Here is a 144179-nt window from a genome sequence, read left to right on the forward strand (position 1 = left end):
CAAGAGTTACAATTATTTTTAAAAGAAACTTCAGAAAAACTTCTGGAATATTAACACCAACTATGATCATGTTATAAAGATTTTGAGGGTGCTTCTCAGTACTTTGTGTTTGATTTTCTACAAATTTATTTAACTTATTTTGAAAATTTAAAAAGTAGAGTTAAAGTAGGACTTACTTGATGATAGCCAAGTTTTTCCATTAGCAATAATTCTCATTCTTCTGTGTTAATCCAAGAATCAAAGTTCCATATAGCATTTCCCTCTGCTAGAAACCTTTCCTCCATCTCAGCTGCCTCATAATTTATTCTTCATCTTTTCCTTCACAGCCCTTCCCCTGGAGAATCTGAAGAGTACCACTGTCATGGACATAGGTTATCATTTGGAATGTCCAAAGAACTATGTCCAATCCACAGGACAGCATCTGTCCTCACTGTAAGGAAGGTGGCCAGGGTGCCAGCCAGCCCTGAAGTTAGCATATGTTTCATTTGACACTTTGCTTAAGGTCTCACTTAATTCTGAAAATGTAATTGAGACAGGGAATTTAGGGGGAGAACTCAGGTGTTGGAATGAGACAGAACTGCCTTAGAATCTCCATGCCTTCTTCCTATTAGGGCAAAACAATTGTGGAAATGGAGCTTCAGTCTCTGCATTTGTAAAATGGGGGTAATGAAACCTACTTCACAGACTTTTGAGAATCATAAAAAAGGCATCACATATGTGTGTGTATGTATATGTCTTATTATATCTATATAGGACAATATCTATATCTATGTATCTATATTTAAATCTATATTAACTTTAGAATTTCTTAGCTTGGGTTTGTATTTCAGTGTGGTCACTTACAAACTATGTGAGCAGGTTACTTAACTACCAGTGATTGAGAATAAGACAGGATAATGGAGGAGGAGGATTGTAGTAAAGGTCAAATGGATCAGCCTCTAAAAAGCTTACAGAATTTGCTCATGACCCTGGGGAAAGATGGGACAGACCACTCAAGAGTAAATGGGACTTGAGACAAAAATTAAGTTCATTGTATAAAAACAAAGGTATATTTCTTGCAGCCCTGAATTTGTGCAGTGAACATTACCTGGTAATTTGGGTGAAAAGGTAGTAGTGGAGATAGCTGGCAAATGTGGAAGGAGATAACAAGACAAACCTTCTGTTCCATTCCTGGTCTAATAATCTCATTTTACAAACCAGTCAACGGAGGCCCAGAGAGATGAAACAAATTGTTCATAGCAAACTAGAACTCAGGTCTTCTGGCTCTCAGACCCATGCTGCCTCCCAAAATAGTTTTGTTATGGTTTTACCAAAAAAAAAAAAAAAAAACACAGAATAGGAAGGCCATGTGACCATGCTCTGGGTTAGAATGAACCAAAGCATTGAAGCTGAGCCATTTTCCCAAAGTGCAATTGCTCAATGGAAGAGTCTTCATGGGAAAGGCAAAACCAAGTCTCTACATTTCATCTGATTCCTGAGTTATGTCTGATGACACATAACCAGTGCATCCTAACTGGTTGGCCTGAGAGATTTTCATCTATAGAGTACACTTATATCAGGTTTGGCTCAAGCCATGATGGCCCAGGCTGATGACTATCAACTAATTGCTTCAGTTCTGTGGCCACTCCAAAATCTTTCAGCAGGGTACATTCTTAAGTTCAGATTGCCTGTGACAATCTCTGTCAATGAGCCTATCTTGAACTGATCCAAGTGACATGGGGTCATTTTCTAATCTAAATTATTGTGTTGCATAAGACTCCTTTGGCTGCAGGTGACTGAAACCTGCTTTGAACTAACTTAGATAAGTGTGCAAGTTTCTTATAAGGATGCTGGGTCTCACTCAAGGACAGTATTTGGACTCCAGGACATATTGGAACCAGGGGTTTGAATGCCATCAAAAAATCTGTCTCCATCTTTTATTCCTGAGCCACTGTGTCCTTCCTAAATTGAGGAATCCTAAAGAAGGAACTCATTGTCCTGTTTGGGTCAGAAACTCACTGCTGATCAGATCAACTTGGCTAGAGAAGGTGAGTCACAATAGTGTCTCTGTCTCAGCTTCCATGTAAGAATGAGGTGGGAATAGATAGGCACCAAGTGTTAATTTTAGTATTTACTAAGTGTAGGGCTCTATACTAGGTTCTAAGAAACAGGAAGCAAGGGCAACCAAAACCTGGAGAAGAATCAGATTCCCCCTTAAGGATCTTCCCTCCCTGGAAGAGAAAATGACATAATACAGCCTAGGCACTGTCCCCACCATGTTGGGTAGAGAGAATGGAATTCCATCTTATACAGGGCTTGGATTCTGAAATTAACAAGCAAAACAAAAGAGGTCTATAGTCAAACGCATTTGCCCTAAATACTTGAATCACGCACCACACAAGATGCTCGCGGCACGAGAGACAAACAGAACCAACACTGACTTAGGCAACTCAGGTCCACATCTCCCATCTCTCACTCCAGGGTATGTGCTCACTGAATAGATGGGCAGGCAAAATCACCCCCACTGTCAATAAACATCTCTCTTCTTCTCGTGCTCTTTTACCAAGCTTGCGGAGTTAAATCTATGGAAGTTAATCACACATAGGATGTGACTCATTAACTTACCAAAGCCACACAGCACCAAGTTTGAGAACCAGGATCCAAGTCCAGGGTTGCCTGACTTTTCAGTCCATGATCACACCCTTACACTGGGAAGGCTGCTAGAATTACTTCATGCCCAATTCTCTGAGCCTTTTAAAGATGGAGGTCCCCACCTTCTCCTCCTTGGAAATCCCTGGCCCCCAGGATGAAGCAGCACAGAGCTCTGCTTAGGTGGGTCCACATGTGTAGGATTGGGTTGGGCTAGGCTGGGCTGGGCTGGGCCAAGCTGAATTGGGAAGTCATCTGGACAAGCACAGGGGCACAGTAATTCTAGGGCAGCTGGTGGGAAGCCATTCATTTTCCTACATTGTATATGCTATAAAGGGCTTATCAAGGAGATGTTTACAAATGGGGAGCCTTGCTGTTTTTAACAGATTAACTGTAACATATTGATTCAGTGACCTGACAACCCATTTCCATGAACTGCTGGTTTACATTTGACTCTCTTCCTGGCCGGTAGGCGGATAAAGAGGCCACCAGGTTGACAGGGAAGAGGCTGGCCATGCCCAGAGCTTCCACTAAGCAATTAAGCATGGGCTCTGCAGGCTCTGATACACCCTAGGATCCAGCCAGAACTCACACCTCACTGTTTCCTATATAGTCACCGAAACCTTCCACCCAACCCTGCCTAGGGCAACGTTCTGACCAACTCTGTGCCAAGCCTCTGCTCCAAACAACACAGAGGAACATTGCTGTTGTTGCTTTAGTCAATTAATCAGGTTTCAACCACGTTGGACAGGCCAAAAGGCCTCCAGGGCAGGTCCAATTATATTTTCTGGTCTGGAACAGGAAAATCTGACCTCTAGGGACATTAACTTGCATGTACTGAGCCCTAATCCATGTCAGCTGTTGTCACTGCCTTGATCTCATTTAACCTCAGAACTACTCCAAGAGGTAGGCAGTATTCTCTTCATTGTTTGGATAAGAAAGCTAAGACTCAGAGAGATTAGGGTTAACCAAACTGATGCAATTTACAGGTGGTAGAACTGGAGTTCCCACTCAGGTCTGTCAGATTTTAATTTTTTTTTTTTTTTTCACAATACCATGTGGCCTAATCCAGATAGTCTTCCTGTACCTGTATTGGCAGATGCATTTGTATAACTACTACACTGCCCTTTCTAGAACTTCAATTTGCTCAGATGTCCTATGGCCATGTTTTTCACTGAAGACTAGGATGCTCCCCACCCCAAGGAGGGAAACTTGGAGAGTCTAAACCAATGATTCTCAACCCTAGATGCTCATCAGAGCTCTTTGGAGTGTACACACACATACACACACACATGTGTGTGTGTGCACAACAGGGCCCCAATTGAGCCCAGCTAAATCAATCTCTAAGGGTAGAACCTAGACATCTGTATGTATTTTAAAGACTCCCCAGTTCAATCTCAGTCAGAGTTGAGAATCACTGGCTCTAATCATTTCCCTTACCACGGGTCTGGGATGAGCATCTGATAAAAATTCTGGCCAACAAAAGGGGTGAGAAGTCTTCTGGAACCCTGGGCTTTGAGGAAATTATTCTTCTTTATTTAAAAGAGGCATGAGGATGGAATGGGCCCCCTTTTCTTTTTCTGACCTTTGGATTTCATGCTGTAAAGATGTGACGCCTGGTGTTATTGCAGCCACCTTGAGACCACAAAAGAGCCAACCTAACAGCCAATAGGCTGAGGATGGCAAAGAAGAAAGGTAAGAATTTGGGAACTTGGTGGCATTTTTGAGCAGCTTAATCCCAGAATCACCTTACGCTGAGAATACTTGTTGTGAGAGGTGACCGATATTAATTTTTAAGACACTTTAAGTTGGATATTCTGTTGCTTGCAGCCAAAACGATCTCAACAGATAACACCCCCTAATGAGCTTCACCTGCCTACTGCCTGGGCTATTTCTAATAGGGGCAGAAGTACATCAGCAGCTGGGGCCCACCAGACAGTAAGGCCTAAACTCAGTCTTGCTGCCCAAAGGACTAATAACTAAAGTGAGCCTGGGTGTGTCATTAGACAACTAGTTACCATGAGAGCTATTCCAATAATAACCGTGACATTTATTATGCACTTACTTCATGCCAGGAACTGTGTGAAGCAAAGTGCTATAAGTATGTCATCTCATTCCATCCTTATAATTACCCAGTGAGATAAGTATTGTTATCTATGTTTTACACGTTAGGAAACAGAGACCCAGAGAAGCTAAGGAATTTGGCCAAGTTTGCATAGCTAGAGAGTGGCAGAGACAGGATGCTAACCCCAATCTGTCAAACTCTCAAGATTTTTCTTAGTTCCAGGAGACCATGTTGTTTCATTTCCCTGTGACTTATGATGCTCTGTGTGCTCACACATTCACTGAAGTGCTTAACGATGCGAATAAAAGGCATTCATCATTGTAATCCCTAATGGAGATAACAGAAATATTAGCAAAGGCTGAAGTGAAAACAGTTCAAGTGAGGCCTAATTTTTCCAAGGCCAAGGAATAATTTACTTTATCACAGCAAAGAATTTTATTTGACAAATGCACACTTTATCATCTCTGGTCTGCTGAAAACGTAAGTTTACATTTTTCCTAGTCATAAAATTAAAATAATTTTGGCTCCAAAAACGTAGAAGAAATCCCATTCTAGGTTCAAGCATTTGCCTGGAAATTTAAATGCTAAATATGGAGCTTGAATAAACACCATTCCTGTCAGGCAGGGCAGACTCTTGAGTCAATCACAGCAGGGTTCAAATCCCAGTCCTGCCTTCTGCTGACCAGGTGACATTGGACAAGACGTTTCACTTCTCCATCTCAGCTTCCTGATCTGGAAGATGAGAATCACAACTCCCACTGCAGGCCTGGGATGAGGGTTAAACTAGATGCCCTACATAAACTGCGTGGCAAAGGAGATGTGCTATAAAGCTTGGCTATTGTGAAAAATATATACAAAGTGCCTAGAATGGGACCTGGTGCAGAGTAGCTCCTCAAGAAATCTTTGATGCCTTCCCTCTCTCTTCCCTCTCTTTTTCCTCATCATCAACAGTCTTCAGGGGTGGGCCTTCAAAGAGAGCACCAAAAACAAACTAGACTAGGTCCCCTCTGTTCCTGGTTGTGGGAGGAGTAATGAGACAGCGCCCACATCTTGGTTCACTCAGCTCCTTGTCAGCTTTTACAGCATCTTCCCTACACCTCACCCAAACACAGGGCAGCCAGCCAATCTGTGAGTGGGCCACCTGCCAACTTGGAAGACAAATTGGAGAAAGTGTCAGAGGATTGGGATAAGGGACAGAACAGGGAGTAGAGGTGGGGTGAGAGGAAATGGTTAAGTTGGCTCAAGAGCCAAGGGTTTTGGGGAAGCTGGAAAGAGACGGTCCCCCCTCTCAAGTTAGAAACAAATGAGGGGATTTCAAGAGAATCTGGACTGCTAGTGGGACAAGCAAAACACGCGGCCTCAGCAGGGCATTACCTAACATGGGGAGCTCTATTGCTGCTCTCTAAGGGTTGGTTAGCCAAAACTGGACTCCAAATCACACTGAGAAAAGCAGACAGAAAAGGCCAATAGTTCATGTACATGTTTAGAATTGTTATACGTTTTTAAGATCCTCCCCAACCATGATTAGAGTTTCAGTTCAGCCCCATGGAGTTCTCAGGGCAGTCACCATAGTTATCATCCCCATTTTACAGATTTGTAAACTGAAGCTTCAAAGCTGGCAATATGTTCTTTGTCATATAAGGGAGAAGTAGATACACAGAGAAATGAGCTTGTCTGACGGTTCCCAAACAGAATCCAGGACCCTACATCTGGGGTGGAGACCCAGAATCAGTATTTTTTTAAGCTTCCCAGGTGATTCTGATCATAACCAGGTTTGGGAACCACTGATAGCATCTAACAAACTCACTGCAGATAAAGAAATGGAGCCTGACAGAAGTGGAGGAATTTTCCCACATTCACATAGCTGGTTAGTGGCTAAGACAAGGTCAGTCTCTTAGCCGACAGTCTCCAGGACAGAGCTCCTCCCAGCTCACCCACTGGGCTGTTTAGTTGCTCATGACAACCTACAATACAGATGAGTCTCATTCATTCAATAAACCTTTATTGAGTACTTCTTCAGTGCCAGGCGCCAGGGAGATACAAACAACAGGGTTGTTGGCCTTAGAACCCTGGGTGGCCTGGTGGTGCTATAAGCTCAGGGCTAGTGCTTCTAGCTCAGGGCCTCTGGTGAGGCTGTGGTGAGATGAAAAGCTGGAGGATTCACTTCCTTGTACAAGCCAAGGGCACAAGAAAGCTTGGTAACTTCTGTTTGCGGGGGGTGGAGGGTGGGCAGGGGGACTTATAGGGAGGACTGAGGCTTCAGAGGAAGGGAGAGAAAAATAAGGAAAACAAAGGCTCCTTATATGGAAGGTGGGTTACTTTTGTTTTAATAAGCCACTTGTGTGCTGTGACTTTATACAATTCAAGTTAGAATAAACAATTCTGAACTAAAGCTTTCTAAGGATATTTACTGGGTATAAGAAACAATTTGACATTACTGAAATATGTTAAGACCAAAATAGAGGCACCAGGAAAACATCCCTGTAGGCACGAGTCTTCACTACCACACAGAGATCATATCTGCCTTTGCTCACGGTTGCTGGTGAAAGTCAGTCCACACCAGTGCCATGTAGAGGACTATACAGGTCAGGGAACCCACTACATTTGCATGAGGAATTTATCGTCTCTAATGCTGCCAAGGTCATGGGGAGGTGGGCACTTTCATTTGCCATGAGCAGGATAAGTTGTACAACATTTCGGAAGTGCAGTTTGGCAAATTTTATAAAAATATAAAATATTTTCAAAATACCCTTTGAACCCAGCAATTCTACTTTTAGGAATTTATCTCAAGGATAAATATATAAAGGAAAACATAGAAAGAGATACATAGGATGTTCAACAAAGCATACTTTATAATAATAGTGAAAACTTGAGGGGAAAACAAATGTCCATAGATTGCAGAATGACTAAATTATCCTGTTACACACTTGAAAACCATGAAACCATTAAAAATGGTGATGTGTATTTATGTTTATGGATGTGGAAAATGTCTATAACATCACTTTTATTGACAAAAGCAAATTACAAAATGAGTTATTTAGTATAATGCAATTTATTATAAGTATAGCTTCTGGAAATATGCATTTATGCATATTTGGAAGATGGTTTTCCACTAAAATGTCAACAATAATGAGCAGGGGAGGGGTGATTTTAATGTCTTTATTTTTCTCTGTATGAAGTATTTTACAGTACTTCTACAGTCAGAACAAATGATAGAGTTATTTTCATTTGGAGATTAAAATGTCTAAAGAAACTAGGCTAATTCCAACCTGATTTAATAGAGATTGCAAATATTCATTCATTCTTTATTTTTACAGGCTCCCCTTGTAAATATATATTCATGTAATTCATTTATATATTCAGTCATGAAAACAGTTGTTCATTCATTTGAAATTGTTTAATAAGCACCTACTGTGAATGAGTCACAGGAATGGTAATAAGTAAGTATAACATGATAGCTAAGAGGTCAGGCTTCTGAGCCAGGCAGACCTGGGTTTGGATCCCTGTTCCATCACTCCCCAATTATACAACCTCAGATAGTTTATCAAACTGCCCTGAGCCTCAGTTTCCCTATCAGAGATAATACAAGTACCCATTGTATTAGTCACCTATTGCTATGAAGCAAATTACTCCAAGATTTAGTGGCTTAAAACAATAATAATGATTTATTATCTCTCATAGTTTCTGTGGATCAGGAATTTGGGGGCACCTCGCCTGGGTTCTTCTACCTGGAGGTCTCTGGTGAAGTTGCAGTCAGATGAAAAGCCAGAGGGTTCGCTTCCAAGCTGGCTGCATCAGAGGGCTGGCAAATTGATGGCAAGGATCATAGGGGCCATCTTAAAGGCTAACACATACATCAAATGAGAAGAGGTTTATAAAGGGCTCAGTATATCTGCACTGCATCCATTGTAAACCATGGTGATGATAAAGAGTACATATAACCTTATTCACAAATGAGCCTCAGGAAACAGCCCAGAGACATTAAGTGGTTTGACCAGTCACACAGTCAATTGATTTTTGAGCTGGGAGAAGAAGCACATTTTCTAACTTGTCTCTACAGGGTCCCTCTTTCCCTATGGGAAATCCCAGTGGAGACACAGAGGTGAGGGACCACTTGCTAGAACAAAGTAGTCACCAGAGTTGAAGATAAACAGATGTTTCAGAAGGAAGGATGGGGAAGCTGTCAGAGGATTCTGAATGTCAGGCTTGAGGAAGTCATTTTCCTTTGAAGGAAAAGGGCATGAGGAGCCATGGGGGGTTTGGAACAAGAGTGACTTAATTCAAACCTGTGCGTCAAATTCAGCAGGCTGTTGGAGCAACCCAGGCATCAGGGGATGAGGGCAGCAGCAGTGGAAAAGGAGGAGGGGCCCGTGAGACACGGTGGCTGAGTCCTATTCGTGTGCAACCTGCGGATCTAGGTTAACTAAGGATTAAGGAGGCTGGGTCACAAGGCTTCCATGAGAACGGCTAGCTGAGCTGGTACATGTACAGCGCTGACGATACTTGCCTCCCTCGGCCCAAACACCAGCCCTGAGTCTCTTTCAATCTACAGTGTAAGAGACCTAAGAACATTCAATATGACTTGGAAGCAGGGCTTTAAAACAAATAGTCTGCCTTTCCTCTTACTTCCAGCTCTCCAGTGTGGAAAACTGATGAAATGAAGGGCGAGACAGAATGGAATGTATGTGGTCTGAGCTCAGCCCAAAGGCCCTGCTCTACTGAAAGGCTCACTTCCTGGGGATGAAGGTGCTGGGAGGTTGTCTCACTCAAGGCTGTCAGGCCAAGCCTCAATTCCCCTGTCAAACCGGTTCTGACCACTCCTTCACCCCTGTCTGGAGGCACTGAGCTGCTCTCAGCATGCTGCCTACCATTTTACCAGGATGGATTCTCTCCTGATACCTAGGATGCCAGGATGCTCTGCTAACTTGAGGGCATAGACTGTGTCCCTAGGCACATCATGTCCTGAGGGCTTAGCCTGAACACTATGATTCCGCTCTCCAGAAGAGTTTGACAAATAATTTTCTCCCCTAATTTTATCAGCTTTACATCCAGACACTGAGGTTGTGATCCAAAGGGATGAATTCATCCCATCAATAGGGTTGCCATTCATATCACAGGTCTTGTAGATTTAATCACCCATTTTCCAGGACAATTAAGTGACTGGCTCTAACAAAAGTGTGACAATTTTCTAGAAGAGGGAAATAAAGCAATGTGAGAAAGGAACTTTTTTTTTTTTTTCTAATTGGCACAATGATTCTAATATATGGCTTAGCAGTAGCCTTATCCATACAGATTTTATTTGGCCAATATAACTTTAAAAATTGGATTGGAATGGCTTTAGACAGGCACATGCTCTCCAAATCACTGCCCACTCCCTACTGTCTTATGCTCTTTAACTGCTTTGTATTCATTCATTTACCTACCTAGCCCCTGATGCCATATGAGTTTGCAACCCTGCAACATGACCCAACACTTCATAAAGCATAAAGCAGGGGTTTGCAAGGTTCTTTCTTGGGCTGGATCAAAATCTTCTTTCTATAGCTTCTATCTATCCCTCCTATTTCTGGAGTCCTATAGGTTCTATATTGGAAGTTTAACCTTTTTCTAAAGCGTGGTCTTTCACCTATTTGGAGATGACCATCAGAGTATCTCTCAGGCCCTCCCTTTTCCATATTAAGCATACTGTCTCCCTTCAACTATTTCTTATGATGCTGGATCCCTTCACCATAATCAGAACATGCCCTCTTAAAGAGGGGCACCCATAAGAGGAAAAATAATGCAGGAATGGTCTAATCTCTTCTAATTCAAAGTGTAATCCAAAAGCCAGCAGCATTAGTATCACTTGGTAGCTTGCTATAAATGCAGAGCCTCAAACCCCACCCTAGATCTACTAATCAAGATTCTCCAGGTGATTCGTATACACAAAACAACTCAAAGAACAGAGACTCTTTTGGTATTAACATAGCCTAAGATTACATGAGTCAGTCTTTTAAAGGCAATTATATTGTTCACTCTGATTCCTGTTATCTGAAATCCCTGTTTTTTCACTCACTGCTAAGCCACATCTTCCTATACGATATTAGGGTTTTATTGAAGCATTTAACAGTCTGATTACAGTCTGGTAACTCTGTTTGATGAGTTATACATGTACCTAGACTAAGATTTTAAGGATAAAACACAGATCACATTCATCTCTTTGATGCCAAGCAAAGGCCCTGATACATGACAGTTGCTTATGTAAGAAGTAACAAAAAAATAAACTAACACTTGCCAAAATGATAAAGGAAACTGAGTCACGCTGTTAAACGATTCGTGGCATGGCGTGATCTGGGGCTCAGTGTCGGAGACTGGGATTCTCCCCACTTCTCACCTCTGCTCCCTTGGGGTCAGCTCTGTACTTGGGTAGGGTCACCCTTTGTGTCCTCAAGACAGCTGCCAGTGTTGCTCAGAGCTACAGCCTTCTCATCCTAGTTCAGCGGGCAAAGAGTCATTTGGAAACTTGAGGGGGTGGGAGCTTTCTTCTTTTTTCTTTTTCAGAAACCTCAGCAAATGTACCCTCCAGTTTCATTAGCTCGGATGGAATTAACCACTCATTTCTGAGCCAATCATTGAGGCCAAGAGGAATTAATATCCTAATAGGTTTAAGCCAATGAGAATCTACCCCTAGAGCCGTGAGTGGCTGAAAATGGAGGAGGGCTCCATCAGGAAATCAGGAAACTGTTGCTGGGAGAAGTGGTGACATGATGTTGGAGAGGAGGCCGACAGATGTCTGCCACAATGCTCAATAGGTCTGCATTTCCATTTCCTCTGAATCTTGCAACTGTTTTTCAGGATGTCCAACATTATAGCAATCACCAGAATGGGTTATGGCCAGAAAACTTTTCTATTTTTAAACGGCACACAAATTATTATGCCCCATCACATTGTTTCAGTGATCGACTTTAAAGGGCCCTGGCTTACCTCCTCCTGGAATAATAAAGCAGTCACAGGAGGAGTTCTTTGGGCCACTCCAAAAACCACTCCAGAGTGGTTTGCCACACATAATAGAGGGTGCATTTGAAAGGCAGCATCCAATGACCAGTTCTGGCTGAAAACTTTTGTGTTTTCAGAAGTTCAATAAGCAGAAGTGACCACAATGTGTTTGAAACTTTATAGCATGCGTCTTCAGGAGACAAAGTGCCTAAAACTAGATGGAAAGACTTGTAATTTTTTAAATTAAAAACTGTAGACAGGAGAGGTAACAGTCAAAGTAAAATAAGCATGAATCCTACGTTTTTGTTTCAAAAATAAAACCCGAGGTATGGGGAAAATTGTAATATGGAATTCAGAAATCTGCTTTGGCCATATGCTCTATTGCATGTTCACTGTGCTTGCTTTCCTTGAGCCAAAAGGCTCTCAATGACTGGTCAAGCTTAGAGGGGAGAGACATAAAACCAATGAGACCAAAGGCAGGGGAGACATTTTTCTGTCCTTACCTCAGTGATCAGAGGGCAAATTTACAACCACTAGCCTCTCTGGACACACAGCTTGCTCGTCTAGATGGTCGGTGTGATAAAGTGGTGATGGCCAGCACTGGCCATCACCGCTTCTCAAAAGAACAACATAACACCCAGGCCTGGTCAACCCCCAGGAAGGTCAGTTGTGATCTTGAAAAATGGAAGGCAACCTAATTCAGTACCCAGCCTAGTCCATCCCATCTCAGAAATGGTTTGTGTGGACCCTGGCTTTACCACTTACTCGAAGAGGGACTTGGTGTAATCACTCACTTCCCACTTCAATGTCCTCATGTGCATGACAGGAACAGTGATAACCTTCTCATAGATCAGGGTGAAAATATAATAGCTCATGTGATAAGTGCCTGGAAATGTCCCGGACAGAGCAAGCCCACAAAGGCCATTCTCTTGCCTACCCCGTTCAGGCCCATTCGGTGCTCTGACTTTATAAACATATAACTAAAGTATTTTGGTCTGATCATAGACCTTATATAATTTCTCTCAGCCTTCTCCACATGCCTGTACCATCATATATATATGTGTTAAGTTATACCTTTTAGTATTGCAATAATTGGGACTGAATAAAAAGAACTTTTGAAAACTCTTCAAATTTTCACATACATATATAAACAACATGAAATGATCAAAAGGGCATGGCCTCACCCCTTACTGATTGCAAAGCCTTGGGTAAGTTTAGTTCAGTAGTAGACTTCAATCAGTCACAGCTTTAAAACAGCAGCAACAATAACAAACATCTCTCCCACTGGACTGTAGGGTCCTTGAGGGTTGAAATCTTTTACTCAACTTTATATTCTGCTAAAGGCCCTAGCAGACTGACCAGCATATATTAGAAAGATGTTGAAAGGAAGGATAAACTGAACTATCTTGAAGGGCATGCCACCTTGAAAGGCTTAAAAAGGCTGTTTAGCTGTTATAAAATGAAAAATACAGAAATCAAAGTAATGAAAGACTGGACTCAATGTCTAACAAGTACAGCAGTCACAATTTTTTTTTTTTTTTTTTTTTGCGATACACGGGCCTCTCACTGCTGTGGCCTCTCCCATTGCGGAGCACAGGCTCTGGACGCACAGGGTCAGTGGCCATGGCTCAGGGGCCCAGCCGCTCCGCGGCATGTGGGATCTTCCCGGACCGGGGCACGAACCCCTGTCCCCTGCATCGGCAGGCGTACTCTCAACCACTGCGCCACCAGGGAAGCCCCACAATTTTTAAATTTCAAACCACTCTTGAAAAAGTGTCACCCTGGCCGAGAGGCAGAAGATCTCCTATGGGGTCTACCTCTGTGATTCCATGACCTCTTGCAAGTTCCTTTTTTTCTCTTTTTTTTTTTTATATGATTATACCAGAGGAGCTCACGGACCTGCCTGCCCCTGCCCAGGTACTGGGACAGCAGGGAGAGCCAGAAGCAGTCCTGCTCACCCAGCACCAGAACCACCAGGGGCTTCCCCACCTCTGGCAAGTTCCTTTTTCTCTCCAGACTTCGGTTTCCTTAGCCACACAAGATGTGAAATAACAAGTTTTCTAAAATCCCTTACAGCTGTAAAATTAAATGTCCAAAATTTCTACACACACCTCTGGCAAGTCTCCTATGAGGAACGCACCCCAATAGGCACTCCTGAAGGATGTGAAAAAAAAGAGACCCAGGACTGTCCTTCAATAAGCTCATGGTCTATGAACAATAAAACACAAGGACACAAATAACTGTGATCCAAGGCTGGAAGGTGTAATGGCCATCCAAGAGGTGCTCACATGGAATTTGCAGCTGTGGAGACAGGAGTGGTCTTGCAGAGGAGCAGCATTCATCCCGTTTTGATGTGGCCAATACAGAGCACCCAAATGCCAGCCAGGCACTGTGCCTGCACACAAAAAACACAACACAACTGTTACCAAGACAGAGAGAGCGCTGCCCTCATGGTGTCTAAAGGCTGACTGAAAGAAGGCAGACATTTGGAGAGGGGGAAGGAATTCCAGTCAGAGGGGCCTGTGAAGCAAAGACAGGAAGGCAGAGCATCAGAAAGCATCAGTCACACAGGAGTGAGCCGTGGCTCCACTGGCACAGAGGCAGGCAGTACACAGAAGAGCAGCATGAGAAAAGGTAGGCGGGTAGGATGCAGCTGATATGGAGCTCCTGAAATGCCAGGCTATGGGGTCTGGATTTTAACTAGTCCAACAAATACCCTAACAACTCTAAGTGACTGAATGTTTATTAAACTTCACATGATCACTGATTTGTATCCAAAAACACTTCGTTCTTCTGTAACTAAAGGGAAGATGGCTGAAAGAAAATTCTCCCCCCAAAGTAATTTAAATAAATTTATTTGCAGGAGAAAAACGTCTGAACATCAGGTACAGTCTGATCCACAATGATCCAACAATAGTCAGAATTCATTCTGGAAGTACTCTTACACAGTTGGCAGGAGAAAGTCCACATGGAGCATCAGCTGAACGTTTATCAGAATTCACAAAGCCATCTAACCTGAGTATTACACAATACATAATGACCATGATATAATAATAAAAATACAATATCCAATACTCACTACTTTGTGAGCTGCAGTTAAAATATAAAGAATTTAGGCTCTTTTTTAAAAAATGAAAAAAATATTTCTATTATAGCTTTATTTCAAGCATTTTCAGTTAGATACAGCTTTATATATTTTCACTCACAACAGACAGCAAAAGAATGCCTTCTTAAGTATCTGTAGATAAAATATATTACTCGTTTAAATGTTTGCACTCTGAAGCATACTTTGCCAGGTATGAGTTCAGATAAGAGTATGAAACTGTGCTGTGGCAAAATCCTGGCTGATGATCAAGACTTAGATAGTTTTCATATCTGTTTAAAACAACTTACATCAGGGAAAAAAGAAGTGAGGACATAAAGAGAACCAACATTATTCTTTTTCAATGAAGCAGTCTAATTCCAGAGAACGGGCTTTCCATTTTGAATTCAAAGTGTGTGGTCCCAAAGTTGAATTCTTTCCAGTCCAAGGAGCTGCCTGCGGCTGAGGCAACAGGCAATGATGAAGCGAGTTGAGAGGAAAGCGTTAACTGAACTACAGAGATGGTCACTGATAAAACAAGTTCCTACAGGTCCTCGAGCCCACACAGAGGCGAAGGGCAGCCAGAACTATCAATACAGAAGAAAAATGCGCTCACTGAACTGCACACACAGAGCTTCTAGGAGGGTTAACAGTTCTTGACATAGGTTCCTGGTTGTAGTTTACAATATCTGCCTTCACCACCCTCTGTCATAAAAGAAAACAAAGTTATTATCAGGACATCAGAACATTTAGAAAGAGCTCCTTAAAGTATATTTTTATTTTCTGAACTTTGGTGAACTCCTGATGATAGACATCATAAATGAAGCAGGAGCTGATATTAAAAGAACCAGCCAGGACCAACTAAGGTCAAGCTGGGATATATTTTGGTGGAGGGTGAGGGAGTAGCGGGGCAGGGGTAATTCTGTTAAGGATGTAATAGCATTTCTTTTACTGAGTCTTCTCTGGTTTTATGACAATAATAACTTGAGGTTACCACAAGTCTAATAAAAAATTGGCAAATCAATATGAAAAATTAAGCCCTGGTTATAATTTAAAGCAAAGGAATTAAAATTAATCATTTATATATCTTAATTCATAGATAAGACCTCACCATTTCAAAGAATATCATTATTAATATTTCCATAAATCATTATATCCAGTCATAACTTTTTAAAGAATGTTTATCAATTTGTGAGTTAGTGAAAAGAGATATAAATGTCAAAGAGAAGTTACATATAAAGAAGAAATGTTTTAAGCAACCCAATTTTTAAAACTGTTCTCCCAAATCCCTAACTTACTTCCAAATAGCTCACTATTGGTTATGAATAATGACTCTAACAAAATATAGAATAATGAGAAAGTTAGAAAATTACCTCATATTCATGTTTTTAAAATAATTTAAACCAAAAGACACTTTTAACTCTTCCTTTCTTCCCTCTAACACACACTTCAAGGAATATCTTAAACAATGAATTTAGCAATATGCCCTAACATTCATCTCTAAGTAATTATTTAAAGTAAAACAAATCCTTTACTGGTTTCAACTCTTTTACTAACTCTGCACACACAAGCAGACAAAGAAGGGTAACTCAAGGCAAATTTTAAAAATACTCTTTCAATTATCAGGCTATTTCAGGAAAAAAATGGTAAGGAATGAATAATGAAATAACTGCCTCAATTCTCCACTTCACTGCACATGTAATAAACACAACCATAAAGACAAATACGTTTGAAAGTAACTGAAATATTATCTTAATTTTTTCCCAATTCCTTGTGTAAGTCATAAGTCTCCCAGCAAAGGATCAATTTTTCAAAGTTCTAAACCAGGGCTTATGCAATATTAATTCCCAATAATGTATAATAATCATTTGAACTTCTCTATTCATAAAGAATAAAGAACAAGACAGCATTCACTAGTTCTCCCCACCCTCCTCCCCCAAAGTGCAACAGTTTATCAATTAATACCTGCACTACTGTACTGAACAGATTCTACTCTGAGCAGAGTTGGTATGTTGATTATCTTCTTCCGGGTACTTCACTATTTCTGCCCTGACAATATGCTGTCAATTCCGTACAACATAAACAAGATGCAGAAGAAAGAGGAAAAAAAAGAAAGAAAAATGGAAAGTTTATTCAATGACTGAAAATAGAAGGGAACAAACACCAAAGTCGAAAAAGAAATACACACATAAATTTAGACATGTCACAAAAGAAATAGCAAAATATATGCATACAAAAGTAAAGAAAATGAACAAAGATCCAAGAAACATTATTCTCTACAATTCTATTTAATTACTGAAATAGACATGTCTACTGAACCTCTCAGAGAAGCTGTGGGTTCTATTTATGATATCACAATTACACACAATATATATAACACCCAATATTTCAGAGGGCAACTAAGAATTTGGGGGCTTTTCTATGCTAAAGTGCAGCCAAGGTACCAATTCAATTTCTTTTTACAAACATTACTGAGGATCTACTATGTGCCAGTTGCTCTACACTAGGAACAAATGATGAATTACACAGGATTTGTTCATAAGTTGCTATGGACCTAATGGGAAGAGAACATGTACACAGCTAACTGTCATACCAGATAAGTGCTTTACTAGTGGACTTAAAAATATGTTGCAGGAACAAAGAAGGAGTGATTCATTTTCTTTGAAGGTGGGGAGAGGATGCATAAATCAGAGGAAGCTATATGTCATTTACAATTTTTACATTTAATAATATTTATTACTTTTCAAAGACTTTCTTTTGAAGCTCATTCCCCCACCCCTCACACAACCCTAACCTCCATGTTTCCAAATTCCATACAGAAATAAATAAGTTCAAAACACACTTTACTATCGTTAAAAAAAAAAAAAAAATTCTGACATACAATATTTAAGCACAACAGCTGTTGTTTTCAATTATCTAAGAGTTTCGCTAAATAATCAAAACTAGTTAGGTTTTTTGATTGCTATAACCCTTAAGATGAAAAGACTACATATGACAAATATGATAGAGATAACACGCTCCCCCAATTTTTTGGACTTGAAACTATTCTCGCTTTTAATGAGTTCAAATATTTTATTTCAGAAATATCTTCCTTCATAATAGCATCTATTAATTAGCACATACAGAAAAAAACATGTTAATCAGGTTGCTGCTTGTGATAATGTTTATAAAGATAGGATAAACAACTGAGAGTGAATGAACAGGACACTACGGTATATTAGCCTTGGATGGGCTCTGCTTCAGTTCTCTAGCAGGCACTATTAACTTCTGGATAAGACTCATGATTTACTAGGCACTCAGCCTGATGCTATCAACAGAAGCATTACCAACTGCCACATGACGTATGAGGGGGGTACATCAGTGAAACGCTGAACACCATCATCTGGCCTCCCCAAAACTAATTGTTTCACACCAAACTATGGGTTACAATAAAGAGAAGGGATTTTCATAATCAGTAAGCAACTCATTAATCCTCCAAAATGATGGTTTAAACCCTATCCTATAAACACAACCAGGTTACTGACCTGTGGTCAAGACATTCTGGTCAAAGTTATTGACTAACATAAATGACTTGGATTTTCACCATTAATTCTCATCAAATCAATGAAGAACTAACAAGGCAACATCTTTCTTGGGGGCCTTGGCTGTTTGACATAAAGCTTTGCACAAAGTTCCTGAACTGGAAGCCAGAACCAAAGCTCTGCATATTCAGAGCTTTGCTTTCTATGAGTAAAAAAAGCATAATTTCCATGTCATAAACTTCATGATAGGTGATTTCACAGTAGTCGGCTTGTTTACAAGTCATTCATTCATTGACATTTTCAGAGAAAATGTTTCCTACAAAACACCCACCTTTATTTTTGGAGCCATAAAGTACACTCAATTACTCTCTGCTATTAGTCAGTTGAGTGAAAATAATGCAGTGGCCCTAAGAGGAAGGGAGCTGTGTGGTTGAACACCAGCTTAACCCTTGTTTTGTCAAAGAGTTGTGAGTGGATACCGGAAATGGTAGCCCTCCATAAGGGTAAGAAAGAAAGCAACCTAGGAGTTGAGGTAAGGTATAAGCAATAGAGACTGACTCTTCAGAAGACACTAAAGATAAATTTGGTCAATTCTACAACTGTGTTTTAGTCCAGATAGTAGTAACAAATTTACCTTTGCAAAAGTCATAGTTTATCATGCTCAGGATATGGAGTAAACATACTTTGACAGCTGAAACACCTGTCACTATCACTCATTCAAAGCAAACCACTATTCTAGGTATTGGAAACATTCATATAAATAATACATGATCTCTGTTTTTTGAGACGCATAAGAGTCTAGCATGGAAAACAGATGTGTAAACTATTAAAGAATATTAAATAAATTAAAGAATACTATGATTGATACAAATTCAAAGTGCAAAGATTATAGGTTACCATTTAAAGCATGGATATAACATTTTGAAAAGCATGATATTTTACAGACAGTGGGAGCTTTTTCTTCTGTATAATGTGCCATTATAGGCTGCCAGTAACATTCACAACTTTGGGCAAGTTACTTCACCTCTTTGGTCTTCACCATCTCCTAATTTATAAAACACAAGGTTTATCTACATGGTTTTATCCCATCTGGTTTTGAAACTATATGAAAAAACCAATTTTAAAAATGAATAGTAAAAGAAAAAAATGGAATATGATCTATAGGTCTTAGCAATATTTTTTTGGAACTGTCTCCTCAGGCAAGGGAAGTAAAAGCAAAATAAATAAATGGAACCTAATCAAACTTAAAAGCTTATTCAGAGAAGCACAGGGAGATCAGCTCGGTGCTTTGTGACCACCTAGAGGGGTGGGATAGGGAGGGTGGGAGGGAGATGCAAGAGGAAGGGGATATGCGTATATATGTATACATATAACTGATTCACTTTGTTGTACAGCAGAAACTAACACTACATTGTAAAGCAATTATACTCCAATAAAGATGTTTAAAAAAGGAAAAAAAAGCTTATGCAGAGAGAAGGAAAGCATCAACAAAAGGCCACATTAAATAAGCATTAAATAATGAAAAGGCCGCCTAATGAATGGGAGAAAATATTTGCAAGTGATATATCTGATAAAGAGTTAATATCCAAAATACAGAAAAAACTCATACAACTCAATATAAAAAAACAAAAAACCAAAACCAAAACAAAACAAAAAACAGACTTAAAAATGTTCAGAGGACCTGAATAGGCATTTTTCCACACAAAACATACAGAAGGCCAAGACACATGAAAATACACTCAACAATGCTAATCATCAAGAAAATGCAAATCAGAACCTCAGTGAGATTATCACCTCACACCTGTCAGAATGACTACTGTCAAAAGGACAAGAAATAACAAGTTGGCAAGAATGTGTAAAAAAGAGAACACTAGGGCTTCCCTGGTGGCACAGTGGTTGAGAGTCCGCCTGTCGATGCAGGGGACACGGGTTTGTGCCCCTATCCGGGAAGATCCCACATGCCGTGGAGCGGCTAGGCCCATGAGCCATGGCTGCTGAGCCTGCGCGTCCAGACCCTGTGCTCCACAACGGGAGAGACCACAACAGTGAGAGGCCCGCGTACCGCAAAAAAAAAAAAGAACCCTAGGATACTGGTGGTGGGAATGTAAATTGGTGCAGCCACGATGGAAAACACTATGGAGCTTCCCCAAAAATCTAAAAATAGAAATACCATATGATCCAGTAATTCCATTCTTGGGTATATATCTGTAGAAAATGAAGACACTATTTGAAAAGATATATGCACCCCAATATTCATAGCAGCATTATTTACAATAACCAAGATATGGAAGTCATGTAAGTGTCCATCAACACATGAATGGATAAAGAAGATGTACCATACACAAACACACACACATACAGACACACAATGGAATATTACTCATTTTGCCATCTGCAACAACATGGATGGACTTGGAGGTTATTATGTTTGGTGAAATAAGTCAGATAGAGAAAAACAAGTATTATGTGCTTTCACTTATTTGTGGAATCTAAAAAATAAAACAAACAAACTAATATAACAAAACAGAAATAGACTCACAGATATGGAGAACAAACTAGTGGTTACCAGTGGGGAGAGAGAAGAGGGAAGGGGCAGGATAGGGGAAGGGGACTAAGAGGTACAAACTCCTAGGTATAAAATAAATAAAATACAAGGATGTAATGTACAGCACAGGGAATATAGCCAATATTTTTAAATAACTTTATATGGAGTGTAATCTGTAAAAATATCAAATCACTATGTTGTACACCTGAAACCAATGTAATATTTTAAGTCACCTATAATTCAATAAAAAAGAAAAGAAACTAATGCATACCTAGTTCAAACCAAACAAAGTCATAGTTTATTAACTGGCCAGTGAAAATGTCACTAATTGGGAATTGTAAAAAATGCATCTAGAGCATACTTAACATATTTGTCTGCCTTCATGTATTCTGGGAGTCCTTGAGGACAAGGACTTTAACTTATTCATCTTTGTATCCCAGATTCTAGTGTTCTGGCACAAAGTAGACTCGCAAGAAGTGTTTGCTGTATTAATAAGCTGTATTCCCTTTCTTTTCTCCCTCTTCCCTTCCTTGAAAAGCTTGTAAAGTGTGTTGATAACTCATTTTATATGACTCCCAAACAGGAATATTCTAGGTTAGAATTAAAATAGCAGAATCTCTTTAAATAATCAGTGAATGGAACTAAGACTAAAACCTTATTATAAATATTTGTCACAAATGAAATTACTATAGTGTCAACTTGCGTGTAACTGGTGAGTCTATAGCCTAGCTCCTTCTGTATAAAATAATACAAAACACTTTATCACTTTGTGACACCGAATTCCCTCAGGAATCTTTCAAATGACATAAAAACTACAGAAAACAGGTGCATAAGCTCTCTCTCTCTCTCCCTCCCTTTCCTCCCTACTCCCTCACTCTCTATAGATATAAAATCTGAACTTCTTTGGTTTTAAATGAACTTTCAGAAGACATCAAATGGCCAACATGTACATGAAAAGATGCTCAATATCACTAATCATCAAATTAAAGCTACAATGAGATAGCACCTCACACCTGTTAGAATGGCTGTCATCAAGAATATAAGAGGGGGCTTCCCTGGTGGCACAGTGGTTCAGAGTCCCCCTGCCAATGCAGGGGACACGGGTTCGTGCCCCGGTCCGGGAAGATCCCACATGCCGCAGAGCGGCTAGGACCGTGAGCCATGGCCGCTGAGCCTGCGTGTCCAAAGCCTGTGCTCCACAACGGGAGAGGCCACAACAGTGAGAGGCCCGCGTACCACAAAAAAAAAAAAAAAAAAAGAATATAAGAGAGAAGTGCTGGTGAGGATGTGGAGAAAAGGAAACAGTTATGCACTATGGGTGGGAATGTAAATTGGTGCAGCTACTGGAAAACAATATGGAGTTTCCTCAAAAAGTTAAGAATAGAACTACCATACCATCCAGCAGTTCCACCTCTGGGTATTTATCCGAAGAAAATGAAACAATAACTCAAAAAGGTATATGCACCCCCATGTTCATTATAGTGTTATTTATAATAAGCAAAATATGGAAACAAACTAAGTGTCCATTGATAGGTGAATAAAGAAAATGTGGTGTATATATATATATATATATATATATATATATATACACAATGTAATATTATTCAGCCAGGAGAAAGGAGGACATCCTCTCATTTGTGAAAACATGAAGAGACTTTGAGCATATTGTGCAAAATGAGATAAGTCGGACAGAGAAAGACAAGTACTGTAGGATATTACTCATATGTGGAATTTTAAAAAGCCAAACTTGTAAAAACAAAGAATAAAATGGTGGTTTCCAGGAGATGGGGGGGACAAGAAAGATGTTGTCCTGTCAAATGTTGTGTCAAATACATTTCAATAAAAAAAAAAAAACACTGTGCTTAACACAGCCTGCAAGTATGTTCTTAGAAACATCTTTTAAAAATAATGCATTAAAAAAATGTTTTTAATAAAAAAATTTAAAAAAAATAATGAACTTTCAAAAATGTTTCCACTGTGAAATAAATAATTTAACTGGCAAAAGCACCAAATTCATTGATCTCAGGAATGGAGAATGAGGTTTCCCTATACAAAGGATTCTGACAAACACAATAAAGGAGGGCTCTAGCAGCTTGAATTCGTCTTCAAATGAATGAATTCAAAGTCAACACCAACAAACTGAAGATAGAATTAAACTTTATAGCATAATAAAGAAGATGGGGTACACTAACAAACAAGGTGGGGTGCATAAGGAGGCTGGGGAACTATGTAGTTAACACATCTGATGCTGCTTTAGTTAAAATATGCCTAGATGTTACGTCCATCTCTAAAGTCCAAACAGTAACTCTTTGGCTCTTGTGACTAAGAGTGAGCTACAGATATTAATAAAGCTTCCCTAGAACTCTGTCTTTCAAAAGTATCCCAGTTACTCCATCTCTCTGGAGTTGTCACTGAACCTGAGCACTGCTCTGGGGCTCAAGCGATGTACACTCCCTTCTCAGTGCAGCCTCCTGTGCCACACCAGTACACCTTCTCCTCTTGGGGGGGCTCATCACTGGGTCTCCCCTTTTCTCCATTACTCCGGTGAGAAACCTCAACGTGATCTTGGACTTCTTCTTCCTGTTATCCAGTCATTCCACAAGTCCTACTGATTCTTCTGTGAAATGTCTCATATCCATTCTTTCCCTTCCACCCCGATTCTGGTCCTTATCACATGAGGACAGTAACCCAGTCTCCTTGCTTTCAATCTCTTTCACATCCATACACACACACACAAATCCCATTAGATTAATCCTATCTAAAAACTGCTTTCATTTATTTCCCTGCTTAAAATTATTTTCCACTGTCAATACATGAGATAAAACTTATCAAACTTGGCATTCATAAATCTCCATAATCTTTTTCTCAAATTCCCTTCATACTCCAACACAAATGGTCATTTATTTTAACCAAACTACTCTTTTGTTTCCAAAATACAACCTAAGCTTTTCAACGTGTTCATGCCAGCTTCTTTTTCAACTCCCTACTCCAAACTACCCAGTAAATCTTCCCCTAATATGGCAGAATGGAAACATTAGGGGCACTGTTATCAGACAGGCCTGAGTTCAAATCCTGACTCCACCACTGCCTAGCTGTAGATTAGTAGATCAAGTTACTTAACCTCTCCACAGTCTGTTTTCTACCCATAAAATGATGAAGTGCCACCTGCCCCACAGAGTTATTATAAGGGTAAAATGAGATAACACAGTGTGTAGCACATAATATATTGATTTTCTTCACTGAAAGCAGGGACTGCATCTTTTTTTTTTTGCGGTACCCGGGCCTCTCACTGTTGTGGCCTCTTCCGTTGCGGAGCACAGGCTCCAGACGCGCAGGCTCAGCGGCCATGGCTCACGAGCCCAGCCGCTCCACGGCATGTGGGATCTTCCCGGACCGGGGCACGAACCCGTGTCCCCTGCATCAGCAGGCGAACTCTCAACCGCTGCGCCACCAGGGAAGCCCGGGAGTGCATCTTAAACTCTTTTAAATCTCCTCTGAATCCACCACTAAACCACACTTATAATATATGACTAATAAATCATTTATGATTGTTTGATAATCATTCATAGACTATCAAACCAGGGAGAAACATCATTTAGGAAGTGAAGCTAAAAAGCAGAGGAAATCACTTGACCTCTGGGGTCTGCCAAGGTCAGTATTATCAAGCAAATCATGGTAATTTCTCTTTCTTGTATCCATCCTCCTAGGCCGAAACGAAGTAGCTATTTTTGTGTCTGGGAGCAATTTATATGGCACAAATATCGGAACACTGTGCCTGGCCACAGTAAGTGCTGAAATGTCTTTGGAATAATGAGAAATAAAAGTAGATTTCCAGAGTTCCAAATATTTTAATGAAATTCTAGGAACAGCCATATCAGCATAATAATTTTCTTTTATTTTTTAATTAAAAAAAATTTTTTTTACATCTTTATTGGAGTATAATTGCTTTACAATGGTGTGTTAGTTTCTGCTTTATGACAAAGTGGATCAGTTATACATATACATATGTTCCCATACCGTTCCCCTCTTGTGTCTTCCTCCCTCCCACCCTCCCTAAACAATTTTCAATTGATATCTGCTCAAGTTGTTTAAACACACTCACATGCACACACAAAGAGCGACCATGACAGAACTAACTCTAAAAGAATTGAAGAAAAATTTAACAATGGGGAAAGATTGTTATACCTTTTTTAGCTTCACAGAGCAGGGACAGAGTGGAGGGGATTGAGGGAAAGTGTAATTTATATGTTGCTTCTAAGCAAATCACTTCCGAAGCCTGACTTTAAACTACAGACTCTTGCTCTGATTTTTCATTCAATCAAACATGTGAATTGGTATGCTATTGTAGCGGTATTTTTAAATTCTTGATTATTGGTATTCATGTTTATTTCTTAGTCTAAGAGAACTGTCTACGAATAGTGAAAGAATTCAGAAATCCCCAATAATTAATACCATTATTAAATTAACAATAAAATAACATGAAGAATTAATATCATTACAAGGCAGGACCTTTTAGAGAAGAACAGAGAGCAAGACTTTAGAAAAAATAATGTTTTACCAAAGCAAACATGGAAGATGCCAAATGGGGTAAATTCTTACTAGTTAAGACTAACCTTTGATAAATATTATAGTTGCGATTTTGTATAAAATATAAAAAGGATATTGTACAGTAATCATGGAAGAAGAACTTTAATAAAGAAGTACAAAATAATACAGTCAGTTCCTTAACCCATTATTTAACCTCTGATGAAATTTTTATTGTATTAATCTCATTTTTCCAACAAAAAGGACAAAATGAGGTTTCAATGAGGTTCCATCATTTGGCAAAAAGTTAACATCCTCCATCTTCTGCAATAAACACTGATTCATACACACAATCTATTTTTAAGGCTTTTAGGGATATGTACATAGAATGCATGAATGTAAAAGGAGTCAGGGTGAAAATTAATGTCTTTTAAGAAATAAATTATTTTTTTTAAATATACAGTTCAATTTAATCACCTGTGACTGTTCTATTTCTGCTTTGTTTAACTTGATTCCAAGGATTTCAGCAGCAACTTTCTGAAAACACAGGAAGACCTACATAACAAAAACAGGTTTAAATGATTTAAAACAGGCATGCTTAAGTTACCTTCAAATAAATTGAACTTTCTAAAAAGTGATAAACAGCAAAAACTGCAAAAAATATGATGTACCAGGTTATTCCAAAAATAGCTTTATTTGTCAAATACAGCAACATTTTAAGTACAATAATTTTTTAAATGATTAAACCATAATTTGAAAAGCCATACACTTCACTGAACTGGTCTAAATATACATTTATCCCTAAAAACTTATGCTTTTAAAGATTTAACATAAGACAATTAATTATAGCTACCAAATTAAAAAAACAAAACAAAACTACTAGCATAATAACAAACTCCTATAAGTCCTGAAGAAAACGAAAATAAATTAGTCTATACTTTACTACCTGGGTAAAGTTTCTCGCTGCCAGTTCTACAATGGTCTTTTGATCTGGCGTTAGCCTATATTCAAAGGTCTTACTTTACAAGTCTTTAATAATCTTTGTGGTTCTCATCAATTTTAATAAATTCTCCATATCTCTTGAGCAAAAAACTTATAATCTTTACTGTATTTTATCAAACAGAAAATGAGCAGTATACTCCATTATCATTAAACAAAAATCTATAGACACGAATCCAGTCACTGACTGTAATGCATAACTTGTCTTTGTTCTGTAAGTGCTCTATCATATTCTTATCCCTACTTATCTCATGATTACTTACTGAATATTTATCACAACTTTACTAATTTAACTTTGATCCCTAATCAAAAAGAGATACATATCCCCAAAAGGTTTATGTCATTTGTACCACAAAGAGCATTATATATTATAGTTCACTGATGGTCAATGTTCAAGGAGAAATAAGAAAGCTAGTGTGGTGGAATGGAGAGAAAAAGGGGATTGTAAAAGAAAACTAGCAGAGAGATTAAGAGTGTACAAATCATGTAAGATCTGATAAACTATGTGAAGAACTTTGGCTTTCACTCTGAGTGAAATGGAGGGTGGATTGATGTGACTTCTATTTAACAAGGTCAACCTGGTTGTTGTATTGAGTATTCACTATAGAAGAAGATCAAGGGTAAAAAAGAGAAATCATCAAGGACACTAAGGTAAGAGATGATGGAGGCCTGAAACTAAGTGGTAGCAGTGGAGATGCTAAGAAACAGTCACCAGATTACTGATATATTTTGAAAGTAGAACCAACAGGACTTGGTGATACATGTGGTATGTCAAAGAAAGACAGGAGTCAAAGATGACTCCAAAATTTTCTTGGTCTTAGCAACTGGTAGAAGATCTGCCATTTGTTTAAGTGGGGAAGACTGTGAGAGATCTGAAGAGGGAATATCAAGAGCTCAGTTCTGGACCTGAATTAAACTGGGACTGGCTGTTAGACACCTAAGTGGGAGTGCTGGGGTCTATGAGTCTGGAGTTCAGGGAAGAGGTCTGGCCAAAGCCATGAGACTAGATGAGGTCACTAAGAGAATAAGTTTAAAAAAGAGAGATATCCAAGGATTGAGCCTAGGGCACTTCAATATTTAGAAGTTGGAGAGATAAGAAATTAGCAAAGGCAACTAAGAGAGTAGTTAGCAAGGTAGGAGGGAAACCAGGAGGTGTAGTACTCTAGAATCTAAGAGAAGAAGGTATTTCAAAGAGCAGAGAGTGATCAACTATTTTATATGCTGCAACTAAATCAAGTAAGATAAGGACTAAGAACTGACCACTGAATTTAGCAAAAAGGAGGTCACTGGTAGACCTTAATAAGAGCATTTTGGGGTGAAATATTGGGGGCAAAAGTCTGACTGGAACTGCTCAAGACAAACTGGGAGGAGAGAACTGGAGACAACTCTTTCAAAACATTCCACTGGTAACTGGGGGGAAGTAAGCAATAGCTAAAGATGTGGGATCAAGAGTTTTCTTGTATTTAAGATAAGTCATAATATTTTGTGTAGTGATAGAATAATCCAGTAGATAGAAAAAAAAATGATGCAGGAGTGAGAATTGCTAAGCAATGTTTGTTACTAGGCAAAGAGAAATGGGACTAATGCACAGTGGAGAGTTGACCCTAGCTAGGAGTATAGATTATTCATCCATAGTAACCTTGGAGGAGACAGAAGATATGGGAAGGGATACGGGGTGGGAAGGAGAGTTGGGGTAGATGTGGTGGCAGGAGTTATGTGAAAGTTGTCTTCTGTTTGTTGCAAATAGTTTATAAAATAAGAAGGGCATCAGCTGAGAGAATGGACAAGGAAGTTTTGAAGATTTGAGGAGAGAAGAGAAGCTATGAAACAGTGGTATAGGTGAGGGGGAGAGATAATGACCTAAGGACATGCATAATTACTGAGCAGCATTAAGGGCCCACTTGAGGTTAGCTATTATGAAATGTAAGTGAAACCTCCAGCATGCCTCTGGGTTTTTTTCTCTGACCACGTTCAAATACAAGAGCGTAACCATATAAAGGCAGGGGCTTAGTTAAGGTTTATCCAAATGAGTCAGATAAAGTGAATGAGCAGAAAGGGACTTGGTAGTATATGCATGGTAATGATTTCATTGGCCATGAGATTAAGTTACAAAGAAAGGAAAATGAGGACATGAAAGGAGGACATTGAAAAAATGTTAGGACCAATGTCTTGTAGGTCCTGCTGGGGTTGCAAACTGATTGGGTTAGGGCCATTCAAGGGTGTGAGCCAGAAAGACAAGATGGTCAGTGATTAGGATGCCTGATATTGCAATATGAGATAACAGAAGGGCTGCAGTAATTTGTAATGACAATGCATGGGAGTTTGTGGCTGAGGTGGGGTGGAAAACAAAGATACTGAAATCACTAAGAATTATGACAAAGGTAGTATTAGAGAAAGTACAGTAAGCCAGGACCTCAACTCCCTAAGCAATGAAGGGAAGTAACCTGGGATTGGAGATGACTGAAAGTCTTAAAGTGACTTCACAAGAACAAACCATTTCAAAGTTGCATTTAAAAAGAAAACAATGAGGATTTTTGCAGGTGGTTCAACATAAGTACACAAAAGATACTAAGTGGTTAAATGCAAGCTAAAATACTGGAAGTTAAAATAATTCTAAAATGACAAAAGATCCCCAGGAAGATACATGAGGGTAAAAGTCGAATCCATGGATGGATTTATCAAGGTATATTGATATTATATATTTTTTAAATGACACATGTGGGTATGTGCCCATGTTTGCATTATCCTGGGGAAAGGGTTCCAAAATGTCACATTTTTAGATGAGTCTGACCCCCCCCAAAAGATTAAATACCCTTTATAATATTTAATATTTACCCTAAGCATAAAAACCATCAGTGAAATCATACAGGAAGAACATCAAAAAGATTAAACCACAGAAAAAAATTCAAACTTCCTTTGGTTGAAAATGTCAAGAAAATTAATGGTCAAACAAACACCTGGGCAGTGGAAAATATTTGCAAAAATTATAACAAATGGCTGTTATCCCTAACATAAAAATGGTCATAGGAAATTTTAAAAAGCAATAGAAAATTATAAACAGATAGTAAGCAGAAAATTAATAAGTAATGAATTTTTTTAAAATTTCAACCTCAACAGCAAAGAAATTCAAATTTAAATAGCAAAATACCTTTTTTTCCTTGTCTACCAAATTGACAAAGATTTAAAAATAAATAAATAAATTCTGAATGTTAAAAAGAGTACAGTGATATGGCACTCATACAATGCTGCTGGTAGTATAAATTAACGTAGGCTTCCTGGTGGTAATTTGGCAATAGGTCTCAATTCCCTTCCAAGGAAATAATCAAAACATCACAGCTTATGGACAAAATTTTACATTAGAAATTTTGCAAAATTTTACAATGTACTGAACTTAGAAATAATCTATATACCCAACAATAGGGACGTGGTTGGATAAATTTTTGAACATTTATTTAATGGATTATTAACTCTAATGGATTATTAAATCTATTTAGTAATATTAAGTAACATAAAATTTTCTACAGATAAGTATATTAAATTAAAAAAAACAAAATTATTTCTATATTATGATCTCAATTTTATTTTTAATAAACATTTAGCATGATTAATATGGTGAACCCTGGAATGTCAATCCTTAGGTTTACAAATCCTATATCCACCACTTATTCTGTGTACCCTGGACCCCCACTACATAACGTCTCTAAGACTATTCTATAAAATAGAGATAATCACTTAGGATTGCTGGAAAATAAATCTGAATTATATGTGAAGATATTTTGGACTATTTCAAAAATATTTTAACATCATTCTAAGTTTCTTGTTTAAATGGTTATGGTGATTTACACAATAAACATCCAGTCAAATATGAAAAAATAAATTAATTTAATTAAATAGAGATAATCAGAGTAGTACAGTGCCCATCATAAAGTAGGCACTCAGTAAATGTAATCCACTAGCACTAGTGGCAGAAGCACTAATATTTGTGAGCATCAGAAAAATAAGTCTAGAAGGAATCATATGAGGTTATGAATGGTCATTTCTGGATGCTGAGATTATGAGTGATTTATATTCTTTTTAACTTTTGTATTTTTTAATTCCCTAAAATAACCATGAAATTATGTTAAATGAATTATAAGAGGAACATAAATAGAATAAACATGTTATATCTAACCTGATATTTTATGTCTTCAACAGGAATTAATTTGTTCCAAAAGTTAAGTAATGGAAGTATACTTCCTATGAAAATAAAAGTAAAACATCACTTGTAATATTCAGTATTCATTATTTTACTTACAGAGTCTCCTGTCTTTGCTGAGACAAAGTGGCTACTAAAACCATTTTCCTGGCAAAACCTTAAGTGTTTTTCAGGTTTTACTGTTCGCATATGCTCCAAATCAACTAGAAAAGTGAACAAAAACAGAGAACAAAATTCAATATTAGTTAATCAATACATTTTTAACATGTTTAAATTTGACTTATTTTCCAGTACTGTACCCCAGCTTAGATATGAGCTGTGGAATTGTGGGCAATTTCTTCAACCTCTTTATGCCTCAGTCTCTAAATCTAAAAGCTGGGAATAACAAATGTATCTATCATATATAGAGTTCTTTGAGAATTAATCCATGTTTACTGCATAAGGACCAGCACATGATAAGTGCTCAAAAAACTGAAGGTTATCATTCCTATTATCTGTATAGCTCCAGGCACATTGATGATACTCAAAAAAGATCTACTTAGTATAATGTGTTTAAACATAGTGATTAATTGCAACATGCACTTACTCAAGCATATCTGGTTTGATAGTTTAATTACTTTAATAATTACAATAGTCCTGTAATCTCTATAAACGTTAATGTTAACACAAATGCATGACTAATATTCTGCTAAAAGATACCAATATTTCATTGTATATTTACTTTATTTACAGCCATGGTTTAATTTCACAAAGATACAGCTCATTTGCTTTCCAAAACTAAAAGTATCCATTTTGAAAGTAGTAATGGGCCAGGATATATTTTCTTGAATAGTCGTAGGTACTTTAAAGCAAAGCACAGTACTCATATCCAATACTGGTTTTATCCAGCACAGTCTAATTTTTTCAAATGTGATCTTTTATTGAACAGTTTCTCTTTTTACAACACTACAGACCCTATAAGGGTGTTCACTCAATGCTGTCAAATTATAAGGCAAATATATTCACAGGATTTAAGGACAACTAGGCTCTTTGAGTCAATATAGGAAAAAAAAACTTAAACTGATTTCCTGAGGAAGGGACCCAACCAACTTGTAAAAACTTGTAAATTTGCAAATCTAGTAAGCCTACATAATAGTGGCAATTGATTATCAACTAAAAAATGCTCTCATACTACATAAAAGGCTTTATTTAAAATTACATTGAAGGTCTTTAGTTTGTAAGCTCAAGAGATCTTTCTCTAGGAAATTTTTGATCTAGTGGGGGATTCCTTAGCCCCATTTATATTGCTTAGCTTGGATAACATGCAGCTTTTTTCTTTTCTGGCCACAAGTTGCTATTCCTTAAACATCACTGAGACTTTATTTACAAGAAGAGGCAAAAAAATGTCCAGATACCACAGGCATCAATTTGTAGAAGACTAAAATACTAAGCTATTAGCTCTGACATTTATACATCTAGTTTATCATAATACTGAAGTTAAAATACTTTCCTAATTCAACAAGAGTAAGAACAAATCATGTCATTAGGAAAATTCCCCAGTGAAATTACTGTCCAGTTAAAAAAAATAAAGTCTGTCATTCAACATGTATGTGCATTTGTCTTTTCTAATGGAAGAGTCTATCATTGTGTCTTTTCTTCCTTTTTTCTACTCTCCCTCCCCCTCAGCCCCGCCCCACAACTCCTCAACTACTTATATAGATAAACTACTATAAGCATTGGGGGATTTACTAGCCAAGCAAAAGTTTTTCTCCTAACAAAGATAACCATGAGAGACTAATACGATCACTGATCAATTGATAAAAAATTATTCAATATACATTTATGGAGTACCTATTATATACCAAGCACTGTGGTAGGCAGTGAGAACCCAAAGATGAAAAAGATACAATCCAGGTCCTAAAAAAATCACCACCAGTATTATGAACATAAAAGACCATGAAGGATCATAAAAGTTATTTTAAATAACCAAGTCTCTGAGAATTAGACAGCAGATATAGGAAAAGCCCTCACAGAGCTTGAGTATAAAGTTTTCCTCTATTGTGTTAGAATTTAGTGAGCAACATTTAAGAGGACTTACTTACTAGAGTACTTCACTCTAAATAATGCAGAAATGTAAATTCTGAAGATGAAATTACAGTGAGATACTGGTAAATTCTTTCATTTCTTCTATCTTTAAAAGCGTCCTTAAAATTATTATCCAGTATTCATCTAACATACATGTGATAACAATCTTACTGCTATGATTTAATTTCCCTTGTGTCCTTCAGTGAACAACATCATTTTGCTAGTTCTTGTATTTTATTTTTGAAAATTGAATTAAAATCTCTTAATAGCATTAATACGTGAACATTTCCCAAATATTCTGAACGACAATTATGAAAACGATATAAAAAATGCCACTAACTAGAGACAACTACTGTTAACATTTTGGTGTATATACTTCCAATATCTAAGCAACTGAAGGACAAAGGCATTAACATTGTAACATGCAACTTCTTTTAGCTCAACCATACTACACCCTGCTTAAAGTATGCTTAACAATTTCAATGGATAACCACTTTATTGATCATTCATTCATTCATTCAACAAATATTTGAGTGCCTACTATGGCCAGGCACTGTCCTAGGGGCTGCAGATACAATGAACTGACATTTTAATGAAAAGAGACGAACAAGTAAATTACAGTGTATGGCAAATGCTGATATATCTTATGAACAAAATAAATAAAGGGTACATGAGAGGAATTACTATTTCAAACAGGTAGGTCAAAGACCTTAAGAAAGCTAAGAACAAGGAAATCCAGGGAAAATCCTTCCAAGCAGAGGGAACTGCAGTGAAAAAGGCCCTAAAGGAAGATTACACTTAGTAGATTCAAAGAAAAGCCAGGAGGCCAGAGTGGCTGAAAAGAGTTAGCAAGAGAGGGAAACAGCAGGAAATGAAGTTTAAAAAGCCAGGAACCATACAGGTCACTGTAAGAGAGATGGGAAGCTATTGGGGGGTTGTAAGGAAAAAGAAAAAAAAGACGTAACCTGACTTACATTTTAAAAGGTTCAGGCTGGGGCTTCCCTGGTGGCGCAGTGGTTGAGAGTCCACCTGCCGAAGCAGGGGACACGGGTTCGTGCCCCGGTCCGGGAAGATCCCACATGCCGCGGAGTGGCTAGGCCCGTGAGCCATGGCCGCTGAGCCTGCGCGTCCAGAGCCTGTGCTCCGCAACGGGAGAGGCCACAACAGTGAGAAGCCCGCGCACCGCAAAAAAAAAAAAAAAGGTTCGGGCTTCTGTGATGAGAATAAACCGTAGTCAAATGTAAAGCAGAGAAGCCATCGAGGGGGCTATAATAAAAATCTAGGAAAGAGAAGATGGTAGTTTGGACAAGAGTAGGAGCAACAGAGATGGTAAAAAGTGGGGCAAATTCTCAATATATTTTTGGAATAAAAAGTGAATAAGAAATGCTAATGGATTTGACATGGGATGAACAAGATAAAGAGAAATCACTTGAAGATAGTTAACTTGAATTTTAAATGAGACAGTATATTGTAGGTTTTGTTCCAGGTACACTCAGCTGCAATGGATGGAGGTACTGAGCAGATGAAGATTTGCATTTAAGTAGAGCTGGGGTTTTCTCCATCATGTACAATTACTGAAAAGAAGGGCAAGTAATTGAAGATAATAAATGTAAGGGAGTGATTATATTTATAGACCATGGAACTTAAGTTGGTAGGAGGGGGGTTCAGGAAAACGAAAAATTGGTAAGATCAACTGATGTTAAGGTCTTATGTGGGTTTAAAAATTACTGGAATTGGGTTACCAAAGGATGTGAGGTGGAAAGACAGGAAATAATAGACTGGGATACATGAAACTGATAATTGATATTATGAAGAGGGTCTGGAAACTAATATTGACTAGGTCTTCAGAACAACTATGTTAGTGTAGGTGGGTGGCAAGATTATGGCAGATGAAGAATTCAAGGAACTGAGAGACCAAAGTATTAGAAGGATAATCTGTATGTGTACCAAAATTACCAAGAATCATGATAGCAATAGTAGTGGAGTGACTGTGACCCAAAGCCAAAATCTTTAAGAAATTCAACACAGTGATTCAGGGGTTTGCTGATAACTCCAACAAATATAAGTAGGAGGAGGTATAATCATATGGCTTGATATTCAAATCTAAGGGTTTTTAGGGAAGATGAAGGAGAATGTTCTGGAAAGAGCAATATGAAACAAGAAGGTAACTACCAGTTACCACTACTCCAGTACTAGCGATAAAGTAGATATAGAAGGGGACGTCAACATTTGAAAGAGCTTCAGGGGACAGCAGCACTGTCATTATGGGAGAGCTAAGTGACAGAAGTAGTTTGAAAACTTTTGTCAAGAAAGATGTTGAGAATATGTACAAGAATTTTATCGATACCTTATTTGTAAGTTCCTGAAGGCCCAATGGAAGGATCTCAGAAGTTAAGAAAGAACAGAAACTGGGGTCTGAAAAGTGAAGGACAGAACTGTATAGGATAAGAATGCAGGAGGTAAATCAACTACATCAATGTCAAAGGCTTTCTTGTGTAGCTGACATAAATGGGGATAAAAAACCATGAAGATGAAAAAATTCTAAGACTGTGTTAGACAGACAGGAAAATCCAAATATTTCACTGTCAAACAGAACTGTGCAAAAAAAAAAAAAAAAAGAATCACTTAGCTCACTTACCCTGACCTGGAAGGAAAGAAAATAAGTTATCAAGATACTAAGTCTATCTGCCATGTTCTTAAAATCACATGGTACGTGAAATAGGAGTCTTAAGAAAATCCAATTAACTTTGCCTAACAAGAATAATTTTTATAACAACTTGGAAAGCTGTTTGAAAGAGTAATATGTACAATTTTTAGTTTAATAAATTTAAAAAATACAAATTACAGTATTTCATATTTTATAATTTAGGTTTACAGCAAGGAAGAGATACTAACAAAAGCGCATTTCAGGGATTCATGGAATATTAACAATCCACTAAGAAGTAACATTTTCTCAGAAATGTAACTAATAATATTTTACAGAACGTTAGACCACCTTAAAAGGACTTTTATAATGTTTCACATAAACCTGTGAAAACATTATTCAATCTCAGTATGTAAAGAAATGCAACTGAAAAAAATGAAGTACTGAGTTCACCTTTCAAAATGAAAAAAGAGAGAGAGAGAGAGAGAAGACACCCGGTGTCTTTCTGAAAAGCGACTCAAAAATGTGTGTTGAGCTTTACAAACATTTCTACTCTATGACCAAGTAATACAATTTGGAAGAGTTTATCTTGAGGAACACATTAGGGATGTATAATAAGAATTATAAATTAAGATATTCACCACAGTCATTTGTAATATAAAAAATATTGGAAGCAATGTAAATGTCCCAGAATAGAAATACAGTTAAACTATGATACAACCCCACAATACAATACTCTTTGGCCATTAAAAATTACAAACTTAAAAGGAATTCCCTGGCGGTCCAGTGGTTAGGACTCGGCACTTTCACTGCCATGGCCCGGGTTCAATCCCTGGTTGGAGAACTAAGATTCTGCAAGCTGCATGGTCTGGCCAAAAAACAAACAAACAAACAAACAAATCATGACTAGTAAGTGAGGTCTTGGGGATGATTGTTTTGTATTTGATACCAAAGACAAAGGCAAATAATCAAAAATAAACAGTGGGACCACACCAAATTAAAAAGCTTTCAACAAAGAAAACCATCAACAAAATGAAAAGGCAACCTATGGAATGGAAGAAAATATTTGCAAATCATATACCTGATAAGAGATTAATATCCAAAATATATAAAGGATTCATACAACTCAATAGTTGTATGAAACAAACAACTCGACTAAAAATGGGCAGAGGAACTGAATAGATATTTTTCAAAAGAAGACATACAAATGGCCTACAGGTATGTGAAGAGATGCTCAACATCACTAATAATCAGGGAAACGCAAATCAAAACCACAATGAACTACCACCTCACACCTGTTAGAATGACTATCATGAAAAATACAAGAGATACCAAATGTTGGTAAGGATGTGGAGAAAAGGGAACACTTTTGCACTGTGGGTGGGAATGTAAATTGGTATAGCCACTATGGAAATCAGTATGAAGCTTCCTCAAAAAACTAAAAACAGAACTACCATATGATCTAGCACTCTTACTTCTAGGTATATAACCAAAGGAAATAAAAACAGAATCTCAATGAGATATCTGCACTCCCACATTTATTTCATCATTATTCACAATAGCCAAGACACGGAAGCAACCTAAGTGTCTGTCAACAGATGAATGAATAAAGAAGATGTGATACATACACATATATAACAATGGAATATTATTCAGCCATGAGAAAGAAGGAAATCCTTCCATTTGTGACAACATGCATGCAACCTAAGGGCAATATGTTAAGTCAGATAGAGAAAGACAAGTACTGTATGATATCACTTACATATGGAATCTAAAAAAGCCAAACTCACAGAAACAGAGAGTAGAATGGTGGTTATCAAGGGCTAAGGGTTAGGGGAAATGAGATGTGAGTCAAAGGGTACAAACTTCCAATTATAGGATGAATAAGTTCTACGATTCTAATGTACACATAGTGATTACAGTTAACAATACTGTATTATATACTTGAAAGTTGCTAAGAGAGTAAATCTTAAATGTTCTCACCACAAAAATGTTAATTATATGAGTTGATGATGGTAGCAATCATTATGCAATATATGTGTATCAAATCAATGCACTGTATACCTTAAACTTACATCATGTTATATGCCAGTTATATCTCAATAAAGCTTGGAGAAAGGCTATCAAGTGAAATACACAATAGTACAGGATGTTAAAGAGTATAAAATTGCATATAATAAAACTCCTACTCTGTAAACATACTATATATGTATATATGTGCATTAATAGATGGCAAGAAAAATACACTCAAATTTTTAATAAATTTGTAAAAATTAAAGTTGAGAAAAATAAAATTTTTGAATGACAGATTTTGTTTTGGACTATTCTTTCAAGGATGTTTGTATGGCAACTTACAAAGAGAGAGTGTCTTCCTCAGGAATAAAGTGTAAGTTTGTTCGTCATCTGGTATAATAAAGATAATATATCTCTCCAGAGCAAAGTTCAGAGATTTACTTGGAGACCATTATAAAAGAGATAGGTTTCCTAAGTTCAGGATTCCTCAGCTGTGAGACAAACCACTAGATACAGATCATCTGTGTGGGTCCTCTCACACCGTCCTAGCAGAACCAACCCAAACATGGAGCTCATCCTACTTGCTATGCTGGGAGTAATAAATTCCTTTATCTCTGATCCAGGAGCCTCATGCCTTCTGCCAGTATCCATGGCAGTAGCAGGCTAACTTGTTAGTTTCTAAGTAGGGTAAAATCTCAGATCCTTCACTATTTTTGACAAAAAGAAGAGTAGAACAGACACATAAGTATAAGATGAGCAGACTGGATAGCTGTTCATAACCTATACTACATTTTCCAGTATGACTTGCAGTTAGCTGTGGCCATAAGACTAACTTCTGACCAAAGTAATGAATAAATGATATGCAACACTACTAGGCTTGACCCACAAAAACCTTCCATGTATGGTAGTCCTTACTCTCCTTTTTCATGGTAGCCCATGAAACCAACTGTTGAAGATAGCAGTTCCAGAAAATGGAAGGAGTTTGGGTTCCTGAAAGGGAGATGAGCCACTGATAAGCAGTACCTGGTTTTGGTCTTTATGTAAATAAGAAATAAATTTCTATTGTGCTAAGATATTGAAACTTTAGGGACTGTCTGTTTATAGCATCTAGCATTACCGTAACTAATATAGATTGCCTTAACTAATATAAAATAATATAGATTTTTATCTTTCTTGTTAACAATAAACCTCTCCCTGAGTATATACTGGGTCTTGAGTTATTAAAAATGATAACATTAAGTTATAACTAGCAAGATAATAAAATCTAAGCATTACAATTGTCTCTGAGATTTTGGTTATGTCATATTCAATTAAATAGTTAAAAATTACATTAAACAATTATAAATTGAGAGGCATTTGCATTTTTAGTTACCAGGGAGATAAAAACAAACAAAACACAAACCACTGGAGAAACTTTCTTTCTTCCACCATTAAATGGCTCAAGTAATAAATGGAAAACAGTATGAAAACAAAAATGCATTCTCCTTTGTTAATACATTTTGCTGGAAAATATAAAATGCCTGAACAATAATCAAGTCATGACCAATCTTGTTCCATCCATATCCTTACTCTTAGATTACTTTAAAGCAAATCAAACATCATTTCATCCATAAATATTTTAGTATGATATACTCTTAAAACACTTTGTTTTGGTTTTATTGAGGTATAAAACTTTGATTTAGAAGCAACAAATTAGAATTCTGAATCTAAAGCTGTCACTTTCATCCTTCATTTGGTCCTGCTGATTCCAATAGAACATTAATTCCCTAAATTGATGTGATGGTTCAAAATTTACTTACTTGGATAACTTTCAGGATAAAGTGGCCTGTATATTAGGACACAGAAACAGATTTTGATGAGTAATAGAAAGTAAATGATGTTTAATAAACAATACATGATTCTGATAAAAAATGACACTATGTCAAATATCATCATAAAGAAAGTGTCATTAGAGCAATTTTTTCATATCCCAATAAATTATCTTTGTTAGTATTTTACTATCTAGGGTGGTAGCTTATATACAAACTCTAGTCTCATACAAGAAATAACTTTTCTGAATTTCTCAGTTGTCTGCATTATGGCAAATGCAGAAGAAACAATGGTTCCTCAATAATTCACTGATTTATTTGGAAAGGAAGTAGGACATGGTAGCAAAGAATGCAATCTCCAGAGCCAAAATGCCTGGGCTTGATGCCTTGTTACTGTTTGTGGAACCCTGAGCAATCAATCTCTCTCAGTTTTCTCATCTATAAAATGGGGACAATAATAGTACCTCATAATGTTATTGTAATAGATAAAATAACTAAATACATATAAAGCACACAGAATAATGACTGAAACATAGTAAGGTAACATAGTATGTGACTGGCACATACTCAACAAGTATTAGTGTTATTGTCATTTGTCTATCCATTTATTCATTCATGAACTATTTATCCAGGGCCTTCTAAGTGCTAACTGCTAGGAAGGCTGAGAGGAGCACATGTAGAAAAATATTATACAGTGAAATTCTAAGACCAAGAGAACAACAGTGGTCTGTATAAGACAAGGTACAACAGGAGTAAAAGGGAAAGGAAATTTATAGAACTGCTTGGGGGTCAAGAAAGATCTCACAGAGAAGATGATGCTTCAGCTAACTCCTGAAGGATGAGGAAAAGTCAGGCAGACAACCTTGGAGACAGGGTAGATGGACATTCTTTGCCAAAGGAATGTGTGCAAAAGCATCTGAAAGAACCTGGCTTCCAAGAGATGATGAAATCAGCAGGGATGTGCAGGAGGGTCTTGTATGGGATGATGAGAAGTTCATATGCATGTAGGTAACTTATACACCGATTCAGTTTTCACCCAGCTTACCTCACATATTTCAGTCCACCTGAGCAAAAATATAAGCACAAGAAGGAAATCCTACAGGTGATATATACTGGAAAGGTTTCAACTTTCCCCTGCTGGATTGAAAGCACTTCCATTAACTACACAGTGACAACTTTTGTTTCTAAATTCAGACACTATTCAAAAGAAAATTACAAATGTTAAAAAATGTTGCACTCCTATAGATTTCAGGAATATGACATTTTTTTTCTGTTCAGGCATCTTGTATACATAAATAGTTGCCATTATCTATATCATAACTTTAAAAACAGAAGATGGCAAGTTTTATACTTATACACATGCAGCTGATTATTCTTTCTCCCAAAAGTCATTACAGTCATTACATTGCATATTAATCAACCTAAAGATGATTCAGATTAACTGTGTAGTTGCAAAAATCACAGCCTCCCCAAAAAAAAAGTTCATGTACTTCTTCAAAAGAAGTAAAATAACACCTTAAAATTCATTTATTAAATGTAAACACTTATTATATGTCAAGTATTGTGCTAAGCATAAGCAATAAATTAGAGAACAGACACTATCCTTACTCTCACATTCATGAGGGAGAAAGACTGATAAACAAGTGAACACATAAATAAACAAGTCAATGTAACAATTATAATCAGAAATTGCCGGGGGGTTGGGGGGATTGTTGTTGAGCAGGTGGAGAGTAAGAGAGTGACAGGAAACAAGATAGAAATTATGACAACTTTATACAGTAGCTCTGAAAGACCTCTTTGATCTGAAATCTGAAAGATGAGAATAAGCCAACCAAGTTAAGAGGAAGTTGGAAGAGAAAAATGGTTCTGTCACTGGAACAACTAGGATGCAATCTAGAAGAGGAAAATGACTGAGTGCAATTGAGGAAAACAAAGAAACATAATGAGCAAGAGTGGGGATGTGCAGAATAACATGAGGATATCACTGAAACACAGCAATGCAAAGCCATTGGAGGCTTGTAAGCAGGGGCACAATGTGATCTTTGCATTTTGAAAAAAATTACTCTGGCTATTACGAGGAGAAAGAATCCAGAAGGGTAAAACAGATGCAAAGAAACCACTTTAGGAGACCTCTGAAGCAACTTAAAGTCTGTTTCAAAATTTACATAACACTTTGGGCCCTCATAACAATCTTGACAAATAGGTAAAGCATTAATCTAACTTCACACACAAAAAACCTGAGGCTCAGAGTGACTTAACCGAAGTCCCACTGCTAGTCACCTGTAGCACCAGAATTAGAACCAAGCCATCTGGTTCCAAATCCAGTTAGTGTCTCACAAAGAAGAAGGAACATCAGCTTTGGGGATGGCCACTTAATGGTCTTTTATTTAGAGTTTTAATTAAAAGAATAAAGACATACAAACTTTAAATGCTCATTATTATAAAAGAGTGAACTATTATATACCTGGTTATTGCTTACTGGTACTTTAAAAGCATTTATTAATAACAGTAAATCATAAAACTGAGCCCATCAGCATTATAAAATAAGATACTCTGCCTTAGCACTTGATTACATAAAGTCCTTTACAAAGTACTTGCAGCTGTACATACAAATTGTGAAATTACATAATGTTTAAAAATGATCCATCATGATTAGCCCACACGACAAGTAAAATACCCTTAATAATTTATTAAATTTGATTTACATGTGCTTAAAATTATGTATATATTTTGACTTCTAAAATACACACACTAATGCTAATAAGCCAAGTACATGACAACATCTCTTTTTAAGTCCTATTTTTTTTATAAGTCCTATTTGTTTACTGGCATCAAGGCATCCATATTCAGGATCTCCACTCTATCTACTTATAGGATTACTGGTATAATGAACAGAATAGTCTTCCAATATACAGTACCAAATGTAATAAATAGCTTAAAAACTATATATCAAATGTATAATAATCAGAGCTACTGATCAAACTAAACAGAAAATTTTAAATTAAGTAAAATTTTTAAATTCTGAAAAACATTATGATAGTTTCTATATTATTTTTATATTGGCTTAAGAGTTTACAATATTCCTGTCTTCCTAAATATTCACTTTTCAACATGCTATAAGAATATATTCTATAATGAATATGACTTTTTCATTCAAACTAGAATGTATTACTTCCTATTTTTTTAAAAAAGGAAAGTATTCTATGATGCTAATTTATTATATTATTGTCTATACCCTGTCAATGGAAAGCATTAAAAGTATAAACTATTTAGGCTTCTTAGTCCATATATGGCAAACACAGAATATTCTCTGTGAAATTACTGTAAAATACGTTGCTGCCTAACTTAAAGAAGCAAAATACAAATATAGCACTTGTACAGATTTTCACAGTAATTTTTAGGTTATCAAGGAAACATCTAGAGTGTTGATCTGGTTATACTCAATTCAAACAAACTACTTGTCACATTAACTACCTCCAGGAAGTTACTCCAAACACAAAATAAACTGTTTATGCCCCTACTCAGATAGATAACATGACAGATTGTTATTAGTTGAAGACAGATGAAATACATTAATTTGATTGTGAGCATATGTTTAATTTTACCCTGCCATGTACACTCTCTAATGCTGTCTTTCTATGATGACATAGTAAATCATACTGTATTAGAAGAATTGCTAATGCAAGAAAATAAAAAATTACCAGAACTTGACTTCGACTTTGTAGATTCTTAAACCAAACTTCTTAAAAAAACACAACTGCCTGAAAATCACTGGGTTCCACAAACACATAAAGAAAAAAGGTGTCATCAAAGAAACTAATTTCTATTATAAATCTAAAAACCTCAATGCAGTTTAACATTTTTCCTATATACTACTTTTTATATTGCTTTGTGAAATGCTTCTTCCCTCCTTTTCCCATTTTGTTTTTAGTGTTTATCTTGTTAATGTGTTTAAGTGTTTTCTATAAGAAGGACATTTGCTATATTTGTTCCAACATTTGTTTCCCTCAGGTTAGGATTTTCCTTTTCATGATGCTTTACATAGAAATTAAGATTTTATGAAATCAAATACACTTAGAAAATAAGCTCATTATTATTTAAGCTGCACTTACTTGGTTCTTCTGTTATAAGCAGCTGAAAACAAAAACAAATAAACGAAAAAGCACATAACACAATAGCCACTCAAAAGTACTTGTTGAATAAAGAAAAACATTTTTAGGCTCTTAAAAGAAATACAAAATATCAAAGGTGTCTAAAATAATATATATCCTTCATTTTACAGGAACACTATACAGGACTGAAAAATTAATGAGTTAGAGTCTCACACCACAATAAGAATGAATATCCCAAATGTTTTGAGCAAACGAAGAAAGACATTAAGGAATACACATAAATTATAGCATTCATAGGAAATTTTGTTTGTTTATTTTTAATTTTTGGCTGCATTGGGTCTTCGTTGCTGCACGCAGCATTTCTCTAGTTGTGGCACGTGGGCTTCTCATTGTGGTGGCTTCTCGTTGTGGAGCACAGGCTCTAGGTGCACAGGCTTCAGTAGTTGCAGCATGTGGGCTCCGTAGTTGCAGTGCGTGGGCTCAGCAGCTGTGGCTCGAGTACTCTAGGGCATGCAGGCTTCAGTAGTTGTGGCACACAGGCTCAGTAGTTGTGGCTCGCGGGCTCTAGAGCACAGGCTCAGTAGTTATGGTGCACAGGCTTAGTTGTTCTGTGGCATGTGGGATCTTTCCGGACTAGGGATCAAACCCATGTCCCCTGCATTGGCAGGCAGATTCTTAACCACTGTGCCACCAGGGAAGTCCCCATAGGAAATTTTAAAATGACAAAATTTACTATTACTTTGTAAAGCATACACAGATGATAAACTAAAAAGAACAGCAAGGAAAAGATCAGGACAAAGGATAGTAGTTAACTCTAAAGGTAGAGAGAGAGTTGATAAAGGTGCCTGGTTGGCCTCTGGCATGCTTGCCAATGCTCTATTTCCTGACCTAGAAATAGCTATTCTTTATACATAAACTTTACATACTTTTCTGTGTGTATATCTCACTATATTAAAAATTACTAATAAAATAATAATATGACAATCTTCTCTTTAAATCAAATTTTTCATATAATCATAAAGAAGGGTCACTGTCATAAAAATATTCATGGTTTTCATAATCTTTCCCAAGGATCTCTAATAACCCCTTATTATCAAATCATACTCCTTTGACCTACCTATATATGTCATGAATCTTGTGGATTTTCTCTTTATTTATCACCTGACTCTAACAGATCCTCATCTGTTAATTACTTTTGCTTCTAGTAATTCTCCAACACTTTTATATTCTCTATATTGCTATAAGATTTACCTAATCACTTTTCATTGTATTTCTATTGTATAGTTATATACATATCTACAAACAAACCTATAAGGATTCTTAGGGGATAATGATGAGTACCATTAACTCTGTAGAGTCACCAGAACAACACCAACAGCAGCCAGTGTCGAAAGGGCAAAAAGGAGAGTATGTAAAAATTCATATTATTTCAACTGATTTAGTACCATTAATTACCTAAATTCCCTCTGGTGGTAGAAAATGACCAACTACCTCTCCTCTAACTTCAGGATAAAATGTAATAATAGATCTAAATGAGGACATAACACCATGGGGTAGGTAAATCTTTCTATATTTGTGACTGTCTATAACTTTTATTGCTTACTGACGTTTCTTATTTTGATTCATGTTTTGGGCAGTCTCCACAGGAATTCTTATTAGAGAATTTCATACTGGCTTAGTACAACATAGGTTTATTTGCAAAGTCTGCACGATAGATGAGTAAATAGTATAATAAGGTCCCAGTTCACTTATGCCTTTCATACATAGATTTGTATGAAAAAAAGAAGTGTATTTGTCTTCCCTAGACACCAGTATACCCTGGGATTGTAGAAGGAACAGAAGCTATAGTAAGAACGGCTTCAATTGGCAATTATATTATGGTTATTTATTATTTTTTATATTTTCCTCTCTTTTCTAATTGCCCTCAATGACCATAAACTAGATCCACTGGGAGAGGCAGAATGATAAAACATGATTTTAAATAACAACAAAAAGTAAATAATAAAGACAAAACTGCCCAGTAACAATAGAATTCAGAGTAACAAGAATAGCTAACATTTATCCAGCACCACACTGTTTTATAGGCACTTTACACATATTAAATCATTTAATACTCACAACAACCATCATTTGACAGATGAAAAAACTAAAGTATAGAGAGGATAAATGACTTTTGTAAGGATACACATCTAGCAAGGGGTGGAGCCAGAACTCAAACCCCAGGCAGGCCAGCTCCAGAGTCTGCATTCTCAACTCTGACACACATGACATTGTTTCATGCATGTCATCCCAAATGGAAAATATCATTCACTTTCACTGCCATATGAAATATCTTTGTATGAACACACCACAATTTATACAACTTTTCTCCAACTGACAGACGCTCAAATTGTTTCCAATTGTTATTATCAACAATGAAGCACCATGACTACTCTTAGTATATGCCGCCTGATACATATGTATAGCAATCTGTTTAAGATATAAAACTGTTGAACTGTAGGGTCTATGAATGTTCAACCTTACAGAATGCCAAATTATTTTCAAAGTAGTTTATCAATTTATAATCCATCCACAGTGAATATAAATTCCTGTAGATTCACATTATGTCTCTGTAACTTCTTAGCTTTTTTGATTTATACCTTATTACTTACCTGTGGTCTATTTTTTTTAAAACATCTTTATTGGCATATAATTGCTTTACAATGGTGTGTTAGTTTCTGCTGTACAAAAAGTGAATCAGCTATACATATACATATATCCCCATATCTCCTCCCTCTTATGCCTCCCTCCCATCCTCCCTACCCCACCCCTCTAGGTGGTCACAAAGCACCGAGCTGATCTCCCTGTGCTACACGGCTGCTTCACACTAGCTATGCATTTTACATTTGGTACTGTATATATGTCAATGCCACTCTCTCACTTCATCCCAGCTTCTTGTTCTCCTTCCCCATGTCCTCAAGTCCATTCTCTACGTCTGCATCTTTAATCCTGTCCTGCCCCTAGGTTCATCAGAACCATTTTTTTTCTAGGTTCCATATATATGTGTTAGCAAACAGTATTTGGGTTTTTTTTAAATAAATTTATTTCTTTTATTTATTTATTTTTGGCTGCGTTGGGTCTCCGTTACTGTGCACGGGCTTTCCTAGTTGCGGGAGGGGGGTGCTACTCTTCGTTGAGGTGTGCGGGCTTCTCATCACGGTGGCTTCTCTTGTTGCAGAGCATGGGCTCTGGGCGCACAGGCTTCAGTAGCTGTAGCATGCAGGCGTAGTAGTTGTGGCTTGCGGGTGCAGGCTCAGTAGCTGTGGCACGTGGGCTTAGTTGCTCTGCAGCATGTGGGATCTTCCCGGGCCAGGGCTCAAACCCGTGTCCTGTGTTGGCAGGCGGATTCTCAACCACTGTTATCACCAGGGAAGCCCATGTTTTTCTCCTTCTGACTTACTTCATGCTGTATGACAGATTCTAGGTCCATCCACCTCACTATAAATAACTTGATTTTGTTTCTTTTCATGGCTGAGTAATATTCCATTGTATATATGTGCCACATCTTCCTTATCCATTCATCTGTTTATGGACACTTAGGTTGCTTCCATGTCCTGGCTATTGTAAATAGTGCTGCAATGAACATTGTGGTACATGTCTCTTTTTGAATTATGGTTTTCTCAGGGTATATGCCCAGTAGTGGGATTGCTGGGTTGTATGGTAGTTCTATTTGTAGTTTTTTAAGGAACCTCCATACTGTTCTCCATAGTGGCTGTATTAATTTACATTCCCACCAACAGTGCAAGAGGGTTCCCTTTTCTCCAAACTCTCTCCAGCAATTATTGTTTGTAGATTTTTTGATGATGGCCACTCTGACCTGTGTGAGGTGATACCTCACTGTGGTTCTGATTTGCATTTCTCTAATGATTAGTGATGTTGAGCATCCTTTCATATGTCTGTTGGCGACTGTGTATCTTCTTTGAAGAAATGTCTAATTAGTTCTTCTGCCCATTTCTGCATTGGGTTGCTTTTTTTTTTTTTTTTTTTGATATTGATCTGCATCAGCTGCTTGTGTATTCTGCAGATTAATCCTTTGTCAGTTGCTTCCTCTGCAAATCTTTTCTCCCATTCTGAGGGTTGTGTTTTCATCTTGGTTATGGTTTCCTTTGCAGTGCAAAAGCTTTTAAGTTTCATTAGGTCCCATTTCTTTATTTTTGTTTTTATTTCCATTTCTCTAAGAGGTGGGTCAAAAAGGATCTTGCTGTGATTTATGCCACAGAGTGTTCTGCCCCTGTTTTCCTCTAAGAGTTCTATAATGTCTGGCCTTACAATTTAGGTCTTTAATCCATTTTGAGTTTATTTTTCTGTATGGTGTTAGGGAGTGTTCTAATTTCATTCTTTTACATGTAGCTGTCCAGTGTTCCCAGCACCACTTATTGAAGAGGCTGTCTTTTCTCCATTGTATATTCTCCCCTCCTTTATCAAAAATAAGGTGACCATAGGTGCGTGGGTTTATCTCTTGGCTTTCTATCCTGTTCCATTGACCTATATTTCTGTTTTTGTGCCAGTATCATATTGTCTTGATTACTGTAGCTTTGTAGTATAGCAGGAAGTTCGGGAGCCTGACTCCTCCAGCTCCGTTTTTCTTTCTCAAGATTGCTTTGGCTATTGGGGTCCTTTGTGTTTCCATACAAATTGTAAAATTTTTTGTTCTAGTTCTGTGAAAAGTGCCATTGGTAATTTGATAGGGATTGCACTGAATCTGCAGATTGCTTTGGATAGAATAGTCATTTTCACAATATTGATTCTTCCAATCCAAGAACATGGTGTATCTCTCCATCTGTTTTTGTCATCTTTGTTTTCTTTCATCAGTGTCTTATAGTTTTCTGCATACAGGTCTTTTGTCTCCTTAGGTAGGTTTATTCTTAGGTATTTTATTCTTTTTGTTGCAATGGTAAATGGGAGTGTTTCCTTAATTTCTCTTTCAGTTTTTTGTCGTTAGTGTATAGGAATGCAAGATATTTCTGTGCATTAATTTTGTATCCTGCTACTTACCTGTGGTCTTATTTTGCATTTCCTTGATTAGTGATGAGACTGCACTTACTTTCATATGTCTTTGGGAAGTAGGTCCTTCTTCTGTGAAATTTCTGTTCATGTTTTATGTCCCTTTTTCTACTAAGTTGCCTTTCTTGTAGATTTGTAAAAGTATACTAATCTTTTGTTAGTTATATGGGTTACACACACCTTCTCCCAGTTTGTGGTTTATCTTTTTTAATTACTTAATGTTACTTGATAGAAACAAATGTGTTTATCTTACATGGTTGATATATTCAACATTTAAATTTAGCAGCTACATCTTGTTTAAAAAATCCTTCCACATCCCAAGGTAGGAAAGATATTCTTTCATTTTTTTCTTCTAAAAAAGCTGTGCCATTTACATTTCAGTCTTTAATCCGTTTGGAACTGATTTCTGTGTATGGGAGTATTATCGGCACCATTTTCTTTTTCTCCATAAAAATAAACAACTATTCCAGGACTACTTATTAAACATTCTCTTCTTTCTTGAAGATCTTCAATACCACTGCCATTATAATAACAGAGCTCCCTTTATGTGAGGGTTTGTTTCTAGCATCTCTATTCTATTTCCTTGAGTGATTTCTTCATTGTCTTTATTACAAGCTATTTATAAAAACTTTTGATCCCTGGCATAGCAAATGCTCCTGACCTTGTAATTCAGGAACATTTTAACTATCCTTGGCCCTTTTATCTATCCATATACATATCAGACTCATTTTGCTTAAATACCACACAGATAGCATTGGGTTTTGAAATTATGCTGAATCAATATATCAATTTGAGATGAACTGCTCTTTATAATATTGACTCTATGCATCCTTGAACATGGGAGTTGTCTTCTTTTATTTGGGTCTTATTATTTATAGCTTATATTAAAATTGTATACTTTTCTCAACATGGGGATTTTTGATATAGCTATTCATATCACCTGAGAATTTGGTAGTTTTATCTCTTCCTTTTTAATCTGTATGTCTTATATATCTTTTTTCTTCCAGTTTTACAACAGCTAGGACTTCAAAAATGATGTTGAATAGGAGTGGTTAGAGTGGACATCCTTGCCTTGTACCTGATCTCAGGAGGAAAGCATTCACTCATTTGCTATCAAGTATGATGTTAACTGTAGGTTTTTCATAGATGCCATTTATCAGGTTGAAGAAGTTACTTCTCATTCCTACTTTGTACAGTTTGTTTGTTTTTTTAATACCATGAATGGATGTTAAATTTTATCCAATGTTTTTTATGCATTTATTGAGATCATCATATGGCTTTTCTTCTTTAGCCTATTTATATAGCAAATTATATTAACTGATTTTGAATACTTGAACCAGCCTTGCATTTCTAGGATAAACCCCACTCAGTCATGACATAGTATCCTTTTTATATATTGCTAAATTCAATTTGTTAAAATTTTGTTAAGGAGTTTTTTGTGTCTATGTTCATGAGGGATATTAGTCTGTAGTTTTCTGACATTGTCTTTTCCTGGGTTTAGTATCAGATTAATGCTGCTGTTATAAAATGAGTTCAGAAGTGTTCCATCCTCTTTGGTATTCTGAAAGGGTTTACATACAATTGGTGTTATTTCTTCCATACGTGGCTGGTAGAATTCACCAATAAAACCATCTGGGACTGTAGTTTTCTTTGTGGGAACATTTTAAATTATGGATTTAGGGGGTCTTTTTCATAAATATAGCAATATTAAGTTATCTATTTCTTCTTTAGTAAACTCTGGTAGTTTGTATTTTTAAAGGAATTTGTTTATTTAATCTAAATTGTCAAACTTATGGAAGTAAAACTTTTCATTATATTCCCCATTCTCCTTTTAACTACCCACAGGATTTGTGGTAAATTCCCCTCTTTTATTCCTGATATTGTAATTTGTATCTTCTCTTTTTTCATGGTCAGTTTGGCTAGAAGTTTATCAATTTTATTGATGTTTTCAAAGAACCAGCTTTTGATTTCACTGATTTCTCTATTACCTTTTATTTCTACTTTTAGCTTTACTTTTTCCTTTCTTTTGCTTGTGTTAAGTTTAATTTGCTCTTCATCTTCTATTTTCTTGAGGTGAAGACTTAGATCATTGAGTTTGGGAATTTTTTTCTTTTCAAATATAAGCATTTAGTAACGCTAAACATTTCTCTCTAAACAACTATTTTAGCTGCTTCCCAAAAACTTTGATATGCAGTGCCTTCATTTTTATTCAATTCAAAATATTTAATTTTTTGTGACTTCCTCATTGATTTGTAGGTTATTTAAAAGTGGGTTGTTTAATTTCCAAATAATAGGGATATTACAAATATCTTTATGTTATTGATTTCTAGTTTAATTCCACTATTGTCAGAGAACATATTCAATTCTTTTAAATTTGTTTTTATAGGCCAGAATATGGTCTCTTGTTCCATGTGCACCTGAAAGCAATGTGTATTCTTCCCTTGTCAGATTAAATGTACTGTAAATGTCAGTTAGGTCCAGCTGGTTGATGCTGTTCATGTCTCTGTATCCTTACTAATTATTTTCTACCTGTCCTATCAGTATTGAGAGGAGTGTTGAAATCTCAACTGCACTGGTGGATTTATCTATTTCTCTCCTCTGTTCTGTCAGTTTCTGCTTTAAGTATTTTGAAGTTCTGTTGGCAGATTTATATACATTTAGGATTGTGATGCCTTTTTTGTAAATTGACCCTTTGATCATTATGTAATGTCCTTCTTTATCCCTGCTAAATTCCTTGTTTCTGGTATTAATGTAGCTACTTCAACTTCCTTTTGATTAGTGTTTATAGAATTTATCTTTTTCCATCCTTTTACTTTTAACCTAACTGTATCTTCATATTTCAAGTGGATTTCTTACAGACAGCATATAGTTGGGTCTTGCTTTTCCATCCATTCTGACTATCTCTATATTTTAATTGGTGTATTTAGACCAGGTGTCACAAACATTCTCTGTAAAGGGCCAGACAGTAAATATTTCAGGCTTTACAGGTCCTATGTTCTTCACAGCAGCTACTCAACTCTGCTGTTGTAGTAAAAAAGCAGGCATAGACAAGATGTAAACAGATGAGTGTGGCTCTGTTCCAATAAAACTATTTATAGACACTAAAATTTGAGTTTCATGTCATTTTCAGGTGTCAGAAAATATTATCCTTCTTTTGATTTTCTTCCAACCATTTAAAAATGTAAAAACCATTCTCAGGTAGTTGGCCATACAAAAAAGCTGCATGGGCTGTAGTTTGCTGACCCTTGCTCTACACCACTGCTCAAATCATTCTTCAGCTTACAATCCCTTAGTGACTTTCTATAGCTCTTAGAAGAAAATCCAAACTCCTTAAAATATTGTCTCTGCTTCTCAACTCTTCCTGCCTTGCACCCTATGCTCTCACATGACAAAATGCTGTAAATTTCCCTTACATTTCAGACTATTTCCTAGCTCCTGAGGCTTTATTCATTCTTTTACTTCTTCCTGAACTGTTATTTCTTGTCCTTCTCTGTATGGCACATTCCTGCATATCCCTTAAGATTCCTGTTAAGTATTTACTTCTGCTGTAAAGTCCTCCAGTACACCAAGTACTTTACTCTAGGACAACACTATCATACTATATCCCCTACCACTGTGCTTAGTACATCAAAGGCACTCATGAAGGAATGACTGAATGAATGCTTTAAAATATAAGAGGAGGTTTCCCTGGTGGCACAGTGGTTGAGAGTCCGCCTGCCAATGCAGTGGACACAGGCTCATGCCCCGGTCCGGGAAGATCCCACATGCCGCGGAGCGGCTGGGCCCGTGAGCCATGGCCACTGAGCCTGCGCATCCGGAGCCTGTGCTCCACAACGGGAGAGGCCGCAACAGTGAGAGGCCCACATACCACAAAAAAAAAAAAAAGGAAACTGAATGTGTGCAAATGTTTACAATAGTAAGAACAAAGTCAAATTCTAAGAGGTAGCTATGTTTTTATGGTCATCGGAACATTTTAACTGAATTGATTATAGAAAAATTTTTTTAAATTCTCATAAAAACTGAAAGCGTTTTCTTAATTATAAAATATCTATTAGACTTTAATATTAAATGTAATGTAACAAACTCTCAGAAGATGGTGCTAGCCCAATATGTCAATAAGCCAAGTAATAAATAAATAAGACAACTGACCAAAAAAGAAAGCTTCATCTAAAAAAAATAATGGAACTACTTAAGGAAAAGGCACGAGTACAGATAATCCCTAACAAAAACCTTTTTCTGAAAGAGGAAAACTTCATTCCTGAACCTAAGACTAAACATAAAATTTAATCAATTTTCACCAATTCTTATTAAAGTATAGAATACCAATCAGTAATCTTTAATGGTTCAAAAAGACACCCTAAGGAAAGAGTGAGCTTAATTGTGTGAGCTTAATTGCAAACCTGAAAACATTCATCTCCACTGATAAAGAATTCAATTCATAGTTTCAATATATTAGCATATCAAATTAAAACTCTCTATATAAATGGCAGGGGTAGGGAAGAAGATGGAATAAAGAAGGAAGCAAAATTATACACCCATCTTTGGTATTCAGTTTTAAACCAATGTCTTACACTGCATTACACAAGTGATATATTTTAAATAACTCACTATGCTAATACTTCAATATGTGATATAAATACATGGAAATAAAAGTGGTTTTTAAAAACCGTATCAATGGTAATTGTACTTTAAAAAGTTATAAAATTATTTTATCAATATTTAATAATATATTTTATTAAAATTTAATAATACTTTTGGACCTCTCCATTTGGCATAACTCATCCAACAATTATTTATTTCACTCTCTTTTATATATGTGTCTTGTAAGAAAATAAAGCATTATAAAACCTCATTTGGGGCCAAAAGCGGGTCAATTAACCTGAATGGTTAAATAATTCTGTCTATTGCCAACAAAAAAAGTCAACCTCAAATATCAAAAATATACTATCTCTGATATTAAATAAACATGTTGAAAACAAAAGATCCACAATCCAATTCCAATGAAGAATCACATGACACTGAAACAGGTGATCAAACTTTAAAGCTGCCAAAAAGAAAAGTTTAAGACCTTACTTCTTAATTGATCACATCATATTACATTACACATCTGGAGCATAATGTGAAAATGAAAGAGGAGGGAAGGGGGTAGGGCACAACCTTTAAAACAATGATATAGCCATAAGACATGACAAAGACTGGTTAGAACCAACTGGGTCCACAATGGCAGAATATTCAACTTCCAGTGGACCTTGAGCCTCATTATATGCTCATTGTAATACATTAGCTTGCTAAATGACACACACACCAGCACCATGACAGCTCTGAGGCTAACCATAAAAGGCCAAAAAGTGGGCAGTGGCCCAATTCATGGAAATTCCCACCCTTTCCCCCTGAAATAGCTGGAATAATCCTCCCACTCATTAGCCTATGAAATTACCCAGCCCATAAAAACTAACCACATCGTATTTCAAAGCTCTCTTGCCTTCTGAGATGGCCCACACTCTGTCTGTGGAGTGTGTTTCTCTCTAAATAAATCCACTTCTAACCTATCACTTTGTCTCTCACTGAATTTTTTTTTGCAATGAGACATCAAGAACATCAAATTCACAGAGAACAAAAATATGTCTCAACGTTGGTTGTCAAAAACCTCTCACTATGCCTTTGCCATAGTGCTGATTTAAAATGACACTTCTGTCTCAATCTAGGCCATTTAAATGTAAAAACTAAGTGGGTCTTTATGGTAAGAAGACTTCAACTGGTGTTTTCTTTTTAATCTATTTATTTTTATTTTTATTTATTTTTGGCTGCATTGGGTCTTTGTTGCTGTGCACGGGCTTTCTCTAGTTGCGGTGAGCGGGGGCTACTCTTCATTGCAGTGTGCAGGCTTCTCATTGCAGTGGCTTCTCTTGTTGTGGAGCATGGGCTCTAGGCACACGGGCTTCAGCAGTTGTGGGACGCAGGCTCAGTAGTTGTGGCTTGCGGGCCCTAGAGCACAGGCTCAGTAGTTGTGGCACACGGGCTTAGTTGCTCCGCAGCATGTGGGATCTTCCCAGACCAGGGCTCAAACCCGTGTCCCCTGCACTGGCAGGCAGATCCTTAACCACTACGCCACCAGGGAAGCCCGATTTCAACTGTTTTTAAGAGATTGTTACATTTGTTTAAATGTTTTTAAAACTAATATTTAAGCACAATAAGGATTTTTTAATCCAAACTATTAAAGGTTTAAAATCCCATTGATATACTGAAGAAATATTAAAAATGAGAATACATAGCAGCACTAGGAAAAAAAAAAACTAAGGAAAAGGTGCCAAGAGTAGAAAAGAAACAGAAAAATTTCTGGAAGATAAAATGAGCTGGTAGAAATAACTCTCTAAATACTAGATCTAATTTAACATTTCTACTATGAACCCTGTAATAGGTAGGGTGTCTCAGTTAGGGTTCAATAAATGAGGCAGAACCAGTATGGGTGATAAAGAAGAAAGATTTATTACAATGGTTAGACTTTACATAACTGTGGGAGCTGCTGAAGCAGTAGATGTAGGCTACCTACATTAGATGCCACTGCATCTCATCTTGAGCCTGAAGTCACTATAGGTCAACCAGACCAACAGTCAGGAAGGGAACTGGATAAGGAGAAGAGCAAGGACAAATTGAAACCTGTAAGGATAAGCTGGAACTGATAAAGACAAATGAAATCTGCAAGAACAAACTGGAACCTGTGGGGATGACAGGAACCGGCAATGACAAACTGAAACTCGCATCTGTCTCTCACCAACCCAACCCTGACACCAAGGGTGACTATAGGAGAAGCATGCACCCTTCACTACAGAGCTGTACATGCAGGGCAAGTATTCAGAGATGCTGGAGGGGGAAATCTGACAGGAGCTGAAGGAACTGCAAGTCCACTTGCTATCCCACACATACAAGGTGAGCCAGCAAATCAGTGATACAGTGTGAGAGCTGCCGCAGTGCCTAGTACTCGGCGCTGACCCTCAGAGTCAAAAAGCATGCCTGCCGCTTCGCTTCCCTCTTCCAAATCTTCCACAAAATGTCTTTTGTAACCAATGCTAACTGACCAATACACGGAGGGAAATTTTGGGAAACATATTTCCAGTTTAGCCAAGCTAAACTAGTACACTGTCACCACAGAGAGAAACAGCAGTGCACCCACATAACCTCAAGCTGTCACAAAGGTATAAAGAGAGAAAGGAATGACAGCTGTACAGAGTGGTAAACTCTAAATCAGTCCAAAGTAATTCCTTTCTAACTTCTACAATGGACAGGGGTCTCAGTTATTGCCTGGCTATATACCCATGTTAGAAACCTGACTGTCAATATATATACTCTATAGTAAGGGTGAAATATATTGCAAACTCTGAAGATTGTCCTCACATTCAAGGTAAGAACTACTAAGAAAATCCAATAATGACCTTCATCATAAATTTTAAAACCCAGATCAGCTACTAATACTACTCAATTCTATCTTCATATTTAAATAGGAATAAGCAAGAGTCTACAAAGCTGAAGAAATCAAAAACAAGAAAGGGAGGACACAGACCTATTAACCCTCAAGAAAACAGTCAATAAAGAAAATGAAGGACAATGAAAAAAAAAAGCAAGCATCCCATTCTTGTCATCTCCAATCTTTTCCCACTCTGGCAGTGGAGGCTACAGAAGTGGCAACAGATGCTGCTGATTCTGTTTCTTTCATTTCAGCTTTGTGGTTGTAGCAATGGCTTCAGCAGGAATTGGAGGGCAATGAGGAAGCCTGGGGCACATCTGGGATGGTAATGTTCAATATTTTGATGAGGATAAAGGTTATATATGTGCATAATTTGTCAAAATCAACAAATGGTACACTTAAATTTTTTTCATTTCACTGTAAGTAAATTTTACCACACCAAAAAAAAAAAAAAAAGAAAAGAAAAAGATCTCTAAGTAATGTACAATGAAGTGTTTAGGTGTAAAGTGTACTGCCTACAACTAATTTTGAAATATATCAAAATATAGATGAACCGCTTAGACTGATAGAGGGATGGATAGATATGTGATAAAGCAAACAGAACAGAATGTTCACTGTAAATTCTAGATCAGGGGTCAGCAAATTATATAGCATGTAGGCCAACCTGGTCTGCCACCTGTTCTTATGGCTCATGAGCTAAGTACAGTTTTTACATTGTTACAAAGTTGAAAATAAATGAAAAGAATAATTCATGACATAAGAAATATGAAATTCAAATTTTAGTGTCTATAAATAACATTTTATTGGAACACAGCCACACCTATTCATTTACATATTGTCCATGCCTGGATTGGTACTACAATGGGACAGTTGAATAGTTACAACAGATGTTGTATGTCTTGCCAAGCCTAAAATATTTACTATCTGGCTCTTTTCAGAAAAAGTTTGCCAAACTTCTGCTCTAGACAGTGAGTATACAGGTATTTACCGTAAAATTCTTTCAACTTTCCTGTATGTTAAAATTTTTATAAGAATGTTTAAAAAAAAAAAACAGAGCAATAATCATAAACTGACTCTACAGTGGCTCATGAGGGGAAGAGAGGGTCCATCAGTCCTGAGTGCTGCAACCAGCTTTTCTAAATCCTACCTGCAAGTCATATGCTTGGAATTGCAAAAAGGTGAGAAAACTACAACCAAGTTTGTAGTCTTGAAGAGATGTTCTGTCCCTTAAAAATCGGTCTAGTAACACTCTACCCACCAGCCAATGAAAGTGTCAAGGAAGCTTGATGTTATATGAAGTCTTAGGTCAAAGAAGAAAAAATTTTAAAACATCCATGAGAAATCAAAACATCAAGCCTTCCCCCATTCTCACTCTCAGTTGAAGACTGGTATCAGTTTCCAAGGGTGCTGAAACAAAGTACCATAAAATAGGTGGCTTAAAACAGTGGTAATGTATTCTCTCAGAGTTCTGGAAGCTAGAAGTCAGAAATCAAATTGTTGGCAGAGCCATGCTCCCTCTGAAGGCTCTGGAGAAGAATCCTTTCTTGCCTTTCCTTAGCTTCTTGTGGTTACTAGCAAACCTTGGCATTCCTTGGCTTGTAGCACCATCATTCCAATCTCTGCCTCCATCTTTACATGGCTTTCCTCCTTAAGTGTCTGTATCTCTGTCCAAATTTCTCCGCCCTTAAAAGGAAACCGGTCATTGGATTTACAGATAATCCTAATCAAGTATGACTCATCTTAACTTGCTTACATCCATGAAGACCATATTTCCAAATAAGGTCACACTCACAGGTACTGGAGGTCAGGATTTCAACATATCTTTTAGGGCAGGGGTCCCCAATCTGCCAGGCCATGGACCACTACTGGTCCATGGCCTGTTAGGAACCGGGCCGCACAGCAGGTGGCGAGCAGCGGGCAGGCGAGCGAGTGAAGCTTCATCTGCCACTCCCCAGCACTCACATTACCACCTGAACCATCCCCCCCCCATTGCTCGCATTACTGCCTGAACCATCTCCCCCCACAGCCCCCGTCCGTGGAAAAATCGTCTTCCAAGAAACCGGTTGGTCCCTGGTGTGAAAAAGGTTGGGGAGCGCTGTTTTAGGGGAAAACAATTTAACCCACAACAAGGACTGTGCTTTCCATTTCACTGAGAAACTAGAAACAGTCAAGAGTTCTACGTGTCACCAGATCTACACATCAAATATAGTATAGGCAGTTGTCTATACTCCTGTTAGCATGAATCAGTAAATGATCCATGCTCCTACCCAAAGTCAAACCATTATTTGTACACTAAATCTTACACCCCTCAACTACTTAATGAAATCACTCCAGCAATTCTAACATCTCTCTCTTATATCATCAATTTTACTCACTCTATTTCATTTCTATCAGCATACAAACATATTTTTCCCATCCTAAAAAATGAAAGCAAAAACAATTCTAAAACTCCTGACCCTACTCCCCACTTCCATTTCTCTCCTTTCTTTACAGCATACTCCTCAGAAGAATCATCTATACATAATAATTCTAATCTCACTTTTGTCCTCACCACTTCACGAAAATTGATCTTATAAAAATAAACAATGAATGGCTGCTAAAACCAATAGTCAATTATTGATCCTCTTCTTACTTACCTATCAGCAGCATCTGACATAGTTGATTCCTCCTTCCTTGGAACATTCTCTTCAACTAGCTTCCAGAATATCATACTCAATACAAAACACAGACAAGTAACATTCCATGAAATGTCCTATAGGTACGTTGAGATATAGGACTTTTAAGGCGTTCTTTGAAATTATATCACTTTCATCAAGAATATCAGCAAGGGGCTTCCCTAGTGGTGCAGTGGTTGAGAACCTGCCTGCCAATGCAGAGGACATGGGTTTGAGCCCTGGTCTGGAAGGATCCCACATGCCGCAGAGCAACTAAGCCCGTGAGCCACAGCTACTGAGCGTGCACGTCTGGAGCCTTGCTCCGCAACAAGAGAGGCCGCGACAGTGAGAGGCCCGCGCACCACGATGAAGAGTGGCCCCCGCTCGCTGCAACTAGAGAAAGCCCTCACACAGCAACGAAGACCCAACACAGCCAAAAATTAAAAAAAATTTAAAAAAAGAATATCAGCAAGACTGCAGGATGCAAGATTAATATATAAAAGACAACCACATTCCTATATACCAGCAATGAACAAATAAAATGTGAAATCAAAAACATTATGCCAATTACGTTAATACCCCCCCAAAATAAAATACCTTGGTGTAAATCTAACAAAATATGTACAAGATCTATATCTTGTAAAGGAAATGTACATACAGAGAAAAACTATAAAACTCTGATACACAAAATCAAAGAAGAACTAAATAAATGGAGAGAACTCAAGAAATGGTGATATATTCCATGTTCATGGGTAGGAAGACTAAATATTGTTAAGATTTCAGTTCTATCCAACTTGATTTATAGATTCAATGCAACCCCAATCAAAATCCCAACAAGTTATTTTATGGATACTGACAAACTCATTCTAAACTTTATATGGAGAGCCAAGAGATCCGAGTAGCCAAAACGATATTGAAAGAGAAAAACAGAGTAGTGACACTACCCAACCTCAAGACTTACTAAAAAGCTCCAATAATCAAGACCATGTGGTACTAATCTACAGATTCAATGCAATCCCTATCAAACTACCACTGGCATTTTTCACAGAACTAGAACAAAAATTTCAAAATTTGTTTGGAAAAACAGAAGACCCCAAATAGCCAAAGCAATCTTGAGAACAAAAAACGGAGCTGGAGGAATCAGGCTCCCTGACTTCAGACTATACTACAAAGCTACAGTAATCAAGACAGTGTGGTACTGGCACAAAAACAGAAAGATAGATCAATGGAACAGGATAGAAAGCCCAGAGATAAACCCATGCACATATGGTCAACTTATCTTTGATAAAGGAGGCAGGAATGTACAGTGGACAAAGGACAGCCTCTTCAATAAGTGGTGCCGGGAAAACTGGACAGGGACATGTAAAAGTATGAGATTAGATCATTCCCTAACACCATACACAAAAATAAGCTCAAAATGGATTAAAGACCTAAATGTAAGGCCAGAAACTATCAAACTCTTACAGGAAAACATAGGCAGAATACTCTATGACATAAATCACAGCAAGATCCTTTTGGACCCACCTCCTAGAGAAATGCAAATAAAAACAAAGATAAACAAATGGGACCTAATGAAACTTCAAAGCTTTTGCACAGCAAAGGAAACCATAAACAAGACCAAAAGACAACCCTCAGAATGGGAGAAAATATTTGCAAATGAAGCAACTGACAAAGGATTAATCTCCAAAATTTATAAACAGCTCATGCAGCTCAATAGCAAAAAAACAAACAACCCAATCCAAAAATGGGCAGAAGACTTAAATAGGCATTTCTCCACAGAAGATATACAGATTTCCAACAAACACATGAAAGAATGCTCAACATCATTAATCATTAGAGAAATGCAAGTCAAAACTACAGTGAGATATCATCTCACACCAGTCAGAATGGCCATCAGCAAGAAATCTAGAAACAATAAATGCTGGAGAGGGTGTGGAGAAAAGGGAACACTCTTGCACTGCTGGTGGGAATGTGAATTGGTACAGCCACTATGGAGAACAGTATGGAGGTTCCTTAAAAAACTAAAAATAGAACTACCATATGACCCAGCAATCCCACTACTAGGCATATACCCTGAGAAAACCATAATTCAAAAAGAGACATGTACCAAAATGTTCATTGCAGCTCTATTCACAATAGCCCAGAGATGGAAACAACCTAAGTGTCCATCATCGGATGAATGGATAAAGAAGATGTGGCACATATATACAATGGAATATTACTCAGCCATAAAAAGAAACGAAACTGAGCTATTTGTAATGAGGTGGATAGACCTAGAGTCTGTCATACAGAGTGAAGTAAGTCAGAAAGAGAAAGACAAATACCGTATGCTAACACATATATATGGAATTTAAAAAAAAGTCATGAAGAACCTAGGGGTAAAACAGGAATAAAGACACAGACCTACTTGAGAATGGACTTGAGGATATGGGGAGGGGGAAGGGTAAGCTGTGACAAAGCAAAAGAGAGGCATGGACATATATACAGTACCAAACGTAAGGTAGATAGCTAGTGGGAAGCAGCCACATAGCACAGGGAGATCAGCTCGGTGCTTTGTGACTGCCTGGAGGGGTGGGATGGGGAGGGTGGGAGGCAGGGAGACACAGGAGGGAAGGGATGTATATGTATGACTGATTCACTTTGTTATAAAGCAGAAACTAATAAAAAATAAAATAAAAAATAAAAATTAAAAAAAAAGACCATGTGGTACTGCAAAAGAACAGACAAATAGATCAATGGAACAAAATAGAGAGACCAGAAATAGACCCAAATATAGTCAACTCATCTTTGACAAAGAAGTAAAGATAATACAATGGAGCACAGATAGTTTTTTCAATTGGTGCTAGAAAAACTGGACACACATGTGCCAAAAAAAAGACAAAAAATGAATCTAGACACAGACCTTACACCTTTCACAAAAATTAACCCAAAACGGATCACAGAACTATTTGTAAAATGCAAAACTATAAAACTCCTAGAAGATAACATAGCAGAAAACCTAGATGACTTTGGATATGGCAATACCTTTTTAGATATAACAGCAAAGGCACAATCCATGAGAGAAAAAATTGATAAGCTGGACTTTGTTATTAAAATTAAGAACTCTGGGAAAGACAACGTCAAGAGAATGAGAACACAAGCCAGACCTCACCAAAGAAGACACACAAATGGCAAATAACATATGAAAAGATGTTTCACATCATACTATCAGGGAAATGGAAATGAAAACGTCAATGACATAGCACTATAACCTACTGGAATGGCCAAAATCCGGAACACTGACAACACCAAATGCTGGTGAGGATGAAGAGTAAAAGAAACTCTCATACAATGCTGGTGAAAGTGCAACCTGGTACGGCCCTTTTAGAAGACAGTTTGGCAGTCTCTTACAAAACTAAATATACTCTTACCATTAGATCCAGCAATCACACTCCTTGGTAATTACCTAAATGACTTGAAAACATGACCACACAAAAAACTGCAAACCAATGTTTACAGCAGCTTTATTTATAATTGCCAAAACTTAGAAGCAACCAAGATGTCCTTCAGTAGGTGAATGGACAAATAAACTGAACTAAAAAGAAATGAGCTATCAAACCATGAAAAGCCATGGAGGAGCTGTAAATGCACATACTAAGTGGAAGAAGACAATCTGAAAAGGCTACGTACTACATGATTCAAACTATATGACACTATGGAAAAGGCAAACTATGGAGACAGTAAAAAGACCAGTGGTTACCAGGAGTCGGGAGGAGGGGATAGGTGGGGAGCACACAGGATTTCTAGGGCAGTAAAAATACTCTGTATGATATCATAATGATGGATACATTCCATCACATATTTGCTCCAACCTTCAGAATGTGTAACAACAAGAATGAATCATAATGTGAACTATGGACTCTGGGTGATTACAATGTACCACTGTAAGTTCATCAATTGTAACAAAAGTACCACTCCCGGGGTATTAGTAATGGGGGTAGGGCTATGCATATGTGGGGGCAGGCGGAATATGGGAAATCTCTGTACCCTCCCCTCAATTTTGTTGTGAACCTTCAACTGCTCTAAAAAATAAAAGTCCTAATAAAAAAAAATTTAAAGAATATCAGCAAGCAGGCTGATTCGTTCTGGAATTAAGCTCCCTTGGCTATTACTAAAATTAAGGGCTGAATCCCGTATAAAACTAGGTCAAGAAATGTTGTTTTCCTCAAATCTTTCAATCCTTCACAGTAATTCAGCAAAGAGTTTTCTACTTCAGAAACTCTAACATTAGCAAATCTCTAGCATCATCAAAAGCACTCAAGATCCTACTTTAGGGTGCTGTGTGTGTGTGTGTATGTGTATGTGTATACAAATGAGCAGGAGGAATTCTTAGAGAAAGCCAAATTTGGTCCATATACATTTTTTTTAAGATCTTGATGAATTTGGCATCATAGGAGAATTAATAGAAACTTTTAACATCTGACAAAGTTCTTGGCTTTTATAAGTCGTGGCAGTTTGGGGGATTTTGTTTAATTTTTTTTTAATTTAATACATGTGCACAGAGTTCTGTGGTAAGAAAAATTTGATAGTATAGTAGTCATACTTTGGAGCAGCATCAATTCTAAACAACACACAAGTGATTATCCTCGTAGGATTATCACTTTGAGGTACTAGTCTCCCTTTCCATTCCCTCTCAACACCTGCTTGTATTATAGCAGTGAAATATAAAAGAAAAATAAAAGCTTAGGTTAAAGGCAAGATGTGATTTAAAATGTCACATTGACAACTTTAAGTTTTATGACTATCATATTATCAAATTTATTATCTCTGGTGTTTTAAACTTGAGATAATGTTCAAACTGAAGAGTACAAAAAGTGTACCTGATTGCTTAGTTCAACCGAAAGAGCCCCTCTTTGACATTCTCATCTTTTGGGAAAAAAAATTTCCTGTGAGACTTTCATAAAGATTCAATGAAAAAAGCCTTATTGGGAAAGAGAGGGCGGAAAAGAAATCATCCTCTTCTTAACCTCAGGTTATCACCTAGCTTCATCCAACCTGATAAGATTTGTGCACAAAAGAGGATACAACTTTGAAAAAGAATCTCTGAGGAGAAGAACAAGAATTAAGACCTTGATACAATGAGAACTATGAGGAAGAAAATGAAATACTTTTATAAGATCCTAAATGATGCTTCATCCACATCTATGACTTTGACTTTTATTCCACAATCTGCACATGATACTGATCCTTTACCTTGATCTCCATTTAATATCCCACCTTCCCATGACTGTGCATAAACTGGTCACTATCCATTTTTAATCTTATAATCCAACCTTCCTCATAATTTTACGGCTATATCTTGAAAACTATCAGGTCTTTAAGGGTAGGGACCATATCTTATTCTTTTTGTATTCCCAGTATTTAGCACAATTCCTGGGCAAAACAGGCCCTTAACAGATGTTTGCTAAATACACATATTACCTTACTTGTATTGATGAGATTATTCTCATGCTACTCAACAGCATTAATCAAAATATTTGGCTGACTTTTAAAACAGTTTAGTATTAGTTTTAGTCTTGGTAACCTTTACTCTCAAGATTATGACTAAGGAGAATATTTTCACCCTATGGGCACAACACGTACTTTAGACATTTGGATTTTCAAGACCAATCCCTAAAAAGAAAATTTCAGTTTATGTGTTTTTTAATCATCAACATTGTCCTTTTCCTCCTTGCTTTGCATGAATCAAGATATGTATGGTGTAAGAAAATGGTTCAGTCTCATGATCCAAACAATCAGAATTCCCCATAGATCTGATATTCTGAAATGAGCTGATCCATTACTGAATTTTTCTGATTATTTCTAATTTTTAAAACTCTCTTCATAAAAACAGCTAAGAAAGAAGAAAGAAGACAGCTACAAAGAGGAAAAGGTCCAGAAAGCTTTATAAGAGTCTCCTTGAGTCTGTTCTTGACTACAAAACTACACATGTACAGGCAAAACTCCATGAGACTGGGCAAAGAAGAATGAGAAAGCTGCAACTAGAAAAATTCCCAGAATGCAAACAGAACTGGGAGATACTCAACTTCCAACCACTAAAAAGGAAAGAACTCATTAAATACCAGGGCATTCAATGGAAGAACACAAAACGGTAACACCTTAGGAATAGGGCTAAACTAGCCCTAGAGTATGGTCACTCTACCAAAGCTTATAAACTATCAAGTTACAAAAAATTTAAGTGCCTACCAAAGTACAAAATAAGATAACAAAATCCAGGACTCAAGAATGTAAAATAGGGCTTCCCTGGTGGCACAGTGGTTGAGAGTCCGCCTGCCGATGCAGGGGACACGGGTTCGTGCCCTGGTCCGGGAAGATCCCACATGCCGCGGAGCGGCTGGGCCCGTGAGCCACGGCCGCTGAGCCTGCGCATCCGGAGCCTGTGCTCCACAACGGGAGAGGCCACAACAGTGAGAGGCCCGCGTACCGCAAAAAAAATAAAAATAAAAATAATTTAAAATATCCAAAGCCCAGTAAAAAAAAGTATTAGATATATGAAGAAACTAAAATACAAGTAATAACCAGGATAAAAAATCAATCAGAGAAACAGATCTAGAAATAACAAAAATCATGGAATTTATCAAGCACTTTTTAAATGAAAAATTCACTAGAGGGGCTCAGTAGCAGACCCAAGCAGGCAAAAGAAATAATCAGTGAACCTGAAGGTAGGTCAATTGAGATTATTCACAATCAAACTGGAGTAGAGGAAAAAAAGCAAATGATTATCTCAATAGATACTGAAAAAGCATTTGACCAAATCCAACACTCTTCACGATAAAAACATGACAAAGATATCTGTTTTCATCACTTCTGTTCAATGTAAGTTCAAGCTGGGGCAATTAGGCAAGAAAATGAATTAAAAAGTATCCACACTGAAAAGGAAAAAATCATCTCTACTTGCAGATGGCATAATCTCGTATGTTGAAAGTCTTAAGGATCCACACATGCAAAGAAAAAGAAACTATTAGAGCTAATAAACTTTTCCAGCAAGGTTGTAGAATATATAAATATACAGAAACACATGCATTTCTATACACTAGCAATGAACAATATGAAAATGAAATCAGAAAAACATTTCCATTTATAATAGTACAACAGCATGAAAAGTACAAAATACTTTATAGACGGGTGAATTTTATACCCTGAAAGCTACAACATTGTTAAATTAAAGAAAAAGTAAATAAATGAACAGACTTCCCATGTTCCTGGATTGGAAGACTTAATATTGTTAGGATGGAAATACTCCCCAAATTGATGTACAGATTCAATACAAATTCCCAGCTGATGTCTTTGCAGAAAATGACAAGCTGATCTTAAAACTCATACGGAAATGCAAGGGACACAGAATAGTCAAAACAATCTGGAAAAAGAAGAATAAAGCAGGAGTATTAGACACTTCCTGATTTCAAAACTTACCACAAAGCTACAGTAATAAGACAGTGTGGTAATGGCATAAGGATAGAAATACATATCAATGAAATACAAGCAAGAATCCAGAAATAAATCCATATATCTATAGTCAATTGATTTTTGGCAAGAGTGCCAAAACCATTCAATGGGAAAAGAACAATCTTTTCAACAAATTATGCTGAGACAACAGGATATCCACATGCAAAATGAATTTGGACTCCTACTCACACCATTTAAAAATTTACTCAAGGGACTTCCCTAGTGGTCCAGTGGCTAAGATGCTGCGTTCCCAATACAGGGGGCCCAGGTTCCAGCCCTGGTCAGGGAACTAGATCCTACTTGCCGCAACTAAGAGTTCACGTGCCGCAGCAAAGATCCCACATGCAGCAACGGAGATTCTGCGTGGCACAACTGAGACCCGGCACAGCCAAATGAATACATAAATATATTAAAAAAATTTACTCAAAATGAATTGAAGACCTAAACTTAAGAGCTAAAACCATAAAACTCTTTAAAAAATACATAGGTATAAATCTTCATGACTTTGGGAGTTCCCTGGTGGTGCAGTGGTTAAGAATCCACCTGCCAATGCAGGGGACATGGGTTCAGTCCCTGGTCTGGGAATATCCCACATGCCACAGAGCAACTAAGCCCGTGCACCACAACTACTGAGCCCGCGTGCCACAACTACTGAAGCCTGCATGCCTACAGCCCGTTCTCTGCAACGAGAAGCCACCGCAATGAGAAGCACGCACACCGCAACGAAGAGAAGGGTAAGCTGGGACAAAGTGAGAGAGTGGCATGGACATATATACACTACCAAATGTAAAACAGATAGCTAGTGGGAAGCAGCCGCATAGCACAGGGAGATCAGCTCCGTGCTTTGTGACCACCTAGAGGGGTGGGATAGGGAGAGTGGGAGGGAGGGAGATGCAAGAGGGAAGAGATATGGGGATATATGTACATGTATAACTGATTCACTTTGTTATAAAGCAGAAACTAACATACCATTGTAAAGGAATTATACTTCAATAAAGATGTTAAAAAAAAAAAGGGTAGCCCCTGCTCTCTGCAACTAGAGAAAGCCCGCATGTAGCAATGAAGACCCAACGCAGACAAAAATTAAATTAAATTAAATTAAATTAAAACTTCATGACCTTGGATAAGGCAAGAGTTTCTTAGATATAACACCTAAAGCATAAGCAACCAAAGAAAAAAAATAAATTGGATTTCATCAAAGTCAAAAACTTTTGTGTATCAAATGACCTAACTAAGAAAATGAAAAGCCAACCTGCAGAATCAAATAAAATATTTATAAATTGTATATCTGATAAGGGTATAATATCCTCTAAAGAACACAACAATTAAAGACAACAAAACTTAAAAACAGGCAAATGATTTGAATATGTATTTCTCCAAAGAAGATATAGAAATAGACATTAAGAACCTGAAAAGATACTCAACATGATTGTTAGGGAAATGAAGATCAAAATCATAATGAGATATCACTTCACACACACTAGGATGGCTATAATTTTTTTTTTTAAGTAAAATAACAAGTGGTGGTGAGGATCTAGAGAAACTGCAGCCCTCATACATCGCTGGTAGGAATGTGAAATGATGCAACGGCTGTGGAAAACAGCCTGGCAGTTCCTCAAAAAGTAAGTTACCATATGACACAGCAATTCCATTCCTAGGTATCTTCCCAAGAGAAATAAAAACCTATGTCCATGCAAAAACTTATACATAAATGTTCGTAAAAGCATTATTCATAATAGCCAAAAACTGGAAAACAACCCAAATGGCCATCAACTGATGAATGGGTAAACAAAATGTGGTAAGTTATATCCATACAATGGAATATTATTTAGCCATAAAAAGAAATGAAGTACTGATACATGTTATAACATTAATGAACCTTGAAAACATTATTATAAGTGAAAGAATCCAAACACAAAAGGTCACATATTTCATGATTCCATTTATACGAAATGTATAGAATAAGCAAACCCATAGGAACAGAAAGTAGATTAGTACCTCGCCAGCAGTTAGGGAGGGGAAATGGAGGGAAGGAGAAAGGGCAACAGTGACTGCTAATGGGTACAAGCTTTCTTTTGGGGGTAAAGGAAACGTTCTAGAATTAGATAGTGGTGATGGCTGCACAACCCAGTGAATACACTAAAAACTGTGTGCTTTAAAATGGTGAATTTTATGGTAGGTGAATTATATCTAAATTTTCTTTAGAAATCCCAAAACTATAGCATCTCGTAACTATGACAAAATTTTTTAAGTATAATATGGTCAATAGTCTCTTGAGGTGATAGAAAGTGCTTTGTTCCTATTTCACCGCTCTGAATTAATAAAGCCAATAAAACTTTAGATCATGCATACGAAACTCCTAAACCCTCTCTTAATCCCTAAATTTTGCTCCGATACACAATGAATAATGCCCTCAAACACAATTACATATATACAATTCCCAAAGCACTAACTATATTTCCACCCATTCCTCGCTCTTTAGAAAGCATATCAGAATATAAACTGTAATCATATATATTTATCACATTATTATATTTATAGTATTTATAATACAGAGCCCAACTGATCACATCAAGTGTCATGACTGCCTTGCTGCACCTGAAAATTTTCACTGTGATGATCCACTTGAAAAACTATCAATAACAAATCTTTGATTATATGGAGACTATATGATAGATTATAACAATACTAGGTAGAGCTTCTTATTAAAACTCAGTTACTTTTTATATGTTTCCAACAGATCCTTGGATAGTTCATTTGTTCCTCAACATCTTCCAAAAATTTTAAAGTTTATATTTCCATATGCATCATATTTTTTAAATTTGAAAAAAGTCAACAGAAAACCATCAGTTCAAAAAGAGATAAAATAGACCATCTTCTGGAATTAAGCCTAGCATATTCAGCAAAAAAAGAGTTCACTTGAATGTTAGATACAGGCATACCTCATTTCATTGCATTTCACTTTATTGTGCTTCGCAGGTATTGCATTTTCTAAAAATTGAAGGTTTGTGGCGACACTGCATTGAGCAAGTCTATTGGTATCATTTTTCCAACAGCATTTGCTGTGTTTTTGTGTCACATTTTGGCAATTTTCATGATGTTTCAAACTTTTCCATTATTATTATGTTTCTTAAGATGATGTATCATCAGCGACCTTTGATGTTACTGTTGTAATTGTTTGGGGGCATCACAAACTGACCCCATATAAGACTGCAAACTTAATCGATAAATATTGTGTCTGTTCTAACTGCTCCATCGACTGGCCATTCCACCGTCTCTCTTTCTCTCTTCATGCCTCCCTATTCCCTGAGACACAACAATATTCAAATTAGGCCAATTAGTAACCCTACAATGACCTCTAAGTGTTCAAGGGAAAGAGTCACACGTCTCTCACTTTAAATGAAAATCTAGAATGATTAAGCTTAGTGAGGAAGGCATGTCAATAGCTGAGGTAGGCCAAAAGCTAGGCCTCTTGTGTCAAAGTTAGCCAAGTTGTGAAGGCAATGGAAAAGTCCTTAAAGGAAATTAAAAGTGCTACTCCAGTGAACACACAAATGATAAGAAAGCAAAACAGCCTTACTGCTGATATGGAGAAAAGTTTTTATTATAGTTGATTTACAATGTTTTGTTTAATTTCTGCTGTACAGCAAAGTGACTCAGTTTTATATATATATATATATAAATATATAAATATATATATATATTTTCTCTTTCATATTCTTTTCCATTATGGTTTATCATAGGATATTGAATATAGTTCCCTGTGCTATACAGTAGGAGCTTGTGGTTTATCTATCCTATATATAATAGTTTGCATCTGTTAATCCCAAACTCCCTGTCCTGCCCTCTCCCATCCCCTCTCCCCCTTGGCAACCACAATCTGTTTTCCATATCTGTAAGTCTGTTTTTGTTTCACGGATATGTTCACCTGTGCCATATTTTAGATTCCACATATAAGTGATATCATATGGTATTTGTCTTTCTCTTTCTGACTTACTTCAGTTAGTATGATAATCTCTAGGTCCATCCATGTTGCTGCAAACAGCATTATTTCATTATTTTTAATGGCTGAGTAATATTCCACTGTATATATGTACCACATCTTCTTTATCCATTCATCTGTCAATGGACATTTAGACTGTTTCCATGTCTTGGCTACTGTAAACAGTGCTGCTATGAACACAGCAGTGCATGTATCTTTTCAAACTATAGTTTTGTCTAGGTATATGCCCAGTAGTGGGATTGCTGGGTCGTATGGTAGTTCTAATTTTAGTTTTCTAAGGAAGCTCCATACTGTTCTCCACAGTGGCTGTATCAATTTACATTCCCACCAACAGTGTAAGAGGGTTCCCTTTTCTCCACACCCTCTCCGGCATTTATTATTTGTAGACTTTTCAATGATGGTCATTCTAACTGGTGAGAGGTGGTAACTCATTGTAGGCTTTTTTAAATAACTTTTCTACTACTTTCTAAAATTTTTATTTTATATTGGAGTACAGTTGATTTACAATGTTGTGTTAGCCTCTGGTGTACGGCAGTGATTCAGTTATACATATACACGTATCTATTCTTTTTCAGATTCTTTTCCCATTTAGGTTATTACAGAATATTGAGCAGAGTTCCCTGTGCTATACAGTATGTCCTTGTTGTTTACCTATTTTATATATAGTAGTGTGTATATGTTAACCCCAAATTCCTAATTTATCACTCCCCCCCACCTTTCTTCTTTGGTAACCATAAGTTTGTTTCCTAAGTCTGTGAGTCTATTTCTGTTTTCTAAATAAGTTCATTTCTATCATTTTTTTAGATTCCATATATAAGTGATATATGATATTTGTCTTTCTCTGTCTTACTTCACTTAGTAATCTCTAGGTCCATCCATATTGCTGCAAATGGCATTATTTCATTCTTTTTTATGGCTGAGTAATATTCCATTGTATATATGTACCTCATTGTAGTTTTGATTTGCATTTCTCTAGTAATTAGCAATGATGAGCATCTTTTCATGTGCCTATTGGCCATCTGTATGCCTTCTTTGGAAAAATGTCTATTTAGGTCTTCTGCCCATTTTTTGATTAGGTTGTTTGTTTTATTGTTATTGAATTGTAGGAGCTGTTTGTGTATTTTGGAAATTAAGCCCTTGTTGGTTGCATCATTTGCAAACTTTTTCTTGATATGGAGAAAGTTTTAGTGGTCTGGATAGAAGATGATCCAGCCAAAACATTCCCATAAGTCAAAGCCTAATCCAAAGCAAAGCACTCTCTTTAACTAACGAAGGCTTAGAGAGGTAAGGAAGCTGCAGAAGAAAAGTTTGCAGCTAACAGAAGTTGATTAATGAGGTCTAGGGAAAGAAGCCATCTCCATAACATAAAAGTGCAAGGTGAAGCACCAAGTACTCATAGAGAAGCTGCAGCAAGTTATCCAGAAGATCTAGCTAAGTTAACTGATGAAGGTGGCTACACAAAACAACAGATTTTCAATGTAGATAAAACAGCCTTATATTGGAAGAAGATGCCATCTAGGACTTTCAGAACTGGAGAGAAGTCAATGCCTGCCTTCAAAGGACAGGTTGACTCTCTTGTTAGGGGCTAATGCAGCTCATGACTTTAAGTTGAAGCCAGTGCTCATTTACCATTCTAAAAATCCTAGGTCCCTTAAGAATTATGCTATATCTTCTCTGCCTGTGCTCCTAGATGGAACAACAAAGTCTAGATGACAGTACATCTATTTATAACATGGTTTACTGAATATTTTAAGCCCACAGTTGAGACCTACTGCTCAGAAAAAAAGGATTCCTTTCAAAATATTATTGCTCACTGACAATGCACCTGGTCACCGAAGAGCTCTGATGGAGATGCACAATGAGATTAATGTTTTCATGCCTGCTAATACAACATCCTTTCCATAGCCATAGATCAAGGAGTAATTTTAACTTTCAAGTCTTATTATCTAAGAAATACATTTTGTAAGGCTATAATTGCCAAAGATAGTGATTCCTCTGATGGATCAGGGCAAAGTAATTGAAAACATTCTGGAAAGATTCATCATTCTAGATGCCATTAAATAACATTAGTTATTCTTGGGAAGAAGTCAAAATAACAACATTAACAGAAGTCTGGAAGTTAATTCCAACCCTCTTGGATGACTTTGAAGGGTTTAAAACTTCATTGCAGGAAGTAACTGCAGATGTAGCAGAAACAGCAACAGAACTAGAATTAGAAGTGGAGCCTGAAGATGTGACTGAATTGCTGCAATCTTATGACAAAACTTTAATGAATCAGGAGTTGCTTTTTACAGATAACTAAAAAATGTGGTTGCTTGAGAGGTAATCAACTTCTGGTAAAGATGATGTGAAGACTGTTGAAATGACAACAAAGGATTTAGAATATTACATAAACTGAGTTGATAAAGCAGCGGCAGGGTTTAAGGGGATTGGCTCCAATTTTTTTTTCTTTGTCAGGTGACTATTTTTTGTTGTTGATTTTTTATTGAAGTATAGTTGATTTATAATATTGTGTTAGTTTTAGGTTTACAGCATAGTAATTCAGTATTTTTGCAGATTATATCCCATTATAGGTTATTACAAGATAACTGGTATAATTCCCTGTGCTATACAGTAAATCCTTATTGCTTATCTATTTTATATATAGTATTTTGTATCTGTTGATTCCATACTTCTAATTTGTCCCTCCTCCCTTCCCTCTCCTCTTTGGTAACCACAAGTTTTCTGTATCTGTGATTCTGTTTCACATATACATATATATTCCTTTGTGTTATTTTTTACATTCCACATATAAGTGATATCATATAGTATTTGTCTTTCTCTGTCAGGCTTATTTCACTAAACATAATATTATCTAGGTCCATCCACGTTGCTGCAAATAACAGTATTTCATTCTTTTTTATGTCTGAGGAAAGAAGTTCTACTGTGGGTAAAATGCTATCAAACAGCATGGCATGCAGAAGAGAAAGCGTTTGTGAAGGGAAAAATCAATCAATGAGGCAAACTTCATTGTCTTATTTTAAGAAATTGCCACAGCCAGCCCAACCTTCGTCAACTACCACCCTGATCATTTAGCAGCCATCAACAGTGAGGCAAGGCCCTACACCAGCAAAAAGATGACAACTTGCTAAAGGCTCAGATGATGATTAGTGTTTTCTTAGCAATAAAGTATTAATTAAGGTATGTATGTTGCTTTTTTAGACTTAATGCTATTGCACACTTAACAGACTACAGTATAGTGTAAATATAACATTTATATGCCCTGGGAAACCAAAAAATTTGTGTGACTCACTTTGTTGTGATAGTCGCTTTACTATGGTAGTCTGGACCTGAACCCACAGTATCTTCAACGTATGACTACGTGGTTCTAAAAGTCATATGTGATACTCTATTTCTGTAAATCAACCCACTTTCCTTTCCTTTGGCTTCCATTATAATTTCAGAAGTACCAGAACAGAACAAAAAGGAGGAGGGCACCATTTGCTTTTAGAAGCATTCTTCCAATAATTTGCATAGTATGTGCATTTGATTCTGATAACAAACAAAAAGTTATTCAAATAATCTGACTAATCCACAGTTTCAAATATTAAATATTCAAAGGTGGTCTACAAATTTAACGTCCATTGATTTTAATAACGTTTTCAAAAGAGCTCTTATTTTGGTTTCCTCATTAGTAAATAAAATAATAAAATCAGAAGATTTCTGTATTATTCTAGCTTCAACTTCTATGATTCTTTGAGATTTACTTCTAACATATTAAAGCATAATGGCTCTGCTTTGGGCCGAACTATGTCAACCCTGCCCTCCCTCAAATTCATACGTTGAAGTTTTAACCCCCAGACCTTCGGAATGTGACTTTATTTCAATATAGGGCCTTTAAAGAAGTAATTAAGGTAAAACTGAGGTTATATGGATGGGCCCTAATCCAGCATGACTGTGATCCTTAAAAGAGGAGATTCATACACAGACATGCACAAAGGAAAGACCATGTGAAGATAAAGGGAGAAGACAGCCATCTACAAACCAACCCTGCAGACACCTTGATCTCAGACTTCTAGCCTCTAGAATTGTTAGAAAATAAATTTCTGTTGTTTAAACCACCCAGTTTGAGGTACTTTATTATGGCAGCCCTGGCAAACTAATACAGGCTCTAGTATTTTTGTTATTTAGATCCTCCTAGCATGGAAACAAACACCAAAATATGGAAGTGGAACTCATATTTTAAGAAACTCTAAAATGAGTTCTTAGGAGATTCTTTTTTTTTTTTTTTTGTAAAAAAGCCAACATTTAGATCTTCTGCCCATTTTCTTTTTTTTTTTTTTTTTTTTACATCTTTCTTGGAGTATAATTGCATTACAATGCTGTTAGTTTCTGCTGTACAACAAAGTGAATCAGCTACATGTATACATATATCCCCATATCCCCTCCCTCTTGAGCCTCCCTCCCACCCTCCATATCCCACCCCTCTAGGTTGTCACAAAGCATCGAGCTGATCTCCCTGTGCTACACAGCAGCCTCTCACTAGCCATCCATTTTACATTTGGTAGTGTATATATGCCAATGCTCCTCTCTCACTTTGTCCCAGCTTCCCCTTTCCCCCATGTCCTCAAATCCGTTCTCTATGTCTGCATCTCTATTCCTACCCTGACACCAGGTTCATCAGTACCATTTTTTTAGATTCCATATATATATGCGTTAACATACAGTATTTGTTTTTTCTCTTTCTGACTTACTTCACTCTATGACAGTCTCTAGGTCCATCCACCTGATTACAAATAACTCAATTTTGTTCCTTTTTATGGTTGAGTAATATTCCATTGCATATATGTGCCACATCTTCTTTATCCATTCATCTGTCGATGGACATTTAGGTCACTTCCATGACCTGGCTATTGTAAATAGAGCTGCAATGAACATTGTGGTACATGTATCTTTCTGAGTTATGGTTTTCTCAGGTTATATGCTCAGTAGTGGGATTGCTCCTTCTGCCCATTTTCTGATTGGGTTGTTTGTTTTTTGATACTGAACTGCATGAGCTCTTTTTGGAGATTAATCCCTCGTTGGTCACTTCGTTTGCAAATATTTCCTCCCATTCTGTGGGTTGTCTTTTTGTTTTGTTTAAGATTTCATTTTCTGTGCAAACGCTTTTAAGTTTAATTAGGTCCTGTTTATTTTTTGTTTTTATTTTCATTACTCTAGGAGGTCTCCATAAAACACACACAGTTGGCCTAAAAGCACATGAAAAGATGCTCAACATCACTAATTATTAGAGAAATGCATCATCAAAAAATCTAAACAACAAATGCTGGAGACGGTATGGAGAAAAGGGAACCCTCCTATACTGCTGGTGGGAATGTAAATTGGTACAGCCACTATGGAGAACAGTATGGAAGTTCCTTAAAAACTAAAAACAGAACTACCATATGATCTAGCAATCCCACTCCTGGGCATATATCTGGAGAAAACCATAATTTGAAAAGATACATGCACCCCAATGTTCATTGCAGCACTATTTACAATAGCCAAGACATGGAAGCAACCTACATGTCCATCGTCAGAGGAATGGATAAATATGTGGTACATATATACTATGGAATATTACTCAGCCATAAAAAAGAGCAAAATAATGCCATTTGCAGCAACACAGATGGACCTAGAGATTGTCATACTGAGTGAAGTCAGACAGAGAAAGACAAATATCATATGATATTACTCATATATGGAATCCAAAAAAATGGTACAAATGAACTTATTTACAAAACAGAAATAGAGTCACAGATGTAAAAAACAAACCTACGGTTACCAGGGGGGAAAGGAGAGTAGGGATAAATTGGGAGATTGGGATTGACAGATACACACTACTATATATAAAATAGATAACTAATAAGGACCTACTCTATAGCACAGGGAACTCTACTCAATCTCTGTAATGACCTATATGGGAAAAGAATCTTAAAAAAAGTGGATATATGTAAAACTGATTCACTTTGCTATACACCTGAAACTAACACAACAATGTACATCAACTATATTCCAATAAGAAATAAATTTAAAAAAATTTTTTTAAGTCAACATTAAATTCCAAATGCAGAGATACCCTTGAATTGGCTCAACACTTACCTATAACAAGATGTATCCAAACCCTACCAGTTTTGCAAAAACTCAGTTTGAGGTCTACATTCCTCTTAATCCTTTCCCTCTCATTGATACAGTAGTGCTTAACTATATGTTGTTTTTCTTTTGTACTTTTTGTCCATTATGCTAATCTTATTTCCACAAAAAGACAAGTTTCTTGAAGGCTGGATTCATGATATATGTGCCTAGGAAGCAGCCATGTGCTCACAGAAAGAACTTATTACTTGATGGATTGACTGTCTTAAATACAATAGTTATATTAAGTTTGCTATTATCTTTCTATGCTGCCTAATTTTAAGGTATTTCAAATTAGAAAGAACTGAGAACATGCCTTTAACACGTATAGAATCACACATAGATGTGAAAACATCCTACAAGAATTACCTAATTTAGCCTAATCATCTAATTAATTCTTTAATTATTAAAAAATACAGACCATAATATTTATTCTTATTTTTTCCACTGTTAGCAATATATATCTTTTACAGTATACAGTGGTTAATTTTTACCATTCCCTGAATGATAATGAGAATATATTTTCACAGTAGCAATTGGTGACATTTCAATAAATCAATGTGCTGCAGTGATGCCTAAATAAAAGCTTATTTCACTATAATGATGCTTCCAGGCTTCCCTCAAGTCAGGTGGTTACTTGCAGTTAATGATCTGTGACATGCCACACAAGTAGTCCTAAAAAGACTTATTATCCACCGCATGTGCAACAATATTTGCTTTATGGATGGCTAAATGAATGAAGACATTCAATGTAACTGTAAAAGTAAAATCAAAAGAAAACTTACAAGTAACATGTTTTCTTTAAGTAAAAGGGCTGTGACCATTTTCCATTAATACTTAACCTTTTGCTGGAGCAGTGCAACCACATATAATGCTCAAATCCATAAAGCCCAAGAGCTGTTCTGGGTTAATGCTAATTAACTGCCCCCAGTCAAAGGAGCAGTAACTTTCCAAAAATGTGATATCATCAGCCTTTATTATTGATGTCAAAGTCACATCACAAAGCTTAATGAACAATTAAAAAAAGACAAATATGCTTTATACATAAGTTGAGAGTATGTCTTTCAGTCGAATTTACATATAAACATACAACAAAAACACACCAAGAAAAGAATTATTACTATTATGCTTCAGAGAAAATTTGCTAATCTCAAACAATACACTATCTTTTATAGCTGCCAGACTTTGTAAGCATTCAAATCTTTACCATTTATAATTTTATTTTATTTACTAGACTCAGCTTTTGTCCACCATATGTCCACTGTGGATTAACTATTCCCTTAGGTACAATTAAGGCCTTTCCATTTGTTGTAAGAAGAGCTAAGTATGAAGGACACAGCCAGAAATAACATTTATACCTCAACCAAAAACAGAAGTACATTCAAACTCCAATGATGGTTTATGCAGCATCTTTTTTTTTTATTAGACACATGTCTGCAAAGCAAAATAAACTTGAGATAAAAATTCATGGCAACTGTACACCAGCTTTCACCATTCAGATTGAATATCAAAATTATATCACCTCCATTAACTGAATTTAAATATTTTTTCAGAAAAATATACTTCTAAACTACAAGTTAAGTGAAGGGTGACTTCCAAACAATAATTATAACCAAAATTTTAATCATTTTTTATGTATTTCAAAGACATTTCACAAAATTTTTAATGTTTTTGATTTTTAAATCCTTAAATTAAAAAAATACGAGACTTAGCAATACTTCCTCCCATTACCCATAACTAGAAGAGAGGATCTGGAGAAAGAGTGGGAAATACAATAACAACAACTAACACATATAGCACCTATATATACCAGGCATGGTTTTAAGAGCTTTATATATATTTAATTTTTATAACGACCTCCTTATAAGGTAGGTGCTATTGTTATTTCCATTTTACAGATGACAAAACTAAGGTACAAAGAGGGTGAGTACCTTATCATGGTCACACATTTAAATAAGTGAGCCCATATCTAAACCTAAGTGGTCTTACTTAGAAGTCTGTGTCCTTGACCACTACTCTATACTGTCTCTATATTAAAGATACTAAGGTGCTAGAACACACTATAAAATAAATATCCATAAGGGAAAATACCACTTCTCATCTTTTTAAAGTTAAAATTTTGAATGAAAATTAAGCGATGAGGGCTAAGAGTTTAGTTTTCAAAAGAACTATGTGTGCAATGTAAGAGGCTTTTTACATGATCTTATGTAGTAGTAACTCATAAGCACCAAGCGAGGCTGTTATTATATGCCTCTTCCAGATGAAAAACTTAGCCTCAGAGTTTTACAAAAGCTAGGAAAAAAAACAGTATTACTTTCTCTTTATCATCTCAAAATTTCCATAGTTTTATCTTTTACTAAGGTAGAGAATTAATAATTTTCTAGTCATTCATAACAAGTATTTATTGAGCATTTTCTGTGTGCCAGGGACTGAGCTTGATACTAGAGACACAGCAGTGAACAAGATAGACAAGTCTCTGCCTTCATGGAGCTTTAGTTACAGAACACCTACATAATTCCAAACGGTAAAAAAATAAAATAAAAAACTCTGCTCTAAAAAAGGTGACTTTTTCAGAACATTATAGAGATCAAACTAGTCATTACCAGTAGAGAGAGGGAAGGGAAGAGGGGCAAGATAGGGTAGGGGCTTAAGAGGTACAAACTACTATGTATAAAAGAAATAAGCTACAAGGATATATTGTACAGCATAGGGAATATAGCCAATACTTTATAACTTTAAATGGAGTATTATCTATAAAAATATTGAATCATGATGTTGTTTACCCTAAACTAACATAATATTGTAAATCAACTATACTTCAAAGAAAAAAAGAAATGCTATTTTTAGAGCCCCAAAAGCACTTGAAAGTTGGTCATATTTCCAGGGTGTGCCTGGCAAATACTAAGAATTCAATAAATCTTGGTTATATTTATTGTTATTAGGTATATGCACCTATTCATGTATATAGAAAATGGATACTTAATAATCTAATAACTGAATGATAAAATGAGCCTAAGAAATCATCTCTGCAAAGATAAGAAGACAGGATTTCAATCACATGAAAAGTTAAACTCTCTTAAAATTGTATGGCGGGCTTCCCTGGTGGCGCAGTGGCTGAGAGTCCGCCTGCCGATGCAGGGGACGTGGGTTTGTGCCCCGGTCTGGAAAGATCCCACATGCCGTGGAACGGCTGGACCCGTGAGCCATGGCCGCTGAGCCTGCGCGTCCGGAGCCTGTGCTCCGCAGCGGGAGAGGCCAAAACAGTGAGAGGCCCGCGTACCGCAAAAATAAATAAATTAAATAAATAAATTTTAAAAAATTGTATGGCAACAAATATGTTCAATTAATCAGACTTACAACTAAACATAGTTTGGGTCATCATATTTTAGGAATAGAAGGTGCTCATGATTGCCTAGTACAATCAACTTATTTTATACATGAGGAGGATCATCTTAAGTGATTAAATAAATTGCCAAGGTAATGTAGCTAGATAAAATGACAGTAGCAGGACAAAGTTTTCTGATCCCCACTCTAGTGTTCTTTTAATCTATATTGGATTTATTAAACAATCACAGCAAATATAAAGCAAAATAAATCATTAAAGGGACTTAAATTACATTAATAAAAATCTCAAATCTTTTCACAAAGTTTTTATAGCTGTATTCTTTTTTAATATTTTATTTAATATTAATTCAATATTTAATAATTAATTGCTTCTAAAATTTAAAATCAGTCATCATAAAAGAAACAACAGGTGGATTATGCTTTCTTTAGCATTTAATAAACTTCCTCTATCATGACAATGAAAGACAGACAGAAATCATATAAACAGATTGCTATGACCGAAATGCTTACACAATTCCCCCAAAACAAACAAAACAAAACCACAAAATCCTTAAACTTCTCAGGCTAAGTAAACTGTAATACTGCCAAAATGGTTTAAAGTAGGCCAACTAAAAAAAAGTAACTATGAATTGACATAATAACATCACTGCAACAACTGTCAGGTGAAAAGTGGTTTCTGATTAGTATTATGAAAAAGCACTTATTTGACATTTTCTTCCCCAATATATCAGTCACAACACCAGTGTGAATGCAAGCTTATGCATTTAATTTGATAAAACTACTCAACCAATTAAACCTGAAATACTATCAGTGTTCTTAAAGTACAGTAGGAGTATGAAATACCACATAAGAGAACAGCTGTAAGCGTATGTATTAAAATACTCTCTCACTCAGTATACAGAACACTGATGCTATCAGTATCAGAATAAGATGCTACCAGCATCCTCCAGTATGTATATAATCATGGCTCTATTTGACAAATTTACATGTAAAGAGAGGAAAAAGAAAAAAGAAAAAAAATGAAACAACAGAAACATTAGGTCCATCTGAAAAAGACACTTGGGTCTGATACTTTTGGGATTACTATCACCAGAACAAAAAGAACCATATTAAAGTAAATGGGTAAGGCGCAGAATGTTATAATTTAGACTGTATAAACAGAATGAACTTTTCAAATCCTCAAAAGAGTTTTTGTTTATGCTTTATAAATTGTAAACTTTTTTAAACAAACTGGTAATAATGACTCACTTGTTCACTTTGTTAAAATATTGTAGATGATAAATTTTATAGAAGTTGATATGAATCCTTCAAAACAGAAATCAAAGTATATGTTACTTACTTCATAGTTTCACATTTCCACTCTCCAGATACAATAAGAATTTTTGAAAACTCAAAAGAGTCGTAGTATAGGTAAGTACTTTCATGTAAATTCCCATAAAGTTCTTAAAGCTGGACATAAAGCCATCTCTTATACTCATCTATTACTAAGAATAAAGAATAGTCTTTAAAAGCCTTGTGATAACTTTACTGAGAGCATCAGTAAAATTTTCAACTTAAAATTTACTTGTTTTACTAATACATTTCCATGGAGTTCAGGGAACACAACTTACAGGGTACATTAAAATGTAACCTTTGAACCTCACAGTGTAAAACATCACTTCCTGGGCAGAGATAGTACTCCAAGAACAATCAATCACTGTTAAGAAGAATATACACTCAACATTGTTAATTAGTGTTGATGCACTCTTCTCTATGCCCTCATCTGTCATGAAGATTGTTTAAAAATCTGAGTTATTAGTCTTTATTTGGGAAAGGATCTGTTTAATATCTTTAAGAGTAGAAATCATTCATCCATCCACTCTATACTGGAGCATGATAATTCCTACTCCCAATACAAGTTACTGATAACCACCACCCCTCCACTAACTAAGATGCTATAAATCAGGAAGGGGGCAGCTCCTATGCAACCCTGTTAATTTCTGTTTACAATCTATCCAACTGAGAATGTTAGCTAGTCAGGGAAGAAACTAGGTGATGGATCAGATAGTAGAAAAACATAACAGCTTAAAGATAGAAAATAACAAAATGACAAATTAAAATGCCATGTGGTTATAAAACATGGATTGAATACAAAATTAATCTTTAAAAAATTAATATTCCTGAGTGTTCATTTCATTTTAATTTGAACTTTCCCTGAAACACTAAAAGAAAAACTAAAAGTGTATTTGAGTGCAGACTCTGATTTTTAAATAAAGCACCAAAATTTAAAATTTGTAAATAAAAAGTTGAAAGTGTAAGTTTCTATCAGTATGTAAAAGTCACAAGAAAATGCAGCAAAATTCTTAATTTTTTAAAATTTATTTAACCTAAAGTCATGATATAAAATCTATGACATTTTATCTCTAACATGATCCAGCATAATATAACTTCAATGTGTTTCTTAAGAAACTCTCACATTATTCACCAGAGTGGAATTCACTAGGCCAGTTGGGCCTGAAGGCCATCTAATAAGTTCCCTGTTACCTACTATGTATTTTTCCTTATTAAGAAAACCATTTTCCCTGAATAACATATCCCAGGCCATATACACTTTTAATTTCAACAGGGTCTTCCTGAAAAGGCTTTTATCCATTCATTTGGTATTCATTCATTCAGACATTGTTCTAAGTGATGAGGTCCCTAGCTTTCACAGAGCTTAGACAGACAAGAAACAAACAAGAAATGGTATCAGATGACAATGAGACTATGCAAATAACTGAAACAGAACGTCCTGACAAAAAGGGACTTGATGACTCGTTTAGATTTGAGTGGTCAAAGAAGGCAACTCTGAGGAGATGACATTTAAGATGAGATCCAAATGACAAAATGGAGCCAGCCAAGACAAGTGTGCCTTACACATATAGTGGACAAGGGAGCATTTAGTAGAAAATGAGGTCTGAGATGTAGGTAGGAGCCAGATAACCCTGTGCTTGATGAAATTGGATAAGGAGTTTGGATTTCATTCTAGTGTGATGAGAAAGCACTAGAAGGTTTTAAGGAGAGAAGTCATACAGTATGATTTGCCATTTGGGAACTGGATTTAGGAGATCAAAGCTAAGAGCAGGAGGAAGAGTTAGGAAGCTAGTGCCATAGTTCACATGAGAGTTGATGATTGTGTGTTGGGCCATGGTCAGGTGCACCTGTAATAAGCCTGTAATAAGTGGTCATATATTGAAAATCCCTAGGTTCTGCAGTGCAGGCTCTGATCAAGTGAGAGTGCCCCGATGCTGGGAGAGCAAGACCTTCAAGGCCAGGAAATCGGGTATTAAGCCTGGTGCAGAAGTTGCCTTAGATGGTAATATAATTGTTTCCAGGTGCTTATGTGGCTATATTCATAGCCGATCAGACAATGCACTATACTTGGAGCCGACGACATCATCAAACTCCAATGGAACTTCCACAAAACACACAGAATAAGTAGATGACTTACCCTTTCCCATTTTTTTTAAATAACTTTATTTATTTTTGGCTGCATTGGGTCTTTGTTGCTACACACAGGCTTTCTCGAGTTGAGGTGAGCGGGGGCTACTCTTCGTTGTGGTGCGCAGGCTTCTCATTGTGGTGGCTTCTCTTTGTTGTGGAGCATGGGCTCTAGGTGCACAGGCTTCAGTAGCTGTGGCACGCAGGCTCAGTAGTTGTGGCTCACAGGCTCTAGAGCGCAGGCTCAGTTGTTGTGGCACACGGGCTTAGTTGCTCTGCGGCATGTGGGATCTTCCCGGACCAGGGCTCGAACCCGTGTCCCCTGCATTGGCAGGTGGATTCTTAACCACTGTGCCACCAGGGAAGTCCTCCCTCTTTCCCATTTTGAAAGTTACTACCAGGAATATTTTTTTACCTCACTAGGGAAAAGTAGGGCCTTCCATGGAAATTTGAACATAATTTTATTTATTAATCCCAACAACCAGACAAAGCAAAAGAAATCAAATTCCTAGAAAACTTGAAGATGGTAGAGAAAAAGAACAAAATTAAGACACAGATTAGCAGGTCCCAATCACTCCTTAAGCATTCTCTGTGGTTCAACCTTTGCACAAATTAACAATGGCTAGCTGAATACACATAGCTGGCACTCAAGAATGTTTTCTGAATGAATTGCCCTACCCAACACACAGCATGAGAACTATCATGGTAAAAATCAAGGAATAAGATGGCAACAAAGGAATTCTCTAGGAACCATTTTCTTCAGGCTACTTTTGTAAAATATCTATGTCAGCTGTACTAATTTGGAACTTGTGATCTTTCTAACTGAAGCTATAGTCCATGCTTTTAAAAGGCTATTATGGTTAATAATAATAACTAATAGTTACTGAGCACTTACAGTGTACAGGAAATATGTTCTAAGTGTTTTTATGTAATAGCTCATTTAATCCTTAAACCAACTTTATCAGACAGAAACCATGATACTTATTTCCAGATGAAGAAATTGAGACTTAAAGACATAAGTAAATTGTCTGATGTTACACTGCTGATAAGTGAAGAAACTGGGCTTGTAAGCAAAGTCTATCTAAACTTAAAAGCCTCTGATCTTAACCATGACTCAATACTTCACTTAAAATCTTAAACAGTACAAAGAAATAACACTACTGTTTTATAACCTTTTAGAATTGAATATAAAATAAAATAAATTAATTTGTTTTAAGTACAGTTGACCCCTGAACAACACTGGTTTGAACTGTGCAGGTCCACTTACATGCAGATTTTTTTTAATAGTAAATACTACAGTACTACATGATCCGAAGTTGATTCAATCCATGGATGCAGAACCGTGAATAAGGAGGAACAGAGTTTACAAAGGGCTGACTATAAGTTAAACGTGGATTTTTGACTGCAGGAAGGAACTATGCCCCTAACCCCTGCGTTGTTCAAGGGTCAAATATATTATATACTTTTAAGTATTATATACTGAAATAATTAACTTACTAATTATCAATTCTATTTCATTAAAGCAAGTCCCTTCCTCTGCTGGCTATATCATTAACCTACACTAGTTAAACCATAATAAAATGCAATTTTTACAAAAATAAACCTGTAATTCATCTTTGCCTAAAACTATTCTCAATCCTCAGCCCAAATTTCTGAGAGTTTACCATATTTTAATAAAAAGTACATGATTTTATAACTTACTAATTATAAGCTCTTACTATGGGACAAATTCACACACACACACTCTTTGTATGGAAATTTTCTCTATCCCATCTTTTTGCTAAACTTTGGCTAAAAGTTGGCTACCGCTGCCAATATTTTCATAGCCTACACATACTTCTTTTCAACATATGCTTTCTATTCAAGCAAAGAATAGGACAGAATAACGAATTTTTAAAAGCTCATTTAGGCAGATGATGACTCTGTGTAGATAATGATCATAATAATTCAGCTTCAAACGTCTTCCCATCATGCTTCCTTTGCTTTGCCTTTAACCAGTATCTAAAGTCTTTGCTTTTAATTGAGGAAATTCACTGTCAATAGATCTACTCTAAAAGAAATGTTAAAGGAAGTTCTTCAAACAGAATCTGCTATCAAACAGACTCTTGGATCTAAACAGATAAATAAAGAGTGCTGGCAATGTAATAAGCAAATGTAAAATAAAATGTACCTTTTTTCTTATTTTTAATTGCTCTTAAAAGCCAAATGATCGTTTAAAGCAAAAGTTATTTATAGAATATGTAAAAATATATCTGACAATAATAACACAAAGGATTGGGGCGGGAGGTAATTAAACACTAATGTTTAAGTTCCTTATACTACACATGAAGAGATATACTATTATTATTTGAAGGTAGACTAATTAAGGATGTATAGTGAACATCTTAAGGAAACAACTAAGAATATAATATATAAAGATATAATATGTATAAGTTAATAGGTGAAATAAAATGTAATAATAAATGATCAATTAACTCAAGAGAAAGCAGAAAAAGAGGAATAAAAAGAAACAACAGATTGAACAAATATAACACTCATCTGATGAATGAAAAAAGTCAGATGAAACAACTGTGAAAGCCTTGCCATCTGGAACATTCTCTGAATCTGGGAGCTGCTTTCTTGACTTGGAAAACCTTCCAATGTTTCATGAGGCCCTTGATATAGAAACTCTTAATAAAATCTCTTTAATTAGTTTGGTGTTGCTCAAAAACAAAATCTTTGCTTTTTAATATAATTATATCCCCAAAATGAGTGCATACTACTATAATGTAACATCAACTTGTAAACACAAATTATAAGATCATTCACTACATGATCATATTGATCATATGAAACTGGGCCGGTGACAGATAGCAGTAAATAATATCCAGGAAAATGTTCATCTCTAATCACTTAATTTTACACATGTAACATTCTGTGTGACTGCATACTCTATTACATGATCGCATTCTGAAAGAGAGTATTATAAATACAAGAAAGGGGTTAGAGCTAAACCAAAAGTAAAAAAATTCTTTTGACTTTCATGCAATTAAATCTCAAACATAACACTGTAACAGTTTTTTGCATAAATTCATATAATTATATAAATGTTTGTTTTTGAAACCCAGGAATGGCATCACCAGCACAGTCCAATAGCCCATCTAGCCTGACATCCTGTCTTAGACAGTGACCAATGGCAGAGGCCTCACAGGATAGCATAAACACATAACATAATGTATATAATTTTGCACCACTACACCATTACTCCAGATGTAGTTAGATTATATCCTGAAAGAAATGAAAACAAATCCAAACCCCCATCACTCCCTTACTCTATAATTTCCCAAAAGGTGAAGGAAAACTTCCAATAAAGCACAAATTTAACTATAATATAAACCAATGCTTTGGTGACATGACTAATGACTAACAAATGATCTCCTAAAATGAAAAGCTGCACTCAGAAACAGAACCTAAGCTCATCAAAACTTATGATTTGTAAAGGGGGATTTCAATGAATTGAAAAGCATCTGATTTACTCAATTAGATCTAAAAAATAGATGAGCAAAATTTAACTAAAGCTTTAAAAAAAAAATGTTTCTTTTACCCAAGCCATACATTTTGTGATATGTGATACTGTTTTCTAGAAAGTATTATAAAATTTATATTTTTAACTCTTCAGAGAAATGATATTCACACCTGTTTTGTAATGGTTTTGAAGTAAGGCTTGGATTTATTGAATGTTCATCTAAGTGTGCAAAACCACATAATGAAAAAATCATGGCTTGGTCCTTCAGGAAGTACTATTTCCTAAACAATTATAGACAAAAAAAATGCACTGTATTTTTAAAGACTTTTGGAGTAGATAATTCTCTTGGTAGTATACTTGGGTATTGATTTAACAAAGCTTATAGTCAGGAAACAGTTCCTGACCTGAATCCTCCATGGTATAATTTAAATTCATTTTCTCTTTTTCTGACCTCAAATAAGTTGTAGAAGATTAGGTAATATCATATCTTATATATTTGAGAACTCTTATTAAGGTCCCCTTTACCAGGGTAAATGCATTGCAGGACTATGAACCAAATAATAATCCTGTACTGAATTCAGTCTTATAATTTTTATATGCTGTATATCATAGCCCAAGAGACAGATCTCAAAAATTACTTATCCATCATTTTTACCATGCACCACTCCTCTCCCAATATACTCTTTCTCAAAAAAAAAATCTATATTTAAGAACAAACCTCAAAAATTTAGAAAAGGAAGTTTATGAGCGATGAGAGCAAGGAACAATGCACACAAAATTCCATGCAGACACTGCTTCCTTCCCTAGAACAGGGTATCATTTAATGAAATGTATCTTTCAAAATCTCTGGGGCAGAGCTGAAGCTGCAGTGTAATATCATAAAATCTGCAGCTGTGTTGCTGTTCTTAATAGTCCACGCTGCTTCCTTAGACAACAGGAAGCCAAAACACACACACACTGCAGAACAGAACTTACCTTAACAAGGAATTGGCCAAAGCGGCAGAGCAATTACGATAGATCAAGCATCAAACTGTTATTGAAAAGACTGTACACATCTTTAGGAATTTTCTCCTCAACTTGCTCACTCCAGGAAAACAGTATCTATTTATGTTTCCAAACATCAATTTTTTTTAGGAATAAAAACTACAGGATAGACAAATAAAGTTTACTATATATAAATAAACATTAATAACTTACTTTTATTGCCCACCAAGGCAACCAGTGGCTGAGTTTCAGACTCCTCACTCACTTTCTTCACCACAGAATACCAATCTTCTAAATTCTCAAAGCTTTGATAATTTGTAATATCATATACCAAGAGGATTCCCTGTCGCAAAAGAGTTACAAAATATTTAGAATATACTACTTTAAAAAATATTAATACTGAACACTGTTAAGTAATAGATATGTTGAATAGAGTATAAAAAGTACAAATGTGGACTGTTTGTATCTGACTTCAATTTAGGTATTAGCAGACAGATAATACTGAATGTCTTCATTCAAGATAAATCCAGCAATTAAGATACAATGCAAGCTAAAGAATAATTTTATCAAACTGTAAGTGGTTTTCCAATGAGATATCTGGGATATGCCTGGTAAGTTTCAATAAAATATAAGAAAATCATATCGTAGAGGTGAAAAAAGCTTCAAGTTCTACAATTCTGCCTGTCACTTTCATGAGGTCAAACATTTAAACCTTTCAATAAACAACCATCTGCTGCTGCTCTTTTTAAATATTTTCAAAAATGGAGATTCCATGACATCCCCTGACAGTCAATTTCAGTGTTTAACACAATTTTCTTTAAATGAAATAAGTCGATTTCCTCTTTCGGTCCTCTGTGCATTTGCAGAACAACATGAGAGTGTCCTCCTTATAATAACCCTTCATGTACTTGAAGATAGTTAAGTAACTCCTTCACCATCTCCTTTCCAGAATAAACAAACTCAATTCCTTAAACTTGCCTCAAAGGACCTATTTTCTATCCCTTTAATCATAGTTGTTGGTTCTTCCCAGGACATGCTACATATAGTTTTTTGACATCCTCTTTAAAATAAGCAATGTAAAACTGGACCTGATACTGTAATAAGAGCCTGAACAAAGCCAAATACAACAGAGGGATTGCTTCCTGCCTCTTATATATCATATTCCTTTTAATATATCCCATTATTTTGTGTGGGAAGGAGAAGAAGTATGTACACTCACAAAAATAACACTGCCACATTCTTGATTCTCATCCAATTTGTAGTCAAATACTTAATACAAAGCTCTCTGCATATTTAAGTCTGGACCCTAATGGCATTTATGTCTCCTTCTTCTTAAGTTATAATCATAAACGTTGACTACTTTTTTACACCTACTATGTACCAGACAGATATCTGGGTCTTTTCATTAATCCTCACAAAAATCATGCAAGACTGGTATTATTATCCTCATTTTACTAATAAACATGAAGTCACATGGAGCCAGGATTTGAATCGAGGACTGAATGAATATAAAGTCCACCCATTCAGTCTACAAAAATTTGTATGCCAACTATATGCCAAGCCTTGTGCTGGGTACCAGGGATATGAGGAACAACCTCAAGGAACTCACAGTCTTGCAGCAAAGCCAGGCACATAAACAGGCAAGTATATAACACAGAAGTCATGGCCAATGATATGCTGGTAAATATTAATTAACCAGCTTGAGGCATGGCAGCGGTGGGGAAGGGATGAGAGAGTGTTATTTGCAGCATCTGCCAATTTCTGTAGTGTAAATACTCCCCTGTGGTCATTTTAAAGCTATCAATGTCACTTCACTGAACAGAGTTGGGTAGGACACCACTACACAGCACTTCCACCATACAGATACACTAGATATAAATAACCTCAAGAGTGTAGACAACAGAAATATATAATAAAATAATCATTAAGCGATGCATTTTGATCGTATAAATCTTTGTTTTTAATATAATTTATGAGTTTTCATATGTTTTTAATCATGAATATATTCAATAACCGGCTCACAAAAATTCCTGAAAATTTAACAACTGACTTTCCCAATGTGGCTCTAGCTTACTACTATTATGAACTTCCAGTACTATGCTTTTTCCAGTTTTATTAAGAAATAGTTGACATGCGTCACTGTACAAGTTTAAGGCATACAGCATGATGGCTTAATTTACATATATTGCATGCTCTTTTGTTAAACTACACTGGCCCCCAAGTCACTTAGCTTCTCTGGGTCTCAAGTTTATTTGCCTCTAAAGTTAGATCATTGAATTAAACACTCTATATCCCTTTCAACTTAATTATTCCATAATTTTTAAGCAAAATTGTTTGTCTGATTTATTTTAGTAACTTATAAATCTATTTCTGCCTTCCCAAATGCTTTGAAATAATGGCCAGCACAGAATTATTTGAAATAATGAACATAATCCTACTTTTCTTATTAAGAATAATGTCCCAGAATTAGCCTCTGAACAAAGCTAATATTCAATCTATTGTCTCCACCTCCAGATGACGTGAGTGATACAATATATTATGTTGAAGGAGCTCTGCCCTAGAAGTCAGATTGCCTTTGGATTGTAGTCCTGGCCCTACCATCTATTGATCTTGGGCAATGCTTCTGTCATCCACCTTCATAATACCTGTCAAGCCTAACTGATTATGTAAAGTAATAAAAATACACAATTTAAAACTAACAAACTACACACTTACTGGGAACTTTTTTATTATTATTCTGAATGAATATGAGTCACATTTTCAGGGCAAATGTGAGACTGTTTTCACTCTCATAAACTGAGCCTTGACCTTTGGTGCCTCTTAAACCTTAAAATTTTTAGAACCCTTCTAAGGAATATATTAAAATATTCATCGTAACATGGTTCAATATCTGAACATAATAGAATATATGCAAATAAAACATGGCCAGCATCTCTTGATAATCAGTACTAGACCAGAGCTATAGAATAAAAATTAACTATCACTGATCTAGACCAGGAGTTGGTAAACTATGGCCCCCAGGTCAAATCCAGCTCATAGCCTATATTTGTAAATAAACTTTTATTGAAACATAGTCACACTCACTTAAGTATTATCAATGGCTGCTTTTGCACTATAATGGCAGAGTTGAGCAGCTGCAGCAGAGACAGTCTGAGCTGCAAAACCTAAAATATTTTCTATCTGGCTTTTCAAGGAAATTTGCCAATTTCTCATCTAAACCAATATATTCCAATATTCTTCAGTCAGCAATACCTATGAATTGTCCAGGACTCATAAGAAAGATAGAAGGATAAACACCTTTTCATTAATCTAGCTATCTACCAACCCAAACATCTATCAGTTCATATATCCATTTCTCAAAACCATTTAATGCAAAAATTATGATTTTTATCTTTGCTCCTAATATGACAATTTTGTACCAGTTTTGACCTACACCCATGTGGTTAAAAATTGAGAAGGAGAAATGAGAAAACCAAAGACATTAACATACAAAAGAAGTTCTAAGACTTTCAGTTTCAGCTCAGACATGTAAAAAGCTTGGAAGTCATCACGTCTGTTCTTACAATAAGAAAAAAGCTGGACAAACTGAAAATCCATGACTTTTCTTGGACAAAACAGAGAGCTGAGTTTGCAGGGTAAATTGCCACCCTGAAATCAGGAGTGATGGGTGAATCCAGAGAGTCACAGCCAAAATCTGCTTACCTGGAACAAAAGCCACTAGAGCCAGTAAATAGTAGAAACATTTAAATGGTCATTTTGATGAATTGTTGGAGGCTGAATGTGGGCTAGCTTGAAGATGAGAAACTCCTGGGGGACACAGTCTTTGGGATACCCCCATACTTTCATGAGTTTTACCTCTAGGAATCCCACAAGATCCTCATGGTGAAGAGTCAAGAAAAATCCCCTCATGGCTCTGGCATGAGAAGAGAGAAAGTAAACATTGTAAAATATGCCCAGAGCATTATCTGTAAAATGGCATCCTCTCCAGGAAAAAAGCTCAGAGTCTTTTACCACATGAGAGAATGGCATTTTCCAACTCCAGCCCCTTCTAGTCATCCTGTCTCACCTAAATGAGAAAAGCTAAGAAATATCTAAGAAGGTCACAGCCCAGGGACACAGATGCTTAAGTCACACAAGGCTGTGACTTAATCATAAGAGTACAGAATGTTTCCCCTCTTCCATACTTTAACACACACCAATAGGGCTCCAGTATAATAGTAGATTACATTTGAAAGAGCTGCAAGACACAAACTCCAACTAAGGAAGAGTTCTTTGAGATGCCCAAAAAGACAGGGGAGGAAAAACACAAGGACATTAGAGGAATTTGATGGCTCTGCCATCTAAAGATTCAGCAAACATTAAACACAGACCAACTCCTGGCCAAATTAACATAAAACCTCACACTAAAAGCCTATTTATTTGAGTTCTTATTACTCGATACATCATGTCTAGTTTTCAACACAAAATTAAAAGGCACACTAAAAGGAAGTTTGAAGAGAAAAAGCAAACATTAGAATCAGATTCAAATCAGATTCAAATCACATTTTGGGGCTTCCCTGGTGGCGCAGTGATTGAGAGGCCGCCTGCCGATGCAGGGGACACGGGTTCGTGCCCTGGTCCGGGAAGAGCCCACATGCCGCGGAGCGGCTGGGCCTGTGAGCCATGGCCGCTGAGCCTGTGCATCCGGAGCCTGTGCTCTGCAACGGGAGAGGCCACAACAGTGAGAGGTCCGCTTAACGAAAAAAAAAAAAATCACATTTTGGAATGATTAGAACAGGAATTTAAAATAAATGTAATTAACATTTTAAAGATTCTAATGGAAAAGGTAGACAACATGAAAGAACGGTGGGTAATATACACAAAGAGATGGAAACATTAATGAATAATAAAAATGAAATGCTAGATATCAAAAATACTATAACAGAAATAAGGCCATTGATGAGCTCATCAGTAGACTGGACACAACCCAGGAAAGAAACAGCCAGCTTTAGGATAAGATAATAGAAACTTTCAAAACTGAAATGTAAAGAGAAAAAAGAATGAATAAAATAGAATACCAAAGAACTATGGGACAATTCTGAATGTATATGACACATGGAACTGGAATACCAGAAGGAAAAGAGAAAATGGAACTTAAGAAATATCTGAAGTAATAATGGCCAAGAAATTGCCAAAATTAATTAGACACCATCCACAGATCCAGGAATCTCAGAGAACATCAAGTAGGATAAATACTAAAACATCTACACCTAGACATCATATACTTAAACTCCATAAAACAAAACACAAAGAGAAAATCTTGAGAAAAGGTAGGGGGTGGAAGCCAAGAGGAGGGAGAGAATACCCTATCTATAGACCAACAAGGATAAGAATTATAGAGAATTTCTCATGGGAAACCAAGCAAGTAAGAAAAGAATGGAGTGAAATTTTTAAGGTGTTGAAGAAAAGGACCAATCTAAAATTCTAGACATAAAAAATCCTTTTCTAAGTAAGGAGGAATAAAGACTTTCTCAGATAAACAAAAACTGAGGGAATTCATAGCCAGAAGACCTTCTCTGGAAGAAACGTTAAAAGAGGTTCTTCAAGAAGAAGGAAATGATACAGGTCAAAAACTCAGTTCTACATAAAGAAAGGAAGCGTAGCAGAGATGGAACAAGAAAAGGTAAAAGAAAATCATTAATTTTTCTTATCCTTAATTAATCTAAAATAGAAATATTTAATAACAGTAACAAGGTATTGAGTGATTATAGAATATGGAAAAGAGAAATGAACGACAGTGATGCCATCAGGGACAGGAGGGATGAACTGAGAATATTCTTTTATGAAATATTTTATGAACTACACAGAAAGCAATGTAGTACCATATGAAGGTGGACTTAGATTAGTATAAGATGTATATTGCAAACTCTAGGGCAATTGCTTACAAAACAAAGTTTTAGTATAATTGACAGACTAAGAGATAAAATGCTCAAATAAAACAAGAAAAGAAAGAAAGAGAAAAGGAGGGGGAGGGAGGGAAGCAAGCACAAGGATCAGAAAACAAACATGAATCCAACTATATCAATAATCACTTTAAATGTGAATGGTCCAAATACACCAATTAAAAAACATTGTCAGAGTGGATGAAAAACCAAGACTCAACTATATGTTGCCTACAGGAAACATGCTTTAAATATAAAGACACAGGTTAAAAGTTAAGGGATAAAGAAATGCCATGCTAAAAGAAGTGAAAAGAAAGCTGGAGTAGCTATATTAATTTCAGACAAAGCAGACTTCAGAATAAGGGAAATCATGAGGCATAAAGATTGGCATAATGGTAGAGGGGTTAATTTTCCAAGAAAACATAACAATCCTTTGTGTATATACACTTAATAACAGAGTATCAAAATATGGAGCCCAAAACTGATAGAACTGTAAGGAATTCAAAATCCACAGATCCACTAATATAGTTGGAGATTTCAACACCCCTTTTCCATTAATTGATATATCAAGCAAGCAGAAAATCAGTAAGTTGACCTGAACAGCAGTAACAATCAGCTTCATCTAACTGACATTTATAAAACAGTCCATCCAACAACATTAAAATGTACCCTCTTCTCAAGCTCATATGAAACATTCACCAGATAGACTACATTCTGGACCATAAAACACACCTTGACAAATTTGTAAGAATAGAAATCATACCAAGCATGTTCTTAGATTACAATGGAATTATCAGAAATCAATAATAGAAAGAGCTGGAAAAACTCAAAATATTTTGAAATTAAACAACGTACTTCTAAATAACACCTGGGTCGAAAAAGAAGCCTCAAGAGAAGTTTAAAATATCTTAAATAAAATACAACCTATCAAAACTTGAAGATACAGCAAAAACAGTACTTCGAGGAAAATTTAGAGCACTGAATGTATATATCAGAAGAGAAGAAACATCAAAAATCTAAGCTTCCACTTTAGAAAACTGAAGAAGAGCAATTTAAACTTAGTGCAAGCAGAAAAAATAGTAATAATAAAAATCAGAGCAGTGATCAATGAAACTGGAAAGAGGAAAACAACAGAGAAAATTAATAAAAACCAAAAGTTGGCAACCTCTAGCCAGATTAACCAAAAAGAGAGACAGAGACAGAGTCAGAGAGACAGAAAGATAAAGAAAGAGAAGGCACAAATTAATGAGGGGTCATGACTACTGATTCCCACAGACATTAAAAAAATAATGAAGGAATAATATGAACAACTCCATAGCCCAAAATTTGAAAACAAAGATGAAATGAAGCACTTCTTTGAAACACACAAACTACCAAAACTCATACAAGCTGCCACAGACTCCCAGGGCCTCTACCCACCAGCTGCAGCACACCAAAGCCAGACCTCTAAGTACTCATCTCTTTGGGAGCCTATAATATAAGTACCCTCAAACCCCTGAGTCTCTCACCCCATCAATCAATCCAGTTCTCTTCTGATTCCTTTCAAAAAACTATCAGAAAGTACAACTCCCTCGGAAATGCAACACATCTTGGCAACAACTCAAGTCTTAAGAAGAATCTACAGGGAACTGCTGGAAATAACTGTTTCTTGGCAATCTTGTGGCCATCTAAACCCACCACCATATCTCATGTCCCTGAAACCCTCTTTTATCACCTAACCACCATTTATCCTTCTGCTATGTCTTCATCTCCATACTGTCCTGTGCTTCCTCTTCCTAATTTACCCTCCACCTGCTCCTCTTTCTAAATTTTTCTGCCATGACTTTTGGAAATGAGACTTCAAGTTTAATAAATCCTTCTACATCTTTGAATTCTTCACAAAAATTTCCTCCATCTTCTATACCTTAACTTCACTTTCCCCAACCCCCACAACTGCCAAAAGATATTACCATCCCTTCTCTTTATAAACCTTAAGACTTTTAGTAAATATTACATAATATTATATAGTACTTTGTTTTCATCTATTTCACTTATCACCATATCTAGTAAGCATGATGAGTCAGTAAACCAAATGGATACCATTTTCAAAGGAATAACTGACAGCAGTCTTGAAGGAACAAACACTGTGGCAACACTTAACAGTATTATAAGGTACTTCAAAATTTAGTTCTAAAATTTAACAGATACAGTACATACAATTTAGTGAAAGTTACCCATTTCCAAAATACAGGTATTTTTTTCTCCCTGATTTGTACAACAAATAATCTACTTTAGTTTTTAATTATATAGAGAAATGAATTAAATCATATAGATTATACAATAGTCGTAACAACATATACTGTACTTTGCTGTATAAGTACAACCTGTAAGAAGGAACACTAATGCAAGAGAGGTCTGTAAATATAGTAAGTTATAAGTTGACAAATATCCAATGAAAAAATTCATGGTAAAAGACAGCAGAGAGTCTCAGAAAGTCCAACTTTGAGACATGCTCTCTCCCCAGTTGTCATACTGGCACCACATGCTTTTGTTGGTGGTTAACAGGGTGGCTCATCTGTGTGGGGCACTGGTACACAATAGTAGTTATGTTCTACCTCACAAATGAGTACACTTCATTGAGTTTATACTCAGTAGGGCAGTGTTTGCAAACCACTTAGATTCCAGGACGGAAAGAGCTACAAAAATGAAACATCCAGTCCTTCTCTGAGGCTTGTTATTAGCCTCTGTTAGCCACAGGTTACAGGGCACTAAACACTATGTACTGTGTGTTTGCTTGTAACCACTATGAAAAATAGACTATAACATCCTTCTGAAGACTCCTAGAAATTTTTAAGTTAATTTGAACTCTGGGAATTTAACTGGGACATACTTCTTCAATTCTTAGAACTACTTTCTGACAAAATACCTCACTAATTTTTTCTTCGGTGTCTATTCAATTTTGTTTCAACCAACACTATTCAATACACTATCACCAAAATTTAATGCAACTGGTGGGGAAAAAGTGAAGAGGGTAAAATAATCAGTTTTATTTGAAGCTAAGCTAATTCCAGCCTACAAATAAGCTTCTTCCTGGATAAGAAATGCTTTAGAAAAATGGATTCACACAGCTTAATAGCCCAGATATGTGTAAGATAATTCTTTCCATACACATTACATAAGTTAGAGAACCTAAAACAAAATCCTAAATAAGACATTATACTGATGTCCTCAAAACAGCTTGTCAAAACATTTCTCAAAGATTTCTATCATGTAGCATGTGCACAAAAATCCAAAGTATTCGTGAGATGGGCAATGTACAGCATCTACAACAACTCTAGAAACAGTATAGATCTACTTTGAAGAATAGTTATATATTTATATAAAATATTAAAAGCTATTAAAATGTTTATGAAAGCACTGTTTTTTTAAAAGTAACGTTTCTCCCAATTTATGGTAGTGAACTGTAGCCTGAGCTTCTCTGGCCTGGGTAAAAAATTTACATGTATTTTAACAAAAGAAACTACTGGCAAATGTACTTAATTGTATTTTACATAGCATTTAATTTAGAATCTCTGGAAAACAGAGAAAATTTATGACAACTCATTTTATCATCTCAAAATTCCTACTTTCCTGGGACGATTTCATGAAAATGTTCATGAAATTCCTAGAAATACTTTATTACATTGTTTTTTAATAAAATAGGGTATATGACTTACAGAGATTGTAAAGTATAAACAATGTAAGACACTGTCAAAAGAGAAAAAAAATCAACATGTACCTTCGAAATAGAAATCTCATGTGACATTCTCTTTCTCCCAAGATGTGAAGTACATTAGAAAAGAACAGACATTTCACTAAACTCAAGTATCCTCAAAAATGATGGAAATTTTTTAAATTTCTACAAATTTGCCCATTAATGTCTGCTGATTTTAAGCAGCTATGTAATAGCATAAAACATACACTTATGTAAAGAACTGATTTGAGGGGATGGTCACACAACATTGTGAATGTACTATATACCACTGGTTATATACTTTAAAAATTGTTAATTTTATATTATGTGAATGTCATATCAACATTAATTTTTATATAATAATTTTATAACATTAATAAATTTAAATTTTCTATAAATCAATAAAATTTTTTAATGATTTGAAGTAAGGTAAAATTAAGAGTCTAACCCATAAACATTACATTCCCCTAATTTTTAAGTGAAAAAAATGTATTAATTGAATGTTTTATTATTATTTACTCTGAAATGCATAAAAACTTCCCATTCTCCACTAACTTTAGATATATCTATAAACCATAAAAAGCTATTCTATTTGACATTCAGAGTCAAATATCATTAGAAGCTTGACTAATCTAGTTTTCTTTTTTTTTTTAATCCAATATGTGTCCATGAAGATAGATTTTAATGGAGGAAAGAGGAAAGAGATTGTTATTTTCAAATCCCATTTTACCAACTAGGTGAATGAAACAAGGACTGTGGCTTCCCACAAATCTCTGTCCAGCAATTTTTCTTTAATATCTACTTTAAACATAATCAGTTTAAAACAGAAACAAACAACAATGAAAAAGCCAGACACAAAAATCTGAGACATATTTTTAAGAGAAAAATGAACAGTCATAAAATATTAAGTCATATGGTCACAAGTGAAAATGTGAAGTGAGCAGAAATATTTTCCAGGAGACAAAGAACAATGTAGAAGAAGAGGCAAAGAAGGTTGTCAGAGCCAAATCTATATATCGATAACGCAAAAAACAAAACCCTAGGGCCTTTATACATGATTAAGAACCATATGAGCCTCATCCTTCTCTGAATATTTTATAATTCAGAATCTATTTTCCATCCAAAATTAAGGCAATGGTATTTGTTAAGTATCAAACTTCATACAGCAGAGTGCTTAATATTCTGTCTTCATCTTCTAGATTCATTTCTTATGAGCAACCCAGCTCCACATAACCAAGTTATGATTCTCGACTTAAAATATCGAACTCCAATAAAAAACTAAATGAGGATTATGAATATTATCCCCCCAATACCTCAGGATCATATGAAAGATACACACTAACTCAAAGTAGAAGAAAAAGCAAAAATAAACAGCATGTCAATAATTAATTTGTTAAGTATATTAATTACTACTATGCATATTTTCTATTTGTATAACTTAATTTTAAAACTTATAAATTATGTCTATATAAGCTAATGTACCAAAGAATTTTTGTTATATTATCATTCAAGTGGTTTTTCTTACTCTACATAGATTTTCTTCTGAAAAGACACCACACATGACCATCATGTTAAAATGCTGTATGTGCTTCATATATATAATTAGTCATAGTTAGTTTTCTGATACAATATATTGATATATCTGTTAAATCTGAAGAACTATAAATATTTAATAGACTAATTCACGGCACAAAAATATATAGGCATAAATGTATGCTTTTTGTCCTTACAACTTAAAATGAAATTAAATTTTCCTCTCTAATATTTATCGTTCAATTTATGTATTCTGTAAGTAGTCCATAGAACTAAATCAGTTACTAAATATCAAAATATCATTTATCACTGCATGTATTCAACGTGCTAACAATAGTATTAGTAATATAAGTAGCATATGAAAGCTATTAGGGTCATCCAGTTCCCTGACCCAAATCATTCCAAGCATGATTTTGGGGGAGGATGGAATCAAAGGATTAGCACAAATGTAAAATCAGTCTCCCTACATATCAGATAAAAATCAAGGTAGAGGGCCTCCCTGGTGGCGCAGTGGTTGAGAGTCCGCCTGCCGATGCAGGGGATACGGGTTCGTGCCCCGGTCTGGGAGGATCCCATATGCCGCGGAGCGGCTGGGCCCGTGAGCCATGGCTGCTGAGCCTGCGCATCCGGAGCCTGTGCTCCGCAACGGGAGAGGCCACAACAGTGAGAGGCCCGCGTACCACAAAAAAAAAAAAAAAAAAAAAAATCAAGGTAGAAAGAGCATGTATGTGTGTGTGTACCTGCTTATGTGTTTGTAAGGAGAGTATCTTCAGTAGTGGAATAATCATACAATTTGTTTCATACCTGTGCTCCATAGATATATTTATCCAACATCTTGCCTCCTATTGTCTGCCCTCCTATGTCCCAAACTTGAAGAGTAACATTCAAGTTTCCTAGAATATAAAAAAATGAATATAAAACTAAGAATATAAAAAAAGTTAAGGAAAAATATAACAATTGAATACAGTTTCACAGAACATTAAGTCACAGTGATAAACTCTGCACCTAATTTGTCTTTTATTCTGCATGTTCACATGGTCACATATTTGGAATTGTGAAATAATGTTGTCAAAAGAGATAATAGTGGGAAATTTAGATTTACACTTTACCCCATTTCCATGAAACTACATTTATAATCACCTTCAAAACAAAATAAAGAAAGCTTTAATTCACAAACTTCTTAAACCTTAAAGAATTTCTTTTCTTAAACAGAGCATAAAACAATAAAGCACATATATGTGGAATAAGATATATAATTTAAAAATTAAAAGTGAACTTTATATACTAATGTACCTTATTGCACATAATGAATTTTCCTGTAAGTTCTAAACTCCGTAGGTTCTAAAATTCACAGATTACTAATAGACTACAAAACTGGTCCCAGTTTCAACTTCAATGAATTTTTAAATTTGAATGTCAGCTACTATATACAACAGTGAACATAATTTTAAAATTATATGTTTTGAAATTTAACCTATAAAATATAAACATTTTGACAGCCCTCTTCAGAACTGATGTAGGTTACATACCCAGTATATCACTAAATATTATGATGCATTTATATCTGTTCAAAGCGTTCCAGTGAAACAGATTATAATATGTGCTTCAAAGCCCTCATAAAATAGTCTAACAAATCTCTTCCCCATACAAACATATAAAAACATTCTAAAATACTAAAGGGCAATCTTTAAAATTATTTTGTCCATTTTGCAAAATATTTACTTGTTAAAAAAATTCTAAGTTATTCTCTAATATCAATGCAATTACAAAACTTAAAGATCAAGTTCGATATGCTTTACAGTTTAACATTTCAAACTATTTCTCCTAATAAAATTATGCAGCTTTCTCCAAAGGCAGACAAAATCTCAACTAGTACCTTCAAAATGAGCTCCCACACCAAAAATGTATATTTCTGAATGATTTGCAAATCAGGAAAACTCAAAAACTTAGACACTAAGAAACTAGTCTCACTTCAAATACAAACCAGAAAAGGATTATACAGATATGAATTTTTACGCCAATGCAAAACACTAAAACTGGAGAATGTTAGTCACACCATTCAACGTTGCAACTGAAAAGAAAGTACGACACTGGATTAACCAGCCAAGTTTTACCCTTAACTCTAAGTCTTGTTGGGTCTGTATTACAATCTTTCCATTATTTGGATGTAGGTCTGTTCCATCTGCCAACCTGCAGAGGATTTACATGAGCAACTTCCATTAGCATTAATGAGAGCTACTAAAGTTCATTACCCGTCATCATTCCCAAATATACACACTTTCAACGCTCACAGAGTAATGATCAAAATGTTCTTAAAGGTCTATGAATAAAAAAACCAAAATGTCACAGACTAAGACTTACCCAACAACTTAGGTAAACCCAATATCTTAAAAATCTAAATTTTTCGATACTCAAAATTCATTCTCCTACAATGCTGTCTCAAATTAAGCAGGTGAGAAAGGGCTAGTCGACACCATAAGTATATCAAATAGTTTCAGAAGCCCCTAGATAAACAGGCAGTACTCTGTTCATTTTACTCTCAAAATTCTTTAGTTATTTGTTTACTTCAAAAAACAGTACTCAACAATATTAACTTTTTTAAATAAGATTTTAGGCAACACTTAATAAAGGGCATTTAATCCCATTTTCTTCAAGGTCAATAAATCCTATCACTTAACTTCGTATCAAGAAATATGAAGCTTTTTTCCTTTAAGTTCTGATATTAAGTTATGATATTTAGATCCTATCCTAGCTGTAACTTTAGAAACATGATATTCATTATATGTTTTCAAGTTCTGACTACATCATTTCAAGACTGACTCTAAATCGTTTATAACTATCTCCCACCTGAGAGGTTTATATTTGTGTGTTGAGGATATTTTTAATTCCATACTTTTCCAAATAAACACTGTTTGTTGTTCTTGGCTTGTTTTTCTTTAATACACATATTCTAGTGCCTCAGATAAAAATAGCTATGCAATACTAATAACCCAATAATACACAATGCTAGCCAAAAAATAAACTTTTGCTATCGTTATAGCTTCAACAAATGATATTAACTTCATAGTTATTTCATGTATCTAGAAAAGTATTTTTAACTTCCACATTTGAATTTTAGGCTTATTAACACATAAAAATAAAAATAAATGGAAGTTCCCTATTTGGGAAACAAAATAATATAGAATTCAAATTAATATTCCTTTTAGTTTTTGCAAGCAAAAACATATGAAGGCTTCCAGTATATTTTCAAAATGACATGCGTATAAAGCTATATAAGAATTTTCAAATAATCAACACTGAAAAATTTTTAAAAACCAAGAATCTATCTAATATAAATTTCTAACTAATAAAGAATGTTAAGGAGGAAACTGTCAGCAATCTAATCCCAAATGCAAAATACTAGAAAATTCCTGCTCTTCTGTAAGCAATGACATTTAACTAGGGAAAAAAATAAATAAATGAGGTGACAAAATACAGGTAAGTTGCTTTTGGTATGAATCAAAGCCACCAAGAGGATTCAACAGTGACCTTGTAAAAGTACACTTGGTGCCTTGGTTAACCTTACTTAAAGTGCTGCATAGTCAAGATGGAACTAAAAACACAAGTCTGCCCACTTCTTGTACTAAAGACTTAGAAATCCTTTTCACAGTAGAACACTGTTTACTGACTGTACCCACAAGCTTCCTGAAAGTATTTTGACTAAGGCTCTTAAGAAGCTCTATCAGCAGAATCTCTGACTAACAGATACACTATTTTAAGCAGTAAAATCTGCACAGTGGTTGCATCCAGACTATACAGCATACCAGATCATGAAATATACTAACATGGATGAGTATTTGCAGAGTAATGACCTTGAAAACTTGCATGAAGAGAATGTCAATAGATGAACAGGAGGTATTACACCTCTAACAATCTGAATGGACAGAAGACTTACTAGAATACTAACAAATAGATTTGCCTCCTATGCTGCTGTACCATAAATTCAATTAATGCTGCCTGTAATGTTTTAGCAAATGATACAAATATTAATCCTTGGACACAATGAATTAAAATTAAAGTTAAAGTATATAAAGGGTATACTATAAACCTTTTAATTTATTAACCTCATTTCTTAATGTACCTATTAATATAAAATCAATTTACATTAAAACAATTTTTTCTTACTGAAATTTCTACCACAATTTTGAGTCAATTAAATAGAATAAAACCAACTGCCATTTTACAAAAAAGATTTTTTTTCTGGAATTCTGCCCATCAAAATAAAACCTTAATCAGGAAAATTAAAATATATATTCATTAAGAGTATATATTTCCTAATGTCATTTTTAACCTAAGTACTTTCTAACTCTAAAATATTATATTATAAATTTGGATTTCAAAAATACCAAATATTTTTTACAAAGTCATCAAACTTTAAAAATCGGTAGTATTGTGCAAAAAATCAGAAATCATCATATATATTACATATATAAAATGTCCAAAACCAGTCTTAAAATGTTTTTCATGTTTGAGTAGGTGCTTGCTCCTTTATTTAAGTCTTTGAACTGAAAAGTCAGAAAAATTAAACAATATTAATAATATAGAAAGTTAGTGCTTTTGCTAATTAGCATCGAAAACAAAACAGTCAGTAATTAAATACACTTTGAGGCTGTCTGTGTACAACTGGCATCTCTGAAAAAACTGTTGCAAAATAAGTTTTCAGTATGTATATTATGTGATTTGTACATGTATTCTACTAGTGACTGTTGTAAATATTCTGAAAGCAGTATTAACCTATCCATAAGAGTGAGAATAATAAAAATGAGATTTTCAGTTTTGAATACATTAAAAGAAAATACAAATGAAACAAAATACACATTTCTCATTAAACCTCTTTCTGAATAATAACTTAGTAATGGCAAATTGGAATTTTTTCTCAAGCTATTTCTTCTAATTTATTTTTCATTGGTAGCTGAATACCAACCATCACAAAATATATGAGAGTATATTACTAGTGAGATATGCAGAATACCTTCAATTACCAAGAGTTTTCATTAGCTGTTCTAAAACATTCATAGAGTTGACTGATAGATGGAGTATTTGAGAGGTTAACATATTTCAAAAATATTATAATTTATTAAACCGCTTCCCACTATATCACTCACGTTCCAGTATATGAATCTGACACTACACTTGCAACTGTTTTTATTCAAATGTGTTTCCTCAGAGAGGAGAAAGACGGACTAGTTTATGAAGTCAATCAAGATAAACTGCTTTTAATAAAATACTTTAAACATATAATTTAAGCACAAGTGAATAGACAGAGCATTTTAAAGCCCCAATTGTTCAGAAACTAACTTAAAACAGAAACCACTCTTTTTTTGTTATTATTTCCCTGTATTTCCCACAAAATGTGCTGCAACTGGCATCTAAATAGTTTCTTTGCATGGTGAACTGAAACATCTTGAATGCTCAAACTGTATTTTTATGAGTGCCTAGGGACCCTAAATTTTAGTGGTCTATTAAATGCCAGCAATTTCATGCTGCCTTGCATAAAACAGCATTCACATATTAGAGCACAGAAGTTCCATAGCTACATTATACTTCTGTTCCAACTTTCTCTCAAACAAAAAACTGAAGCAGAGGTTAATCAAAATAATATTTAAAAAAATAATCCTTTCCAGTCTTCTCACATTTAGTTCATACAATACCTGTTGATAATTACATGGCATTTGATTTTGTTTTTAACTTTAGAATTTTATAAGCAACTATTGTTCATCCTCAAAAAATGTGCAGTGGTCAAAAACAGTGGGAGAGTGGGGAGGATAAAAACTTTTTCCTTACACACATGGACAGTATGTCTTCATGGTAGATGGCTGATGAAAGTTAACCTCCCTAAGATAGATTTACTGATTACATATATTTTCACATACAAACAGCCCCAAAATTTATTTTACACATTTCTGCTTATGTCTCTTATTGTCAGATATGGACAATTTTCTATGTTAAGACATTTTAGTCTCTTACCTGGCAATATTATTCTTCTCAAAAAGAAATCCAGTCCTATAGTTTGTTTGTACTGTTTCCCAAAAGTTTCTTGAGCAAAACACGTAGCTAAGGAGGTCTAAAAAATTGATGCACAGAATATCAAAATTAATGTCTTTGTTCTAGAAATGTAAACATAAAATCACTACTAAATCTTATTAAGTAATCCTAATATTTATACTCCCATTAATCCATCAAGCAACTTTAAGCAGTTCTAATCAGTTACAAGGGGAAGAGGGACTTAACATTCCACCAGGTAAATTTCACTTGCCAACCAGCTATCAGTGGGAACAATAGACTAATGGGCTAAATCTCTTTAAATCCCCTGATTGTCAAGCTCCCTACACCTTGCTGGAAATTAGGATTTGAGAATTATCAAGAGAGAAAACTAAACCAACATGATTAAAGATCTGAATCTTATATGTCCCTATGTATCAGTTCATTACAACTTTCAGAGATGTTTCATTTCTGAGGTTAAACATCTGAGTAGTTGTGCCCTCAGCCAGTAAGTAGAACTAATTAAGGAATGGAAAGCCTGTTTATAGAATTTCCTTTCTTTTTTCCCCCCAAGAAAGATGTCTAATTTTTCTCTATATTAAAAATGTTGTACTTCCCTGGTGGCGCAGTGGTTGGGAATCCGCCTGCCAGTGCAGGGGACACGGGTTCGAGCCCTGGTCCGGGAAGATCCCACATGCCATGGAGCAACTAAGCCCGTGCACCACAACTACTGAGCCTGCTCTCTAGAGCCCACGTGCCACAACTACTGAGCCCACGCGCCTAGAGTCCGTGCTCTGCAACAAGAGAAGCCACCTCACCACAACAAACACCCAACACAGCCAAAAATAAAATATAAATACATAAATAAATTTATTTTAAAAAATTGTTAAATGAATATGATTCTGTAGAATGATATTTATCTTTTAAATTAAGAAGTTGATATTTTTAATATTAATATTAAGCAGACAAAAATAAATATATTCCATCCAGGAACCATAAAGCTTAAAAGTCACAAGAATATTATAACCAGAACAAATATATATCTACATTTTTTAAATAACAACTCTAAGTTACATTCAAAACTCTAGAGTTTCTTTAGAGTAACATTTCTTACCAAAGCAAAAGAATAATCGAGTAACAACTGAAATAACTCAATAACTCAAAAGCTTCTTAAACATTTTAAATGCATTATTTATTTATTTGTAGACTTCCCCAAAAAAAGAAGAGAAAGGGAGTTTCATGAAGGTTTTATGCTCTTCAAGACAGATTCCTAAAGTTAAGGAAAAATAGCTCTTTCTTATTTTAAAAGTTAAAATTAGATGTCAACTCCTAAATAATGAAAACTAAGATAAAATTTCCAAGATAGCTTACTATAATTAATTACAACATAAGTACAGTAGTGCAAAAGAAAACTTGGCCAAACTACAATCCCTTTAAACAAAAAGACCTAAAATTCCTTTGACGTAAGAACCATATTTTTCATATAAATGGCAATTTGCACACATTAACTCCAATTCTTTTAATATTTAAATACTCAGCATTTGTAAGAAATCACTAAAATATTTGGTCAAATATTTATTGAGCACCATAAGAAAGATGTTCTGCTAGACTCTGAGAAATAAACTCACTACACCAAAATGAAAATTCATTTGGCTTCCTCGATAATATAAAAACTAAGAGATTAGAAAAAAAAAAGTAAGCATTCTTTTTTAAATCCTTTTTTCATTTAGCCTTGTTTATGCCATTGAGCTTATTTAACTTAGAGCACAAAATCATCTGTGAGGAAGCTCAGAGTTCTAGAGAAAAATAATTAACACTACTTATACTATTACAGATATTTCAAAATGTTTAATATATGGATGGCTGAAACACTTTTATACGTCTAAGAGAAACTCAAGGCACATGTAACTTCAGCTTAGTGTTTCTTTTCCTAAAAATCGGACTTCTAGATTTTGAAAGTCTCACACTTTTGAGGTAAACATAAAGCTAGAATTTTCAATTGGAATACAGTACAATCTGTCAAAAGTATAGGTCATTGCGAACAAAGAATATTAAAACGGGTTCTTATACCGTCTCCAGACATCTCACTATAAAAATTAATCAGAGAATCAACTGAATCAGTGGGAAGGAGGCACATCCTCTTCAATTATCTAGATATTATGCTATCTTTCTCATTCAATAATTTCTCAGAAGTCATTGTATAAATACCCTTTTTAAATAATTATGAAGAGAACAACCATCTTTCATATCTGTAACTCTTTTTTCTGATTCTTTATAGTTTTTTTGTTTGGTGAACTTTTGCTAACAATTTTTAACCATACTACATTTACTAATACTGAAAATACACCATAAAAGAATATTTTGCCTCAAAAAAAAAATCTTAAGAAGTATGTAATAAAATCCGAAGTATGACTCAAAACAGGAAAGAAATAGAAACACGTGTTAATAGCAGGAGGAGCTAAATTTCTCTTGAATAAACTGTTAGTGGTCATCTCAATATTCTATTGCTTTTGTAAGGGTGTATAAAAATGCCCTGAGTTAGAACTAGCAAGAAAAACTGATACTAGAAAAAATGGCCAGGAGTTAAATCAGGATACAAGTAAGAATGAAAGAAAGGCTGAATTTATAATAGAAGACGACAGTAGAAGAAATAGAATGGGAATGTTGGTAGCTGCCAATAATATGGCAATAATCTGAAAACTGAATAGGGTATGGAAAAAAACAAAAGCTGATATATGAATAATGAAAAAAGGTTAGATTTCTGATGCTGGTATCCAGAAATTTCTGGCAGAAAACAATCTTTACAATTTTAAAATAGATTAGTCAAGATGACAAAGACTAAATCACAACGCCATAAACAGTATCACTGTTATCCTTTGAAGCAGAATGATAATCCTAATTCAATAATATAGAAGGAAAAAATATGCTTTGTTGTACACTAGATAAAATTTTTGACAGATGAAAAATCAAAATTATTCACACTAAATTAGTAACAAGAGGAAAATGTATGACAGTCTAGATGAAAAACCTAGATAGAAATTATGAACAAATTTCAACAGAGAAATACATGTATGATAATGGATGAATACTGGGGAAAAATTAACAAAAATTTAAAGAATTATGATAGAATGTAGGATAATGGACAATTTTTGTGTCTTTTTATAAGTGTATTAGTGTTATAGACAATCATTATAGTTTTAAACAGGAAATAAATTCAGTTACGAGTTGACCATAAAAAGATTTAGGAAATGAAAAACTAGAAGACATTCAAAAGAAAATACGAATAATGAGAAAACTATAAAAATAGAACTTAAAATGTTTACTGAATAAGGGTGTTAGAAACAATGCTGATTCATTTAAAACAACTCATCCATTCAAAAAGTTGTTACAAGTGTACAAAAAGTCATATAATTAATACTTTATAAAGAAAAGTGATCCCAAGTTCTTTTCTTCCTCAAAATGTTTAAAAGTAATCAGAGCATATTAAGTTGTTTTTCCTCAATAATAAAAATCAATAACAAAATATCAGGGATGGCAAGAAAGAAATTAACAAGAATCCTCCAAATCCTGCATATGAATGACACCTTTCCCTAGGGCCCTAGGAACTCAAATCTCAGAACGAAAGACAGGAGCAGCTGTGCAGTGCCAACTGCCAGGGAAGATGTATCAAGCAGTCGTCACCATAGGAACCAGGGTCCAAACTACACCAGGAACACGAAAACGTGAAGCCGAAAACGGGAAACTGGTAACAGTAATAACCAGCGTTTCTGAAGCCTCTAGTTGGGAAAGCGGATGGAAGAAGAAAGGAGACAAACTCTAACAATATTCCCAGAAACAGTGTTGGCGCCATTGATAGGAGCAACAGGTGTGAAGGTTGGCCGGGCAGAGGCTCTTCACCTTATTTGGGGCGTGGATCAAGAACCCTTTAAGATCTTATGGACCATCTCCAAAGAGCAAGCACCGGACAATGCTTATTTCATCTCAGGAGCTCCACAACCCTGGGTTAAAGACCTGTGCCTACGAGGTAAGGGGACTGGCTGCCAGATATTCTCACGCACTCACTCTCATTCATTCAACCAACTGTCACTGAAAGACAGACTTTAAGGCAAAGATCCCCTCTGTCATGTTAGCAGCTCTGCCCTCAGCATCCAGCCCAGAATAGGAGTTCAGTAGATATTTGTTGAATGAATGTTTGTGTTGACAGGTGCTGTGCTGGGAACAGAGATGAACAGACACGATGCTCTAAAACAGCAACTAACGTTTACTGAGTGCACACCATGTTATGAAAGCTTTATGTAGATTTTCATATTTAATGTGGATTTGCACACTTCACCCTTCGAGGAGACCCCTATCAATATACCCATCTTACAGATGAAGTACAAACAGGATAGCAATTTGCCCTCCAATGATCCGACAAGTAAGTGATGGAGCCCCAATTCTCTCACCCAGGGAGTCTGATTCCAGCGTCAAGTTCTTGGGAGCTCCCAGTACAGTGGAGCCATCAGAAACGGTAAACGGGGGGAAAGGAGCAAAGTGTGACCTGGACTAAAGTAAAAAGAGGTAAGATGCCTTGGCAGATCCTTGCCAGTCCTCAGAGGCGAGAAGCTGGAAAGCTTCCCAGGGAGGCGATACTGGCTCGTGTCTTCAAGAAGTAGGAGTTCGAGATCCAGGCAGGGGTTAGGCAATGACTTTTTTTTTTTTTTTTTTTTTAATTTAAGAGGAGCTGGACAGCTCTCGACGGACTTCACCAAGCGCCTATTAGTGTCGAACCCCAGGCCACAACCTCGCGGGCCCAAGCCAGACGCCCAGGGGCTCGGGGACATAAGGCGACGCCGGGGGGGGGGGGGGGCGGGGAGGAGGCTGGGGGCGCCAGGGCCGGTCGGGGTTCCTGCAGGCCTGGCACGGCGGGCCCGCTCGAGGACTGACCTTCCCGGAGGTGCCGTCCCCCAGCACGACGATTTTCAGTTGCCGGTCCTGGCTCTCCTCCTCAGAGTCCGACATGGTGTCCCAGGAACCAGGCCCACCTCCCCTCCCTCCCCACCGAGGTAGAAGGAGGAAGGGAAGGAGGGGGTCTCTGGGGGCGGGGGAGAGGAAGAAGGGCAGCAGTGGGGGCAGCACCCCCCGTCCCGGTGTCTCAGCGGCCGCCGGAGGTATCAGGGCAGAACCACTCGCCGGGAGCCATCTTACCCACCTCCCCTCCCACTTCGCGCGGCCCCGCCCCCTGAGCGCGACGTCAGGCGCGCTCCCCCGCATCTGTGCCAACCGGCGCCGACCGCTAGCCTTCCTGGCGGGCCGACCCATCCGCAGGCCTGGGAAAAGGAGGAGTTCGAACCGAGCAGGCGAGACACGGCGCCACACTCGCAGGGACAGTTGGCAAGAGAAAAAAAGATGTGTATAACTTAAGCTAGGTAGAAAAACGGGGGCAGAGTAGCACGCAGACGTTCTATTAAATTCCCTTGTTTCCATCTCCCCCTGTGAAGGTTCCTGAAGCGAATGGTTTAGCCCGACGAGGAGGGAGGGTGGGGTGACGCCATGGCCGCGCGCCGCGGTTGCCATGGAAGCCAGGACACAGAGGGGAGGCGGCGGGACAGGGCCTGCCTCAGGGCGCCGGGGACGCAGGTTGCCAGGCGGAGCGCGCAGGGGAGGGGCCTCTGGAGCAGTGTGGGCGCCGGGGTTCGCGCCCCGGAAAGAGCGGCGACTTGGTGGAGGAGGGGGCGGTTGCTAAGGTAGTAGCTGCTGCGCAGCGAGGCTGCCGGGCGGCGCGAGGCGTGGAACGTAGCTCTGGTGCTGCCTTGATTCCTCCTCTCAGACCTTGGGTTTCCTCGTCCAAACAGCGGAATCTGATCATTCACGAAGCACTTAAGCTAGAGCAGCAGTTCTCAAAGTGTGATCCAGGGAACCCTGAGGGTCCTGATAAAGTCAAAACTATTTTCCTAATAATTCATTTATTTTTTCCTTTCTCACGTTCATGCTCTCACAAGTATACGTAGAAGTTTTCCAGAGGATGCATGATGTGTATATCACTGACAGCTAAGGGAGCAAACATTTCTCAGTATTCATTTCGATGCAGTAATGAGAGCTACAACTTACATAAACAAAAACTATTTGGGGTACACAATAATTCTTAAGAGTGTAGAGGGGGCCTTGAGCCCCAAAAGTTTGGGAACTGCTGTCCTGGATGGTTGATCTCAGTCTAGTAGCATAGGTAAAAGACATAATTGGAAATTTAAATATAATGAGATAAATTCCACAATATTAATGCCAGCCTACTATATATGTCTCCTTGTTAATTACTTTTCGTGGATTCACGTTCACTCCTCATGGGAACCCTATAAAGTAGGTAGAATTATCTCATTTTACAGATGAGGAAGCTTAAGTCACAAAAAGCTTAGCTCAGAGGCAATAGTCCTGGAAAGAATATGGGAATTCAAATGGGAAAGCAGTACAGTTTAAAGAAGTACCCATCCCTGGCAGCAGCACTGAAGTTCTAATCACAGACCTGCGCTTATTAGACGTGTGACCTTGAGCCACAATTTCTTTATCTATCAAATAGAGGTACTACCTCCTTCATAGGGTTGAGAATTAAATGAAGTAATCACTGTAAAGTAACATAGCACAATGCCTGGCATATAATAAGCACCCTCATTGTCACCATTAGACATGGTCCATATTGGAGCATCACTGCTTTCTACCCAGGTTATCTTAAACAGGGTTCCTATGCAGAGCTTCAGTCCCTTCATCTGTAGATAAGGTTATCCACAATAGTGGAGACCCAGTTGTTTCCAGTTCTTCCAGTTCCAGGACTTCCAGTTTTTCCAGTTCCCAGTTCTTTCCCTACTCCCCACCACCACCACCATCACGACCAACAACTTTCTACATCACTGGATGTGTTAATGAGAATTAGAAGAAAAAGTTAAGTGAAAGAGCGTTGCAAAGTCCATTGTAAATGTTAGGTAGAGGAATCTGTTTTTAATGAGGACAGATTTAACCCCTTCTTGTCCATGAGGTCAGTTAATGTGGCAGCAATTGGCTTTTCCACTGTTAATGGAAATGGTTATGTGACCTAGTTTGACCAATGAGACAGAAGAGGATGTCCTTTGGGAGACATCTGGGAAAGATTTTCCTCTCTGATTTAAAAAAAGAAGAAAAGAAAGAATAAAAGAGATGCAGAAGGAAGGCTCTCCCCCTTCCTTCCTTTGCTGTGATTATTTGGGTGAGGACATAATTCTTGGAGCAACTACAGCCTTCAACACCCTACCTTCCAGGCTTCTTGTTATGGGGATAAATCTAAGGTACTTTAGTGATGTATTCCATTACTTGCAGACAAAAACATCCCAATTGGCACAAATATTTGGCTAAAAACTAGGTTTAGTTAAGGCCATTTAAGTGACTTTCATGTGTGATTTCAAACTTTGCATTTTGTAATCACCAATTTCCTGGACAACAGCTTTGATGGAGAGACATCATTTATTTGGATATGGATTCATCCCTGAGACAGTATTGCTACATGAAACAAAAAGCCAATTGCATTCTTTTAATGACCATATTTTCACATCTATCACAAGATTCCATGTTGAAAATTAGATTTGAAGACTAGGAGCCATATATATATAAATTAAAGAGAAATGGGAATCTTTTTCAGTGGTCTTAAAACTAATACCTTAACAAAGTGCTTAGAAGGAATTCTCTGGCAGTCCAGTGGTTAGGACTTCGCATTCTCACTGCCAAGAATCCGGGTTCAATCCCTGGTCGGGGAATTAAGATCCCACAAGCTGTGAGATGCGGGGGGAAGAAAATAAACCTTAGATAAGAATTCTGGAAATTTCAAAAAAAATTGGAGTTCTTTAGATAGAAAGAAGTAAGATTAGTTACACAAGATAACCTGTCTGCTGTCTGTAAAACCGCCTTCCCACCTAACTTTAAAATATCTTTTCTAGTATCCCTAACAGGTGACAAAACAAACTTTGTTGGAATATATCCTGATTCAAGGAGTTTATTCCCTCATGAAGTAACTTGGACTATGGACAGATAGGCCTCGTTATTAGAATATTCTTTCTGAAATGAACTGAAGTCTCTCACTAAAAATTCCAACTAATGGTATTGGATGTGACTTCTGGAATAAAACAGAAATTCCTGACTCTAAAGGAAGCTCTTCAAATTGATTCCCTATAATTAATGATTGATTTCACAAATACTAAGTGAATGCCTACTGTGTGCCAGGCATTCTTGCTCCCAACTCTTCTGAGCAATGGGCACACACATACAGGGGCTCTGCTCCCACAGAACTTGCAGTTTGGTGGGGAGGTATAGTAGACTAAAGATATCAGGTCCCAGTCCCTGTTTTCTGTTTGACCCAGATGGGAAAAGAGAAGGCAGTGTGACCACAGAAGCAGAGACCTGAGTGATGGAGCCACATGCCAAGGAATGCTGGCAACCACCAGCAGCTGGAAGAAGCTGGGAATGAATTCTCTCCCTGGAGCCTCCAGAGAGAGTGCAGGCCTGACAATACCTTGACTTCAGTCCAGTGAACACTGATTTAGGGCTTCCAGCCTCCAAAAACTGTGAGAGAATAAATTTATGTTGTCTTAAGCACCAAGGTTATGGTCATTTATTACAATGACCACAGGAAACAAACACAAGGAACATAAAAATTTAATAAATCAACAGGAAAATGTCAGAGTCAGGTAAAAAAGTTACTAAAACAGCCAATGGTTGGGATAAAGAGTAAAAATATCCAAACATTTTTATTCATCACTAATGAATATGAGAAAATACTAAGTGGATCAGCAAGTAAACTGATTTAAAAAAACATGGATCTCTGCTATCATCTCAACAAATCCAAGAGTCATCTGTCAGTTTCCTTTGACTTTTTTCCAACATTTCATAATTTTGAAGATTCAGAGCTTAGGACTAAAATTCTAAGTAAATACGGATTTGGAAATAAAGATAAAATATGATTAAGATCACTAATTATTAGAGAAATGCAAATCAAAACCACAGTGAGATATCACCTCACACCTGTTAGAACGGTTATTATCAAAAAGGCAAGAAATAACAAGTGTTGTTAAGGATGTGGAGAAAAGAAAACCCTCATACATTTTTTTTGTAATAGTTTTGTTGTTAACTTTTTGTGTTTTTTTGGCTGCATTGGGTCTTCGTTGTTGGGTGTTCCTTGCTGTGCATGGGCTTTCTCTTGTTGCAGTGAGCGGGGGCTACTCTTCTTTGCGGTGTGTGGGCCTCTCACTGCGGTGGCTTCTCCTGCTGCAGAGCCAGGGCTCTAGGCACACGGGCTTCAGCAGTTGTGGCACATGGGCTCTAGAGCACAGGCTCAGTAGTTGTGGCTCACGGGCCTAGTTTCTCCGCATGTGGGATCCTCCCAGACCAGGGCTCGAACCCGTGTCCCCTGCATTTGCAGGCAGACTCTCAACCACTGCGCCACCAGGGAAGTCCCCCTCATACATTTTTGATGGAAATGTAAATTGGTGCGGCCACTATGAAAAACAGTATGGAGATTCCTCAGAAAATTAAGACTAGAAGTACCCAGTTCTGGGTATTTTTTTTTAATCTTTTTTTTTTTAATTTAATTTTATTTTTTTACACAGCAAGTTCTTTTTAGTTATCTATTTTATACATATTAGTGTATATATGCCAGTCCCAATCTCCTAATTCATCCCACCACCACCACCCATGCAGCAATTCTGGGTATTTATCCAAAAAAAACAAAAACACTAAGAAAAGATATATGCACTCCTATGTTCATCGCAGCATTATTTACAATAGTCAAGACATGGAATCAAATTAAGTGTCCATCAATGGATGAACCAATAAAGAAGATGTGAGATAAATGTCACAAGTGGAATATTACTCAGTCATTAAAAAAAATGAAATCTCTCCATTTCTGACAATATGAATGGACCTTAAGGGTATTACACTAAGTGAAATAAGTCAGATGGAAAAAGATAAATACCATATTATTTCACTCATATGTGGAACATGAGAAACAAACAAAACAAAATAAGTGAACAAACCAAACAAAAGCAAACACGTAAATACAGGGAACAGAGTGGTGATTACCAGATGGGAAGGGGCAGGGGGAGGGAGATGGTGGGGAGGGGGAGGGTGAAATGGTTAAAGGGGATCAAGTGTATGGTAAGGGATGGAAACTAAATTTTTAGTGGTGAACACACTATAGTATATATAGAAGTCAAAATATAATGTACACATGTAACTTGTATAATGTTATAAACCAATGTCACCTCAATGAAAAAGAAAAAATCAAAAAATAAAAAATATATTGAGTGAGGGAAAATAATGGCCATGTTCCCAGCTTGTACACTTGATATTGCTGAATTTCTGCTGAAAACCTAAGAAGAATATAGAAATGAGCCCCAAAATTTATTGGTTTATTAAACTCCTAGAGGACAAAAATAAGCCTCTCTCCCTGAAATTCTCTTCTCCCTTGATGGCATATATATATATATATATATATATATATATATATATATATATATACACACACACATATATATACATGTGTGTGTGCGTGCAACCATGACCTAAATCAAGATATAGAACAATTCAGAATCCAGCAAGCTCCCTTGTGCCATCTCTGAATTCATTACCTCCTCAAAGGTAACTACAATTGTGACCTCTAGCACTATAAATAAGTTTTACCTGTTTTTGAACTTTATAGAAATAGACTCCATACAATATGTACTCTTTGGTATGTGGCTCTTTTCACTAAATATTATGTCTGTGAGAGTCATCCATGTTATTATATATAGCAGTAGTTTGTACTTTTTCATTGCTGTACACTATTCCATCATATGAATTAACCACAACTTAGTTATCTACTCTGCGGCTGATGGACATTAAGATTGTTTCAGGTTTGGAGATGTTATGAATAATGCCCTTTAGCACCCCTCCTCCAAAGGAAATCCTAGTTCACAAATAGCACTCTCCTCACACACACAAATTCTTCTATCTACATTTTATAGTCTTGAGATGATTGGAGCATTTAATAATCATGAAGCTGACTTTTGGATATACCTTTTTAACATCTACATTTGTTGATTTGCTCATGGAGTGTTTCACCTATTGTAACTAGTGGTCTCTACTGAAACTTCAGTTTTCACATAGTGTTCTGTTCAGCATTATAAAGATGTCAGTTCCACACAAACAGATTAAACTCATTTTCAATCAAAATCTTCCTAACTTTTTTTCATTGACAGACAATGCTAAGTTTTATCTGAAAGAATAAACACATGAGGAAAATTAAGGGAAGTGGCAAGAAATGAAAAGATCATCAACAAACAATATAATTTTTCTAAAAGATACTAATTACAATTGCAACTGTATCATGCAGTACCTAGGAATTCATCTTAAAATATTGTATGGAAAGAAATTACAAAACATTGAAAGAAATTAAGTAAGTACTAAATAAATGAAGAGCTAGCCCATGTCTATGCATAGAAATATAATATTGTTAATAAATCAGTTCTACCAAATGATCTACAGAGACAATGCAATTCCAATAAAATTTTTCATGAAATTTGAAATGATGCATCTGGAAGGCAAAGATCCAAGATTGCAAAGATATTCTAGAAAAAGAACAAAAAAACTTGCTTTACCAGATATTAAGACATCACAAAAAGTTATAATAATTAAGATGTAGTGTATTTATTGTTTCAGGAATAGACAAACTGAACATTATAACAAAATGGAGAGCCATGAAATAGGCTCTCACATACTTGGAACTTTGATATATGACAGATTATATATGACAGTAGATAAAAAGGGGAGACAGTTGGAAAGCATATATGAAAAGAATTGAAATTGGAATTCCTACATTTCAACACACACACACACACACACACACACACACACATGCACAATTCCAGTGGAATTAAGAATCTAAATGTGAAAAACAGAAGTTAAATAATTTGAGGTGACTATCTTTCTTATCTTGGGATAGAGGATTTCTTGAACAAGACCCAAATAATTAACAATAAAGAATAATATAAAGAAATTCACATTAAAATAAAAAACTCCCCCATCAAAAGATACCATAAAGAAAGTGAAAGTGGAAGTCACAAACAAGGAGAAGATTTTTTCAATGCATAAAATGTACAACCAATTGATATTCTGAATATACAGAGAAGTAGAAACCAATAAGAAAAAAATTCAATAGAAAAATGAACAAACAACATGAAAGGCATTTCACAGAAAAGGAAACATGTATGTTCAATAAACTTATCCAAAAAAAGTTCAACCTTCCTAATATAACTGGAGAAACACACACAAAAAAGAGCTTAATGAGATACCATTTTATATCCAGTACATTAGCAAAAATTAAGAAGTCCAACAATATCTTTATCAGCCAAGAAAATAGAAACCACATAGTTACGTCATCAGAGGTAATTTAACATAGGGAATTGGTTCTATGGTATTAAAAGACTGAAAAAAAAATAAAAATAAAATAAGAAACAGAAAGGGAACACTGCAGTAACACAACGTTAGTTACTATAGGAAGCAGTTACTACCCTTAACACTGAAGAACCAAGGGAAGAGGTTAGGGGCTACCCTAACATTAAAGCTTGAAGGAGAAGGCCTGAGGAGGTGGGCTTCAGACTTTTGCCTCACTGCTGCTGTTCTTCAGGAGTGTAGAGGAAGGACTCAAGAAACTAAGAGTCAAAATTCTGAGGAAGGAGCTCCACTAACTGCTACTGGCTGTGCTTCTGAAGATCAGTAGAGGGGCTACAGAGAGCTGGAACTCACTTCTGAGGAGAGAAAACTATTCCACTGCTTCTGGTGCCTCTAAGTGAGTACAATGAGGCTGATTCTAGGAGTGTAGAAAAAAGCTGGAAACTGGAAATAACCACCCTTATAACCAGCTTCTGCTACTGAGGTGAAATGCCATTGTTGGAAGAACATCGATTGGAAAATATCACACAAACAGAAAAGAAAGCCCCTTCTGTCTCTTCCTACTTTCCAAACTCCCTCTCGTGTCCCTTGCCATTGGCAAAAACTAAAAGGAAGCAAGCTAGAAAAAGAGCAATGTCATTTTCAGAGTACTAGTTAAGTCAGTACAGAAGGTGGGTTTGGAGTTTAAAGACAAAACCTTGACAACCAACAGAACACCAATTGTTGAGGAGGATGTGGACCAAGAGCAACTCATACATTTCCTGTGGAGAGTGCATGGAATCACTTTAGAAAACAATTTGTCATTATTTTGTAAAGTTAAAGATCTCCCTAACCTGGGGTCTAGCAATTCTACTCCTAGATATATTCCCTGAAAAATCCCATACATAAATGCACCAGAAGAAATGTATAAGAATTTTCATAAGCTCATTTCATTTGAGAAATCATCTAAAGGTCCTTCAACAGCAAAATGAATAGATTTTGGCATATTCACATACGCAGATATTATGCAGCAGGGAAAAATGAATTACAGCTACCTGGATTAACCTTAGAAATATAATATGGAGTAAAAAAAGCTAATCGTAAAAGATTACATAGAGCATGATACCATATTTATAAAGCTCTAAAACAAGAGCTCAAAACTAAATGTATATACATCCATGTATGAAAATATATGGCAAAAATTATCCAAAAAGATAATAGTAAACCTAAAATTTTAGTTAATGGTAACCTCAAGATGGGAATAAGAATGTGGATGGAATAGGAGAAGAACATCACATTGGGGATTAAGTCTTCAACATATGAATTGTATCTCCCTCCCCCAAAGTCATATGTTGAAACCTTTACCCCCAGTGTGACTATATCTGGAGACAGGGCTTTCAGGAGATAATTAAGGTTAAATGAGATCATAAGGGTGAGTCCTAATCCCACGGAACTGGTGGCCTTACAAGAAGAGAGAGAGAGAAAGCAATCTCTCTTTACACCCACACATACTGTGGAAAGGCCATGTGAGAACATAGCAAGAAGGCAGTCATCGGCAAGGCAGGAAGAGAGCCCTCACCAGAAACTAACCCTGCTAAATCTTGATCTAGGACTTCTAACCTCCAAAAATAAATTTCTGTTATTTAAGCCACAAAGTCCACAGTATTTTGTTATGGCAGTGCAAGCTGACTAAAACAGGTTTTGGACACAATTCAGTCCAAAGCTAAATCTAGAAGAAAAATAAGTGGTAACTGCCTAATTTTTAAGTATTGGAAAGAGGTTAGAACTTCCAGATTTTTTAAATATTATTAAACTATCATAATTAAAATTATGTAGAATAGGTACTGGAGTAAATAGCTGTATTCCTTCAACAGAAAAGTTTAGAAATATTCCAATATATCAAGAAATTAAGCAGATAGTAAGGGGGGAAGTTTATTTCTAATCAGGGGGGAAAACACTGTTGCTCATGGTGTTAATTTTTAAAACTAAAGTCTACTTCATCCCTTACTCCAAAGTGAATTCCACATGAAATTAAAACATTTTTGAAGCCATAACAAACTAGAAAAAAAAAAGGTAAATATTTATAGCCTGGAGTGGAAGTAACTCATGTAACCATGGCATGAAGCTCAGTCAAAAGATTAAATACTGGGCTTCCCTGGTGGCGCAGTGGTTGAGAGTCTGCCTGCCAATGCAGGGGACACGGGTTCGTGTCCCGGTCCGGGAGGATCCCACATGCCACGAAGCGGCTGGGCCCCTGAGCCATGGCCGCTGAGCCTGCGCATCTGGAGCCTGTGCTCTGCAACGGGAGAGGCCACAACAGTGAGAGCCCTCGTACTGCAAAAAAAAAAAAAAAAAGATTAAATACTTATAATATGTATACATAAAATTGTAAACATTCATGTGGCAAAAGGCACCATTAGGATCATATAAGCTTCCACAAAAGATAGATTAGATGAGGAAAACTAGAAAAGCTACACATAGTATTTTTTAATCTATGTGAAATTATCAGAGAATTACCAAATTATGACATGAGTAATTATAGGGCTAAGAGGAAGGAAGCCCAAAGATCAGAAGCCAGCATTGAGGACCACTCTCCCCAGGAGGTATCTGCTGGTTCAAGAGCAGAGTTGAGGGACAGGATAAGTAGCACTTTTCACAGTCTCATAGAGCTGGGAGAAGAAAGGGCAAACAATGAAGTTCAAGGCACATCACAAAGGAGGGAACTTTATAAACCAACCCCCATTCTTTGGGTTAAGAAGTTCCTGAAAAGCTACATCTTAGGAGTTAGGGTGGGTGAACTGGAAATACATCACCTCCACAGAAATTGAAGCCAATTTTTGTGCTACCTCAATTCCTCATTGAACTAAGATGATCTGGGTTGCTACTGCTCCTGGGTGAACTATGGGAAACAAATCTCTATTCTCTCTGCAGGAGTATCAGATTATCTCTACAGTTTTTCATCATCAATATCTAACACTCAATCAGAAACTTGGTATATGAGCAGCGAGACTTGGTGACTGAAAATCAAGAGAAATTGTGAACAATAGAAGTAACCCACAGAGATCCAGATAATGGAGATATAAAACATGGTCATTAAATAGCTGGTATGTGTAAGGGTTTATATGACAAGACTGAGAATTTGGTCAAGAAGTTGAACATGTAAAAGAGAACCAAGTGGAAATTAGCAACATAATAATGGAAATTATCCCAATGAGTAAGTTTAATAGCAGGTTAGACACAGTTGAAGAGAGAAATAATAAGGCAGAAAATGAATTAGAAGATAATATCTGGACGGAAGGGCACAAAGACAGTGGGAAAGAAATAATAATCAGGTAAATGCCAAGGAAAACCACAATGAGCTACCACTACACCCTCACCAGAATGGCTATAAAATTACAAAGACTGACATTGCCCAGGTGTTGAAGATGTGGAGCCATTAACATTCCATGCACTGATGGTCAGAGTATAAATTTCTGTAACCCCTTCAGCAACCTGTCTGGCATCATCTACTAAAGTTGGATATAGATATATGTGTCCTATAGTTCAATAATTTCATTTCTTAGTATCTATCCAAGCAAGAGGCATACAAAGACATGCACAAGAATGTTCATAGCATCATTGTTTATAATACTCTAAAACTGGAACATATCCAAATATTCATCAACCATTGAACCGTGGTATATTCATACAATGGGGTATCATGCAGCAATGAAAATGAATAAATTGCTACATGTTACAATATGAAAGAAGTCTAATCAATACAACATAGAATGAAAGAATCCAGACATGAATGAGTACATCCTCCATGATTCCATTTATATAAAGTTGAAAGAAAAAAAAAACACCTGTGGTATTAGAAGTCAAAACAATGGTTACCTCTGGGGAGCAAGAAGTGGGTGATGATGAAGACCAGGGCACATGGGAAGCTTTCAGAGTACTGGAATCACTCTATTTTTTTTTTTTTTACTTGGCTGGTAGAAATATGACTTTGTCCATTTTCTTATCTGGTGGAGATATGAGTTTGTCCACTTTCTTATACTTCACTAAGGTATAATCTTAAAATTAGTGCAGTTTTCTATATGTTATTCTTAAATTAAAATTATAAATATACACATATGTGGTTGATAGTAAATGCATAGTAGAATTAAATCTAGAAGAATATAAGCCAAGTTATTTATAGCCATTAATAGTGGCAAGGGTTTCCCTGGTGGCGCAGTGGTTGAGAGTCCACCTGCCAATGCAGGGGACACGGGTTCGTGCCCCGGTACGGGAAGATCCCACATGCCACGGAGCGGCTGGGCCCGTGAGCCATGGCCGCTGAGCCTGCGCGTCCAGACCCTGTGCTCCTCAACGGGAGAGGACACAACAGTGAGAGGCCTGCGTACCAGGAAAAAAAATATATATATAGTAGCAAGATTATAGAGAACTATCACTTTTCATGTTATATATTTCTGTATTTTATGAATTTTTAAAATAAATTTATTTATTCATTCATTTATTTTTGGCTGCGCTGGGTCTTCATTGCTGTGTGCGGTCTTTCTCTAGTTGCGGTGAGCGGGGGCTACTATTTGTTGCGGTGCACGGGCTCTAGGCACGTGGGCTTCAGTAGTTGTGACAGGCAGGCTCAGTAGTTGTGGCTTGCAGACTCTAAAGTGCAGGCTCAGTAGTTGTGGCACATGGGCTTAGTTGCTCTGCGGCATGAGGGATCTTCCCGGACCAGGGCTTGAACCCGTCCCCTGCATTGGCAGGCAGATTCTTAACTACTGCGCCACCAGCATAGTCCCTGTATTTTAAGAATTTTTTACAGTGCACATGAATGTGTGTTGCAATCAGAAAAAGAAAACATGAAAAAATACATGAATAACAACAGAAGACTAAATAGTAACCTACAGTCCTTTTCACAGTGAGCAGATGAGAACTTTGTGCAATAAGAAGATTCCACTAATTTAGAAAACCTGTTAGTTTCATAATCATCTAAGAGTCTTTGTTTGAAAAGAAAAAAAAAATCTTGTTTGTAAAAGAACCCCAGGCTGGTGTGTGAGCTTCAATTTCCCAGCTGTCCACAGTTCTGCCTCATTGCTTGAGGATGTGCTTCATTGATTTTGAAAGCATAGCTCCAGACAAAACCCAAAATTTGTAAAGCAGGAGAGCTCTCAAATCACCTCCACAGCTGTGAAAACCAGACCTATCACAACTTACCAGTGAGTCTGGCATGGTTAAATAAGGTAATATGTGTGGAAATGTTTTGAAAAATTAGAAGTTATGGTATAAATGAAAAATATTATTTGAAACTTGATTGTGTAAGCTTTGGGGATGTGAATTTCCCTGACCATCAAGAACTAGCATAGAGAACTCAGTGAGTTTTAAGGAAACTCTGCATTTCCAGACTCCATGGACTGGCAGTGGCACAAATGTTCTCCAAGACATATTATCCTTTACTTTCACTCCTTCAGAAACCTTGTTTTACACAGCTCTCCTCTATAGCATAACTGCTTTACCTGTGATGGCCCCTTAGCTGGATCATCTGGGTTTCCAGTTTATCTATGTTTTGAAAATTAGGTTTCAGACATTCAGACAAGTAAGATGATATTATAAAATATTATCTTAACTTTGGGATAGCGTTTCCCAAAAGCAAGTTCTTTGGGACACTAGTCCCATGAATTGCTGTTCAAATAAAGTTTGGAAACAGCTATAGCTACTCCACTTTTGGAAAGTGACAGTGCACTTGAGCATAACATACTCTGAGAAATATTGCAATAAGCACTCTCTTTGGACGTTTTTAACTCAAAATTTCCCAAACTTATTTGACCAAAGTAATATTTTACTGATATCATATAGAACTAATGTTGTATATAAAACATTATTTCAGAAACTCTACTTTAAAAAATTCCAGGACAGAACGAAATCTCAAAAGCAGTTAAGAAGCTGATTTTCAACACTTAAATCTTCATTATACAAAGTTCATATGAAAAAGGCTTAAATTTCTCCTTACGTATACGGAGAGTCCAATCTATTGGTACACAAATGTTTTGATTCAGAATGTATTTAAAATTTTCTCAGTGCTTTTGTCATTATAACTAAAATAAATTAGTATCATAAGAACATTAAGAGCTGTGCAAACAGAGTGGTTAAAGCACTGGCCTAGATTCAAAGAGATCTGATTTTTATTTGTAGTCGCGTTTATGACCTTGAAAAAGTAATTTAAATTTTATGCGTTTCAGTTTCCTCATCTATAAAATAGAGATTATAGTAATATACTTTCTTCATAGGGTTGTTATAAAGCTTATCAATAATATATGTATGCATACAATGCTTAGTACAACAACAAATCTATCTTTGGGCCTATTATTAAAGTGTCTCATTTTGAAATCAAATAAGCACATTAGAATATAAATATGCAAATGAGTTTTGTCTATAAAACAAAGTCACCATGGCAAGCTATACAGTTAAACCAGTGATGCTAATATTTTTAAAATATCTTTTTTGGAAGGTGAGTAAACAGAGAGTAAGCTTTCCGACTAAATATGGATAAATTAAACTTTGGTGTGATATGTGAGAAACATTTTTCTAAAAATATAACTGAATTCAATAAAAACATTTGATATAGTCCCTGAATGTGAAAAGCCATGGATTAATACTACACGCTGTATGATGGTTAATTTTGAAACACTGAGGTTTCCTGGTGCAGAGACTCTACCTCAAGACTGCAACATACAAATCCTGCCTGAGTTTCCAGCCTGCTGGCCTACCTTAAAAATTTCAGATGTGCCAGTCTTCCACAATCACGTGGACCAATTCTATAAAGTCAATCTCTCTCTGTCTCTCTATCCACACACACACGCTAATGGTTCTGTTTCTCTTCAGAACCTTGACTGATACATGTTGTGAGGGATACAAAGTGGAATTATGACTTCATGGGATTAGTATTTATGCTATCTTTGCATTTAAAAGAATTCCTCTTTTTTTGAGTGCCCATTAGGAACCAGACACTTTATGAGGAACATGAATATACATGATCTAATTTCATTCTCATAGTGATCCAACAAACTAAAAAGTAGTAGATTTTAAATTATTATAAACTGCAATTTATTAATTGCTTTACAGAACATAAGACCCTAAAAACGGGGGTAGAAATATAGAAAGAAATAATAAGGAAACATGGAAATGAGACAAATAAGGCAGGAAAAAAGTTATTCTGAAAATCCATTGTCTTATACTCAGGAAACATTTTGAGTTATCTTGGGCTGAACCTAAGTAGCTTTTTTCAAAGAAAATTTAATTTATGATATAGTGGAACAAAGTACACCTTTCCCTAATTACCCAACACTCTATTACCCCATGGCATAAACATAAAAATTGTTTAAGAATATATACTGGAAAAGTATGGAATAAAATGAGTCATAAAACATGAGCTTAATTTCAGCTCTACTTATTACTAGCTTGGAGGCCTTGGGTAAGTCTCTTAGTTTCAGCAATGGAAATAAGAGTAAGCACCTCACAAGAGTACTATGAAGATCAAATTAAATGCCAGTATTTTAAAGAACTCTGTAGACTATACAAGGAGGTTACAAGTACTTGTTTTTGTTCATTTGAGCTTCCTAGCTATTATATCTTCATTTATCCTACAGTTTACTTAATACAGCAGAGACAGACTTGAAGAGGCTAAATTTCTGCTTCTAGCAGTTTTGCAAATTATATAAAGTCCTCCCAACACAAAACTAAAGACTTTCAAAAAAATTACACTTTTTTTTTTTAAAATGGAACTTTAAGAAGTGAAAGTTACAATCACTGAAATGAAAATCTTAGTGAATGGATTAAGTAGTACATTTGAAACAGCTCAGTAAGTGGAAGATAGAAATAATGACATTACCCAGAATGTAACACAAATATATCAGGAGATTTTTTTTTAAATGAAAGAAGGGGGCTTCCCTGGTGGCGCAGTGGTTGAGAGTCCGCCTGCCGATGCAGGGGACACGGGTTCCTGCCCCGGTCCGGGAAGATCCCACATGCCGTGGAGCGGCTGGGCCCGCGAGCCATGGCCGCTGAGCCTGCACGTCCAGAGCCTGTGCTCCGCAACGGGAGAGGCCACAACAGTGAGAGGCCCGCGTACCGCAAAAAAAAAATAATAATAAGATGGTGTAACACAATTACAGTTGGAGAAAGAGGAGCAAGTAATGTGGAAGAAACGATATTCTACAAGGTTAAGCCTGAGGATTTTCCAAAACTAATGAGACATTAAAATGCAGATAGAGAAAACAAAATCTACTAAATGGAATAATAGAAAGTGATACCCAGACTCATTGTGGTAACACTTCATAACCTGACAAAGACCAAAAACATTTTTTTTCATGTTATATTTTATATACTAATCACAGAATCACATTGGTTTATTTTCTTGTAATCAGGAAAGTACAAAATAATAATGTGTTATAATGATACATTTAATTGTTACTTTTAAAGTTTTTGGAGCTTCTCTTGTGTTTTGTTTCCTCTCTCTCTCCCTGTCTGTATCAGGCCAATTCATGACTTGCTGGAACTCATACCACAGAGCATTTTTGCCAACTATTTATGTTCTTTCCTTACTTAGGTAAAGTAAATCCCATACTTTCTCAGTGGGGTTAAGGTCAAGACTCGGAGGGGAGCCACTCCGTCCTAATTAGTTCCCCAGACTCCTCTTTTTTTTTCCTTTTTAAATGGCCACAACAGTTTAGAAAAATGTTTGGAGTCATAATCCTCCTGATAAATGAATCCCTGATCAAACAGCTGGTTTCCAGAAGGGACTCCTTGCTGTGCTGCAATTATGTTGAAGCTGAACTCCAGTAGTTGAGGTCAAGCTGAAGTACTTGAGGGGACCATACCTGTCTCTGAACTCTACTGCATAATATGCTAAGCTAAGAGACTCCAGTTTCTCCTCTCCAAAGCTCCCACCCAAAATATCATTTTTTTTTAGTCAATGAGAAAAATACTTATTGATGGGAATCCACGTGAAGGTCTTCTACTGGTGACCCAAGGTGGGGGAAGATCCATGCTTTCAGAGAGTAATGACAATGTAGGACCATCCTAGAAATCTTGAAAATTATTTTCTATTTATATATAATGCACTTAATTTCTGAGCTACTGAATAGTCATATATTAATAGTGGCACCATATTATCTGTCTGAAATATTTAACTCATTCTAAAGGGAAATATTTATTTAAAAAAAGTTATATCTCAGTCTAAGAAAAATAAACAGGAAATTACAAAAGGCTACCTCTTGAATACTGTAAATAATGGCAGTTTACAACACACACACATGAATGCACACAGAATTTTTCACCTGAGCACATTCTAAATTTGTAGACTTCAGCTACTTTTAACTCTTACAGATTTATTTTCCCTCTCTGATTCTTCTAAGATAATAAAAACGTTGTCCATGGGCTTCCTTGGTGGTATAGTGGTTAAGAACCCGCCTGCCAATGTAGGGAACACGGGTTCAAGCCCTGGTCCGGGAAGATCCCACATGCCGCAGAGCAACTAAGCCCGTGCTTAGTTGCCACAACTACTGAGCCCGTGTGCCACAACTACTGAGGCCCACACGCCCAGAGCCCATGCTCTGCAACAAGAGAAGCCACTGCCATGAGAAGCCTGTGCACCGCAACGAAGAGTAACCCCCGCTCGCCACAACTAGAGGAAGCTCATGCACAGCAACGAAGACCCAACGCAGCCAAAAATAAATAAATTTATTTTTAAAAAAAGTTGTCCACGTGTGCCATTTGAAAGTACAGTCTTTCATCACTTCCATCACTTTTAACACTTATCAATAATGTTATATCAGCTACGAAGCTGATTTGTGTTTCTGCCAAGAGACAATATTAACTTCCCTACTGTCAGTGCCTTTAATAAGAAACATACCTTTCCACACCACTACTATGATTCCACCTTTACCTTAATTTCAGAAAAAAACTCTTCAAATCTTTCTGGAAAAAACTCAGAGACATTTTGTAAGACAATGAGACTCAATGTGTGAAAAAAGATGATGATCACCCATATTCCACTAAAAGACAAGAGACAGGCTGGTAGAAGATGTTTGCAACATATAAAATAGAAAAAGATTTAATAACCAGAACAGTATTAGTTTTCTAGGGGTATCATAAAAAATTGCCCCAACAGAAATGTATTGTCTCACCATTCTGGAGGTCAGAAGTCCAAAATCAAGTTGTCCATAGAGCCACACTCTTTCTGAAGACTCTAGTGAAGAATCCTTCCTTGCCTCTTCTAGCTTCTGGTAGCTCTGTGCATTTCTTGGAGGAGAAGAAGGAGAAGACCTCCGTATGTCTCTTAGAAGGACTATTGTCATTGGATTGAAAGCTCACCTAGATAATCTAGGATGATCTTGTCTTGCGATCCTTAACGTAATTACATCTGTAAAGACACCTTTTCAAATAAGGTTACATTCACAGATTTCAGAGGTTAGGACATGGACATATCTTTTTAGAGGCCACCATTCAACTCACTACACCTAGCAATCAGACTCCTAGTTAAAATACTTCTAAAAGCTTTTGGGGACTTCCCTGGTGGTGCAGTGGTTGAGAATCCGCCTGCCAGTGCAGGGGACACAGGTTCGAGCCCGGGTCCGGGAAGATCCCACATGCCACGGAGCAAATAAGCCTGTGCGCCACAACTACTGAGCCCGTGTGCTGCAACTACTGAAGCCCACACGCCTAGAGCCCATGCTCCCCAACAAGAGGAGCCACTGCAATGAGAAGCCTGCACACCACAATGAAGAGTAGCCCCCCGCTCGCCCAATTAGAGAAAGCTCGCGCGCAGCAACGAAGACCCGACGCAGCCAAAAAATTAAAAATAAATTAATTAAAACTTTTGATTTGAGGTAGTTTCCTCTATTATGTGCATGTAAGATTGAATAAAGTGTAAAATAGAATTCAAGATACAAATCATGGTGAATCAGAAAGTTAAAGCAGTAGATAGAAATGAAACTATGGGCATAAATGACTTCAAGTCTTGAAAAGACAAAATAATTTAACTTTTTCAAAATTACAGAGAGCAAAAGCACATTCAACGAGTCCATATTCATTTATGATTTAGAAAAAAGAAAACAATCCCTCTTAGAAAATGCGGAATAGAAGGGAATTTCCTTAATCTGATACAAAATTATTCTCAAACCTTTCAATAAACATTACACTAAATATTAAAGCATTTTCATTGAAGTATAGGTGATTTATAATATTATATTAGTTTCAGGTATACAGCATTGTGATTCAGTATTTTAACAGATTGTACTCCATTAAAAGTTATTACAAGATAATGGCTATAATTCCCTGTGCTGTACAATATATCCTTGCTGCTAATTTATTTTATACATAGTAGTTTGTATCTCTTAATCCCATAACCCCTATTTGTTCCTGCCCGTTTCTCTCTCCCATTTGGTAACCACTAGTTTGTTTCCTATATCTATGAGTCTGTTTCTGTTTTGCATGTATTTCATTTGTATTATTTTTCAGATTCCATATATAATGATATCATATAGTATTTGTCTTTCTCTGACTTATTTCACTAAGCATAATATTCTCTAGGTCCATCCATGCTGCCACCAATGGCAGGACTTTATTCTTCGTAGGGCTGAGTAATATTACATTGTATATATATACCACAACTTCTTTATCCATTTCTCTGTTGATGGGCACTTGGGTTGCTTCCATATCTTGCATATTATAAAGCTTTTTCAAATTAGTGTTTTCATTTTTTTCTAGATATATATTCAGGAATGGCATTGCTGGATGATATGGTAGTTCTATTTTTAGTTTTTTGAGGAAGCTCCATACTGTTTTCCATGGTGGCTGCACCAATTTACATTCCCACCAACAGTGCACAAGGGTTCCCTTTTCTCCACATCCTCTCCAACATTTATTTGTAGACTTTTTGATGATAGCCATTCTGACAGATATGCAGTGATATTTTACTGTTGTTTTGATTTGTATTTCTCTGATAATTGCATTGTTGAGCATTTTTTCACATGCTTGTTAGCCATCCATATGTCTTCTTCTGAAAAATGTCTATACAGGTCTTCTACCCATTTTTGATTGGTTGGGTTTTTTTGGATATTGAGTTGTATGAGCTGTTTATATATTTTTGAATATTAACCCCAATAGGTTATATCCTTTACAAATACTTTCTCCCATTCTAAAGGCTGTCTTTTCACTTTGTCATTGGTTTCCTTTGCTGCTCAAGAGCTTTTAATTAGGTCTCATCTGTTATTTTTGCTTTTATTTCTTTTGCCTTAGGAGACAGATCCAGAAAAATATTGCTATGATTTATGTCAAAGAATGTTTTGCCTATGTTCCTTTATAGGAGTTTTGTGATTTTAGGTCTTACATTTAAGTCTTTAATCCAGTTTGAGTTTATTTTGTGTATGGTGTGAGGAAATGTTCTAATCTCATTGTTTTACATGTAGCAGTCTGGTTTTCCCAGTACCATTTGTTGAAGAGACTGTCTTTTATCCACTGTATATTCTTGCCTCATTTGTCTTAGATTAATTGACTATAGGTGTGTGGGTTTATTTCTGGGCTCTCTGTTCTGTTCCACTGGTCTATATGTCTGTCTTTATGCCAGTACCATGCTTTTTTGATTACTGTGACTTTGTAGTATAGTCTGAAGTTTGGGAGCATGATACTTCTAGCTTTGTTCTTTTTTCTCAAGATTGCTGTGGCAGTTCGAGGTATTTTGTGGTTCCATATGAACTTTAGGATTATTTGTTCTTGTTCTCTGAAAAATGTTATGAGTATTTTGATAGGGATTGCATTAAATCTATAGATTGCTTTGGGCAGTATGGCCATTTTAACAATATTAATTCTTCCAATCCAAGAGCACGAGATATCTTTCCATTTCTTTGTATCATCTTCAATTTCCTTCATCAATGTTTTATAGTTTTCAGAGTACAGGTCTTTCACATCCTTGGTTAAGTTTATTCCTAGGTATTTCATTCTTTCAGATGTAATTTTAAATGGATTTTTTTTTTTTTACTTTCTCTTTCTGATAGTGTATAGAAAAGCACCAGACTTCTGTATATTAATCCTGTATCCTGCAACTTTGCTGGATTCATTTATTAGTTCTAATAGCTTTTGGGGGAGACTTTAGGGTTTTTGATTTATAATATCATGTCATCTGCAGATAGTGACAGTTTTACTTCTTCTCTTCCAATTTGGATGCCTTTTATTTATTTTTCTTTTCTGATTGCTGTGGCTAGGACTTCCAATATGATGTTAAATAGAAGTGGTGAGAGTGGGCATCCTCATCTTTTTCCTGAATTTAGAGGAAAAGCTTTCAGCTTTTCACCATTGAGTATGATGTTAGTTATGGGTTTGTCACAAAGCCTTTATTATGTTGAGATATGTTCCCTCGGTACCCACTTTGATGAGAGTTTTTATCACTTTCTATCTTAATAAATATTAAAAAGTAAATACAAAACTGTCTTTGTAGATGACATGATCTACTGCATAGAAAAGCCAAGTAAATCTTCTAATAAACTCATAGTACTAAAAAGAGTTCATTAAAATTGCTGGTTACAAAATTAACACACAAAAAATAATGATATTTCTAAACCAGCTAAATCAACTAGAAATTACAAAGAAAAAAAAAGACACCATTCACAAACACAAAAAATGATAAGGTAATGAGACATAGAAGATGTTCAAAAATTTTGTTAAGAAAAATTATAACACAACTGGAAGAAATAAATGAAGATATATATTCTATGTTCATAGATGAAAGACAATATTTTTTAAAGTTATAACTGTAAAACAGCTCCAAGTCTATATAAATACTACCTAATTTCAATTAATTTTCAAACAGGTTTTAATGTGGTACTTGACAAGATAATCCTAAATTTCCAAGTAATTTTGAAAAAGAAGAATGAGGCATGCAGACATTGTAGAGGTAAAGGCACTACTGGACTAGAATGCAGAGCCCAGAAACAGACTCATACATACATGGAAACATAGTATTTCAAATCAGAGAAGAGAGGATGAACTATTTAGTAAATTGTGCTTGGACTACTGGATATTCATTTAAAAAATAATAAATTTTCTATATTATACTATAAATAAAAATAATTTACAGTTATGAAAATCAAAACTTTTTAATATTTTAGATGAAAATATAGAACATATGACTTGGAGTAGGAAAGAGGCTCCTAAGGAATAAAAACAAAATTACAAAAAAATGTAATGCTCCCTTTAAGATTAAAAAAAAACAAACTGTAGTTCAATCAAAAACACTGTAAACAAAGTTAAAGGGCAAGCTATGAGGGAAAACATACACAACTTATATAACTGATAAAATTCAAACTATTAATTTAGCTTAAAATGAGTCTGCAATCTTAGTGCTCCTAGGCACATGGAAGAAACAAAAGCAAATCATCCCTGGAGGAAGGCACCCTTATCCTATGCTACAAAGCATCCCCACAACTAATTTTCCATGAAAAAATGAGCAGTTCACAAAGGTAACTCAGAACACAAGGAAATAAGGTACTGTAAATGACAATCAGCTGAAATAACAGCATAAACAGACCTAAAATAATTAATATAATGAAATTATTGACACAAATTATGAAAAAATATGCTTACTATGTTTAAAGAAATAAAAGGCAAGTCTGAAAACTTGAATATTTTTGCAGGGAAGAGAAACTTATTAAAAATAACATAGCAGATGCTAAGAAATCAAGTAATATTTCTTAACATGAAAATTAAAATAATTGCCATTAAAAACACAACAAACATATTTCACACAATTGAAAAAATAATTTGTGAATAAGATAGTCCAGATGACAGCATCCAGAATGCAGCACAGAAAGAAAAAAGATGAAAAATAAACATTGAAAAACATAGGATAAAGTGAAATTGTTTATCAAATATCTAATTTGAGCTCCAGAAGACAATGAAAGAGAAAACAGAGCAGGTGCAATATTTTTACTGATAAGGAGTGAGAGTTTTCCAAGAACGTTTGAAAGACATTCATCCACTGCTTCAAGAATTGCAACGAATCTCAAACAAGTTAAATAAAAGTAAATCCACATTCAGATACACCCTGTGGAAATGCAGAAGTTCGAAGGCAAAGAGAGTGTCTTAAAATTAGGTTATCATTAAAAGAGTGGCTTATTGACCCTTGACTTCTCAACAGCCAAAGTGGAAGTCAAAAGACTGGCAATTGGGTTCTTCAATGTCCTACAAGAAAATAACTGTCAGGCTAGAGTTCTATACACAGAAATAATATTGTACAAAGAAAGAGATAAATTAAGCGAACAAAAATGATATACCACCATTAGAGTCACTCTAAAGAAAATTTTAAAGGATGCACTTTAGGCAGGAAAATGATTCCATATGGACTAATATGTAAGAAGAACAAAGAAAGTGATCAATATGTGGGTAAACAAAGGAACACTGAGTTTATAAACGAATAACAATAATAATAATAATATCCTATAGTGTTTAAAAGGGTAGAACTAAAAAACACAACAATAATAGCAAATAGGTCTGGGAGAGGAAGGCATAAATGGAGTAAAATGGCCTAAAGTCATGATGACGTAGGGCTTATTTGAGGAATTCAAGGCTGGTTTGACACTATAAAATTAAATAATGTAATACACTACATTTAAGGATTAAAGGATAAAAATTACGACCATCTCAGTAGATAAAGGAAGAGATTATAATTCAATAGAATCCAACATTCTTTCATGATTTAAAAAAATCATTTTAACAAACCCGAAATAGAAAAGAACTCCCTTATTTTGATAAAGAAATTTACAGAAAGCCTATAGCAAATATTACACTTTGTGTTAAATAATTCAAAGTTTCCATTTGAGCTTGGGAAGATTCCTACTATCATTGATATTATTTATTGATGTACTGGCAAACCTAGCTAGCACCATAACTCAACAAAAAGAAGTAATTATAACGATCAGAAATGAAGAACAACACTGTCATTATCTGGCATTGATATAATCACAGATAAGTTGTTAGTTCCCAGAGCCCATCTGCATTCCTTCTTGTTTGGTTCCCTCCACTCCAAAGCCAGCAACCAAGAACCTTCCCTGCATCAAATCCGTCTTGTTTCAAATTTCTTGCTTTAGGAAGAGCCCTTCTCAGGGTTCACCTGATTAGGTCAGACTTACCCAGGATAATCTCCTATTCTTTAAGTCATCTGTGCCACATAACCTAACCTAGTCATGGGAGTGACTTTCCCATCGTAGTCACATACAGGCTGTATCCATCGGGGGTAGGGTTCTTGAGGATCATCTTAGAATTCTGGCCACCATACCAAAACACTTTCCTTAGTTATTTAGAACCAAGCTAATGTATTGAGTTTTCTACTTCTTATTTATCTACTTGAGCTCATTATATGGACTAGACCCTTTGCTAGGCGATGCACATTAACTTATGTAATTTCTTAACAACTCTGTGAAGTAGGTACTATCATAATTGCCATTTTACAGATGAAAATACTGAATTTTAGATTCATGATATAATTTTTCTAGGGTTACCCAGATGCAAATAGTGGAGAAGAGATTAAAATGAAGCCCAGTCTACTGTCAGAGTCCTTTTTAACACCTGTGCTAAACTGTCCCTTTTTGCCAGTATTCATATTCATAGTCTATCAAGAAAGCATTCCTCTTACTCACAGACACAGAAAACAAATTTATGGTTACCAAAAGGGAAAGGGGGTGGGGGAAGGGATAAATTAGGAGGCTGGGGTTATGTATACACACTACTATGTAAAAAATAGATAACCAACAAGGACCTACTGTATAGCACAGGGAACTATACTCAGTATTATGTAATAACCTATAAAGGAAAAGAATCTGAAATGTGTGTGTGTGTGTTTGTGTGTGTATAACTGAATCACTGTGCTGTACACCTAAACTTATACAATATTGTAAATCAACTATACTTCAATAAAAATTTTGAAAAGAAAAATGAAATCATTCCTCTTATCCTCTAGCTGGCCATGCAAACTGGAGTTATGGGTTTGCTCCCATAACAAACACTTACTTTTCTTTCCCTTTTTTCCACTGTCAAAAGTTCTTTTTCACACATTTATCCTTGAGTTTGTGGATTTTTCTGCACATCTTTCCGCTGGCTATTACATTTGAATAACTATATCTTTTGAACACAGCCTTCCAAATCACAGCGACAAAATGATCACTTTTAATAGCAAATTTATGTTGTTTATATTTTTAAATTAAAATGTCAAGATATAGAATATAAAAATTTTAATTTTTAGTTTAATTTTAGTGCCCCACTAAGTTCATCTTACAAACCATTAATGAGTTATGACCCACTATTCCAATTATTGTCACAGCATAACAAATCACCACAAACTAGGGGTGTAAAACAACCACCGTTTTATTATGTTCAGGGATTCTGTTTATTAGGAATTTGGACAGAGCACAGCAGGGGTGGCTTGTCTGTGTTTTGCATTGTCTGGGGCTACAGCTGGGAAGACTCAGATGACTGGGAATGGCACAAATGCCTTGGGTCTGGAGTAATCTGGAGCACTCTTTGCTCAAGTCTGGATCCTGTGCTAGAATGGCTTGAAGACTTGGCTCAGCTCAGACTGTCAATGGGAGTATCTACATGTGGCTTCTCAATGTGTCTTGGGCTTCCCACAGGATAGTGGCTGTGTTCCCAGAGGGAGCATCCTAAGAAGGTGTGATCAGAAAGCATGCATTCTCAAGACCTAGGTAGAAGTTGCAAATTTTTTTCTGATGGAGCCTCAGAAGATGTATGATGACCCTTCTGCTGCATTCTTTTGATTACAACAAGTCACCAAGGCTAGTTGGAATCCAGGGGAGGGGAATTACCAATGGGAGAGTGGTAAAGAATACTACAGAAGGGTACCTAGGATGGGAGACATTGTTGCAGCCCTCTTTTTGAAGATATGATCTACAATAACCCCAGTTTGAAAAACATTTGTCTACTGAATAAGTATATATATATTTATATACAGTCTGTTTTGTGTTGAATTGTCCCCCTCCAGAAAGATATGTTGAAGTCTTAACCCCCAGCACCTGTGGGTGTGATCTTACTTGGAAATAGGGTCTTTGCAGATGTAATTGAGTTAAGGTGAGGTCATTGTCATGAGCCTTTAATCCAGTAAAACGATATCCTTATAAGAAGAGGAAAGAAACATAGAGAGAGCAATACCACGTGAAGACACAGAGACACAGAGAGAGAAGAAGGCCATGTGAAGATGGAGGCAGAGATTGGAGTGATGCTGCCATAAGCCAAGGAATGACTAAAGCCACCCAAAGCTGGAAGAGGCAAGGATAGATTCACCTTTAGAGCCTGCAGAGGGAGCATGGCCCTGGGGACACCCTGATTTTGGACTTCTCACCTTCGGAACCATAAGAGAATAAATTTCTATTATCTTAAGCCACTCAGTCTGTGGTACTTTGTTATGCAGCCCTGGGAAATGAATACACAATTACTCTCTCCTTTTTTTTTTTTTACACAAATACTATATACACCATGCTACATTTTACTTTTTCATTTATAAGTGCTCGTATTTAATCATATTTAAATGGAAAATTTGCTTTACTTCTTCCTAATATTTTCTTCATCTGAAGACATGAAGATTGTTGTCAATTCATTTCCTGAACACTTTTACCTGTTAAACACTGGATTTTTCTTTCCATGTCCAGTTCTTTTCTCTATTGATCTCTATGGGATTTTGTTAAATGGCTTTCCCTTGGCATTTTAATTCTCCCCACTCTAAACATGATTTATCATATTTGTAGCACTGCAAATAACAAAATCAAGCTACAGTCCTGTCCCACTCTGGAGAAATCTTTATTATGCACCCCCTTTTATATCACTTCAACTGAGCCAAGTTTGCAATTCTCTTCTCCAAAGGGCTATTGTTTGCAGTCCAACTTCTGATACGAATATTCTTAGTTAAAACTCTTTTACTTGAGATATAATTGACATAAAACATCATATTAGTTTCAGGTGTATAACATAGTGATTCTATATTGTATATATTATGAAATGATAACCAAGGTAAGTCTAGTTACTTCCATCACTATAGTTACAATTTTTTTCTTGTGATGAAAAGTTTTAAGATCTACTCTCTTAGAAACTTTCAAATATACAACACCGTATTATTAACTATAGTCACCATGCTGTGTATTACATCCCTAGGATTATTTATTTTATAACTGGAAGTGCATACCTTTGGACACCCTTCACCCATCCACCTGCCAACTTTGGCAACCACCAATCTGTATCTATGAGCTCTGTTCTTTTATATTTATTTATTTTTAAAGATTCCACATATAAGTGAGATCATACAGTACTATATGTCTCACTCTGTCTGACTTATTTCACTTAGTATAATGCCTTCCAGGTCCACCCATGTTGTCGCAAGTGGCAAGCTTTCCTTCTTTTTTATGGCTGAATAATATTCCATTATATATATCATATATATATATATATCATATATATACACGTCACATCTTTTTTATCCATTCATCCTTTGATAGGCTCTTAGGTTGTTTCCATGTCTTGCTACGATAAATAATGCTGCAATGAACACGGGGGTGCATATATCTTTTCAAGTTAGTGTTTTTGTTTCCTTTGGATAAATCCCCAGAAATGGAAAACTCTTCTGATTAAAGTAGTAGACAGTAACTTGAATTAGACTTAGTAATTTGTTACTGGGATACAGGAGTGTTCTATAGAACCAAAGGACGAGAATGGAACTAAGTTTCAAAGGAGGACTTTAAGCAAGACCTAGAAATCCTTAAGGAAGAGAGAAACTCTATCTCTCATATTTATTTATTTCTCTCTTTGCATATTATCTATCCCACTCTATTTAGCCTGGTATTCTTTGCTTTCTTGCCCCACCTTGGAAGACAGCCATGCCTCAGCCCTCAGGCTTACATGACTGTAATTCTAATCACATACAAAAGTGAATTCTCTGTCTCTGAATCTCTATTCCAAATTACTGGAGAGAACCTGACTGGTTTGGTTCAGTTCGGGGGTCCATTCCAGGTCTAGCCAACTAGAACTGGGGTGCAGGGTCACAGACAGGGTCCTTGGTCAGGGAGGACGCTCATCTGAGAAAGGGTGAGGGGAAGATGGCTTAAATTGCATAGTTCATAGGGAACAAGTTGACAGATCTCCCTTTAGACATTCTTGTCCTTCAAAACTTATGTTTCAGCCTTCTTTCTACCTGGGTCTCTCCTTTTGTCTCTTTCTTCTAGACATCACTCAGCTTTTTTTTCCTTCTTCCTAATTTCCCTTAGAACTTTATATTTCTCCTCCTTTATCCTCTGTGTTCTTGGTGCCAGCCTACATCTGCATATTGGGGTTGAGTGTGGGGTGGGGTGGAGGGGGGAGTTGGGAAATAAGAGCATCACAGTAATCACTGTATTATCCCTAAAAGATAGTCCTATACCTAAAAAGAACTCTGGTGAACAAAACTTCTCCATCCTTATTAATCTATTTATCAATGTTTATCCTCTCTCTTCTCAAAAAGTATTTGAAGCAGCTTTCCTCATCTATACATCTTCCCCTTCATTCCTTCTTCCCTTTCTATACCTTTTCTTCTAGTACTGCTTATGTGCAATGCTTAGCCTTAAATGTTTAGACTTAGTCCTAGAGCCTATAGGAATTAGTGATTCCGTTGACACTCCCCAGTTCTGAACTGAATCATCTCAGAATTGAATCTCTAGTTTTGAATCATTTCTTGTTCTGCCTCTGAACTTCCAAATTCACATTTGGGGAAGATATATATGAAGCCATATGGTGTCTTGGATTGGGTTCCCTGGAAATAGATTTTGAAACACAGAACTGCATGCAGAAGGTTTATTGGTGAGTCCTCTAAGCCCACTTCTGTAATAAAGTCTGGATTGGGTGGAGTGAGAAGCTGACCCTGAATGCAACTGACCCTGAATGCAGCTGAGGCCTCAGCCCATCCTACAAAGTGCTCTGGAGCTGTGATAGCTCCTCAGAGTTGTCTCAAATTGAAACAAGGGAGCCAAGTCTTAGTATTTCTGAATCAGTCAATCAATAACCATGAGACACTCGCTGGGAGGGGGGCATAACCTTGGCCAAAGCAGTTTCCTGCAGCCAAGGACAATTCTTTGTGATGGATGCAGCTGTGAGCTGTCAGAGCTGATGCCCCAGCCTCTGAGGAAGAGAGCATTTACCATGAAGAAAGGATCTGGGCAGAGAACCAGAATAGCCACCATATATGGTATCACAGAAAGGTCAGTAGACTAAAAATGAGAAGACCTGGGCTTTGGTCCTGGCTTTGCCAAAACTGTGTGTCCTTAGATGAATCACTTGATCTCCAAGGACCCTGGGTACCTCAATTATAAAATAAGAGAATTGCAGCACCGTCCATACGTACTTACTCTAGAGCAATAATTCCCCATATATATAAAGAGAGGCAAGGGACCTAGTTATAATAATGAAATAATCAACAGTTGGGAGGTGCTTCATAGTATGGATTTACAAGCCCCAGCAAAAAGAATTAGGTATATCTATATGTACAAATATAGAAAGCTCTTTAGATAATATTACAAAGTGAAAAAAACATATTGCAGTATGGTGTGATTCCATTTGTTTGAAATAAATCATACAAAACAAAATTATGTACAAAGATGCATTTGTGTTTGGAAGGACCAACACCAAAGTAATATCAGTAATTACCACTGGGGAGGTTCTAGGATTGAGGGGGAGCAAGATAGGGGAGGAGAGAGTAAATTCTTTTACTGTATATAATTTATGTATTTTTAACAGTCACATGCCACATATGTAATTTAAAAGAAAAAGAAAAAAAACATGAAGTAGATTAAAATAAAGTGACTAAATGTGAGCTCCAAAATTTCAACTCTGAAATTCCATGATTTTAAGGCCACTCTATTTTTATTCCACCTCCCTCCCTTGGATAGCTATCTGCACCAAAATGTTGGTAATTCTAACAAGAGAAGGAGTTGACCTTGGCAGCAGATCTAAGCAGAAGTGACAGGGGAAGATGAGAAACCAGAAATAGAAATATTCTCAAAAGTGACTGCCTCTCAAATTTAAACGTATTAGCTAAGGAAACCTTAAGAACCATTCGACTGATATGTCGTGTATACTTAACTCTAGTTTTGATTCAGTAGATACAGCAACAGCAAGAGGTATTAAAATTAAAACAGCTTCAAGTACATGTTAGCTGATCCACACACATCTTTGAGAAAGGACTTTAACTTTTAATATAGAAAGGAAAATTAGCCCCCCAAAATGTGATTACTATCTTGGTAATCATAATTTTTAAATACATATGAATTATGATAAAACATCCTTGATTTCCACCATTTAAAAAATAAGCTGTTGAAACTCTGAAGTTAACTGCTTTACATCATCCCCCAAAGTACCCTAAAAGTAAAATCTTTTGAAGAAAGATTCTATGCATGCAGAAAATAATATTTTTACTTTATAAATGCTAAAGCCCTCTACTACTTATATATGCACAGTGTTGAAATTCACCCTTAACTACTTTGATAATGTACAGAACATTGTAATACTCTCCAGAAATTTAGCCAAAGAAGGACGACTCTCTCCTCTCTTTCTGCCAGAATGGGAATTTTTTTTTGGAGGCGGGTGCTCCTTAAAGTGAAGAAAAGGGTCAGACCCAATTAAAACTGCAAAGGAAACTTTGAAAGGACGAATGCCATTAGCCCAAACTGGAATGTGGCCAAAACACAGGGTAATACTTCAACTCTTACAAAAAGTGCCAGGGGGATATTTAACAACCACAGGTGGGTCAAATGCTTTCTCCTAAGTCTCATCAGAAAAGTCATTTATAGCAACAATATTCACCAAGGTAAAATAATATTACTTGACAAACTGCATATTCAATTACTGTGTTTAAACTCTGATATTTGTCAGGTATCAATTGAGACTGCTTCTCTGTAGGACAATAAATAGAGAAATGAAATGCTTCTGTTATTAAGTAAGGTTAGAACATAGAAAACAGTTGTCATTTAAATCTAGATTTGGGCTTTCCTTAAATGAAACACCAGTTATCATTTTGCCCAATAAACTGAGCCTTGAAATATACATGTTTTTAATTTTCCTTCTAGGTTTTAGAAATCTTCAGGAAATCTTAACCAAGATTTTATTTCCCATATTTTTTTCTCATTACATCCTTATTTTACATGACAGTTTATATTTTCCATTATCTCCATGAGAATGAGCTTGACCAGTTTAAAAACAAAAGCATCAATACATATTATTTGATACACCTTCTTATTTTTCTTAATTTATTTTTCTTTTTATCTCTGTAATTTATTTCTTTTAAAATCTCTCTCTCCCACTCTCTCTCTCTCCCCTCTCTGGATGTAATAGAAACATTTTGTGAACTGTGATATAAAGGCGATGGAAAATGCAGGCCTGTTAAGTGACATAACACATCCATTATTGAATCCTGCAAAGGATATTATGTGAGAAAATGCGCACAGTGAAACCTAAAAAAGTTCCAGTTTAAAATGCTGAATGCTTGAGAGCTCTGCTTTTACCTGCTGTGATTTAAAAGGCTAGAGGCCTCATTTTGAGCCACTGAAATTCAAAGTGACAGAAACCTACAAATTTTTATTGCTGTGCATTTAATAAAATTTACATTTACAAGCTGTCAGTTTGAAATGTTGAATAACTGGTACTTCAGCATTGAGACGAGCAGATTTGGTTGTATTGGGGGTTCATTACTACCTACTTAACTCGTTCCTTAAATACTCAGAGTAATCCTTCAATCTATGACTTTTGATATCTCTTAATGCAACACTGCACAAAAACACCATTGAGTGTGCAGTAAGGTCAACAAAAAGAATTTATTGTGCTCCCATAAAGCAAGCGTAATTAAGAGCCCCCTTTCTGCTGGTTTTAATGTGCTAATACGAGAACATTACAACCACGGAACAGCCAATTGCGAGGTGTCTGCAGCAGCTGCCTGGGTTTTTGGTAATTTACTTACTCAATTATGTCGACTCTTAAATCCACAACGCTGGTGGGTGGTAAGGTAGAGGGATAATAAAAAAAACATAGAGTAGGAAATGCCTCTAATGCATGTTTTATGTGCATCTTGGGTAACATTTTTGTTTGTTTGTTTGTTTGTTTGCTTTTGAGAACAAGAATTAAAGATTGTAGCTTTAGGAAACAGTGTAGGAGTAAACGTGCATGGGTTTAAGACACCTCTAAAAATTATGAGATGTCTAATAATCTTATGATTATGTAGTCTGTTCTGAAAAAAAATATTAAACCAAATGTTTGACTCAGTATTACAAAAACAGATTATCTAATGGCTTCCAAGGGGGAAATATGAGAAAGGCCATTCATAAAGTTCCTTAATAGTAATAAATTATGCACACTTCCTTATTCTCCACGTAAATGGAAAGACAAAGGGCAACTCTGAGAGAGAGAAGGACAACACTAACAAAATCTCTCAAAGTGTTTGCTATCAATGTGAATCCAATATTCTTTTCAAATGAGCATCAGAAAAATGTTCATTACACTTGTAAAAACATCTCACTTAACAAAGAAGGTTTGAATGCCAACCTCAACGTCTTAATTTTTAGAATGCATTTGTTTTATAGGCAAGTCAAAATACCAAACTGGGAAAAAAAAGGCCCAATGTGGAAAATTCATCATTATTCAAATATAAAAATTAAATTATTGAACAAAATGAAAATTACTGACTTAAACTTGAATATTAAATTACCTCATTTTAAATTTCATTTATCTCTATAATTGTGACATTCATATAAAAGGGCACATTGTAACATATTGATATAATGGAGACTTGCAGAAGAAAGAGGTTAAGTAATTTTCTTCAAATGCAAAAATTTATGTAGCATTCATCATTCATTTTCTTTTCAATTTAAGTCCCACAAAATGTCTTTGATAAATCAAATGATCTCCATTTTACAGCTCAAAAATTGCAAAAGAATTTACAAATATCAGCCTACTAGTTCTGACAGCAAACTAGATATCCTGAAATTTTCCTCCTTGGAAATTTTTATCCTGTCTTAGACAAGGTGACATAATTCAAAAATAAGAGAGAACAAAAATACCTTATTTATATAATTACCTTTTAGTCATTGTATTTGAAATCATCTTTATCTTTTGCCCCTAGAGAACACTTTTCATTTTGGTCTCAAGGGAATTGAAGGTATAAAATATTTTATTATACCCAATTAAGTCCTATGTGATATTATGTTCAATAATGTAGGTACCTTTCTAAGTTTTCAAAAGCAATTTGTGCCTCATTTTCTTTTTAGTTGCCAGAAGTGAATTAAATAGTTTGGAAGGGAGCCTATGAAATTTTGTTTTTAAAATGAAAAGTGAAACCTGAAAACGGCTGAGAGGCTACAAAATTGAGAGAAGACTAGAAAAGTCATCTTTTCTCTTTTTTATTTTCCTTATAATGAAGTCACTGAGCCAGAGGGGACCCTACTGAGTTTTCGCTGTGCAAAGATCACTGAACTAGCCTCATTCTGAATTCTGTGCGTTCACGATATTCAGCTCAAGTTGATCCCATGTTAATAAGTCCATTCTGAAAGAGTACACCCTGCTCAGGAAAGACGGACAAAAATAATATCTATAACAGAGTAAAATAATTTCACTGACAATAGAATAATTTTGTGGTAAGCATAGCAGTGACATATCTAAGATAACACATGCCAATGACTCATCTACTGCAGTTTAGAGTTTTAAAAGAGGATCTTTTGCCTTCACTCATCAGCTCAGAGCCAGCTCAGCTGAACGTACTTACACACCCTTTCTCAAACACTGCGCTTCAACGTCTGCTTAAATGAGAGACTTATTAGTGTAATGAATACATTGACAATATCAGCTCTGTATTAATTGACTGGTTGCCTTCAAGATAACCAAGCTCTAAGTAACTAAAATAACACCAGTATTAATATAATTGTATTTACTAACCTCTTGCTACACCCTCCTGCCTGGCATAAGTTTTGGAATTGTAAGTCAGACGGGGCTGAACAGCAATCTTCAAGAAAATTGCTTTAAATTGGCCTTCATTAGCACTCACAGCACTGAAAAACAACACCAAGTGCATGCCTTATGGAAGGGAAGCCAGTAGCAATAGCTCCCTATTAAAAAGGCAGCATATTAACCTGCTCAACCAGCGTTCACCACATTCTATAAATACTATTAAATAAAGAATCATCAACCGCAAAATAATTCTGCTATTTATAAGTATTGGGACTATTAAGACCAAATTTAAAATTCCAACCTTCAATGGCATGTATGTTAATTCCAGTTTACTTTTTTAAAAATTTTAGAGAATTAGAGATTGTAATGGAAATTTTAATTTTTCTTTGTATAATGTTGCTCCTGGGCTATAAAAAATCGGTACCACACAGAAATGAAAGGATAAAGAAACTAAAACTCTCATAGGGAACTCAAACTACTGTAGATACCAACACCAAGAAGAAAATACGTTTCAAAGTGAAGAAAAAATTCTTGTGTTTCATAACTTTTCTTTGAAGAGCATGCTCGTTCTTGACATCTGCATAGTAAAAGGGAGTTTAATTTCCTTGGTCAACTATCCTTTCTGAAAATCCTGCATTGGCAGACTTGGAAATGGAAGGAATTTTTCCCGGGGATTAATTCGCAGCTCTTCTTAACACTCAAAACGCTGAATATCTTCAGTACACAAGCCAGGGAATTTGGCCCTTGGAGTTACACTTTTTAGCAAACAAATGTTAAAAAAAAAATGTTTTCAACAGAAAGAGGCCACATGAAATCTATCACACATATGAAATTGTCTGATATGAAAATTGATATAAATATTAACTCCCCCAATTCAGCTCCCTCCAGTTTACAGCTTGAAAAAGTTCCAGTATTTCATCCTTTATATTGGCATCTCCATTTCTGAATCTTACCACTGGTTTTGTTCCAAAACATAACATTTCAAAACAGAACAGTAAAGTAAAACATTTTAGGCCTAGCAAATAAGACCATCTTCTTGAAAGCCAGGTAATTTTTCTCAAAGTCTAAGTTCATAGCCAATTCTACCATTTCAACTTGAACCATTTAATTTAGTAAACATTTTTTTTAAATACAAGGTTCCGTGAATTCAAGACTGTTCAGTGAAACATGGTTATTCACGTCAATGGAGGGATGCAGCTTAAAGTAGTGACTAAAATTTGGATCTTACAGTCAATTGATCCCAGTTCCACCATTTACTATCTATATGACTGTAAAGAAGTTGCTTATACTTGCAAAGGCTCAATCTTCTCATCTGTTAAGTGGGGATAATATCATA

The 144179-nt window shown here is 36.2% G+C and overlaps 1 protein-coding gene across 2 annotated transcripts; it reads right to left on the reverse strand.

Moving 5' to 3' along the window:
* Positions 1-15359: 15359 nt before the first annotated feature.
* RAB28 (RAB28, member RAS oncogene family) lies at positions 15360-109609 on the reverse strand (the record flags this gene model as incomplete). Of its 2 annotated transcripts, none has more annotated exons than XM_079709641.1 (7): positions 109376-109609; positions 104435-104531; positions 99233-99321; positions 87476-87605; positions 30631-30734; positions 25815-25892; positions 15360-15452 (listed from the first exon to the last, which is right to left on the reverse strand). In XM_079709641.1, exons 1-7 carry the CDS (start codon positions 109448-109450, stop codon positions 15360-15362), a joined length of 666 nt encoding a protein of 221 aa, XP_079565767.1. In that variant the 5' UTR covers positions 109451-109609. The 2 variants fall into 2 exon arrangements, with proteins under 2 accessions (XP_079565767.1, XP_079565768.1); XM_079709642.1 differs by lacking the exon at positions 15360-15452 and adding an exon at positions 16718-16807.
* Positions 109610-144179: the final 34570 nt, after the last annotated feature.

This window comes from Hyperoodon ampullatus, assembly GCF_949752795.1.
Source record: "Hyperoodon ampullatus genome assembly, chromosome: 1".
NCBI lineage: Eukaryota > Metazoa > Chordata > Mammalia > Artiodactyla > Ziphiidae > Hyperoodon > Hyperoodon ampullatus.